Genomic DNA, 144179 nt, shown 5'->3' with positions numbered 1-144179 from the left:
AAGGTGCTGACTCAGATTTTCTCCCCACCACTTCTTCCCCTTCCCAAAAAGTTCAGAGTCCATCCCACCATAAGTCCTGTCTCCTCGAGGCACTGGGCAGAGTAGGATCTGCAGTGGGTCCCAAGCTTGGCTGCCCATCAGAACCCCTTCTTCACTAGAGCTCCATACCAATTGCATCTAGGACATTGGGGTTGGAGTCCATATATGTGTATCTGTAACAGGTGCCTCCAGTGATTCTGTTAGAAAACACTCACTTGGTAGAGATCTGGAAGGACGAGTGGAAGTTCACCAGATTGGCAAAGGGAAGGCTGCTCTTCCTTCACACATGGAATTTAAGACGCCTCGCACAGGAGTATGGCTGGAGTTGGGTATGGCAAGTACAGAGAAATCCGGGTTTCTAAACTGCTCCCCAACGTGCTGAGGTGAAGAGGAAGCTTTTTTGTAAATATGAATTCTTAATAGGATTTCTTCAAAGGAAGGTTTGAACTGCTAAGCTCTCCGGGTCTCTTGTTTCGATCTCACAGGGTGATGAGTTCTTGCCCGGTCCTCATTAGGCCCAGCGCCAGGATCTGGATTGGTCTCAAGCTTTTCTTTGATCCTACCATGGCTCCTCCTTATGTGTTCTTTGCTTGGGCACCAGTCTCGCCAGAAGAGATATATAAAAGAGGTCATATACAGATTACAGAATCACATCAGTTGCAATCTGTATATGGGGTAAAAATGGTAGTTCATAACCCACTTGAATCAAATGTATGAAATATGATAGGTCAAGAGCTTTGTAATGTTTTGAACAACCAATAAAAAAAAAAAAAAGAGGTCATGCAGCGCTGGGTGTGGTGGCACTCACCTGTGATCTTAGTGGCTCAGGAGGCTGAGTCAGGAGGATTGCCAATTCCAGATCAGGCTGAGCAACTTAGTGAGACCCTGTCTCAAAATAAAATTAAGGGGCTGGGGTTGTGGCTCATAGAGTGCTCGCCTAGCATGCACAAGGCACTGGGTTCGAGCCTCAGCATCACATAAATAAAAGATAAAGATATCATGTCCACCTAAAACTTAAGAATAAATATTTTTTTAAAAAATAATAAAATTAAATTAAATAGGACTGTGGATGCAGCTTAGTAGTTAAACATCCCAGGACTCCCTCTTTAAATAAATAAGTAGATAGATACATACACACAGACAGACAGACACACACACATAAAATATTTCAGACAAGAGCAATCCAACCCAGAGTATCCTGAAATTTGCAATAGGTTAATGTGGCTTCATTTTATAGCCCACCCACTATGGAGACCCTGGTGACAGTTTCCATCAAGTTTTTTTCCATGCATCTCCCGTACTTCAAAGCATCTGTCCCCATTTTCTTGAACAGACCCCAGCCACAGCCACAGCTCCTCTGCTGGAGAATTTCACCCTTACCATCAACTTGATTAAGCTTTGTGGAGAACTCTGGGTTTGGAATAGGTAGCACCTGGCTTCCAATTCTAGTTTTTATATACTCTTTTCTTGTTTTAACCAAGCCCCAATATCTGACTAAATAAATGGCACTAATTGGGCCTTAATTGGTATAATAGCACACTTTCCATTTTGCAGCCAGGAATGACAGATGAGCTCTTTGCATGAATGGAGCTTTGAGAGAAGCATTACATACTACAAGCATTGTGTTTCTTAAGAACAACAGGAAACAGAACCTTGCATAATTCAACCTTGTAGGACGAGCGGCTATTTCTGAGACACAAAGAGGAATCAATTTACCAGCAGGTACCTCTCAGGAGATGTAAACTCTCTTTGATATAGTCCACATTTAAACCATCTGCCATTCACCAAAGGATCCAGCCTTCAACTGCGTTCAACAATCAGACCACAAATGGAGTCTGTCATGCCTTCCTTAGAATTCCTTCCTTTGCATGTAGCACTTCCCTCCATGAAAGACTGTATCACACTTTTCAAGGGCAGAAACCATCTTCTTTGTGTCTGTCCCCATGCCTAACACAGGGCCTGGCACATAGCAAGCCCTTGATAAATGTTGGCTATTAAGTGAACAAGGCTGGACACCATCCAACACTGGATTAGACGTCCTTCAAGCCAAAGACTAGCACAATACCCATTCCTGAATTGGAATGGATCTTAAGGACTCATCTTGCCAACTTCCTGCCTTTAGCCAGAGCCAACTCTCAAGCACCTAACAAATTAGGACCCTTTATGTTTAGTTTCTTGACGTTGAGTGGTTTTGCTGGCTAACCCATCAAGCATGAGCATCCGCTGTGCAGACGAGTACTTCCTCTTTCTCTATTTAAAGGAAATGGAGTAGAACATGCTCACGTCTTGTATATAGGGTTTTTGTTTTTGTTTTAATAATTGAAGGTTCTTCTTAGATCACAGTGTCTGGTTCTGTTCAGGTTTGAATCACGGATCACCTTAGAATACAAGCAGAAGAGCTAAGAGATTATCAACTTGAATTTTAGGATTACTTTCAATAGCAGCCGGCAACATGGAAATCAGATTCTGCACACTAAGGGGAGACAAAGCATATTGGAATGCTGCCTTTCTTTGCCAAAGATAGACCAGACTAGCACGCAGAAGGTCCTAGATTCGTTATGTTTGAATATTAACTTCCCACTCTCTGAAGTGTTTAATCCTCTGCGCTTTATTTGATGTGGTTTGAATGAATTTCATTTACTAGAAATGTTGTTTGGGATAATCATTTGTATTCCTTCTTTTTATAAAAATGCAGGGCGTCTTCAGGCAAAAGAAAAGTGATAGTATTAAACATAAGGAAGAAAGTTTTATTGTTCAGTAAAAAATCTTCCCCAAGGCTGTTTAGAGCTGATAGCAATGTGGCTCTAAAATTTTTCAAACATCTCATAAGAATGTGGTAATAAAAAGTGAAGCTGGCTGAGGATACAGCTTAGTTGGTAGAATGCTTGCCTTGCATGCACAAGACCCTGGGTTCAATCCCCAGCACCACTAAAAAAAAAAAAAAAAAATTGAAAAAAGTGAAGCCCCCTTTTTTGTGTTTTTTATTGTTTTACTTTTTTAAAAATCAATTCAGAGTTGACAAGCTAAGACCACAAAAACACACAGCCTTATGTCACAGAGCCATTATGCATGATGACTCATCTCAGGATGTTTTATCTACTTTCCTTCAAATATGATTATTTCCAGGCAATTTAATTTACATACTGATATCATAATTATTCCTAGAGATGGGGGATTTGCCTCCTCTGATTTTTCTCTTATCTTCAGAGAGAGAGAAATCCATTTAATTCTCACGGTGCAATATCAAGATGTATTTTTATTGGTCTGCGAGATTATTTTTTAAACTTCCATCACTATTGATGGAAATGAATTAAAATTAAATGCACATCAACTTTGATTCAATGGCTGCTACTGAGATGGTAAAATTCAAGACATGGTATGCCAGCTCATTTCCTTTAAAAGGACTGGCTGATTCACCATGGGGACAGTTTCAGATTTGTGAGATTTCAAGAATCCATATGTCTGTACTATTTCCTTAAGAATTTTTAATTTCCAGTGGCTTGAGAGGCTAAGGCAGGAGGATGGAGGATTCAAAGTCAGCCTCAGCAACTTAGGGAGGTACTAAGCAACTTAGTGAGACCCTGACTCTAAATAAAATACAAAAAAAGGGCTGAGGATGTAACACAGTGATTAAGTGCCTCTGGGTTCAATCCCTTGTACCAAAAATATAAATAAATAAAATAAAACTGAATAAGGAATATTCCTTGCCTAAAATCAAATTTGGCTTATCCTGGAAGCTTTACTGTGGGTCAAAGCATTTAGGATTTATCTATCAGGTAAATCAAATGCTCTGTTCAGCCATTGATTCATGAAGTAGTATCTATCCCTTCCCTGCTAGCTTTTATTTTAAAATAATGACTTTCAATAAAATTTGAGATGCTAAGGTCACATATTATTAGAACATAGGTCATACATTCTTTTGTAATGTTTTTTTCCTATAAAGCACAAGTTCAAAGACTGGTAAAAGTTATCTGGAATTTTCATTACAGAAAACTAGACAGAGTTTGCCCAGAACCTTGAGAATCATAGCACTGAGATCTGGAAGGAGCCTTTGAGAGCCACTTCTCTAGAAAGAGAAGGACAAGGAGTCAAGCTGAGCAGAGAACAGGGGATCCCAAGCTCTGGTTCATTCCTGCTCACCATTAAATGCAAGACCATGGCCCCTTAGGTCACTGCCAGACCCACCTTCCTTATCTGTCAGTGGAGATGGTGAAACTCACATGCCGACATGGAAATTCCTGAGCACAGAATGAAAGCCTTTTGTGAACTGTAAAGCCCAAAGTCAGCATCAACTGTTGTAATCACTGGGATCTGGGAGGTCAGGGGCGGCGGGGGTGGGGGGGGACCCCTTCCTTTCCAGAGGAAGAGCAGGAGTGTGCCATGACTTACCCTAAAGTATTCTGTGGCAAAACCAGGCGTGTAATCCGTGTCCACCTCCAGTCCAGGTTCCCCCTGTCCCCATGGCACACCGAGAGAGCCAGGAGGGAGATGAGGGGTACAATGTTAGGGCCACCACTGCTGCTGGGTGCCCAGTTCTAACATTTGCCTCCTCCATGACATGGGAGATAGGAGCCAATGATTCCAGGCCAGAGGTGGTGACATTGGAGGTGCAACACCAGCATCACAGCTGGGCCCACTCAGGAGGGAGAACCACACAGTGTGCCTACACACTTCACCAGGGACCCCACGTGGAAACGCGTTTTAGCCAACCAAGGGCAATGGGGCTGAGTGTAGGGGAACAACTTCTCTTACTAAAGTTCAAGAACCAGACAGAGGATTTTAAGCCAAGAACATAGCATTTGATTTACCTGATAGATAAATCCCAAATGCTTTGACTCATAGTAAAGCTTCCAGGATAAGCCAAATTTTATTTTAGGCAAGGAATATTCTTTATTCAGTTTTATTTTATTTATTTGTATTTTTGGTACAAGGGATTGAACCCAGAAGCACTTAATCACTGAGTTACATCCTCAGCCCTTTTTTATATTTTATTTAGAGTCAGGGTCTCACTAAGTTGCTTAGTACCTCTTGGCCAATTTGACTATTTTCCCCAAACTTCTGCTCTCACCTTCCCTCCTACTGTTCCTAGCATGCCTCATGTGGGGGTCCACCCTTAATGTCTGGTTCAAAGCCTCCTTTTTCTTGTTTTTTGCTTAGCAATATGTACGTTTTCCAAAGAATTTTAATATTAAAGGTGTATTTTTTTAAAAAAAACCTAACTAAAGTAATAAGAATCATTAAAGCTAATTAACAAAGCAGTGGCATCAGGATTTAAATCTCCAGAGTATCCACCCCCAAATCCCTAGCTTTTTATTTTATTTTATTTTTTTAGTTCATTAAATGTAAAATAATCATGGCATCATTGAAACAGAAATCACACACGCACACACAGGAGGCGACGTGCTTAGAACTCTCATGGGGATTTATATTTATTCATAAAGTGTTTCCAAAATGCAAAATATCAAGTATCCAGGCTAAACGTTTAAGTATTAAGCTATTAATACTAGGTTGCTAGGGTGCCGACAAACACACACACACACACACACAGAGCAATAGTTGGATGTTTTTCATTGAGCTCTATCTTTTTCCAGATCTCTATCCCACCCCTCAAGAGGAGGAGGACAGGTGGTTAAAAGGCACATGACCTGAATCAAAGTGACCTGCATGTCGAGAGATAGTGGAGCAGGACAGAGGGTGACATAGGGCCCTTGCTGGACATTGAAACTGACGGCTGGCACAGAAAGGTTGGGAGCAACCCTTGAGGGAGTGTCCGGGATGACTGTCAAAAACAAAACCGAATGCCAAGTGTGTCACACTGATTCAGAGGTACAAAATCACAGCATTCAGCTTTCTCTTTGGATGGGAGGGAGAATAAAGAGTCTGAATCGGTGAGAAAGATATCCCTGAGGCGTGTCAGCCGTCCCAACTTCCTTGGAGTTGGGGGAAGTCTAGTCCTCAGATATCTGATCAAGACAATAGAAGGCAACCCAGGTCTGAGCTTAAACCCTGGGATCCTCCCGGGCTCAGAAGGGGGTTCAGAACAAACATGAGGCTAAAGGTTGCTTCCTCTTAACTGCATGCAGATACACTAATAATGCTCATTAGGCTTAGAGCTTACTCCAATTTAATTCAGTGTCTCCCTGCTGTAGTTGCCAGGACAGATGTGTACAGGGCTCCGGCATCCTCCCTCTGACTGAGACAGATGTCAGGGTATCAGCCTGCCCTGGAACAGCGCCAGCACATCTATTAGTGACGGTAGATTGCCAGCCTGTTTTCTCTCGACTGAGGTTTTCATTTTTGTAGTTAAAATTTGAGTCCAAGCTCAGACAAAGCGAGAGGAAGATGGAGAAAGTGGAGTGAAGATAGAGAAAAAATAAAAAGTGTTTGACCTGTAATCCCAGCGGCTCAGGAGGCTGAGGCAGGAGGTTCAAAGCCAGCCTCACAACAGCAAGGCGCTAAGCAACTCAGTGAGACCCTGTCTCTAAATAGAATGCATAAGAGGGCTGGGGATGTGGCTCAGTGGTCAAGTGCCCCTGAGTTTAATCCCCAGTACTAAAAAAAAAAGTGTCGAGAGGTAAAGAAAAAGGCAGACTTTGGTCTGGTAGTTTCTTCTGACTAAAAATGATCTAGGTGACTTATGATTCCCATGCAGAACTTGGATTCACCTTGGTGGTGAATGCAGACTCCTAGGCCCCAGCCAAGGGCCACTTCATAAAGCTCAGGGGCCTTGCTTAAGCTCCCTGGGAGATTCTGACCTACTCACCCTAGTGGAGGACTCTTGAGAGCCCTTGGCTGAGGATCTCTATGGCTTCTTCCTAGCCTAAGAATTGAAAAAGGAAGCAAAGCGAGTTGGGAATGGAGGACCCTGTGAACACAGAGGACCCAGGCCACTGTGTCCATGTTGCTTTATCCTGGAGAAGAAGCAGCAATGAAAGCTGATAAGACACCAAGATCAGAGAAAGGGGAGAGGAAGGAATTCCAACCTATTGCCAGTGTTGGAGCTGGTACTGATGTTGACCTCAGTGTCTCTTGTCCTTTACTAGAGTGACTTATTTCACTACAAGTGCACAATCCACTTCACAAATGAGAGTATTTCATCCCCACCTTGAAACCCTCAAATGCTTTGATCTCTTTATTTTCAGTCATCTAATCTGCCAGGATGCTCTAGGTTCCCGCCCTCCCCTGATGGGCACCACCAGCAGCAAGTCAGAAAGCTGGGAGGAGAACAGGGTCAGCCCCTCGGACTGCAATGCCTCTTTCCGGCTCCAGCTGCTGGGACCTCTCTCTATCTCTCCTCTTTTTAAGGGTGCTCCTTTGAGTAGGTTTCCATTAGCAGGAGACAACTGTCTGAGCTCTACTAGAAGGATCAAGTGACTCATTCCAACCAGGAAAAACAGCTCCACCCACACTCCCCACTGCCCCTCTCCAAGGCTCTGCAAAACTTTAAAACTTGCCAAAGTGATACAGAATGTCCTCACATCAGAAGATTCTTTTAATCCCCACACACTAGTTTCATTTCATCTGGTGACTTGATTAATTTCACATTCACTTTTTAAAAATTTTTTTAGTTGTTGATGGACTTTTATTTTATTTATTTATATGTGGTGGTGAAAATCAAACCCAATGCCTCACACATGCAAGGCAGGTACCCTGTCACTGAGCCTCAACCCCAGCCCCTCACATTCACATTTTATATAGAAGACTCACAATCTTCATGGGACCTTTTCTATTGTATTATAAGCATCTTCCTTGCCACTACACAGCCTTGATGATGATTTGGTAAAAGCCACAGAACTCCTCATCTAGAAAAAGCACCCCCTGGTTCATCAAATACTTCAATAGAGCTTCCTGTGTATCAGGTGCTTCACGTTGAAATATTAACTCATTCATCCTCATAATTTTGATAAAGGTAAAGTCATTTCTTAGCTGTAAATTTTTGAAATTTTTTAACTGTAAACTCATTTCGTGGGCCAGCCTGCTACGTCCATAATCTGATGAGGAATTTGAGGCTCAGCGAGGTTCAGTAGCCCAGCCAAGGACACAGAGTCAGTGGGTGGAGAGACTCACTTTTTAAACAAAAGAAAACACGTGGTTTATTTCAGTGGAGAAGTACAAACAGAACAACCCTGGAATGGCAGGTAGATTAACTGACTAGTTAGTGAGTGTGGTCTCTCTCTGTGGGACCCGACGGTCTGCACGTCCTGTAAGAACAAGTGACTTAGAGGCCAAGACCTGCTCTGGAGGGCTTCTCTGGGGCTGGGGTTGGCGGTCCTCTTGGGAAGGGGTACTCAGCGACTCTTGATGTTATGTTGCAGAGAAGCTTCTGGTTTTTCCTTCTGTGGTGTCTTGGTTTAGAGAATGGGTAGAAGGTGGTGTTCACTGTTTCCTGTTCTACCATGGGCCACGACCTGGGTCAACCAAATCATGTTTGAGATTTTTGGATGACTTTGGACCATAACCATCAAAGGTCTCAGTGGATCTTTGAGCATTTCTTTTTGCTTTTCTTAGATATTCCATAGGCCCCTGTTCTTCTTTGCCTAGGATGATACTATACTATCAAAAACCAAAGATGGTTCCATTTGGGACAGCTGACCAACATACCTCTGTAGCCAACACCCACTCCACTAGCAGACACTCCTCTCCGGGACCCTCCCAGTTTTAATCATACATCTGTTCCCCAGCTCCCCTAATTATAAATGTAGTCATCATACCCCAGAAGCACATTTTATTAAAACAGTCTTTCTATCACGTAGAAGTGATGAATTGGAAAACCAAGATGAGAAAGAAATCTGAAAACCAAAGATGGCGAAGGATTGTCAGCAGGAGAAGAAAACGGGAGGAGCTGATTTCTCCCGTGGAGTGCTCAGGGGACTCTCGGGGAGCCAAAGAGGCTTCAGTGAAATACAATGAAGGCAGTGAGAAGCAGTGGACTCCCTCAGGGGTCCACACCCCTTGCTGCTCAGTGGCTCACTGTATCCCTTATCAAGCCTCAGAAATGCTGTTCACCTTCTCCATTGGGGTGTGGTGGAAGTGCTGGTCTGAACCACATTAAAAGAATATATAATAAATACTTAAGTAAAAAGACCTGAAGGGCCAGAGCGGTGTCTCAGTGTTAGAGCACTTGCCTAGCCTGTGTGAAGCACTGGGTTCGATTCTCAGCACCGCATATAAATAAATAAAATAAAGGTCCATTGACAACTAAAAAGTTTAAAAAAAAAAAAAAAGACCTGAAACTCAGAGATTAATGTCTCGATGCAATTTGGAATCCACCTGATGGGAACCCGCAGTTAGTCCTAAAGCCATAAAATACCAGGCAAAAAGCAAAATTGGGGGTGTGTTCAGAAGATCCAGCATTGCCACTGTGGATCCAACTGGATAAGGGAACCCTAAAAAGAAAAAAAAAAAGTGCCTGGTGTCTGTTTTAATCAGGGATGATAAAACATGCAGACATGGAAATGACTGTCACGAAGGAACAAATTTACACTCACAGATTCCTAGAAGCGGGAGGTACCACACAAGCCACAGGGGGAGGTCCCAGCTCCTCAGGAGGCAGAGGGACCAAGAGAGAGCAGTATGTGAGCCTTCATTGAGGAAGGAGTAGGTGAGGCAGGGGAGACGGGTGCAGGGAGATGATTTTAATGGTTCTGGGACTCAGTTGCCTGGGACCTGGCCCTGGGTGATTAGGGCTGTGTCCTGTACTGCAGGCCATGATAAATGGCGGAAGGTTGTAATGTAGACTCAGGATTGCTTAGTGTGGGTATCAAAGGTAAGCTCACAGTCAAGTTTCCTACCTCTAAGAGTCAGCTAACCCTGGGGAGACAGTCTCCAACCAAGATCAGAAGGCCCAGGATACCAGAGCATGATGGTACAGAAAATGCCATTAATACACACCTTCACACACACACACACACACACACACACACAAGCTAAAGTTCTACTACCTCTTTTGTGATATAAGAAGCCCCTGTTTTAGGGACTGCTTTTCACAGAGCATATAAAGAAACTTAAACAGCCATATCAGAAGGATCTTCCATCTCTTGTCTCTTTGATGCCAGGTACATAGCAAGCCATCCAGTAATCGGATCTAATGCCAAGCAAGCATGATGCACACACACACAAAAAAAGCCACTCTTCTTTCAAGATCTGTTCTGGGAACTAAAGTCCATCCATTCTGTATAGCAGCAGTGTGTAGTCCCCAAGATGCAGACTTGAAAAGGTGGCTCCACGCAGGGCAGAAAACCTGCTCCCTCGTGGTGGTTGTCTCCATTCAGAAAAGCAGAAACGTGTTTTCCTCGCCTCCCTCGCAGGTTCGCCAGGGTTCGGGCACGCACCCTGCCAATTCCTTTCATGCACAGTGAGCATTGCTAGAAACCATTATCTGGGAATACTATATTGCGCTGTTATTAAATTAGTTTCAGTAATGAGAATAAACATTTGTAGAGCCTTTGTGTTTGTAAAATGGTTTACAAGCACCGGCTGACTCACTTGTTAATAACTACTTTGGGGGATTCTTAACAATGCATGTTTAGGAGATAAAAGTGATGGTTTGGATGGGATTAAGGGAAAAGACAAGTAATAGAAAAGCATTTAGTGCCCTGTTTCCAGCTTCGTAGTCTGGGGAAGCCTAGACTGACTACCTTCATCATTTTCATTACGTTTCACTGCACCGTCCTACTATTCAAGACCCATACGTGCTCGTTGGGTCGAACCTTGCTCTAAGGCTTGCATTATCCACTTTTCTCCTTGCCATTTGATGTCTTGGTTTGTGCATAGTATGGGGCAGCTCAGGAAGCGCTCTGTAAGTACATCTTTCTAACCTTTGTGGGGACAGGAGAACTGGCTGTGCCCTTCCTCTGCCTGTGATGTGATAGACCCCCAGACTTCACTACACCCACAGGCTCCATTAAATGACTGAGAAAGGGGGAAACAGAAAAGGAAACCAGTAAGGTCCTGGACTCATAATCATGCCCCATTAATTGTCTTGGTGCTTTAGTGGGTAATTTCAGGTGTCTCTCTGCTTTATTAAGGTTTTAATTGATTTTCCTAATGACTGATAATATTGAGCATCTTTTCTTTGATATGCTTATTTGCACTTGTGATGTCTTCTGTGGCAAAATGACTATTCCTATTTCTTTGCCCATTTTTAAATTAGGTTGTTTATTTTCCTACTAATGAGTTTTTAAGTTCTTCATCTAGCCTACCTACAGGTCTTGATCAAATCTATGTTATGCAAATATTTTCTCCTGTGGCTTATAGTTTTGTTTTTTAATGGTGTCATTTAGAGTACCAAAGTTTTCATTTTGATCAAGTCCAATTACTTGTTTTCTTGGACGTGTTCTATATTTGGTGTCACTTGAGAATTTTCTGCCCGACCCAAGTCACAAAGATTTTCTGCTATTTTCTTCCAGAGTCTTATAAACTCTTACATTCAGGTTTATGTTCCATGCTGAGTCATTATAATGTGCTATGTGAGGCAAGCACCTAGCACGATTGTTTTTGCACAGGGCTATCCAGTGGCCCCAGCATCATTAGTTGAAGGCTCTTTCCCCTCCTCTGTGTCCATACCATTTTCCAACATCAGTTGACCACCAGATGAAGGGGCACACACCTGTAATCCCAGCAACTCAGCAGGCTGAGGCAGGAGGATTGCAAGTTCCAGGCCAGTCATGGCAACTTAGCAAGATCCTGTCTCAAAATAAAAAATAGAAAAGTCTGTGGGTGTAGCTCAGTGATAGAGCACCCCTGGGTTCAATCTCCAGTAATACACACATGCATACACACACACACACACACACACACACACACGCACACACACAAAATCAATTGCCCATAAATATAAGGATTTATTTCTGGACTGTCAATTCTGTTCTGTTACCTACAGTATGTCTATCATTATGCCGATACCACATTATCTTAATTACATAGTAAGTTTTAAAATCCATAGTGTAAAGACTTATAAATTTGGTTGTCCTGTGTCCCTTGCATTTACATTTACATTTTAGGATCACTTTCTACTAAAAAGTGGAATTACATCTCATTTATAGATCAATTTTGGGAGAATTAACATCTTGACTTCATTAAGTGACTTTTTAAAATAGCTACTTATGCATAAATAATTTCAACTTTATAGAAAAGTTGCAATAGTACAAAGAATACACATATGCCCATTTTTCAAATGTTTATTATAGTAAGAACGTTTAACACGGGATCTACTTTCTTAACAATTTTAAGCATACAATAAGAGTATTGCTAGATATTGGCACAGTTTTGTATATCAGATCTCCAGAACATGTCAGGAATAGTTGAAACTTTATGTTCATTGGTTAGTAGCTCCTCATGTCCCCCTCCCACTAACCCCTAGAAAACACCATTCTGCTCTCCAATTCAGAGTCCTATGTAAGTGGAATTTGTCCTGCCCTTTATCCATACTTACAGAATGTTACCATTTTGCTCAGTCTGTGTGTATGTGTATAAAATTATCATTACCATTGGAGAACACGATCCATATATCATGCCTTTTACCCCTACATACTTCAATGTACATTTCCTAAGCACAGTATTCTTTTATATAAACACAGCAGACTTGTCCAGCTTCAAGAGATTTAACGTTGTTACAATGCTTTTATCTAGTCAGTTTTTCATATTCCAATTTTACTAGTTGGAAATGCATTCCATAGCATATTTCCCTCCTGGACAGAATCCAGTCTGGAATCATACTGTTTGCTTAGTTGCTATGTCTCTTTAATCTGGAACACTTCTTAGCCTTTCTTTGCTTTTTTGTACCATTGACAATTTTGAAAATACATTTTCAAAGAAGTTAAGAAAATTTCAGTAGGAACATATATTTATAGTTCTGAATATAATTTTGTAATGATTTAATGTATTAAAGAACATTTAACTATTCTTTGCTTCTTCTTTGTCTGGTGTTTCTCTTGATCCCATTCATGTTCTGCTTCCCAAGTCAGAATGCCAGGTGGGTGATGGTGTGTCCTTTTTCGGGCACCACTTCTACAGGCACGTTATGTCCATCTGCCCCTCATTGTTGTTAATTTTTTCACCCAATCAAGGTGTCATCCAGTTTCTCCACTATTTAATTACCATTTTCCACTTGCATTTAGTAAGTTCTCTGCTTTCCTTTTGGACAGGCATGCTTAGCTTTGTTCAGCGTCCCTGTGAGACTGCTCCTCTGCTTGCAACACTACAAGTAATTGCTACCCCCTGTGAAGACAGCATTTATAATGGCATTAAAGCCTGAAGACCTTTTTAATGTGTATTTAAGGCTTTTTCCCTAATGCATGGATGATTAGAATTAGGGAAAGCTGCTACCAACTGGATGACAGTTTTCTTATCCACTGTAATCTAATACAAGATTAACTCCTTTCCCACTGTTCTATTAATATCTCCAGTCAAAGACTTCCCTGATTTGATCCCTGTCATGCTTGTTCATGAATAAATGGATGGAGCTGTGTTCCTATAGGAATTTTTAAGAGTTTATTTTTTTTTTCAATGCCATCAAATCAAGACAAACGAACTGATCTAAAGGAAAGAAAGGCCTCTGACTTTATTGAAAAGAGTAATATTTGGAGAAGAGAAATATTTTAATGGCTTGGGAAAATAAGGATCATGACAAATCTAAAGTGTGTGCCAGCTCTCCTCAGAATCTCAGCATCCAGCAAATGGGAGAAGGTGACAGCTTTGTTATTAAATTATGTAAATGCTAACTGAAGGCACAACCAAATAGGATGATCAGTCGCCTTCAAAAGCACTTTCATGTTATTAGCTATGGTTTCAATGGTGGAATGAAATTTCTAGACCCAACTCCAGTTCTCAGACGGATACTTCTCTAGGAACATGCATTCTTTGGAAAGAATGATTGAACCACTGGTCTTCATGGAGAATCCTCATCCTCAGAGTCTGTTTTGCTTGTGCGTTATAAGAATTTTCCATTGTATGTTATAGCCAAAGGAACGAGAGAGTTATAATTGTACACCAAAGCCCTCTCACCACTAGTCCCACAGAGGTCTTAGGCTGGTGAGGATTTACTGGTGCTTTCTAGTATGAGTTCCATCTTGGTGATTCATGGAAGGATAGACTTGCTTAAAGTCTACAGGGCAAGAACACATAGCATTTGTTTAGGATTTGGAGTGGCCCAATCCTTAGAAATGGCTTAGCCCAACCCAGAGCTCATCACTATTGCTATATCCCTGTGAAGGAAATAATGGTGACAAGAATAACCTGGATTTGCATAGCATTTTTCCCATTTAAAGTATTCTTGGAGACCCCCTAAAGCTTAGGAAATAATGCCAATAGTTGATTAATGATATGGCATCAAGTTAAAAAGCTTAAGTACAACAAAGGAAAGAACTAGGAATGTGAAGAGAGAACCTACAGAATGGGAGAAAATCTTTGCTAAATCCTCTTCTAACAAAGGATTCATATCTAGAATATATAAAGAACTCAAAAAACTTCACACACACACACACACACACACAATAAAGGCAAATGAATTAAACAGACACTTCTCAAAAGAAGAAATGCAAATAGTCAACAAATACATGAAAAAAAGTTCAAAATCATTAGCAAATAGAGAAATGCAAATCAAAACTACACTGAGATTTCATCTCACTCTAGTCAGAATGGAAACCATCAAGACTACAAATAATAACAAACCCTGGGGAGGATGTGGAGAAAAGGGAACACTATTCCATGGTTGGTAGGGTTGTAAACTGGTACAGCCATTATGGAAATCAGTATGGAGGGTCCTCAAAAGACTAGGCATGGAACCACCATTGATTTTTATCCTAAAGAATTAAAGTCACCCTTCTACAGTGATTCATGCATACCCATGTTTATAGTAGCAAAAAGACTCACAATAATCAAACTATGGAACCAGCCTAGGTGTCCATCAATGGATGAATGGATAAAGAAAATGTGGTGAATATACATAATGGAGTTTTATTCAGAAACATGAAATTAGGTCATTTTTGAGAATATGAATGGAACTTGAGACCATTATGCCAAAGTCAGAAGATCAATAGTTATGTGTTTTCTCTCATATGTGGAAGGCTAGAGAGGAAAAAGGAAAAGAAAATTGGTGGTGGGGGGTGGTGGGGATGCATCTCATGAAAAACAAAGGGAATCAATAAAGGAAAGGGCCAGAGATGGGAAAAGACTAGATTAATGTCCTGTTTGGGTAGATGAAGAAGTAGAAGCCAGTTCAGTGAGTTGACTTTGATCACACCGTCCAAGATGGGTGACCTACCATACTCGATGGGTGACCTATGATAGAGAAGCTCAGAGCCTTGAGTCCTGCTTTAGGTCCCTGGAGAAGCTTCCTCTTCCTTCCACTCTTCATTCTGTCATGTTATACGATTTTGAAGCACAGAAATCCCAGAGGACCCCACCTGGATAATGGAGCAAGGAACAGACTAGACTGTCACCCTGATTGACCTGTCACCTAAGCCCCAAAGCCCACCAGGGCTTGGGTCTGTGGTAGCTACCAGAAACAGATTTGGATGAGTCAGTCAAGATGGGGGCACAAGTGACAACCCTCACTGTCCCTGTGTCCTCCAGGCTTGCTGCCCCAGAAGGATTTCACTAAGGTACCAATTCCACCAAGTCCAACAGCCGTAGTAGCTATAGCGAAAGTAGAAAGGCAGCCCCCTCTCAGAAATAAAGACCCATGAGGTAGCCGGGAGATGGATTTTATCACTATCACTTCCTGTATTTAGGGGAAAAGCTTTTTTTTTTTTTTTAAATCACTTTCATTTTGATGTTACATATTAACATTAAATGAACAAGAGTAGTGTACAAATTGAGTGACCACTGGTGTCATCTGTGTAAGCAGAAAGAAAAAAAAGATACACATATTCTGCAGCTATATCTGGCACATGTCCACAGAGTAGAGCTTCCTACTACTAAGATCCAGGGATACTATAAAGCCCTGAAGCCTTTTCTATAACACATGCAAATATTGAAAAGAGAAGAGAAGCTAATGCAAAGATAGATGCTGCCTCCAACAATCAGCCGACTTGGAGTCCCTGTTTCATACAAAATAGGAAAAATAGGGCTGGGATTGTGGCTCAGCGGTAGAGCACTCGCCTAGCATGTGCAAGGCCCTGGGTTCGATCCTCAGCACTAAATTAATTAATTAATTAATTAAAGGTATTGTATCCAACTACAACTAAAAAATAAATATTTTTTTAAAAAAATAGGGAAACTAAAAAGAAACACATGTATGAGGAAGCAGAGAAAAGGACTTTAAAAATAAAAAGGACTGTACTCACATTCTTACCAAAAAGAAATAAAATAAAGACTGGAATAAATATACCAAAAAGTTGAATGATTGCCTTTGGATGGTGAGGCTGTGGGTGTTCTGTTTTGTTCCTTCTTCTTTCTGTGGGTATCCTCTGGATTTACAAGAATGTATTTTTCATGGAAATGGGGGAAAACACATTTGAAAAATCTCCTTATAACAAAATCAGGTACCATTTATCAAGGCATCTTCAGAGCCTACGACTTCAGCATCGTCTCTAAGGGAGCTGTGGCCATTAAGTTTATCTACCCCAGGAAGAGTATTGAGCTATCCATTGGTCACCATGCTGGTACCCAACAAAAGAGGTTTGACACTTAGGACCTTCCCATTATATGATGAGGTGTGGAGGTGAAGAGATTCCTTTTTTCATGTTTGAACATCTTTTTTTTTTTTTTTCTAATGGATAAAGAGATGCCCCCAAGCCCTGAACCTTTCCAGTACCTCTGGAATATTTTGACAATGAGCCAAATGTCAGATGCTTCCTCCTGTCCAGACAGGGACCAGCTGGCAAGGTCCTCAGGGACTGAATCAGATCTGAGGATGGACATACTTGGCTCTCAATTTTTGCAGTGTGTGAGACCAAAGCCAAAAAAGCAGGGTCTTGGGGAGATGCCAAATCAAAAAGCCTCTCAGAGTGTCCAAGTGAATTGGCAGAGACTGCAGGTAAAACTGGATAATGATCCAGAAGACAGAGCCTGGGGGGATCAAATGGAGAGTGGGAACAAGTTCTCTATGTAGGAAGAAGGGATCTGGAGCAGGCTTTTGGAATAGATGGTCGGAGGAATTCCACTGAAAATGCAGAGTGGCTCAGGCAAGAAGTTTCCTATGCCCCTTGGAGCTGGTCGGAAGCTCTTTTCCAGTGTGATCTACACATGCATTATTGTGCATGCTTGAAGAGCAGAAGTCCTTGGACTAATGAACGTTCTTCACGGTCATATTATCATCCATTGATCTAACAATAGGGAAATTAAAAGGGACTTATATTGCCATAGAATATATATGCATTGCTGTTATTATATTACTTGAAAGATTTTTTTTATGTGTACTATACCTTTAATTCAAGATGCTTGACAAGCTCTTAGCAAAAACACTGAGTTTTTAACCACCGTTTACTAAGTAAGCAACCAGCATCATCCCAAAGGGGGGAGAAGGAAGATTTTTGCCAAATTTTAAAGATCTTGGCGGTTATCGATAACAAGATTTTTATAAGAAATGAGATTCTCTAATTTGTACATAATAGATTTACAGATTGCCCAGATGGCTTATAGAATAACAGATTGAAAACAGAACATAAATTAGAAGCAGGAAAATAAACATCAAACCAAATTTTGAAAATAAGCAGAGTGGAAATCTGAAGGGCATTCTCCGATAGTAAGTGCTTGTAACCTCTAACATCACCTTGGCCGGGGATGTCACTTGGTATGGATGCCCCAAAGGATGAGAACCGAAAGAGTTCACTTTCTGGATAGCTCAATCCAGCAGAGATGAATTGCAGGTCGTTCTATGTGCCAGACACTGCCCTAGGAATTGGGGACACAGCAGCAAATGAAGCAGACAGGTCCAAGCCTTCATGGGGCTGACCTTGGAATGGGGCAAGACTAATTGAACAGGAATAAATAAGCAAATATATATTTTGCTAGATGAGGACACATGCAATAAAAACATCAAAAGCCACAGAATAGAGTAGATGTGTGGAAGGTTGGTGCATCCGCTTGGAAGGGGATCAGCCCCGACTTCAGAAGAGAAAAGAGGGGGCAGAGGAGGCAGGTCAATGCAGGCTCCGTGGTCATTTCCCCCCTCCAACCAGGGAGCAGTTAGACTGGAGGATCTTTGTCACAAACAAGCTCCTGTAGTTCTGGCTGGTGGTGGGGCTTTGATATATGACTCAGGGGAAATTAAGAAACAAATTGGATTTCAGACTTAAAAAGTGACTCACCAAGTAGTGTTCTTCTGTGCCAGTAAAACAAAGCCACTGATTGCCCAGGGGAGAGCGGCTGCATTGGATGGACACCCCCTACTGGCCACCACACTTCCAATGTAAAAGAAGGGATAACTGGTGCACATCTCCAGATATTGCAGACTTATTTGTAATCGCCTCTTTAACTTCTTTTGTAATTCCACCATCCATCAGGCACTGTCATTTCAAGCCCATTTTATAGATTATAAAATAAAGACTAAGTATCTTGCTCAAAGTCATATGCTTGGGTGCTTTCCACAGATTTACACTCAGATCTCTGTGATTCCAGAATCTTTATTTCTACATAGCCATATAATCATCTATGTTCCTTTTTTTTTTTTTTTTGGTACTAGGGATTAAACCTAAGGGATACTTTACCACTGAGCTACATCCCTAGCTCGCCCCCACCTTTTTTAATTTTGAAACAGGGTCTCACTAAGTTGCTAAAGCTAGCCTCAAACTTGCTATCCTCCTGCTTCAGCCTCCCGAGTCACTGGCATTACAGGCTTGTGCCACTGTGCCTGGCACAACCATGTTCTTTCTTATTAGTACCTCATTTTGTACCCAGGAAAATAAACTGGTTTTATTTATTTATTTTTTACAGCAAATAAGTTGTGAGAAAAAAGTAAAACAATATTTAAAATTACAAGAGAGAGCCAGGCATGATGGCACACACCTGTAATCCCAGTGGCTTGGGAGGCTGAGGTAGGAGAATCACAATTTCAAAGCCAGCCTCAATAACTTAGTGAGACCCTGTCTCAAAATAAAACATAAAAAGTTGTGGGGATGTGGCTCAGTGGTAAAGCATCCCTGATTTCAATCCCTGGTACCAAAAATAAAATAAAATAAAATTACTTAAGAGACAACCAATTCCAGTTTTTGGAGTTTATTTGGATGCTAATTCAAACTATCAGATAAAAGCAATGTATAATAATTGGTCAACAAATATATAAAAAAATGTTCAAAATTTCTAGCAGTTAGAGAAACGCAGATTAAAACTACACTGAGATTCCATCTCACTCCAGTCAGAATAGCAATTATCAAGAATACAGGTAACAATTTTGGCAAGGATGTAGAGGGAAAGGCACACTCATACATTGTTGGTGGGACTGCAAATTGGTGCAGCCACTCTGGAAAGCAGTATGGAGATTCCTCAGAAATCTTGGAATAGAAACACCATTTAACCCAATTATCCCACTCCTCAGTACATAGCCAAAGGACTTTAAATCAGCATACTACAGTGATGCAGCCACATCAATGTTTATAGCAGCTCAATTCACAATAGCTAAGCTATGGAACTAACCTAGGTACCCTTCAGCAGATGAATAGATAAAGAAAATGTGGTACATTTACACAATGGAGCACTTGTCAGCCATAAAGAGAAATTAAATTATGGTGTTTGCTGGTAAATGGATGAAACTGGAGACTATCATGCTAAGTGAAGTAAACCAATCTCAAAAATCAAAGGCCAAATGTCTTCTCTGATATGCTGATACTAACTCACAAGAAGGTGGGGGTGAGGGGCAGGAAAGAACATAAGTATTTTGCATTAGACAAAGTGGAATGAAGGGAAGGAAGGGAGGTTGGGAATCGGAAAGATGGTGGAATGAATCGGACATTACTTTCCTACATGCATACACTACCAATGTAAATTCCACATCATAACCAGAATGGGAAGTTATACTCCATATATTATAAAATATGTCAAAATACATTCTACTGTCATGTATAACTAATGAGAACAAATTTTAAAAACCAGTTTTTTAAGAAAGCAATGTATGAGCTATATCCAAGAATTTGAATATTAAGGAGGTACTTGATAATATTAAAGAATTATTTTTATGTTTTTTACTTGTAATGCTGTGATTAGATCTTTGAGGAGAGTCATTTTAGAGGTACTTACTGACATATTTCTGGAACATATAGGCTGTCTGGGATTCACTTTAAAATAAAGCATCAGGGAAAGTATAAATAAACAAGATTGGCCACATGTTGGTCACTAATGTAGCTGGATAATGGATTCTTGGGAGTACTAATCCAAGTGCATCTCAAAAACACACTTAGAACTGTAGTCAGATGTGTGCTTTCCCAAACAGAGAGCTCTTTTCTCTATCATTTTGAATTTTGGATACAAACATCATCTTTAGGACAGTGGTGTGCATGTAACAGGGAAGTAATCATTTGTTCTGAACATGAGACCACACCATGATCTTCCAGTCACCAGGAAATGAGGTGGTGTTGGAAATGACTCTAATCCTGTCACCTGGATTTAAAGGTCTAGTGGAGATAACTGAGGCCCCCGTAATTTGATTAGCTTTCCTGTTTCTGCACTTCATACAGCTGTGTGAGCTCGGTGGCCTGTACACTGTCTGGTGTCCCCTGCCTGGTTCAGCAGGATATCTTGACTCTCTCTCGCCCTGTACGAAGCAAAGCCAGTCTCTGATTATTCCTAATGAAATAGATTGAGAACAATGTTATCAGGCAGTTCCAGGCAGATAGCAGAGGTGGGTTTTTCCTAACCTCATCCTACCCTCTCTCAGCTCATGCTGTCAGGCTGTCAGAGAGCTTCAGACATGTCAGTCCACCCCAGAGAGCAGGAGCGGGTGACACCATGTGGTTTTTTGGTTTTTTTAACTTTTAGCGTCCAAGTTTTTAATAGGCTAGATATAATGTAGGACTGAACCCTGAAGGATGCCTTCTAACTTTTAGCATCCCAGGTTCCCCAAATAATTGGGAGTGGTCAGAAAGCATGAAGGGAGAGAGGGGGAGGGGTTGTTCTGCATTCCTGCCTCATTGTACTTAATCTATGCTTCTGTTTTAACCCTGAACACGTTGAGGTGGTGTTTATTTATTTCTATGGATATCCCCAAATCCCTGCAAGCTGTCTACAGTATCAGAAATTTTTTAGACATTTTTAGACTCTAGGATGGTATCTGGAATACAGAGGGTGATAAGAAAGGGTTTAAGAAATGAGAAGTGTTTAGGTCAACACTTGAACTTGGTGCAGACCCCATTTCTGTGTTCAGTCCAGCCACATGGTACATATAGAGTAGGTATGCAGAGGAAGGAGATGTCTATTTTTTTTTTTTTTCGGTACCAGGGATTGAACCCAGAGGTACTTAACCACCGAGCCACATCCCCAGCCCTTTTGTTTTTATTTTTTTTTTCAGAGACAGGGTCTTGATAAGTTGCTTAGCCAAGTTGCTAAGGCTGGCCTCAAACTTGTGATCCTTCTGCCTCAGTCTCCTGAGCTAAGGAGGTGTCTCCTTTTAAAAGCATTAGGTCACCCACTGCGACCTAATGCCCGGGATCATTTTCAAAGTCTGTATCACCAGAATCAGAGAAGGCATATGAGATAGAGGCTCTTCCTAAAAAAGATACTGCTTTCCAAGCAGGCGACACCTGACAACCTGAGTTCATTGATGCCTGGAGTCTGTCACAGGCTGACTGGCAAATGGCAGAGTTTTCCGGGGTCTTGTCTCCACCAACAGGATTTCAGGCCTTGAAGAAAATTTCCAGTGAAAGGAGGAAGGAAGAATGTCCTTGGAGTGGCAAAGCACCCACCTCCAGTGGCTCCTCAGCCCTGTGGGTCAACTCCCAGAGCTCCGCTCAGCACACAGGAGCACCTTTGGGGAGAGAGTTTACTCACCCTTTCCTTTGCTTGGTTAGCTTCTCTTCTATTTACTTTCTTAAGCCAAAGTAAGTTTTGGTAAATCTTATCATTGCCTGCAGGCACACAGGGGCAGGAGAAAGGTCAGTTGCAAAGTGAAAGCCCAGGGCCCCACCCTGAAGCCTTCACCCAAAACTTGAATACATGCAGGGTAAGCAAAGGTGACTGAAGGGTCAGGGCCATGATGGGGATTCCCTGGGAGGGTCAGGGGACAGTGTGTGGTGGCTTTAAATTCCCTCATGGAAGAATTCAAAGTCAAAGAATTTGAATTCAAAGAATTCAAGTCAAAAATTCCTCATGCTGGGGAAGATACTACGTGAGTTCTCCAAAGAATAAGTTTCCTCCTGTCTTTTCATCCTTTGCATCTGGCAGTTTTGTTTCTTAATATTTAAAAAAAAAAAAAAAATTGTCACAACCACCTGAAGGAGGAAAAAGAGCATTAAATATGACATCAACTCCTCCAGCCCTGTACCGGCCCTGAACGGCACTTGGATCAGTTCCCTTTACAAATACAACCGTTCAGAAATAAATTGCCCCTAGATAAGCAGCTTCATCTCTGGGGCTCCACCTCCCCTGTGGAGTGGTGTCTGCGGTTGCTATGGAGAGCGCAGAGGAGGGGAGGGTGGCCAAGGAGGGGTGAGAGGTGGGGAGGGAGCTTTCCTCTCAATCTGAATCCTTGGTCAGAAAAGGTTCAGCAGGGGCAAACAGTCTTCAGGTGTGTGCAAGTGTGTGTGCGTGTGCGTGTGCATTCGTGTGTGTGTGTGTGTGTGTGTGTGTGGTAATAGTATATGTGCTTTGTTTTATTGCTTTTGCAAAAACAAAATGCTGTACCTTCCAACTGTCTTCAACCTTTTCTGGAAAACGGAGCTTGCTCTGCTAGCCTGGTGGATTCTAACTTGCACTTCTCTGCTGTCCAAGCAAATATATGCATACTAGTAGACAATAAAAAGTTAAAAGAAACCATTGTCCACGTGCCTCTCAGCCCTTGTGTATGGAAGAAATCACAGTAGACCTATAAGAAACCAGGCTACAGGCGCATTAGACGTTTTACTAAAAGAAAGATGCTGACATGTAGTGTGGGTGGTGGGTTTATTTTGGACATGCTCACAGTCATCTAATATCTCCCCTGTAATGAAAAATGCTGGAATAAAGTAACCCTCGGATATGGATTTGATCCAGACTAATAGTTCCCTTCCATTGCTGATTATTTTATGGGTCAATTTAGCATCCTAATGGAACATTCTATTAGAGATGGAGAAACTACACAAATGACTCTGTACTTCCTAAAACCAGCAGCAAAACATCCAATACAGACTGCAGTACGGGGGTTGAACAGCCGAAATATTGCCTTCCTCCGTGTGTCGTAGCCTTCTGGGGAGCATAAGGCATATGGACTCTTCCCTTAGCTACTATATCAGCACTATTTATAGACTGAAAGCTACATATCCACTGGGACCCCAAGGACCCATACTGATTGTCATTTCTTTCCCTTTGGTTTCTCGGCTTCCCCTGTGTTCTATGATGCACGCGCTTCCCTGAGGATAAACCTAATTAAACCTCAACAACTCAAAAGAAGCAAATCTTATTAATATTTGTCAGGAGAATCCAACCATTATGTACAATTATGATAAAAAAAAAAATAAGAATGTTTGTCCGAGGAATTCCAGTGATGAAGAATGGAGAGGTCTCAAAAAAAAAAACAAGAAGCCAGACCCAAAGTCGGGTCTGTGTCAAAAAAATATGTACTGAACTTTGAATTCAATTTCCTAGCTGGATCATGATCTGCCTGAATAAGTCAGGATTCTCTGAGGGGGTTGAGGTTTCCAATTTACCACTAGAATAGCCACTCCTTGTACTAGGAAGGACAGGGTATGAGAGAGGAAAGTGGTTCATTTCATCTCTTAGAGGCTTAAGGAAGCTAAAGATTCAACGTAGAGTAGAGATCCCACTGGGAAAAATTCTACTGAAGGGAGATGCTGAATATCTAGAAGTTTCTATGTGAGTCCAAATGCAGCAGCCATGATGAAAATTAACAACAGAGGACTTCCTGCAAACCAGGCACAAATATGAATTGGCCCATCTATTCCCACCTCAGGGGCTGACTCTAAAACCCGCTAACCTGCTCATCAAGCTGGGAAAGCTGGAGTATGTGACAGGAGATACCAACAGTGAAGCAAAGAGACCAGAGAAGCCCATCACAGCCTGCGATCTCACTGAGAGGTTTGGCTGGATGAAATACTGCTATGGTAACCAGCCTTGTTGGGAAATGCTTGTATATTGAAGCCTGGGGCTATAAGCATTTCCCAACAAGGCTGATTATCAATATACCAGATGCTGGTGTATTTCGGGACCTTTCTGAATATGGGAAGAAAGAAAAAAAAACCTGTGCACCTTAAAGCCATTCTATTTTAGCCATTATCAATCACCTTGATTCAGTCTTCTTCCTGTCCTTTAAGCTGATTAGCCACACTGCACAGCGTGTTCCTGTAACCAAGGAACCATTAGGGAAGGAAATGGTCATTAGTGCCACTTTTGCAAACTATTTCAGGAGGATAAATTGAGAGAAGGAGAGAACAAGAGAGTCTATTCCCTGTAGCGCCCCAAGGTTGACCACAGCATCCAGCCATTCCTCTGTCCTGACACTAATCCATCAGGACCCCGTGTGAGGCCGTGATAGAATGGCTGCATATGTCATCATGGCAAGGCTCTGGGGAACTGAGTGGGTGCAGCTCCTCTCCTTGCAGAGTGAGATTCTCTTCTCCAGAGTCTTGGGGATTTTGCAGGAGATCATACCTCCACTTCTCTGAAAGTTCTGGACTTGCACTGTCCGGTACAGTAGCCACTAGCCACATGTGGCTATTAATTTTTAGTTTTAATGAATTAAAAATAAAACTTTAATAAATAAAGATTAAAACTTTAATCAATTAAAACCCAGCTCCCTTCAAGTGATCATCAACTCACTTGATCGCATGTGGCCAGTGGCTACCAGGTTGGACAGTGCAGATATGGAATGTTTTCATTATCGCAGAAAGTTCTTGTGGATGACACTACTCGTGTACCAGGGGTCGGCCAAATGTAGGTCTTAGGCCAAATCCAGCCTGCCTCTGTTGCTGCAGGAAAGAGTTTTCTAGAAAGACGTCCCCACCAACTCTTTTCTGCATTACCTGCGGCTGCTATCATGCTTTCTCAGCAGGTTTAAATGGAGCAACAGAGACCACCTGACCCACAAAGTCCAGAACGTTTATTATCTGGACCTTTATAGACCTCTGCCATATAGCCTTTTCCAAGAAAAAGGTACATGGCTACCCACGTATAAAATTTTACCAACTGTTTTAGGAAAGAGGTGAACCTCCTCACTTCCAGCCGTTTATTCCACATTCTATTACAAACGTCTTTGCTAACATTATTTCTCTAGACTCTTCAGACCACTGATCTCATACTACCAACTCCGAATGCTCTATTTATACTATCTCAAAAGGTAAAAATCATCTTGAGAAACTAACACCACTGTAGAGTTTGGGGTTATAGTGTGTGTACACTTCTACGCAGCACCACGGACACTGAGTTTCACCAACACTCCTGCCCCCGTTTAACAATCAGGCCATGTCCTCTACTTAATAGTTGAGGAATTACTTTCATGGGTTTTGCCTACTCTTGGCTCTTCCTATAAGAGTCTGGGTTTGATGGCTCTTTTGATTGGTTCACTACCTAAACTATTGGTAAACAATTATTTACCAATAAAAAAACTAAACTATTATTTTTGTATAAATTTGTCACAATACTAAGTGCTTTATTGCCTTGTCTTTACCACCAACACACCTGTTGGACTCCCTCCTCCAGCCGGTCTCCTTGTACTCAGGTGCATACCTGTCCTGCTGCCCCAGGCACACCTTAAGGCGGCACCTTCGGGTTCCACAGCACATCCTGGCATTTTCTGTTGGGTTACACATTGGCCAGAAGAGAACTTGTCCACACATGTGTGCCACTTTCCTAATGGTTCCTTGGTTACAGAGCATGTAGTGAATAATCAGCTTAAAAGACAGAAAGATAACTGAGTCGAGGTGATTGATGACTAAAATCGAATGGCTTTAAAGTGCACAGGGTTATTTCCATCTTCAGAAAGGTCTTGGAATACACCAGCACCTGAACAGGCATACAACACACACACACACACACACACACACACACACGTACAAAGTTTAGATTAAGTACCTGGTTTAATTCACCAAGAAGACATAAGGTAGAGGCAGTGGTTGTACCAGGAACAGAAGATAAGAGATGATGCCGTTCTCTTTTAAGCCCCTGGAGTCCCTCAGAGCAACACACAGCTACAGGTGACACCACCTATCTACACAAAGATCTTCTAGTTCCAGAAAGCTCAGTTCTTGCTACATAACACTTGATAGTTACAACTTCTATCATAGGGAAAGCATAATCTAGCAGTTTTTGTGCTTCTAATCAAAGGACTTTTGACCAATATGAGATTTTCCTTTTTTTTTTCTTTCAGTGCAAACTCAACACCAGCAAAGCATGAATGTCCTCATTCGCTCAATGTGTCAGTTTGTGTGTGTGTGTGTGTGTGTGTGTGTGTGCAGTGTATGTGCATCCACACACATACACATGCACACATGCATGCTGGGGATTGAACTGAGGGGCTCTCACATGCTAGTCAAGTACTCTACCACTGAGCTATACCTCCAGCCCTATATTGCTTAAATGTTTTAAGTACCTGTTATTTCTATGCACTATTCTTGATGTTGGAAATATATCAGTAAACAAAGGGTTGCTTTGGAGGTGTCTGCATTCCAGGGGATAATACTGAAAATAAATTAGTAAATATGTAAAATATATATGTGTGCGATCTGCTGAGGTAGTGTTAAGCATTATAGAAAAAACAAGATAGGGTCAAGAGATAGGTGGTGGTGGCTGCACTATTATGGGATGGTCATGGAAGGCCTCTCAGATGATTGACATTGAAGCAGAGACCAGTGTCAAGTGCAGGAGTCTTCAAGGCAGAGGCAGCTCAAGTTCAACAATGAGGCAGGAGTGTGCTTGATTTATCAGGAAGCATCATGGAAGTCAGTATGGCTTGGGAAGTCTGAGGGAGGAGGAAGGGGAGGGATGAAGTCAGAGGGCATGTCTGTGACATTATAAAAACTTGACCTTTGGTTCTAGATGAGCTGCAAGTCTTAGAAGGTTTTGATCAGAGAAGTAACATGTCCTCTCCCTCCAAATGGTATTTCTGTTCCCTATTTTAAGCCATCTGGGAAATAGTATTTAATATTTCTTTTACTTAGGGCACACAAGGAAAAGTGGATCTATCGATGTCCCTGGCATCCAACAACCTCACAATCTACCTGTTACCCCAGCTGTTCATGCAGAAATCAGCCACAGGGAGAAGTGACCTGACAACACCTGCCCCAACTCCACACTGCTCTCCTCCTGCCCCCAACTTCTCTGCCACAGCTGTGTGGATTGATCTAAGGAGCAGTAGACCCTTCTGTTGCACATACAGCACCAACATTTGAGCAGGTTAACATCCCAGGAGGTGATAAGTGAGGGAGAGAGCTTCCGGGAGGACTCTCCCTGTCTGTCCCTTGGAAGGATAATGTGGTACATTCTACATAGTTCCTCCAAGGGTCCCCAGCAGAATTGTATCCCAATTTCCCACAAAGTCTTTCAGCTCAGTAACGTTCTCTTGGATTGTGTTAGTTGGCTTTTCATCACCGTGACCAAAATACCTGACATAAACAGCCTAAAGGAAGGTACGTTTATTTTGGTTAGTGATAGCACAGGTTTCAGTTCATCAGCAGCTGACTCCATTGCTGTGGGCCAGAGATAAGGCAGAACATGATGGCAGAAAGGTGTGGTGGACAGAGCTGCTCAGCTCTGGATTTCCAAAAAGCAGAGAGAGAAAGAAGGGGCTATCCCTGAGGGCACACCCCCAAGGATGCAGTCCCCCCAAATAGGTCCCATCTCCTACAGTTTCCATCACCTCCCTGTAGTCCATTCAAATCTTGAGTCCCTCAGTGGGTGAAGCCATTGATTTGATCAGAGCCCTCATGGTCCAGTCGCTTCCCAAAAGCCCTTCCTCCAGACCCTACTGTGCTGGGGACCACACCTTCCACACAGGCACCTTTGGGGAAACTTTTATATCCAAACCACAACCTCCGACTTTCATTCTTTCTAATCTCTGTCATTCTTTCTATTCCCTGATACCTCAAAATAAATTGTTTACACTTAAGCCATTTCTCAGACTGCTTTTTTTGTTGCTGTTGTTTTTACTTCCGTACTGTTTATCCATGTGCCGTTGCTTTATTAAAAAAATAAATAAATAAAAATCAAACTTAGATCCAGAAAGACCATTATAGGACATTTATTTCTACACCTTTTGACTACAAAAAAAAAAAAAGAAATGAATCCCAAAGAGATTTATATGCCTCTACTATAAATCACCTTTCTTGTGAGAAAAATAAGAGCAAATGGAAAATCAAAAAACATGGAAGGGCCAGCAGAGCTTGGCTGATAGGTCTAAAGTCAAGAACAAAGGTTTTTCTAATAGAGGGAAAAGAGAGTTGGCCTATGGCATGGTGAAAAGCAACGAGAGCTCGGGTGTTGACATGGAGAGTCGACATGTGCATTTTTGCTTTAAATAAGTAATAAGAGATATTCAAAATTTGGAGTCTGGTCAGATTGCATTGTTGTATTGTATGCATGTACAAATGTGTTACAACAGATCCCACCACTGTATACAACGACAATGCTCCAATTAAAATATATTTATATTTGCACACACACACACAAAAGGCAAAAATGAAAAAAGAAATTTGGAGTCAACAGCATTTGGAGCATTTAGTTTCTTAGTAAGTTAATCAGTGTATTTTCACTGCCCATCTGTCCTTAACAAAGTTACGGAAAGAGTCTCAGAGCCTTCTGAAAGAATTCCCAGCAGGCTCGGGATCAGGAGATGGAACGTCAAGCTACATTTTGGCCATTAATTGACCCTGTGAACTTGAACAAGTCACTTCCTCCCTCTGGGCTGTGAGCCAGTTCCTTCTTGGCAAAATGACAATGAATCTTGTCATAAGGTCAGCAAATGTTAACTTTAGAAGTAGCTTTAGAGCTCATCCTCATTTGGCGGGTCCAAAGAAGTGAGGTGAGTTTTCTGAATGGCACTGAGTTAGAATCAGGTTTGGTCCTGTATGGCAGGCTCACCAGATCCTCAGGCTAAGGGGACCTTGGAGAGTCTTCCCAAGCTTGAAGTGCAATGATTTCTGCCCGAGGAATGTCATCACCAAACTGAGACATTTGACATCATATAAATAGTTATAAGACAACAAATGGGAACCAACAACCACCCCCTGCTTCATTATCCACTCAGAGAAGCAAGCTGTCAGGAAAAGTGGTGAGATTGGAGCTGGACTTTGAAAACATGTGAATGTAAGAGGTCCTTGTGGATCTAGGAAAGTAGACAGCACAAAGCCGTGGACAGGGGACCAGTCAGAGGGCAATGACTTGCTAACTGGGAGGGAGGCGTGAGATAGGGCTGGTGGGAGAGGAGATGTTGGGACCCATCTAAACTCTCGGAGGGGATCTGACTTACTATTTTAAGTCTATAAGAAAAGAGTGAGTAGAATGTAGAAACTGTGACCCAGATCCCTCTGATGATTAAATAATGAGTTAAGTCTACTAATTTCTGATTTGTCTTCAAGTACATTTATTTTTAAATGAAATTTTAGGCATAGCAAATCCATGGTATTCCCAGCACCAGGGCTAGCTAGAAAATCCAGGTGGTAGAATAATGGAGAACAATTGATATTTTTGCTTTTCTCTGGTAGTTCCTTGGAACAGATTAAGGAAGCACAATTGCCCAAGTTGATAAAAAAGGGGAAATTTTTCCCTTTTTTATAAGGGATTGATGGACAGATACGGAAGATTCTAAATTTTATTTCTGGCATGGATACTTAGGAAAATGTAATTATGGTGGGACAATAGCAATATATATATACACTCATATATAATTTAGTAAGTGTGCTTTTGATGACTACTTACAAAGGGAAACAATAAAATTTGGTATAAGAAAATCATTTAACAGGGGCTGGGGTTGCAGCTCAGTGGTAGAGCACTTGCTTGGCACGTGTGAGGCACTGGGTTCGATCCTCAGCACCACATAAAAATAAAACAAAGGTATTGTGTACATCTACAACTAAAAAATAAAATTCTTAAAAAAGAAAATAAAAGCATATAACAGATGAAAACAAGGCTATGCATTAGGCTCAATGTGAAAATTTCAGTGAGGTTCACAATTGTGGGGAAAAAATAAAAATTGCTAAAAATCATATAGAGAACCAAGTAGAACTGTAAAGCATAAAGTCAGATTTTAGTTTTTAAGTTGTTATAGATTTCCAAAAAGGGAATTTTATTTTTTAAAAATAAAGTTTAAAAATAAAATTGAATGAACAAATATTTCATATGGTATATAAAATGGCCTAGATCACAGAAAACATTTAAAACTTCTCAATTTGTATTACACAGATGATTGTAACCCAGTTAACTAAAATCTAACCTGGAATTGTAAACACATGCACACACACACACACATACACACACACACCAAATTTACAATCTTTTTATTTGTTTTGTTTTTGCTTTTTGTGGTCCTGGAGATTTAACCCAAGGCCTCACACATACGAGGCTATACACTAGGCTACATTCCTATTGAGGTGTCCCCCGAAAGTTCATGCATGAGACAAGGCAAAAATGTTCAGAGATGAAATTATTAGATTATGAGTCATACCCTAATCCGTAGATGTGGATTAACTGTGTGCTAACTGTAGGCTAGGAAGGTGTGGCTGGTGGATGTAGATCAATGGGGATGTGGCTTTGGGGTTGAATTTTGTCCCTGGTGAGCGGAGCTCTCTCTGCTTCCTGTTTGCCATGTCCTGAGCTGCTTTCCTCCAAGTGCCCTTCTGCCATGATGCTGAGTCTCACCTCCCACCCAGAACTGTGAGTTGGCCGACCATGGACTGAAAATCTGAAACAGTAAGGCAAAATAAACTTTCCTTCCTGTAAGTTGTTTTCTTTAGGTCTTTAGGTCACAGTGATGCAAAGCTGACTAAAATGATACCCCATCCCTTTTTATTTGGAGTCAGGGTCTTACTAAGTTTTTCAGTCTGTCCTTCAACTTGAGATCCTCCTGCCTCAGCCTCCTAAGTAGCTATAATTACTGGTGTGCGCCACCATGAAGGGCATGAAAACAATCGCATATAAAAATGTAGTCTTAAAGTTTTATAAAATGATATACATCAGAATCAAATGAGGTTTAGCCTAAGAATACAAAGATGATTTGTTATTACTATCTATTAATATATCTATTAATATAGATCATGAGGTCTAAGGATATTTGTAGTTCAGTGACTATCTTAACAGATTACAGAAACATCATTTGATGATATTTGATATTCACTCCTTTAAGAAAAAAACTCTTTTGGACTGGGGTTGTGGCTCAGCAGTAGAGCACTTGCCTAGCACATGAGAGGCCCTGGGTTCAATCCTCAGCACCTAAAAAATAAATAAATAAATAAAGATATTTTGTCCTACTGAAAAATAAATATTTTTAAAAAAAGAAAAGAAAAAAACTCTTAAACATAGGCAAATAATTCCTTCACCTAACATCAATAGCTATAGTTTTGTGTTCTCATTTTCCTTAAAACCAAGATCATAAATAGAAATGCTACCACCATCATTCTTATCAAGGCATTAAAGATATAAAACAAGGGTTGCCAACACTATTTTCAGGAACATCATTGTTTTCCTGAAAAATCCTTAATCAGAGAACTAATAAGAGACACTACTAAATTATAGTTACAAAGCCAGTGCACAAAACACCAAGTCCTGATGATTCTACTTACACTAGGATCAAGAACAGATAGAACTCATTTCTAGTGATAGGCAGAGAATTGAGAATGAATCTGAGAGGGGAAATCTGAGAAAGCTGAGAGGGAATATTGCCTGAAAAGAAGTACAGAGCAAGTTTCTGGGAGATAGAGATGTTCTGAATTTTTATTGGAGTGCTTCTTTTTTATTGTTTTTATTTTTTATTAACATGTATTGTACATATTAATGGAGGTCAGTGGAAGGTTTCCACCAATGCAAACAACATGCACTGACCAAATCCAACCTTCCTTTACCCACCTTCCTTCAACACACACACACACACACACACACGTGCACACACACACATACACACACGTGCACACACGCACACACACACACACGTGCACACACACCCTTCTCGACCTCCATTGATCTCTATTCGACATTCATGACAATTCTCTTCAGCTTTCACATGAGAAAGAACACATTGTACTTGTCTTTCTGTGTCTGGCGTATTTCATTTATTTCATAATTTCCTCCAGTTTCATCCGTTTTACTGCCAATGATAGGATTTCATTCTTCTTTATGGCTGAAAAATATTCCACTATGTGTCTACCACATTTTCTTTATTGATTGGAGTGCTTATTAAAAGATGTGTCCTCTAAATTGAAGTTATAGAAATTTTACAGCACATACAGGAAAATTATATAGTAGGTTGCCCTTTCAGACTAGCTTCTTTCACTTCGCAGTTTATTTCTAAGCCTCCTCCTTTCTGTGGTTGGATAACTATTTTCTTTTGAAAGCTAAATAACATTTCATTGTATGAGTGGACCACAGTTTCTGTGACCATTGACCTTATTGAAGAACATCTTGGTTGCTTATAGTTTTTGACAATTCCGAATAAAGTTGTATTCATGGCTTTCATGTGAATTTTTATGCGAATATAAATTTTCAACTCATTTTGGTAAATATCCAGGAGTACAATTGCGAGATCACATGTTTAGTTTTATAAGAAACTGACAAACTGCCTTCCAAATGGCTATAACATTTGGCATTCCTGTTAGCAATGAATGAGAGTTCCTATTTTTTTCTACATCCTCACCAGCATTTGCTATTATCAATTTTTTGGAATAGCTAAAGTTAGAGTTATCTAATTGTGTAGATTTATCTTATGGTTTTAATCAGCAGTTCCTTAATCATTTCATAGGCTTACTAACCATCTGAATGTCTTTATTTGTACAATGTCTGTTCAGATCTTTTACCCCTTTTTAAATGGGCTATTTGTTTACTGAGTTCCAAGAGCTATTTGTTTATTATGGATACCAGCCCTTTATCAGATGTGTGCAAATATTTTCTCCAAGTCTATTGTCTTTTGGTTTTTTTTTTTTTTAATGTTTTAACCTTAACAAAGTGCAGCTTATCATTTTTTTCCTTAGATCCTGCTTTTGGAATTGATTCTAAAAACTCATCACCAAATATAAGGTCTTATAAATTTTCTTCTATGTTATTTTCTACAAGTTTTCTAGTTTGTTTTTTTGTTTGTTTGTTTTTGCATATGGGTAGCTAGTTGTTCCAGTACCATTTGTTGAAAAAACTGTCCTGCCTCCAATGCTTCTTTGTCAAAGACAAGTTCACTATATGTTTATGGGTCTGTATCTGCTGTACTCTCTGTTCTGGTCCATTGATTGCTTTGTCTATTATCAATAGCATACTGTCTTGATTACTGCAGCTTTATCATGAGTCTTGGAGGTGGGTAGTGCCAGTACTTCGATTTTGTTCTACCTCAGTATTGCATTGGCTATGGTCCTTTTGCCTTTCCATATGAATTTTAGAAATAGTTTGTCATTATAGACAAAATAATTTGCTATTATAGGATTTTGAATGGGATTTTGTTGAATCTATAGGTTAAGCTGGGAATAACTGACAGCTTAACAACTGAGTCTTCTTATCCATGAACATAGAATCCCTGTCCACTTATTTAATCTTCTTTTATTTCTTTTATCAGAGTTTTTGAATAATCCTCATGTAAATCTTATGCATATTTTACTAGAAATATTTTCTTAATTTCTTTTCTGGAAGTGGGGTAAAAATGTAAATGATGTTGTGTTTTTAATATCAAATTCCAATTGTTCATTCCTGGCATATAGGAAAACATTTTAGTTTTGTTTATTTACTGTGCTTATTAGTTCCAGGATTGTATTTTGGGTTTGTCAGTTCTTTGGAATTTTCTATACTTGCAATCATGTAATTTGCTAATGAAGACAGTTTTATTTCTTCCTTCTCAGTCTGTACATCTTTTATTTCCTTTTCTTATCTTACTGCACTAGCTAGGACTTCTAGAAAGATGTTGAATAGGAGTAGTGAAAGAAGACACTTTGCCTTGTTCCCAATCTATTATGTGAAGTAGACCTCCCTAAAGTAAGTTACTAAAATCTCTGCTGTATACATGAAGTGAATGTATAGAAGATATAAGGAAAACTATTTTTTAATTGCAACACCAAAAAAAAAAAAAGCTCAAATTTAATCAAATGACCAAGACACAAAGAAAACTACAGAAACTTCATTAAAGGGCATAAAAGATTTGAACAAACAGAGAAAGGTGTTTCTTCTTCAAAGGGAATATTTAGTATTACAGAGATTTCCCAAATTAGTTTATAGACTTAATGAAAGCCAAACCAAAATTAAAATAGTGAAATTTTTTTATTCACCTGTAGAAAATCAGTCCAAAGTTCCTCTGGAAGTACAAACAAGCATGAGTAGTAAAGACATGTTTTGAAAGAGTACTGTAATGAGAAAGAGTTTCTCTGTCCAAAATCAAAACATTTCTTCAAGTAATACTCATTAAAATATCATCTTACAGGTACAAAAGGGAAAAAAAGGTACATTAGATTAGGGCAACAGACTCCAGAGTCCAGAAATGGTTTCTAGTATATTTAAAATTTTTAAATGTAACAAAGGTAGCAGTCCAAAAGCTGGGGGAAAGGTAATTCAATAAATGGTTTTGGAAAAGTTTGTTGAGTATTTGATAGAAAATGAATGAGATCTTCACCATATATGGTATGTCAGAGTAAATTCTAAATGGATTGAACCATTTGTCTTAGCCAGGAGACCTGGGGGAGGAGGTTTGGCATAGGAAGTTTCACGCTGGGTGCTCTGGGAAGCTGAGGGAAGGGAACCAGGCAGGAGTACAGCAGCTGCCACGCTGCTAACACAGAGTTCAGCCAGCTCCTTGGAGAGCTGTCAAACTGGAACAGCCCTTTAAAGTTGCCCCAAATTGAAATAAAGACTTCCATGCCCAGGAATTGACCAGGTGTTGAATGTGGAGTATTATGGCTTGGATCTGAAATATGCCTCAAAAACTCACATGTGGAAGACTTGATTCCTATTGCAGCAAAGTTTAGAGTTGGACCTTTGGGAAAGTGATTGGCTCATGAGGGCTGTCATCTCATTAGACTAATCCATGTGGTGGATTGATAATTTGAATGGCCTACTGGGAGGAAGTAGAGACTACAGGCAAGTAGGGCATGATTAGAGGAAGTAGGTCACTGGGGGCATGACTCCAGGGACTATACCTTGTCCCTGGCTCCTTTTCTCTGTGTCCCACTGTATGGAGCTGAGCAGCTCTCCTCTGCCAAGCCCCCCACTGTGATGTTTCTGCCTTGGTGTCAGCCAACCATGTGACTGAGACTTCTGAAACCATGAGCAAAAATAAATCTTAACACATTCTCTATGTGATTTTTATAGGGTATTGATCAGCTGACTAACACATGGGGTTCACCTTGGAGGGGTGTAAACATGGGCTGGGCAGCTTTCTCTGGCAGAAGGAAAATTCCTATTGTAGCCCACCCTCCTAGCAATGTGGAGGGTAAGACCTTAGTCTTGGAGAGGGGATCTGAGCGACATAGACATGCACTGCATGGCTAAATGTAAAAAAATGAAATTATAGGACACAATTATAGAAGAAAACATTGGTAAATACTTCCAAAAACAGAATTGGGAAAGACTGTTCCTTGCTTCAAAAAGAATTCGGAACAAAACCCCATAGACACAACAGAACAAATCAAAGCCAAGTAAGCTATTGGGGGAAATATTTGCAGTAAACATAATAGTTAATAGGTAGATATTCTTGAAATAGAAAATTGCTTATGAATAAATTTTTAAAGACTAGAACTGCAGGAGAAAGATAGGCAATGATTATAAGCAAAATAAAATAAAGATGAATAATGAATTTCTAGATAAGTATCCAACTTCACTAATAATCAAAGAAATGGAAACTTAATATAATTTTTCCTCTTCAAGATGTCCCAAAGTCACATGACCGGTCCATAACAGAGGACGCATTCAAATCCAGGGTTGAACTCTGGTTAAATGTTGCACAGTGTGGTACATGCATTGACTCAAAGCTTCATTAAACTAGATAGTACAGAAAACAGAAAAGCAACCACAGCAATGTAATTGAAGACTCTAGAAGACAAATGGAGTAAGACAAATGGTGTAACTTCCTTGCAAACCTGAAAACGTTGAATAATAGATCGTGACCTGGGAAGACCTAGAAGCAACCCATTTGACCCTGAAGAATGCCCCAAAGCTCAGGAATGGGCAGTAATCCCAGGAACCTCTAGAAATGGGAGTAAAGGCCAGAGGATTGGTCGAAAGGCCATGTGAGACGCATTTGGATCTCCAGAGCCTCCCCATCTTTCATGCAGCTGTGGGTGTGTACTTCCCCTGGCCCCAGCAGAAGGCTGGAAAGTCACTCTACAAACCCGCTCACACCCTGAGTCCCCCAATGTGATTGCAATGACTGTGTCATTTCTTCCATAATAGCTGGGTATTTTCTAAATCATATTTTTTTTTTAGAAAATGGAATTGTAAAGCAACAATTGTGACTCTTGGTTTTATTGAAGTGGGGGTGTAGGAGGGAGGAGGCAGCAGTGGGAAAAGACACTAGGACCTCAGGGGAGCTCCCCTACCTGCAGGGCCTGGCTTTCCTTCCCAGCTCTGCTTTACCCAAGGCCCTGAGAGGAGCGGTCGGCCCTGGTATTCAGCTGAACTTCACCTCCAGCCCCTCTCCTCCCCTCCCCAGAAGTGGAGATGCTGGAAGTTCCTACTCCATTGTCCTTTGGTTGTTTCCCCCTGGCCACCTGCCCCCATCCACTGTCCAGGAGCCCTCAGCCACCAGTCAGTTTATTCTGACTGGTGTTATATTTGGAGACCAAATATACATTTCTTCTTATGTCCCAGCACCTTACTAGCTATTAACCTTAATCTTGAAATTTCTCTTAACCTGAAGTAACCAGTAAGACTTTTGAACAGGTGGAAGGGGACCTCTTTCCAGAACACCAGGAAGCTGTAGACAAAGGTGTCACTAAGGGATGTAAAGGTGTTGGTAAGGCTGCCTTCGCCCACCTACCCCAACCCCATGAAGTATGGACAGCAATGTGATGCTGATTTTTATCTTAAGTCAGGAGAGCCGGTTCCTGGAAAGTTCCTTCGACAGAAATGTCTAGTACCAGTCTTACTTCTTCCAAAAAAAAAGGAAGATGCAAAATCCCAGCCTGCAAGAGCAGAGGCATAGCAAGAATTCCACTATGACTTCACATCCCAGAGTGAGGGGGCGAGGGGACCCAGGCCCAGCACAGCTTCTGCCCTGTGCTGTCACCCATCTGTAACCCAAAGAATTAGGACCTTCATCTATTACTCTGCCTGAGCGCTACTCATGGACTGACAGAGAAAGTCCAATTCAGAGATCTGAATTGGGAGAAAGGTGGAACAGTAGGGAGAAATATTCAGGAGCCTACTTATCTTCCCCAATCCCTTTGTCTAAGCTCTCTCTTTCAGAAAAAAAAAAAATTAGTGCTGTGCCTTGCCTGCTATCCAATTTATAATCACAGAGCCCATTCGCCCAAACTCCCTTTTATCAGTCCAAGGCAGGCAAGTAAGCTGTCACAAACTTCGTTCCTTGACATTCTGGAAGTGTTCATTTGTTGTCCATTAATGGGTCCTGGTCCTTTAAGGTTGCTTAGCAATGAGATCACAGGAGTCAGGGCGAGGGGCTCTTGCTTCTTCCCCATAGGTTTGTTTCCACTTTGCTTCTGTTCATTTTAGTGTCCTTATTCTTCCGGAAAGTCTTGATCTCAATTTTTGTTACAAGATTTACTGCCAGTGGCTCTTCTGTTGCAAACCACCCTGCAGCCCTTTGGAAAGCATACATGAGAGACAGATGCTGTCATGTCAGGCCTCTGAGTCCGCTGTGAGAACGTGGCAGACACCACGCCGGGCGTGTGCCAGTGAGGCTCTGGGCTGGGGGCAATGCCCAGCTGTGCACATCTGGAGATGCAGACCCATGTGGAGCCACCCAAGAGATGTGGTCAGGCATCTGATGGATTCCAGCCACACTACAGGGGCACAAAAGGGTGAGCTGGCATCTGCAACATCACCCACCCAGCACAACCCCAAGAGAGCTTCTCCAAGAAGCGTGTCTATCTCAGTGAGTCGTACAGAAAGAAATCTTAGGGTTTGTGTATTGGATTCTAGCAGCACCTCTGTGAATCAGGGTGAGGTGGAAAGAATGGGTTTGGGGTTAGACTCCTCGTAATGACCCAGTGCCCGCTCTGCCCCACCAGTGTCCTCCCCCATCACCAGATCCCACTCTACCAGACAGAATCTGGCAAGCCCAGCTCAGAAAGGGGTTTAAGGAGCCAGGCAGACTTCTAAGCTTGTAGCAGGAGCTTGTCAGATCTTACTTTAAATGTCATCTAACCATTTTTTTTAACATGGATATAAATTTCTAATTTGGCTTCTTCCTTTACACATTCTTTTGGCATATGTGCTAAGCACATGCTTCAAAAATCTAGCTATAGTTCAATTCTGATTTTCTTATTTAAAATGATCAGCCCTTCACACTCTTATGCATAATTCAGTATGTCAACCAAGATCCTTTTTGAGCTCACGAGAGGGAAGTGGGGTGGGCCGGCAAGTGTGAAGATAGTTGTATGGGTCACACCAAGTTAGCACCTGCACCTATCCCATAGTGAGACCTATTTCCATCCAGATGACTTCCAGTGTCCTGCTATTTACCTGGAAGAATCTGAGAATCCCTGCAGAGAATTTGGGAATAGTTTTAAAGAAAAAAAAAATACTACATTGAGGTCTTTGGTTTGGTTTGGTTCATAAAGTTCAAAATGAGGACATTGTTTAAGTAAGCACATACGTTCTTCTAGGTTTGTGTTGTTAGAGAAATTTCTGTTCGTTTTAAGTCTCTCTGAAACCAGGATGCATATCATGATCCGCCATCTGCCAGACTACTCTTTGACGCAGTTGTCACTACCTGTATGGGGCAGATCATGGTTCACCTCTCTATTTACATTTCGCCATTTGAGGCATGTGCATTGTTGATACAATGTGAAACTTAGTGCTTTTTTTTTTTTTTTTGAAGTTTTCACAAAGATTCCCTGCAACTCAAAATCGAAACAAAAGGTTTTGACTACTGAAGCAGAGTAGCAGAGGTATTTGTGGAGGAAACAATAAGAATGGTCTCTAGCGGAGCACAGTGTCACACACCTGTAATCCCAACCGCTAGGCTCAGGAGGCTGAGGCAGGAGGATGGAGAGTTCAAAGCCAGCCTCAGCAACAGGGAGGCGCTGAGCAATTTAACTCAGGTGCCCCTGAGTTCAATCCCCAGTAACAACAACAACAACAAAAAGAATGGTCTCCATTCCATGTTCCGAAGCCACAACCAAGTCCTAAATGGGACCAAAAGAAAGAAGACACTTGCAAAGATAAAGCTGGATTGTTTTGTTATTGAGGTGTGTAGAAAAGGATCAGCAATAGTACACCCCAAGCCATAATGGAAGGCGGCAGGGACATGTGATAGAACTGTCTAGACACGTCTAAAGGCGCTCTTTCAGTCAAGATAGAATAAAAATTATAAATGTAAGGAAGTGTGTCACAGTTTGATTGACAGTATTTTTTTCTCTCTCTCTTACTGGCACATAAAACCATAGTGTGTTGCTTTTTTATATTTGGTGCAATAAGATTACTTAAATCAGAAGAGCTGGAATTTCCTTAGATAACTCTTACATCTATTGCCCCGTTGTTTGAAGAGAGAACTTATAAAATTCATTTCCAGAATCAAATTGGTGTAGCTCGTATCTGGATACAAGCTTCCTCATCCTCAGATAACTTGAAACAAGGAGTTCAAGGGCTGGTAGAATGAGGGTGCTGTAAGGAAATCTGTGGTCTCAGATGTCCAAGTCTCAAATTCTCAAAACCTCAGATTCTCAAATCTGAAGCCCAGAATCCAAAGCCTCTGCTTAGTCACCAGACACTCATTGAAGGGGAACATGAAGCACAATGCACTTTCTGCTGTCCCAGGGGACTCCTGGGCATAAAGGAGGAGGAGATGAGGATAGAGAAGTGGTTCCAGACTGAAAGGTCCCTCACTGGGCTTTTGGCATTTCTGATGTCTTCCGTCTTTGCTCTGGGACACCTCTCCCCCATCCATCCCAGCCTCCTCCGCTTCTCTCCACACCGCTCCTCTCCTCTTGTACACCTGGAAGTGGCAGATTTGTTGGGGCAGGGAAGGAGTGGGGACATGCAGGGACAAAGAAAACAATACAAATGGCAAGGCTTCGAAAAACAGTTTGAAAGTCAACTGGAACCTTCCCCTACTCAAAGCCTGCCGTGCTCTAAATCGGGAGTTGGCCAACCTGACAGCCTGCCCCTCCTCCTGGTGAATAAGGTTGTATTGAAACAGCCTCACCCACCCACTCACCTCTCCTCTGTGGCTGCTTACACACAAGGGCAGATTGGAGTCACTGTGACATAATCCTAAACACGTTTACCACCTGAACAGTCACAGAAAAAGTTTGTTGACTCCAGGCAAACCTGGAGTGCTTTTTAATAAGTGCTTTTTAATCCCAGGACTTGGTAGATTCTTCAATAAGCTCGTGTATACACCCTCTTTCTAAGAGGAAGCTGTCATAGGTAGATTTTTTTCCCAAGTTTTTATGGGAACCCCTTTTGCTACATTAACACCTGACAGAAAAGCAGCCACTTCAGGAAAATGGCTGCTTAAGAGTCTCCAAGACACTGTGGTAGGAAAAGCCAGGTTTGTCTAGGACACACTCGTCTGTGTAAAAGCTGGGTGGGAGGGCTGGGGTTGTGGCTCAGCGGTCGAGCGCTCGCCTAGCATGTGTGAGGCACTGGGTTCATTTCTCAGCACCACATAGAAATAAACTAATAAAATAAAGGTCTGCAACTATTTTTTAAAAAAATATGAAAAAGAAACTGGGTGGGAAAACGTAGGGAAGTATCCCTGACTGTTCTGATTACCTCTGTAAAGGTCTCTCAGGGGTAGGTGACACTGCCCACCTTTGTGGGGTGGAAACTGGGAAGTTAATGTCACACTGTATTTATTTTCGTTTTGACTTTTGAATTATGCTAATATATTTTATTACCTAAGCAATCAATTAATCTGTCAACATAATTAAGTTTTAAAATAGAAATGTGAAATGGTAAACCCCTTGGGAAAACAGTTGGGACGTTTTTAACACAGTTAAATATATACTTACCATATGTCCCAGCACTTCTGCCTCTAGGTATTTTTACCCAAGATAAATGAAAACATATGTCCACACAAAGGCCTGTAAACAAGTGTTCAGAGCAGCTTCATTCATAATAGCCCTGAAGTGGAGGCCGCCCAGTTGTGTTTATTGACAGATGAATGATGGGCAGAGCCGTGTAATAGAATACTATGCAGTAATAAAAAGGGAGCAAGCCACTAATGCACACAGGAAATCGATAGGTTTCACAGCTGTTAGGCTGAGTGAAAGCCAGACACACAGTTCTCTCATTCCACATATGTGAAAATCTAGAACAGATAAAACAAGCCTAGAATGATAGAGAGAGATTTGCTTGGACTTGTTGGGGGCAGGGGAGATTTGACTACAAAGGGACACAAGGAAACTTCATAGGGACATGGAAACGTTCTATATCTTGACTATGATTGTGTGTATTTGTCAAAACTCGGCAATCTATGTAAAGTTCAAACCAGCTGATCTTCAAAGTAAAAGACAACCAAGGAACTATTTAACCCTTAGAACACCTTTCCTGATCGAAATGATATTATGAAGGGTTTTTAAAAGATAAGAGGCCAATGTCTAAAATCCCACCAAAGTTCTAGGACAGGACAGCTGTCACCTAACCTGGAGGCCACCAGCATTCTTTGTTCTGAAGCCAAGTGTCCTTTTATACTGGATATAAGAATTAGTCTTATCTGCCGGCTTCTAAGGGTGATGTTCTTTCCTATGACATACTAAAAGACCTACTGGTCATTTCTGCCTTCAGATGTTCACGTGGTATCCTTTGGAGTCTAAAAAATGCCTCTCAGCCGGGATACAGACCCGAGGGGGACTGCAGCCTGTGCATGGAATGTGGCTGGGCAGGTCAGGCGTGGCTCTCAGCCTGCACCCAGAGCCTTTCAGTCCTGGGCGAGCATCAAAGCTCCCCAGCTATGCAATTTTAGGCAAATCCCTCAGCCCCTTTGCATGTTTCTGCATCTGTAAGATGGCTCGGATAATAATCTCCTGTTTCAAAAGTTATGTAGGGTTAAACAGATAATGTAAGGAGCTCCACAAAACAACCCCCCAAAACTAGCACCTTAAAATGATGACGCACTTTATTTTATTTGAAAATTGATACCTGGAAAGGACTTGGTGGGGACAGCTCATCCCTGCTTCATTCAGAACTAGCTGTGCTGCCATTACCTGAAGGTGTGCCCACTCACATCTGTCAGTGGCCACCAGGAAGACTGACAGCTGGGGCTTCATGGGCGTCTGCCACCACCTCTGCCCTCTCTCCAGCAGAGGTTTCAGGTAGCAGGACATGTCAGCCCTCATGACCTAGCCTTGGACCTCATGGTCACTATCGCCATAGTCACTGGGCTGCCCAGATGCAAGGGGAGAACAGAGACCCCGCAACTCAATGAGTCAACATCACAGGAAGAAGAGCCTGTGGGAAGAGATATGTTGGCGCGTTCATGTTTAGAAAATCAAATCCAGCACAGCAGTGAAGTGACGCGTGCAGTACCTGGAACATAACAGGATCAAATAAATGATATCTGACCATTTCTTCCTCTGCAACTGCTGTCGCTTCTATAAGCCATATTATTAGCATTGTTGCCAGGAAACTTGGTGCGGCTGTCATGCCGACCATCTGACGCTTGCCCTTCCTGCTGTGGGTGGGTGATGGCCACAGACTCAAAGCTACTTCTAGGAAATAGAGTAACAGGAACTTTGCTGCCGGCCCCAAAATTCTGCAGCACACCGCATGGTGCCTGAAAGTGATATTGTCGCTGTGAGCAGAGGTGGCTGCCAATACATAAGCTGTAAGTGAAAATGAAACCCAGTGGGTGGACAGCAGGACAGGCTTCTGTGCCCTGCGGAGTCAGCCTCCTCCACAGGGATGATGTCCCGTGCGGTCCCTCCTGCCCAGCTCTCCCCCACGATCCCCAGGGAAAGAAATGTGGCCTAAGCTTCCCAAGTCCTTGAATGCACAATGGGTCATACCCACACTACAGTGCATGGGCTCCTCTGGACTCAAGTCCCTGTTTGGCCCCACAGAAGATCAAGGGCAGAATCTGGACCGTCCCAATTGAAAGGCATCCATTTGGTTGGAGCCCAAAGGAAAATAAAGATCATGAATCCAAAGGGCAGAATCATGGAGTTAGCGCAGCCTCCTTCTTCTCCCCTGGCTTACAAGCTCTTGGAAAGTAGATCCCTCAGGAGCCAACCCACTTGTCATTGGCTGGCTCCTGGGCTCCTGCCGCTTTTCTCTGGCACTGTTTCTGGACCTCAGCTGCCCCTCTGCCCCATATTCAGCGGCTGGTGAGCACACAAGAGAGAATAACAAACATGCCTTTTGAGGTCATGCTTTACGAATGCAAATTGATTCCACCAAGGGCAGACAGGTTCTTGGCTCCCTTGAGCTTTAAAAAAGGAGCAGAGGGCAGGGGAGCCAGCCAGCCAGAGGGCACTGTTTCCAGAAGCAGTGGTACCTGAAGGAGCCTGGGGCACTGCTGTATGGCTCCCCTCACGCCTCTCTCCCTTCCTAGGAAGTGGACCCTGCACACCTGGGCCCCCCATCCTCTGCACTCCTTAGGCAAGAACCTCCAAACTTTGGCCAGAATCACTGGAATTCTTTGTTTGTTTGTTTGTTTGAGCAGATTGCTGGACCTTTCCCTGGAATTTCTGATTCATTTCCTAGAGCCCAAGAGTCTATTTATACACATCCCCAGGTGCTAAAGATGCTGCTACTGGCCCATGCTTAGTGTAGTTCTTGTAATAGGACATATTCCTCACTTATGGTATTTATTATATTCTGCTTTTCTTTATTAATTTTAAAGCAAAGACTTAGATCAGCACTGTCCAGGAGAAATACAAGTCACAAATATAATTTCAAGTTGTATAGTAGCCATATTAATAAAAAAAAATTAGGATTTTATTTAATTCCGTATTTTATCATCTTTACATGCAATCAATATCAAAAAATTAAGGGAATATTCTAGATTTTTTTTTCATATTAAGTCTCCCAATTTAGGCATGTATTTATACTTATAGGGCGTAACTACATTTTGAGTGCTCAGTAGCTACATTTGGCTGGTGGCTACCATATTGGAAAGGGCAAACTTAATGTCTACCATGTGCCAGACAGTGTTATAAATCTCATATATATTAACTCCTCTGATCCTCACAATAATTCTACAAAGTTATTCTCGTTTTACAGATGACATAATGAAGATAATAAGAGCTGAAGTAACTTGCCCCAGGTTCCCCAGCTAGCAAGGGGGAGAGAAAAGTCTAAACCTCGGCAAACGGCATCAGGGAACATTATTTCTTTGTCGATAATATAGGCAATGCTTAGCTCAGACAGGACAGCCAGTCCCCAAATAATTTAAATGAGTGGGAGAGGAAGGTGGGGAAGGGATGAGGCCTGTGTCAGACTTGCCCAGCCAGCAGGATTAAGTGCCTCAATGATTGCTGTGAGGGGAGATATTTTTAAATTAAATTTGAAATTATCTATTCCCAAGGAGCTTCCTAGCTAAAATAAAACAGAGAAAGGGGTGATCAGAAGCAGTGTGGGATGCAGTGGGGCATGCCTATAATACCAGGAACTTGGAAGGCTGAGGCAGGAGACCAGCCTGGCCAACTTAGGGAGACCCTGTCTCAAAATAAAAAGGACTGGGGATGTAGAGCATCCTGGGTTCAATCCAAGTACCATTAAAAAAAAGAAGAAGAAGAAGGAAAAATCATCAGCAGTGTTTGGATACCAAGTATTATGATCTAGATATTAGGTGTCCCCAAAAACTCATGTGTAAGACAATGCAAGAAGGTTTAAAGGAGAAACAATTGGGTTATGAGAGTATTAACCCAACCAGTGAATGAATCCCCGGATGGGATAAACTGAATTGTAACTAAGGGTGTGTTGGGCATGGCTGGAGGAGGTGAGTCATTGCAGGAGTGCCTTTGGGATATATGTTTTATATCTGGTGAGTGGAGTCTCTCTCTGCTTTCTGATCATCATGTGAGCTGCTTCCCTCTGCCACACTCTTCCTCCATGATGTTCAGCCTCACCTTGAGCCCCAAGGAATGGAGCCAGCTGTCTATGGACTGAGACCTCTGAAACCGTGAGCCCTCAAATAAACTTTTCCTCCTCTACAATTGTTCTGGTCAGGTCTTCTAGTTATAGCAGCAAAAAAGCTGACTGAATCACCAAGACTAGATAGAAGCTGGAAATTTGCATACAGGAAGTACTTGGGAAGAGTACTTTAGGTGAGTAAGGGGAGCAGTCGGGGGGGTTGGGGAATAGTTGGGCTGCAGTGCAGTTGCTAATCCTAAGGGGAACCCTAGAGCTAGGATAGCCCTTCACCCCTAGCCTTGGCCTAGGGATTGGCTTCAGCTTTGATTCAGATCATTTTTTAGGGGTTCAATTTGGAGGCAGTTCTCCCAAACTGAGGCCAGGGCACCTGTCCTTTTAGCCCCACCGGAACCGGTCACTGGATACAGGTTTTCCAGGAATGGGGTATAACCCTGAGCAGAGCAATTCATTTCAATCCAGGACCAATTACTTAAATAAACTCAGCTGTGCATCAGCTGCCCACACTCCTAGCAGCCAACGAATGACAGCCTCATGGTTGGAGGGTTGGGGAAGGAATCGAGGTGGTGGACCTGGGAGTATCTATGACACCAACTCAATGCCAAAGCTAAAAGAAACAGAGAGAAGTCACCATGATCAATGCAGGCAGCAGGCAGAATCCCCCCTAATCAGACAAACTGACGCAAGGTCATGAAGCTGGCGGGTGGATTTGTGCCTTGCGCCTTCTACTTCCAGGGTTTGTTTTCTCTCCACACCTCCCCAGGAAAGAAGAGAGAGGTGAAGAACTTAAGTGTCCTTTATTATACAATATCCTGTTCCTAGGTCTGTAGGGTCCAAAGACTTTGTCTTCTAGATTGTAAAGAACAGCTGGACCACATTGGGGGTGGGGTGCATTTACCTTATGTGTTTGGGGTACCAAGGTTTTGGGGAGCAGTGATTGGAATGAAGGAGGATCAGCTAAGTAAATCTCAGAAGCAAGAAACCACCTCTCCTTCCTCCCTGGTATCCTGGTATCCCAAGAAGTGAGAGCTTTCTGCCTTTTTATATGTCCTAGGCTTCCTTTATTCTTCTGCTCTCTTCCCCTTATCTCTCTCCTTCCTGCCTACATGACTAGTCCGGGGAGATGCTCCATGGGATGGCCAAAAGGTGAGAAGCAGAGGCCAAGATGGAATGATCCAGGCAGGAAGGGGGCCCAGGGTGCATTAATTAACAACTTTTACAACTCCCTGTAGGGAGGGACAATTCCTGGGACAGGTTACCTTAGCAACGGGTTAAAACAGGGGCAGGTCATCTTTTATTTTTTTTATTATTATTTTTTTTTATTGGTTGTTCAAAACATTACAAAGCTCTACGGGTGGAGGAAGGACTCTGAAGGAATTAACATTTCCATTTCTCCCTTCTCTGGATCTGACCCTTCCCTATCTGCCTGTCTAATTTTGGCTTCAATACCCAGGGGAGCATCTTAGCTCCACCTTGAATGTGTGACCTTGAAAAACATCTCCCGAACCTCAGTTTTAGGCAATGAGACCCACCTCACAAAAGTTTCTGTGAGTATTAGATCAGTTTTCAGGGGTAAAATACTTGCAGACATCAAAGGTGTTCAATAATACGTATTCCTATAACGAACACGGCATCCTATAGAATGTTTCCTTCCATGTATAAACTCACCTTTCCAGAATTTTCCAGGCTTTTCCCCTACCCATATTCATTTTATGGCCCATGGTGGGAATGAGGTGGTAGCAGCTGTGCTGACACCAGTTGACTAATTACAAAGCTACTACACTCAGCGCTCCATAAATGTTTGCTAAATGTGTGAATGAAGAGATTTACAAATAGTGGAGTGATTATAAGAGGACTCAGGTTTCTACCACGAACTTACCTTCAGGTCCACATTGAATCATTCAGGTACCTAAATCCACAGCTTTATATTCCAAAAAAAAAAAGAACATGTAAAAGGTGAAGGGTGGATACTCCTGTAATCCTATAGATGATTGATATTTGCTCTTAGGACTTTGTGTAGATTAAAATGAAAATGGCTTAGTTACAGTGCCTGGCACACAGTAGGTGCTCAAGCAATGGAAATTCAGCATTAATGACAGTATCAGTATTGGTTATGGGGAGGAGGCAGATAGAGGAAGATGGGGGAGGGAAGCTTTAATTCCCCAGCACACACAGCCTGGAGGGTGGAAGGCTGAATTTCAGAATTCAATTGTGAAATCCAACTCATGCCCAAAAACCTAAATTATAGCGTGGGCTGTGGGCACCCTGCCTTGAAATGGGATATTAGGCGATTTCACAAGAATGCACAGATGTGTGGCCCGAGCCATTTTGTTCCTGGCAAACTGGAGCAGGCAGTGAACCTTTGGCAGTGGAGGAGCAGGGCCAGACAGCCCTGCAGCCAGCCTGACAGGGAACCAAGCGGGAATACCAAGCAGCTTTGCATGAGGCTCCAGAGAACCTGGAGCAGATGCCGTTCCCTCCTGTTCCCTGCCTGACCCCTCCTCCAGGATGCTTCCCTGCTGGTCCCTGCCAGCCACCACCCTTCTCCTCTCTCCTCAGAAGCTCTTTTATTGGGAAAGGGAGTCGCTAGAGGATGACACTTCAGACTGTCAACATGTCCATGAGGATGTCAAGTCAAAAGCCCCAGTGCACTGGGCTCTACGATATACACCTGTAATCCCAGCTTCTGGACAAGATATAGTCCCCAAGGGCACACTCCCAAAGACCTAAGTCCCTGGAACCACAGGCCATAACCTTCTCAACGTAACCTCTACTGCAGGTCTCTGGGGAGAAGAGTCACAATATGAATGGGACAAGAGTGCCCTGGGAGCTCTGGGCAGGGAGATAACATTTCTGCCCTGAAAGATGATGAAACTCAACTTTGTCAGGATAAGGTGAAAATCAAATTGGGTTTTAGAGATGAATTCATCATCACCTAACAGGAAAGGAGTATGGGTATATGTAAGTCAGCTTTCATCACTGTGACAAAATATCTGAGAAAAACAACCTAATGCAGAAAAAAAGGTTTTTGGCTCATGATTTCAGAGATTTCAGGCCCTGATTGTCCAACTATTTCTCTGAAGTGAGGTAGAACATCATGGTGGCACAGAATGGCACAGGAAGCTACTCAGCATACAGCAACTAGGATAAAGGTTGAGGGGGGGTGCGGGGAGGAACTTGGGACAAGATATAGCTTCCAAGGGCACACCCCACCCCCCAGGACCTACTCCCTTAAATAGGTTCCACCTCCTACCATTTCCACCACCTCCCAAATAGCCATTCAGCTATTCAACTATGAATTCATCAATGGATTGACCTGAAGAAATTAAAACTCTCATCCAATTACTTCCCAAAAGCTTTATCTCTGAACATGGTTACAGTGGGGACCAAACCCTCAACACGTGAGCCCTTGGGGACATTCTAGAACCAAACCATAACAGGGCAGAGACATTGAAGGAGGATGGATGCGTTCATATCCCATCCTTATCTGGCCTCCATGTTTAAGCACCAGGGCAACAGAGCACACGGGGATGATCAAACTCTAATTTTTCCTTACCTGCTTCCTTGGTCAAGAAAGTCATGGTTATTGATGGTACTTAGATGGCATTGACCCTGAATGAGCAGTTGGCATTTTTAACCCTGAATGGGTTTGAAAAAGCTGTACGTTGAGGCTGGTAATCTCCCTGACCCTTTCACCTCCAGACTCCACACTGTGATTCCAAATGAGAATATTAAAAAGATGAAAAATCAGGGAATATCAATAGATGCAGTAAAAGTCATGGAGTCTTTACCCCTTCCTCTCCCTAGAAGGTTCCAAAGCCTTTCAGTAGGTAGATTAGCCCAGAATATAGCCACTTTGCTAAAAGCCATATGCCAGTAGCTGGCATTAGGGCAGGAAGGAACTCGGTCCCCTCCTCATCTGTCTTTCCTGTCTTTGGGCACATGATCCCACTCCAGGTTGCTGGGAAAGTTAACCACAAACTTCCCTTCAGTTCTGTCCCCTTCTGAGTCCAGCCCATAGGATGGCCTTATATTGTCCCCACTATCTGACCTCCATAGAGCATTTTTAAAAATTTCTTTATTTTAGAATAGTTTTAAATCTACAGAGAGAAGTTGAAAAGGCAGTACAGAGTATTCCTAGATACCTGTGATCCGTTTCCTCCGTTATTAACATCTGACATCCTCTGGTACATTTGTCACAATGAATGAACCAATCTGAATGCACTATCGTGAACGGAAGTCCATACTTCATTCAGACTTCCCTGGTTCTTGCCTAATGGCCTTTTTCCATCCCAGAATCCCACCCAGGATGTCACGTTATGTTTATCTGTCACGTCTCCTTAGGCTGCTCTTGGCCAGGACCGTTTCTCAGACTTCCCTCATTTCTGATGACCTTGAGAGTGTTGAGGAGTACTGGTCAGGTATTTTGTAGACTGTCCCTCAATGTGGGCTTTTTATTTTCCCCTTCTGGGGTTTATACTGGGATATGTGCTTGAGGGGGAAAAGGCTGCAAAAGCAGAATGCCATTTTCATATCGAATTCTATCCCGTCAGCATGATTTTTGTATCATGGTGGATGGTGACCTTGATCACCTGACTAAGGTAGCTGTCAGTCAAATTCTCTTCTATAAAATATATGGAGTGCTCTCTTTAAAGTTTAATTTTGTGGTGGATCAGCAGATCAGCAGCTTTTTCACTACGGTGACCAAAAGATCTAACAAGAACAGTCAGGGGAGAGAAAGGTTATTTGGGGTTCATGGTTTCAGAGATCTCAATCCAGAGATGGCTCATGGCTGAAGAGTATGGCAGAGAAAAGGGGCTCAGCACATCCCACAAGGAAGCAGAGAGAGAGCTCTGCTCAATAAGGAGACAATGTGTACCCCAAAGGCATGCCACAGGGATCCCCCTCCTCCAGCCATACCCTATCTGCTTACAGTTATCACCAAGCTAATCCCTATCCAGGGATTAATGCACTAATGATCTATCTATCATTTCACCTCTAAACATTCTTGCATTCTCTCACACATGAGCTTTGGGGGGACACCTCATATCTAACCCTGTAACAGCAAATAATAATTGTATTCATTTATGGGGTGCGATGTGATGTTTGGATAATGCTTACATTGTGGAATGATTCAATCAGGCTAATTAACATATGCATCACCTCAAATATTTATCATTTTTCTTTAATGGTGAAAACATTCAAAATTCTATTACTTATTTGGAAACATGCCACCCATTGTTAACTATAGGCCCCGTGCTGTGCGACCGACCAGTGGGACTCATTCCTCCTAACCAAGACCTAGGGCCCCTTCACCAATGTCCCCCCTTCACCAATGTCCCCCCTTCCCTGCCTGACCTCACACCTGCCTTTGCATCATTTTTATGAGCCTCTTCCTTTCCGCTGGGGAGTGGGCAGGGCCAGCAAGATAGAGCACTTGTGTCCTTTCCCATGATGTCAGCAAGATGTTCCCTGAATACTAACACGTTCCTGTTATATTTTATGAGAGGCCAAGCTGACCTTTACCTCCATCTCATTCCGACTCTCTTGTCTTTGGGAGGACGCCCTTGCTGTGTGACCTCACATCCCCATCAGAGCTGATTCTATTCCCTGCCTGCAGAGTAGCTCCTGAGAAGCAGCAGCCATGACCTTCAGTATGTGGGCACCATGTACTGTACCAGCCTCCAGCTTTATTCCGTCCACCTCCCCTCTGTGCCAGGAGCTTTGTGTCACTCCTCATATACACTTGTTCCTTTCTTCGTTCAGGGGAGCCTATAGCCATGTGTCAGAGACATCATGGTGCTGTGGGAAGAGCCCAGAATCAAGATGTCTTCCTTCCCCAGAGTCTGGGCAAGAGAAAGGACAGTAAGAAAACCCAATTCAAAAATCCAGCACTGAAAGTCCCCTGATGTCTCAATCCATGCTGGTCACTGAAAGGGCTTTGATTTCACTTCTCTGTGGATGGCGTTCTGGTTACTATTGCTGCCTAACAAACCACCCCAAGTTTGAGCACCTTAAACCAATAGAAACTACTCATTTTGATCATCAGTGTGTAATTTGGATAGGGGTCACTGGTCTCTGCTTCACCCAGGCTGGGTGGCTTGGTGGGTGCTGGGAGATGCTCTTCCAAGATGGCTCACCCACATGGTTGGCAGGTTGTGCCAGCTGTCATCTGGAAGTCCAGCTGGACTGGAGGCCAGGGGCCTGCCTCAGTTCCCTTCATATGGGCCCCTCCCTGGGCTCCTCAGGTTTCCTCACAGCATGCTGGCTGGCATCCAAGAGGAAATACCCCAAGAGCCAAGAAGAAACTGCTCATCTTTATGGCCTGGCCTTGCAAGTCAGGTGACATCTCTTTATCCAACGTCACATTTAGAAAGAAAGAGTAGGTTGAGCTGTACAATGATGGTCATTTTTAAGCACCGCCACTGGTAAGCGACTTGAGGAGATTTCTTCTTTTTCAGCAAATACCTGTTATAGCTCAGGTGCTGGTCTAGACATGGAAACGTGACATTGAACCTGAGACAGTCCCAGTCCTGGAAGCTTCAACAGAGTTCACATGGGTGGGCAGACAGACCAGACCATGGTCATTTCCATTGAGTGAGATGCAAAGGTACAGGTGAGCTTAGAGGTCACAAGCACCAGAAGGGATTCCTAACAAAGTCTTTGAGGCCTGGGAACCCTTCCAAGAATAATCTAGGAAAATGTTTGTCCCAGGTTGAATCAAAAGTTCAAGACTTCAGAAAGCCGAAGAGAAAAAGGCAGCATAGTTGCCTCAAGTGTGCCTGTACTTAGGAAAAGTTTATTTTAAATTGTGATGCTCAATGATAATAGTTGTTCTCATCAATAATAACAATCTTGTTGTTGTAGTCAGCTTTTCTGCTGCTGTGACTAAAATATCTGACCAGAACAATTTTACAGGAGGAAATGTTTATTTGAGGGCTCACAGTTTCAGAGGTCTTAAGGCTGGAACCTACCAGGTGATGTCCCCAGTTAGATTCTCAGGGCTCTCCGTGAGTCAACATCGTGGCAGAGAGTGTGTTGGAAGGAAGCAGTTCACATGATGATCAGAAAGCAGAGAGAGAGGTCACCATTCACCAGTTTCAAATATATATCCCATAGGCACCCCCCAATTTCCACCTCCTCCAGCCACACCCTACCACTTCAGTTACCACTCAGTTAATCCCTATGGGGGATTAATTCACTGATTGGGTTAAGACTCTTAAAACCCAATCATTTCTCCTCTGAACGTTCTTGCATTGTCTCACACATGAGCTTTTGGGGGACCCCTCACATCCAAACCATAACAGTTGTTATTATTGTTGTCTTTAGCAATAACTCTTCTGCTCATGTAGGACATTTTCCTAGATCAAAAATTTATCAGTCCATGGCCAGGCATGGTAGTGGAATGCTCAGAAATAGTCTGCAATTCCAGCTACTCAGGAGGCTGAGGCAGGAGAATCATAAGTTCAAGGCCAGCCTCTGCAACTTAGTGAGACCCTGTCTCAAATTAAAAATAAATAAAAAGAAAGTTCTTGGTAGTAGAAAACTCCTGAGTTCAATCCCAGTACCCCAAAGAAAAAAATATATATATTTCTCAGTCCCCAGCATCTCTGGGTTGAACCACAACACAAAGAAAAGACCACTGATTCCAATTTTAAATCAAATTAAAGCAAGCTTATATTGTGTACACAGAGAGAGCTGGCCAGCGACTGTCTCACCCAAAGCCGGGCTAGAGAACATCCTCCCAGCTCTCCAGGAGAAAGGTTTTATAGCACAAAGTGGGGTGTCTTGGGAACTTATAACAGGGTTCTGGCAAGCATAATACAAAGGCAGATAGCAGGTTAATGAGCTACATGGCTTAACATTTCAAGGTAGGGAGTAAATCGAGATTCCAACATCAGAATTTATGAGGTCCCGCTGAAGTTTTAGGGAGGGTTGTTATCTGGTCAAGGAGAGCCAGACATGGGTGAGTTTGGAATTAACTTTGTGACGAGATGGCTCCCGATCTTAGGATAGAATTAAATTGGGTTCCTCATCTGGGGCAACCAGGATCAGAAAAGCCTGGTTTTAAATCCCGGGACTGCCACATGGTGGCCCTTTTGGCCTTAGACTTAGCAATGAGTTAACTTGGAGAAGATGGGGGGACTCAGGCTGCAGATGTGTCATGCTTACCTGTTTTTTGCTCCCAGGAAAAAGAGGTGTGTGTGTGTGTGTGTGTGTGTGTGAGAGAGAGAGAGAGAGAGAGAGAGAGAGAGAATATGCATGCACAGGGAAATGAAAGGAAGAACGTGCGAGTGTGGGCACATGTGTGTGCATGTACGTGTATTTGTTGGCACACTGTGACCTGTCAGCCACTCAAAGCTGCAGCACAGGATCGATTCATGTTGACCAGAGGCCACGGGTGTGTCTGGGGCCCACGGGCCCCTTCTCACATGGTTTTCTTGCATGTGTTCTAGAGATTGTGCTCTGGGAAACAGTTCCCAGTGGAGTCATGGACCTCATCAGTCCAGCTGTTGAACCAGTGATCTCCGGACATTTCTGGAACCCACCAGGTGATGTCCCCAGTTAGCTCTAAGTACTGAGCAGAACCTTCTGCCCTTCCGCCCTGTGGTTGGAGGCATCTCCCTAGCAGGACTTGATGGGAGGGAACTTTTGAAATGTGGCCCTATAGAAAAGGCAGCAGCAAAGATTGGTTATGAAAACTCCTTGGTTCCATTTAAAAAAAAAAAAAAATCACCAAGGTCACAGGTCACAGGCATGGCTTATGCCTGTTGAGAGCAGTCACTCAGCTCACCCTGAGTCAAGGCTGCATATTTATTTCTGAGTAAGGAAAACCAGGCTCCAAGATCTAGGAGTTTATACTTAATCTTAAAGATAAAAGAAATCATTGGAGTTCAGAGATCAGAGCACACGGGAATCCTGGAACCACAGGGAATGGAGAAACTCTGACTATGGAACATAGTGGACTTGGCCAGCAGTGAATTGGCCACGGTCCCTCCCAGCCCTCACCCCATGTGGCTGTGTGCCCAGGGTAAGTCATTTCACTTTCTTGGGCCTCCACCTTCTCATCGGTAGGATGATACCAAGAGAGCTAACATCCCTTCCAAATAAAAGGTGATAGGCTTGAAATTAGAAAAGGTCATTTCCTGGCAAGGTTTCATATTACTGCCCATGTAGACAACAGCTTCCCTGATGGCCAGACTTGGTGTGCTGTCGACACTCCTTCCTGTGTTATCCAAACATCACATGCAGAAGCTAAAGTCCCAAGTGTCTTAGGTTCTTTCGTGCTGCTGTAACAAAAATGTCAGAGACTGAGTAATTTATTTCCTCACAGTTTCAGAGACTAGGAACTCCAAGATGGAGGGACTGGCATCTGATAAGGGTCTGGTGCTGGGTTATCCCATGGCAGAAGAGATCAAAGGGGACCCAATTCATCTCTTTAAAAAGGACCATCTTCTGCTCTAATGAACCTTCTCCCTCCAAAACGACATGAATCCATTCATGAGGGTGGTGGCCCCATGACCCAAACACCTCCCACCGGCCCTATCTCCCCACCTTGAAGTTAACAACTCATGATCTTTGGGGGACACATTCCAACCATTGCAGCCAGCATGTTCCAATAAAAACAAAAATACCCATAAGAGGCTTAAAGCAGTCACAAAATAATTTTTTTGTTCAGGAATCTTAGGGCTGACTGAGCTCAGGGAGTGGCTTGTGTGATTGCTGTCCAGGAGCCAGGCTCATCTTGTAGACTTCTTTACTGTCATGCCTGGTGCCTGGGTGGGACTGGGACACTGGGGGCTTCTCAGGTGTTCCTGCCATGTGCCTCAGGGTCTACTCCATGTGCCTCCATGTGGAAGAGTTTCTGAGAACTTGCAAGCGTGACTTTAAAACACCATACCAAATATTCAGCATGGCTAAGCTGCTGCCATGCTTACTGAAGTTGAATGACTCAGACTCCTGTGATTCTCTGCCACAGGGGTTTCAAAAGGCAATGGCCAAACTGGGCGTGGTGGCACACACCTGTAAATCCTAGGCAGCATGAGAGGCTGAAGCAGGAGGATCACAAGTTCAAAGCCAGCCTCAGCAACAGTGAGGCACTAAAGCAACTCAGTGAGACCTTTTTTCTAAATAAAATACAAAATAGTGATGGGGGTGTGACTCAGTGGTAGAGAGCCCCTGAGTTCAATCCCTGGTACCCAAAGGAAAAAAAAAAATCGCCAAAAAGATCTTGCAGTAGAAACTTAGTATAATGTGAAAGGAGGATCTATTCACAAGAAGATATTTAAAATTGCAAGGAAATGAGATAGATTTTCTATTTTTATGAATTATCCATGGATCAAATATGGTGTGTGTCTGTGTGTAAAAGCAATTTTAAGAAAAATTTAATTTATGTATGTAATTTTTCTTCTCCCAAACAAAGGCATGCATGAGATGTCAGGATTGGGAAAGAGGAGAGAATTAAAAAGCAGGGGATTCTAATGCTTTTATTGTCCTGATACAAGCATCCCCACCCCCCGTACATGCACAATAAAGCTAATTAATGAAATTATTTAAAAGAATATCAAATGTGTCAAACAAAGCCCTGGAATCAAGATAGAAGGAAATAGGTAAGAGAGAAGAAACCAGCAGGGGAAAATAATTACCAAAGATTGTAGATTATTACTTTTGACTGTGCAGAGCATCCTGAGGGGGCAGAGGGGTGGGACAGCAGAGCAGGCTTGGTAAGTGAAGTGGTTGATAGTGTAGACTCCGGGGCTATACTTCCCAGGTTCGAATCCCAGCTTGCCATTCCCCAGCTGTGTGACCATGAATGGGTTCCTCTACCCCTCTGGCTTCTTTCTCTCAATTGTAACAGGGAGCTAGTAATAGTACCTGCCTCATCAGGTTGCTAGAGGATTAAGTATGTCCATGCACGTCACCTTTGAGTAGTATGTGGCACTTAGGAATTGCTCAGTGTATTAAACAATACTAGACATTTTTTTCTTTACCAATTGCCTTTGCCAGATGCAAATGTCATGCCCACTATGGAGTACAGGCAGCCAACCAAATAAACACACGAAGAAGGAGTCCCTTTCCTTCCCTTGGCTCCTGAAATCACATATGCAGTGGAATTCTAGGAAGAAGGAAGTCTTCCTGTGACATCTGGGCATCTGTCAATCTGTGGGCTTCCATCCCCAACACCTACCCTTATTCTGACACGTTTTAAAAATTGGTTCCACATTTTAAGCATGTCAAGCTAGATTTTCGTTTTAGTCTCTCTTAGATATTTGGAATTAGAGCCTCCAGAGTCCATTATGCAAATCAATGCAAATGATATGCAAAACAGCAGTAGCCCCAGATTGTGGGGAGGGGAGTGTGTAGGCCAGCACAAAGGGTCTTGAATGAAAATTTGCATGTGTTAGGGGAGCCCGGGTTGAAGGCCTTGCACGTTTATTGTGACAGTGTGCATCACATTCAGTTGCTAACATTTCGTGCCAAGGAGGAGAGGTGAACTCCTGTCTGATTCCCATAATGAAGGTGGCAGTGGTGGTGGAAGGGCGTGTTGGGGCAGTGATTTTATGATACAATTGAAAAGTTGCTTTGAAATCATGGCCATGGTCCCGTGGTCCTGGCGGTCTCCCCAGCCAGCTGTGTGTTCACCAATAAGTCCCCTCCGCCAGTATCTCCCAGTGTGCAATGAAGGGATTGCGTTAGGTGAACTTTAGGGCCCTTCATTGTGACGTCCAAGTGTCATCTCCAGGTAAAAGCCTATGATGGCTGTACCTGTTCGTTATATCAAGGATTCACTCTAATCTCACGCAGCGGCTCACACCCGTAATCCCAGCAACTCTGAAGGCTGAGGCAGGAGGATGACAAGTTTCAGGCCAGGGTCTGCAACTTCGTGAGGCCCTAAGCAACTGAGCCAGACCCTGTCTCAAATAAAAAATTTAAAAGAACTGGGGGTGTTGCTCAGTGGTTAAGCATCCCTACGTTCAATCCCCAGTAGTAAAAGAAGAAGAAAAAAAAAAAGATTAAAGAAGTGGCTGAGAGGTCATTTTACAGTCCTCCTAGAGTTCTTATAACTTCCAGGGATGCAGACAAACAGCAGCAGCAAGAGCCAAGAGACTTACAGAGTAAGTTCCAGCAAGTTCCTTGGGCTTCCTGCTGGGAGGCTCTGAGCATGTGCAGTGCTCACAGTGGGGAAGTCAGGGCAATTTCTCTCCCTGAGTATTTTGAAGACTAGGCCTTATAACCCCTCTGCCTCTGGATTGCTGAAAAAAAAATTCTCCTGGAGGCCAGAGTGGCTGCTCTTTCACAGCAATCCTGTCCGTGGGGCCTGTTGGTATCTTTCCCAAACCTCTGTGCCACCCTCAACTCTGCCAAAAGACCACTGTGTCCTTAGTCTCTGGGTTGTGATTGTATCAGACACATCTGGGGCTTCGCCCCAGCAATCATCAGGAGCCTTATATTTTAACTCCAGCTATTACAGCCCCACCAGTTGAGTGCAGGCATTATCTGTCAGACCCTAGGCCCAAGGCTTCCCTGACTCAGCCCCATGAGGTCCTGGGAGTACAGTGGAGGCCCACTCAGCTAGTGCAGGCTAGTGCAGAGGACAGCCCCTAGGTGAGTGAGTATTCTCCAAGCAGGCAATGTGGGGTTCAGCATACCCAGCTCCTCAGACATACCCAGTGAGTTTGAGTTGCCCACCCCATCATCTCAGAGCTGCCCCGGATGGTTTTTCCCTATTTCACTCATCTCAGACCCCGACAGCTGACCTCACATCACCTCCAATATAAACTACCTGCACACAAGCTCCTGTTTCTGTCTCTCCCTTTTCAGACAAATGCTTGTATTAGTTTGTATCAGTTGGCTAGGCTGCTATAACAAAATACCACAGACCATTATCTCTTTATGGGTTCTGGAGGCAGGAAGTCCAAAATCAAGATGGCAGCAGGGTTGGATTCCTGAGGCCTCTTTCCTACCACCTACACACTTTCTGCTTTGACCTCACAATTTCATCCATCTGCGGACAAAGCCCCTGGTGTCACTCTGTAGGTTCTAATCTCTTCGTCTTAGAAGAACACCAGTTGGACCAGATTAAAGTTGCCCTATTGGCCTCATTTTAACTTAATTATCTCCAAATACAGTCACATTCTGAGATGCTTGAGGATTAGAACTTCCATATATAAATTCAGGGTGGGGACACAATTCAGCTCTTAACAACATTTATATTAGACCAAGTCACTCATGAGACAACCTGGGGGCTTTTAAGGGAATATTCTATGAAACATTGGCGATTGCCCATCAGCCTCAAGACTGTTCCTTTGGTGCTAAGGTGCAAGGTGTGTGGGGCAGGGTGAAGGGGAGCTGAAATAACCCAGAGCCAACAAGCATAGCAACACATTGTTTCTTTTGTGGATGCAATTTCAGATCCTCTTCCTCTTCCTGCATTAATGGGGGCAGTTGACCAGGAAAAGCATACATTTAGCATACTGGTTTCACATACTTCTGATATGATCTCTTCGAGCCTCAGTTTCCCACTGTGCAAAGTGGTTGTGAGGATTAAATCAAGCACGGTTTTTAGGACTGACTGAAATAAGCCAGGTGCTCTCTTGATGTATGATTGAAGTCATGAATGAATGCCTAAAAGAATAGGCTGCTTAGGGCCGACCATTGGTCCTAGGGATGATGGGCATGGTAACCTTCACTCAACCCCAAGTTCCTTAACCCTTCACCTCTCACTTAGAAGTTCAGGTGAGAGGCACAGGGGTCTACACGCGTACCTAAGGTGATCACAGGGCTTTGGGTCCCTGCCCCTGTCAGCAGCTGCTGGCCCTCCCAGCCAGTGTGTGAATCCCAGTTGGGGCCCCTGCTTTGACCGTATGTCCTGCTGGAATCTGGACAAGAACTCTGACAAAGTTAGTCCTGGGGCCAAAGTCTAGAATGGCAAAGAAGTATGTTCATATGAACAAAGGGGAGTGGGCAGGTCAGAATCAGGACCTAGGAAATGTCTGCCGCTCCTCAGCAGGAGAGACCAGCTCTTCCTAACCACAGGTGAGCCCAGTCCGCCTGGCAGTCTGTGATCTGAAGGATCCGACGGTGTATATGAGATATTATTTTTAAAGACTGACTCATGCTGCTAAGATTAATAAGACCATGCATATTTAGAAATGTTTTTAAACGTATAGGTTTTTATCCTTTGCATCTTTTCAATGAACTAAAAGTACACACATTGACTGTCATGCAATTTTTTTTTTAATGTTCAAAAGGGCTCCTCCTACTCAAAAAGACTGGGTACCACCCAGGAGATGTTTCAAAGTTCAGCCACTTAGGTGCCATCGGAAGAGCTGTTACTAATAACAAAAACTCCAATGCCAGCTGGCTTGTATAGAGTGCGTTTTCTATTCCAAACTCTGTACCAAGTGCTTTATGGGTGTCTGATCTGGATGCCCTTTCCCTGGACCAGTGTCCCCTTCCTTCTGTCCCTCCTCTTTGACACGGAGACACCTCTGCCTTCTTTTAGGATTGTTTGTGGATTTATGCAAGCTCCTCCAGGGCCAGGTGCTGCCCTGCTCCATTTGGGGTCCTCAGGGTCAAGGAGAGGGTAGCCCCTCTTTAATTGTTTGGTGATGAGGCTCAATATTTGTACCTTTGTCCAGTTCAGAGAAGGGAAGAGGAGCTGGTTCACTCTGCCCAGCCAGCCTTCCTCATGCAGTTCTGAGTGGTTCATGTGGCCAAGCTGGCCTTGCTCACTCTTAAATTGTAAAAGACAAGGTACCGTGGAAGCCACAGCCTCTGAAGCTCCTGCTGTGCCTTAGGCGAAGGCTGATGGCCTAAGACATTTGAGAAAGGACGGTCCAGCCAGTTCCACTGGCTCTGGGTCTCCTGATGCTGGCATCTCTTCCTAGCCGTGTCCAGCTGCACATATGGTTCTGTGTCCCACTGAGTGTCGTGCATCAGTGTGAGTCTCAAAAATGCTCCTGACGCATCCCCTGCAATCCCAGAACTTTCTAAGGTCATGAGTAAAGAGGGCGCCTCTATAGATGGCTCCTTGGGGATCTCACCTCTCCTCTCTGTCTCCCTCTCCAGGCTTCCTCCTGACCTTGGCACTGACCGAAGCACTGGTACTTGCTGTCCAGGAACCATCTCCCAGGGAATCTCTCCAGGTCCTCCCCTCAGGCAGTCCCCCAGGCACCATGGTGACAGCATCCCACAGCCCTACTAGACCCTCCTCCACGGCGCTGAACCCCCATCCCGATGGACCCTCCTCACAGGCCGCAGCTACCACGGCAACGACAGCCCATCCAGATGGGCACCCTCCTACAAACACTGTTCCCACCGTCATGGTGACAGCAACCAGCCCCCATCCTGAAAGGCCCCTGCTCACAGGTTCCCCTCCAGTTCCTATGGCAACCACACCCTCGCATTCAGAGGGCCGCCCCCCTGGGGAGGCCGCCCCCACCATCCTGCTGACAAAGCCAACAGGAGTCACCAGCCGGCCCACCGCAGCGGTCCCCCGGGCTACCACCCGCAGGCCCCCCAGACCCCCCGGCTCTTCCCGAAAGGGGGCTGGGGGTTCATCGCGCCCTGTCCCACCTGCCCCCGGCGGCTACTCTGGGAGGAAAGAAGGCCACCGAGGACGCAATCAGAGCTCCACGCACCTGGGGCCCAAGCGACCCCTGGGGAAGATATTTCAGATCTACAAGGGCAACTTCACAGGGTCTGTGGACCCCGAACCCTTTGCCCTTTCCCCCAGGACCCCACCCTGGGGGAACTCCTCTTCGCCACAGCCCCAGACAGTGGCTGTGACCACAGCATCTGGAAGTACCTCGTGGGCACCCCCCACTACCCCTGCGGTGCCTGCAGAGGACAAGCCAGGCCTTAGCAGAGCAGACCAGGGGGGTGTCCCCACCTTCACCAGCCCAGGAGGGGAGCCGGTCGCCGCCTCAGGTGCCCCTGCCCGTCCACAACCTGCCCCAGTGCCTTCTCAACGCCCCCGTGGTGACGTGCAAGACAGCCCCAGCCACAGTGACTCTTGGCTTACTGTCACCCCTGGCACCAATAGACCTCCGTCTGGCAGCTCTGGGGTCTTCACAGCTGCCCCGGGGTCCACCCAGGCTGCCTTTGATGCCAGTGGCTCAGCCCCTTCCCAGGGGATTCCTCAGGGAGCATCCACAACCCCAAAGGTCCCAGCCCGTCCCCCGGGGGCCTCAGAAAACACTGTTTCTCCAGCCGAGGAGGAGGCTGCGGCCTCCCCCACCGTGACCGACAGGGTGCCCAGTCCTCTCTCCACAGTGGTGTCCACAGCCACAGGAAACTTCCTCAACCGCCTGGTCCCCGCCGGGACCTGGAAGCCCGGAACAGCAGGGAACATCTCCCACGTGGCTGAAGGAGACAAGCCCCAGCACAGAACCACCATCTGCCTGAGCAAGATGGACATCGTCTGGGTGATCCTGGCCATCAGCGTACCCATCTCCTCCTGCTGTAAGTGCCTCGCTTCTCCCCACTCCCCTCCCTCCTCCCTCTCCGCCCACCATGCCAACAGTACTCACCCTTCGCCCTAGAGGACCAAGTGGGCTGCAAGGCTCCTGGAGTCCCAGGAAACGAGGGAGAATCAAGAATCACGGCTTCTCCCTGTCCCTGGTTCTGGGCCCCGCCAGGCCATGGCTCAAATGTCCTCAGGTCATAAAGCCACAGTTCCCAAGAGCTGGGGAGGACCTTACAGACAATCTAATCCAACCATGTATTTTTCCAGAAAAAAAGAAACTTACCCAGGTTCCAAGAGTCAAAGGCAGGGCTGGGACGGGACCTCAGAGCACCTTCCAGCGAGTGCTCCTGCCATGACACTGACCTCCCTCCAGGGCAGCCTGCCAGACCCTGCAGTAACGTGGCATGAAGTCAGTGGGTGAAAGCTGAGCCTTCCAAAGAAACAGCCTCCAACCAGCCAAGTCCTCATTGACCTCTCCTCCCCCGCGTTCCTTCTTGTCTTTTCATTCCTTTCCTCCTCACTCCCTTCTCTGGAGAGACAAGAGGAGGTAATGCTCCCATGCAGTGGGGAGTTCCATTGGCCTTGGCAAAAAAAAAAAAAAAAAACACACATGGCTCTTGCAGCAAAAGGAAGGCTTGAGAGTTATGTGGTTATGTGCATTTTAGCTCCTCTCCACCTGCACGCCACCCCCAGCCCGCTTTATTTGTTCTTGGGTGGTATGAGCTGGGTGCAGGGTGGACCTCATCCTTCCATTTTGCTCTCGTGAGGTCCACCAGCATCTCCTTACTGCTGCCTGTCCCCGTGTGAGGAGTGAGGAGTCGGGGGACATTTTCCCTGATGTCTCCATAAAGAGTGGAGGGCTTCCTTCGTCTTCTCCGGGTGGTTGATCTTCTATTCTCAGTTTCTCTGGTAACGTTGCAAGAGTCTTCACTGGCCTCAGCCCCATCCCACCCCACCTGGTTGCCATCCAGCCACCCCCTGGACCCTTCTAGGGATGAGCGCTCCCACCATACTCCTCACTCCCTGGACAGCCTCTTCTTCTTGGACCCTTCAGGATTTCTCCCGCTCTCCTGGGGGCCTGAAGTTGGCCCCCCTTATAATTTTTACCCAATGACCCCAAGCTGTGCCTTCTGAAACCACACAAATCAGTCCATCTAACCATCCAGGAGCAATGGAATGGCTCTCAAGGGCAGCGTTCTTTGTCCAATCTGCTCATCCTTGACCTTCGAGTCTCCTTCATAGGGCTGCCTTGGCCCTGGTCCTGTCCCCCATCTGTCCCCTCTGTATGGCCACCACTTTATTCCTGTTTACCTAGAAAGGAACACAGTTTTTCACACATGCCCAGCCATGACGGAGGAAGCTAACGGTGGACGCTTTGGCCACAGTCAACCTGCGCTGGCCTCAGCCCTGTTGGTTGTACTGACTTGAGGTCATGCCACGGGCTCACCTTGATCTCAACAGGCTTCCCACAGGGCAGGGGCCTCCTCCAGTGCAGGCTGTGAACCCAGGACCCCCGGCTTCTCTCATGCCATGGATTAGTGCAAGTGGTCCGTGCCTTTAACATGAGCTGTGATTTCCGCTTGGCATTAGACTTCCCCCCAGATATTTTCTAATCTGGAATCTAGATTCTTCCCAGGCGCCACTTCCGCCTGCTCATTAAGCCACACAAACTTTCCGTGTTTGCAGGCAGCCTGCTGCTGCTCTAGGACCCTAATCTGGAAAAGTGAAAATATTTGCAAGTTGCATATTTCATTCTTAATAAAAGTAGCTGTATCATCTCTCATGGAAACACATAATTTATAAACTGTGATTGCCTACTTCTAAAATGGAAGAATGATAATGAGACAATGTAGCACTCTTGGCCAATTTTTTTTTTTTTTTGTACCAGGGATTGTACCTAGTGGCACTTTAGCACTGAGCCACATCCCCAGCCCTTTTCTATATAGATACATTTTTTAAAAAAAACAGGGTCTCACTGAGTTGCTTAAGGCCTTGCTAAGTTGTTGAGGCTGGCTTTGAATTCATGAACCTCCGGCCCCAATAAAATTATTAATGGTCGTGTTTGAGAAGGAACCACACAAGAGACAGCTTTTTACTTTTCCACCCTTTACATGTGTCTTGATGGATACTCTAGTTTACAAAGTGAGTTCCCCATATGTTTTCTTAATCATTCCTTCTTTAAAACAAACTAGTCAGAGAAAATAAAACAAAAACGGAAACGAGGTACCAGGGTGGACTGTGCTCATCATCCACCCTTTACAGATGGGAATTAAGTTGCTAGGTAAAGTAATTTGCCCAGAGTCCCCATCTTGCAGTCAGTCAGCCTGGAGGTGGTGTGTAAAATCCATTTGTCTGATTCGGTGCAGTGTTTTGCAAGTGCCCACTGTATGCCAGGCACTGTGCCAAGCACTCGGGAACCACAGATTTGCAACTCTCCCCAACTCTCAGCACCCAGTAACCCCCTGGCTGTCCTTTGCCTGAGCTAGAAAGGGCAGGGTAGACCCAAAGCCCCCGCAGACCACACCCACCTGGGTTTTGCTGTTCTAAAATGACTCCTACTTCTCCCCCTGTGCTTCTGGGAGGTGTGAGTTCGAAATTAGATCAGATCCTGCTGCAAAGCTGAAAATCCCAGAGGCTGCCTACACCGTGGATCCAGATGTCAGTAGAGACAGGAGCAAGGACACAGCTCAGGACTGTACCTGGAGGACACTCCTGATGTTCTGAAAGGAGACTTCAGGTGCTGGGGGTAGAACATCTTATTTTCTAAAGTGAATTATGAATGCTGTTCAAAGTAGACTCTGGTAGCCCCTTGGGAATGACAGAGCCCATCTCCATACTGAAGGCCCCTCACTTCTGCCTGACCCTGGCTGCCTTCGTATCAGCTCTGTGTCCTTGTTCATGGTCCCGACTCCTATGGGACCATCGTTAACTCTGTGAAGGCCCCTGTGAGAGGGAAACTAAGATCAAAAAAAAAAAAAAAATTATGAGCCTCTAAACCCCAGGCTGTCTCTGGAAATGTCCTCATCTGTTTGGATGATGTTCCCACTGGGTATTCCAGGCCATGTAGGCTAGGTTCAAGTGTAGACTTCCTCCCTCTGGCCATTCAGACCAGCATCAGCTCTGGCCCTGATTTCTGCAGCCAGGGCTGCTGGTCAGGGGATGCATGATTTCTCTGCTTCTGGTAGAAGCAGCAGGGACGGTTAGCAAAACCTCCCCTGCTTGTCCCAAGAAGGGCACCCACAGTTCACCTGCCCTTCCAGATCACTTGTCCCACCCAGTGACTGGAAGAGTATATTTGTGCCAGGGCTGGAAAAAAAAAAAAAAAAAAGCTTTTTTTTTTTTTTTCTGAGTCCTGCCAGACACTTGCAGCCAACAGGGTTTCAGAAGTGCTAAGAATTGAAATTGATTGGATCCAAGCCACAGCCAGCCACAGCAGGGGAGCCATGTGGCTCCTGAGCTGGTCTCTGCTGCCACCATCAGGATGCATGGTACCTACAGACTCCTGTTAGAAGCCTCTGGCCTGGCATGAATTGTGGTCCTCACCCACCAGTCAGTGGTCTGGGTTTTCACAGGAACGCCAGTCCGGAGGCCCTACCAGGCTCCCTTGCCTGTGTACCTGTGTCACATCCATCCTCCAGAATATTTTCTCCCTGCCCCGCCATGAGCAATGGAGGATGGGATCAGACAGGGAGGCCCCTGGCAGGTGCTGCTCATCTGCCAAGCTGAGCCTGACAGACAGAGTTGAGCCTCCCAGCAACCCTGGATACCTGAGAGTTCATGTGCACCTTGCACCAGGGCAGTCTGACTTCCCTCCAGACTCTGGAGCATTAGGCAGCATCCTGAGTTAACCTATCATTGCACCTAATGATGGGTAGCCATGTTGGTTGTTCATGCAGACCTGCTCTGAGAATATAGGTCCCTGTGTCACTCATAGGCCTTTAGTCATTTTGTAATTCTATAAGACATCCTGGGTCAGAATGACTCCTAGCAATGAAAAGAATAGAAGATGTTGGAACAGAAGGAAGGGTGGATGGGAGGCTTTTCTCCTTAGAGTTTATGGACCAATGGAAGAAGGGGGAAGGGAGAAAGCCAAGGGCAAGGTAGGGTTGTCCAGGGAATGTCACCCTGCCACAGCAGTGTCATGCGCTCCTTCTGATAGCTCTTATCAGTGCTTCCCAGCTAGCGCCCCCTGCTGGGCTTCTCTAGGCATATTCCCACCTGCCAGGCTGGGGAGCCAGACACTAAGCCCCACAACCTGGCTTCCCCAAGCCTCTGACCTCATTCCATACCCTAAGGACTCCCTGCAGGCTCCTCACTCAATCCCCAAAGGACGGAAATGACAGTCCACAGTCCTGCTTCACAGTGACACTACTGAATTATTCCTTCTACTCACTGGTCTGTTTTCTCATCTGTAAATTGAGGGGCCCAGTCTGAAATATATCACAACTTTCTGTTCTCTCCAACTTCCCTAATTTGTACCCTGCATGGCTAACCCTGCTGCGCTAGAAAGATCTGGCTCATGGAATCAAACAGGCTTGCATGTCAGCCCAGCTCTTGCCACTCACCGGCTGTGGGACACAGACATTTCCATGTCTGCAACACCCACCTTGAAGACTTGTAAAACAGCAGAGATGATACGTGCAAGGACTTAGGTGAGGGTCCGCCACAGAGAGGGTGCTCACAAATGGCAGCGATTGAGTCACATTCGTTATCCATCTCGTTGCTATTAGGATTTACAGTGTGTGCCCAAACCGGCCAGGCAGAGAGCCATTCAGCAGGTGTTTAGAAAGGTTGGCTCCCTGGGGACCTGTGGGGCTTCATTTCCATCTCTTAGCCCATGGCAGATCCTTTCATCTGAAAGCATTTCCCCTCCCAGAAATTTGAACATAATATCTAGGGCTATGCCTTAAAATCCGTGACCTCCTCTTCTCCTGTCACATCTGACAAGCCGTGGATGGTTCCCCGTTGACATTCATGGGAAGCCAAGAGAGTCTGCTTAAATGTCAGCCCTGTTTGAAAACTCAAGGAATCAGGGGCCTCATTCATGTCTGCTGGCCTTGATGGCCATTGCCTCTGGTGACACAGAAAATTGAAGATGTTCAGCTAAGTGGGGGAGGGAGTGGCTGGCACCCTGTGTTTGGATGCACCTGTGAAGTTGGCGTAGCACTCTCCTTACCCAGTGCAGGTGTCCCCCAGTGTTCAGGATGACATAGGATGGCAGGCATCAACTTGAAGGTCACCGAGACCTGTGTTCAAATTGCTTTAATTAACTGGGTGATCATGATCCATATCGTTAATTCCCATGACCTTTAATTACCTCTTCCATAAATGGGATGAGCACCAATACCTTTCCAAAGTGGTTCGTGTGAGGGCTTAAATTGGCATGTAAAGTGCTCAGGTACTGGGAAAACATTACACACTCCACAATCTAAGTTGTACTTATCTCTTAGGTGAAATTTCAGATCACTGAAATAACGAAAGTTCTAAGCCCCTAGTGGAGCTTGGGCCTCAAGCACCCCAATAGGCATGCAGCCCAGCTTTTCTTTCTAGATCTTTCTTGTGCAGGCTGCTGGGAGAACAAGAAAAGAGCTCGTGTTAATGAAGCAGCCATAGTGTGTCAGGCATTGTGCTTACAACCTCATGAAGTCCATATTGGTCAGAGAGATGCAGTGGCCTACCAGGTGTAATATGTGGCAGAGCTGTGTCTTGAACCCATGCCTCTCTGCCACCAAGCCTGCTCTCTCTGTAGTGAGGCTGGCTTCCATTAAAAAGATGAAATGGAGAAAAGCCCTGAAACTCCCTGAGAGAAACATAACCAGCCAGGCACCCTAACACCATGTGATGGGGAGAAGCATGGAAGAGAGCACCCTGTCCCAGTCCGAGGTTATCCTGCAAGGCATCAGCCCTCCCTGCAGGGTAGGACCCCTGCACCTGGCTTTCTTCAGATCCAGGGGCAACGTGGGCTGTTAGACACAGCACTGGACGAGGGGCCAGCAGACCAGGATTCTGCCCACTGCCAGCCCAGGTTGGCAGCACAGCCGTGGGCAAGCTCACCTCTTGGGGTTTCCATTCCCCCACTTTGTAGAGTAAGAATGTAGGATGGAAGAAGGGACAGGTTTAGTTACCCACCTACTGTGTCCAGGAACAATGCCAAGTGCGTGGTTGCATCTAATCTTCCCAGAGGAGGCTGAGGCTGAGGAGGACTAAGTAATTTACTCAGGTTATGCGAGTGATCAACTATCATCTAGATTCTAAATCTACATCCCTCCTGCCATATTGACTAGGGGACAGCTAAGACCACATGGGAGGCTCAGATACCCTTCTCCCTTAAAGGGCTGCATAGACTATACAAATCTAGCTCATGGGCACCTTTCCTCCCCTGCCAGCCTGTGTTTGGAGTCTGTGTGACATGATGGGAGGTGCCCTACAGTTGAAGAGTGGCTCTGTTTGTCCCAATAGAGGAAACCTTCCTGACAACCCTCCACCAGAACAGAGCAGGAGCTGAGAGAGTGGCACTTTGCCCACATCCCTCTCTTCACGGCTTCTGTTTCACCAGTTTGAATTCCCCCACTATTTCACCATCCCAGGTCCAGGAGCTGGCTGAAAGGTAGTAGCGATGAGGAATAAACACATCAGAAAATAAGAAAGGGGACTTGAAGTCCTGTCCCAACCCAGCCACTCACAGACCTGTGGCCGGTGGCAAGTCAGCTGGGCTTCAGGCTGTGGTGTTTCACCTGCAGAATGAGAAGGTGGCCTGAAGGAGCAGGTTGCCAGGCGGATCCTTTCTGCACCCTGTTTTCTCCTTTAACTATTTAAAAGAAAGGACTTTTGAGGCAAAGGAGGGCAAGAAGGAGATCCACAAAATTCTGAACAATTAGATGCCAGCTAATCTCTAGAATCCCTTTAGCCCATTCAGCAATCTCCCTTATGTTTTAGAGCCTTTTTAAAAGGAGGGAGTGGAGGGATGAGAAGCAATTTTAAAAAGACAGTTCCTAGCAGATTCAAGGAAAGGGAAACTCACCCTATCTCTTGACCTTGTTCAGAGGCCTTTCAGGTTGAGATGCCAGCAAGGCTGGCAGCTGGAAAGAAAACTACAGAATACCCAGTCACCCCCTGGGGCTCTGGGTCTGGCTCTGAGGTCTCAGTCTGCATGGATGCCAGCTTTTGCAGCTGCCTGGTGCACTGACGTGACCCACAGAATGCTGGCCAGACTCTCCGGCTGCTGTGGATGGAACCGGTGCTCTGCTGCCCCCTGGTGCTGGCCTCTGGGCAGCGCAGCTTGCCCTGTTGTCCCGCACAGAAGTGATTGGCACCACCAGGGGTTGGGTGCATGCAGCCCTGGCCACCCCTGGCGCCACATCCGGAGATTCTAGTGGTAGAGAACCTGGGGTAGGATGTACTCAGCCCTCACTTACTGGCTTCTCCCCATGAGGACTTTTATCACCCTATTGCATTGCCATCCCACTGTGTGAATCAGGATAGGCCACCCCACTCAGTGACCTCAGAAGCCTTCCCTGCCAGCATGCCCAAGCCACTCTGTCCATACCTAGTTCATCCACAAAATCCAGACATGTGCCTTCCTCCTGGGAGTCCTAGCAATTAAGCAGAGAGAGCCATACGTCATGGTGGGGGCATGCAGTCAGGCCACTGAGCCCTGATCAGGCCACCTGCACAAGTTGAGCCTCTGTACCTGCCCAGAGCAGAACCATGGATGTTTAAGGGCATGGGCTTTGGAGTCCAGGTGTGTGGGTTTGCTCTTGAGCATATCACTTTTCCTCTCCAAGTCTGTTTTCCTATCTATAAAATCAGTAAGCCTGGTAGTACTGACCTCAAGCATTAAATGGAGAATTAAATGAAAAAGAAAATTGGGGGCAGGCAGTACAGAGAATGGAACCCAGCACTTTATTACTATGGCGCATCCCCAGCTCTTTTCATATTTTATTTTCAGACAGAGTCTCAGATTGGTTAGGCTGGCCTCGAACTTGCAACCTCCTGCCTCAGCCTCCCAAGTCTCTGAGATTACAGGTGTGTGCCACCACACCCAGCAATGAAGTCATATTTCTAATGTGCCTGGAACATAATTCTTGCATAGATTTTAGCAGGTTTTTTGGTCGCTGATTTTTCTCATGATAGTGCCAGAAAAGCTGTTCTATCAGGGATTTCACTGTGAGCCTCTGCCCTCCAGATCCTCTATAGAAGTCAAGGGCTTATTTTGTAAAGTTCACTGAGCCCTGCTCCCCTTTCTGCCATACTTCCGCTCCAGCTGAGAATGCTCCCATCAGTCCACAGGTGCAACTCAGGATGCATCCGCTCTTATTTGCAGCCAAGCTCTGGGGAGCCTTCCCACCAGATGAGCAAGAGAAAGACCTTTCTTGGCTAACTAAAACTATAGACCTGCGGTAACAATAGATATCATCAAGCTCCTTGCAAGTCCCGGGACCCTCAGCCCCTTGAGGCAGCCTCTAAACACTGCTCTGACCTCACCTCCTTCTCCACACACACTCCACTCCACAGCTGCTCTTCCTGTTCTCCTGCACAATTACCTTGTCCCCACCTCAGCCCCTATGCACATGCTGTTCACCCTCCTAGAACATACTGACCCATCCATCCCACAATAGAACTGGCTCCCTGCTCTAAGGTTACCACCTCAGTGTAGCCCATCATGGTGATTCTAAATCAGCCTCTCCCCCAACTCCCCTCATCGTCTCTCCCACTTTACCCTGTTATCTTCATTGAATGGTTATCACCTCTGAATTTGCCTTTTTTTTTATTCATTTTGTTTATGATTCTTGTCTAACCACTCTGCATCCCTCCGAGATTCTTGTGTTGCAATGGAAACTCAGGAAAGTTGGGGGTCCTTTTCTTCTACCTCTACCTCCCCAATAATTTTAACAGTTTCTGGCACAAGATAGGCACTCGATATACGTAGATACCGGTTGGAAGGACAAAGGAAGAGAGGAGGGAAGGATGTCTGGCCTTTGCAAGCCCTGCCTGGAGACGGGCATTCATCGCCAGGACCAATGCCTCCTCCGTCCTTGTCCTTGTCACCTCCCTCTCTGACTTGCACTGTCTCCACAGCCGTCTTGCTGACTGTGTGCTGCATGAGGAGGAAGAAGAAGACAGCCAACCCCGAGAACAACCTGAGCTACTGGAACAACGCCATCACCATGGACTACTTTAACAGGCACGCCGTGGAGCTGCCCAGGGAGATTCAGTCCCTGGAGACCTCTGAGGTAAGGAGCCCCACACCTCGAGGTCCCCCAGGAGTACAGGGAACAGCACGGCCCCTCAGAGAGCCACAGAGCCCCCGCCCATCTCAGTGCTCTATGCTCAGGCAGCAGCCACCATGCCCACCCCTGCCCTGCTGAACCAGGATCTGCATTTTAACAAGAATTCCCAGGTGCCTTCTGCACATTGGAGGAGCAGTTTTCTTAGCACTCCTGGTTTCTGGGAATAATAACAAATACTGATTGAGAACCTGTTTGGTGGCAGGCACTTTCAGGGCACCATGGAGATGACAGCTTCTTCTCAGGGGCTCAAAGTCTGAGATGTGGCTGGGAGATGAACCCCAGCATCCCCTCAGAAACAGACTAGGGGACACAAGGACCGGTTACAAACAAAGAGCTACAGGGAAGGGAAGCCTGCCCAGGGAGGTGCTGGGAAGGACATCTGGATTTCAAGCAGGCATCGTGGAAAAGAAGAAGCCTAAGTCCGGGAAGGGATCTGGTGGGGGTATAGTACATCAGGCCAAGGAGAAGGCACTGGAGAGGGAGAAGTCACTGGGAGTGCTGGCCTGTGGCTACTGGATGGCTGGCCAGTGAGAAACCCTGGCCTTGACTCTATAATCGGAGTCCACACTCTTTTTATTCCCCATGGAGCAGGGGGAACAGCAGGGGGGAGCAAGAAAGAGGGATGAAGGGACCAGATGAGGCACGATCCTGGATGGGGTATCACGGATTGTGGACGTTACTTTGGGGCATCAAAGGGTCATTGGAGGTCTCCAGGGCTGGTTGAGCCAGGGTTAGGAGAATTATGCTGTTGCCTGGTGAAGGCACTCCATGTGTGGTCAGAGAATGAATTAGGAAGGAAAAGAAGGGTGGTTTGGTAGATGGATGAATGGATGGGAAAACAGACAGAAAAACCAAGCAGAAACAATAGGTCAACTGGGGTGCGGTGGAGACAGGCCAAGAGAAAGATGGCGGACTTCTGAACTGGCAGGCCGGTGAGAAGAGCTATTTGGGAGGCACACTCCCCACTTCCCCTGCTGACCATTACAAATGTCAGTGTGGCCACAGAGCTCCATGCCCAAGACCCTTCTGCTGCTTCCCATTGCCCTTTAGCTAAAGTGCAAAGTCTTTTACAAAGTAGACCTGCCTCCTGCCAACATTCTGGTGTTGCTCTCCCCCTCACCTGCTAAGCTCCAGCCACACAGGATCCCTCATGGTACCAAGTGACATGGCACGCTCTCTAGACCTGTGCATGGGCTATTCCCTCTCCTGCAGTGCCTCCTGTCTCTCCCCTTGTTCACCTCAGTGACCTCTGCCATCATTCAGGGCCCCATCTGCATATGGCCTTCCCTGACCTGCCAGGCTGACTTTGGCCTTCTACCCTAGGGCCTCAGCTCACTGTGCTTGTCCATTTTAGCATTTTAGCATTCACTGGAGTTGCGATCACGTGGCTCCTGGTCTGATCCTGCTTACCCTGGAACAGCCAATGGCTTCCACACTGCTAACCCCAGTGGTCAGTTCTAAGCACCCTTCTTACCAGATCTACCAGCTGCGTTGCCAGTCAACCAGCCATCCCCTCCTTATTTATTTGTTTATTTATTTGGTACCGGGGATTGGACCCAGTTGCACTTAAACCACTGAGCCACATCCCCAACCCTATTTTGTATTTTATTTAGAGACAGGGTCTCATTGAGTTGCTTAGGGGCTTGCTAAGTTGCTGAGGCTGGCTTTGAATTCACGATCCTCCTGCCTCAGCCTCCTGAACTACTGGGATTACAGGCGTGCACCGCCACTGCATGTCCCTCTCCAGCTCTCCCCTACTCCTGGCAGCTCCTTCCCAGTTTGTCACTGAGTCCCTGTCTTTCCCTGGCCTTTTGTCACTGGAGCCCAGGCTCAGTCCTGCCTTGGCTCCTCTTTTTCTACTTAGTTCCACAATTGAAAAGCCATGGCTATTGCCACACCATTGACTCCAAATTTCTCTCTTGCCTTGACATCTCTCCTGAACGCCAGACCCAAATGCCTGGCCACCTGAATGCCAGACCCAAATGCCCGGCCACCTGCCACACACATGTCTAATAATTGTCTCAAATTCCACCTGCCCAGGTCTGAATTCTTCATTCCTCTCTCCCACCCCCAAACTCAAAACTCTCATGGTTTCTTTGTTACATAGATGCCACAGCAGAGGGTTTTGCCTCTGGCGCCCCAGTCTGGGAAGCCCTACTGATCCTTCCTTTAGCAGGGCCCAGCCCAGCCTCACCCCACCTCATAATGGCTGCAGCCGGCTCTGAAACCGGGGCTCCCCATTCCCATCTGGCCACCTGAAATCTATGAAGACAGACAGCCACCCTTCAGCCAGACCCCGTGTCAGCCAAGGCTCCCGACTCTCAATGGCTCCTCTTCACACATTAGATAAAATTCAGGCTCCTCCTTCCATACAGACTCTTCAGAAGCTGGCCCTGCCCACTGACATGTCACCCCACATACCCCCAAGCCACTTAGTGGTGCTGAGATTGGACCCACAGGTGCTGTACCACTGAGCTACATCCCCAGCACCACCACCTCCTTTTTTTAAAATTTTCCGGATTAAGTCGCCCAGGCTGGCCTTGAACTTGCCATCCTCCTGCCTCAGCCTCCCAAGCACCTGGGTTTGCACTGGTCTTTTTGCTCTTCCCCCTACACAGGAAGCCCTCTGCCCTGGCACCTCTCTGGAATGCTTTTCTCCTGCATGTCTCCATCTCTTGCTTCCTTCTGGTCTCTGTTCAAAGGTCATCTCCTGGGGGAGTCTTGCCCTCACTATTCTGAACTGATGAGAGCCCCCTAATGTCACATCCTTATCCCTCTTTTGACCTGGTTTTGGTGCATTCCCTGCTGTAATATAAACTGCCTGAGGGCAGGGGCCTTGTTCCTTGGGTTCACTGCTCCATTCCCAGCACTGTCCTAGGACAGTGCCTGAACCAAGGCAGCCCTCTGGTAAATCACATGAAATGAAGGAACCATGAATTCTATTCACTGCCGTTTACCCTAACACATAGTAGTCGCTTAATAAAAAGTAATCATAAATTAAACAAAGGACAAACAGAAGGCCAGCTTCATGGGAGAATAAACTTTGAATGGAGACAGAGCACATTTTACATTAGAGTAGGTGAAAACAATTCTAACTTGGCAAAAAAATTCCCTAACTGGCCCCATTTTGAGTATGGCCTGTGAGCCCCTGAACTCCCAATTTCACATATGCTTTTTTCATATCTGTAAATGAAAACCAAAGCCAAAGGACAGTGCTCCAGAGCTCACCGCAGTAAAGTCCCCACTTGCAGAGCTCCACGGTCAGGCATTATTCCAGCCTGGAGCACCAGGGCCACCGTCCAACACAAGCCAAAGGCTCTGGTGGAAAGGGCCGTCCCAGCTGCTTGTGGTCTCCAGATCAGGAGGGTGCCACCGAAGCCCCAGCTAAAAGCTCGGCTTGGCTTCAGAGCAGACTTTAGTGCTGTTCGCCTCCCGGCACTCTACTCACCTTCTTCTGCTTTATTTAGAGAAATATGGCCATTTGTTCCAATTATCTGAGCTCACGCTGTCTGAGGGCAGAGGAGGGCAGCCCGGAGCCTGGACAGAGACAGCTGGGGACATGCGTGGGCTGCAGACCATGCCAGATGTCCTGAAGCAAATTCCACCATGCTGCACACCCTCAGATCACCCACCCCCTGCCTTTTAGCCACCAGCCTTAGAACCACCAAATGCTTTGCCTAAGCAAGTTTCTCTGCTCTCTGCTCCCCATCCATGTCCATGGAAGCAGCCAAGCAAATCCAGAATTAGACAGGCAAGATGGTGTCAGCCAGAGGGTCCCTGGAATTCCTGTTCTCTCTTCTTTCTCCTCCTCCTCCTCCTCCTCCTTTCCTGCCTTGGTTGTTTTCTAAATAACCTTCTTTCTATGCAGTGACGCGTATGATGTGGTTCACCCAGGGCACATTCTTACTTTGGAAGAACTGTAAACCAGTGGACCACATTTCAACCTCTAAACCCCCTCAACCCAACAGCAAGGTTGTCCAAAGGGATTTCTGTCCCCTCTGAGGTGCCACCCTGTTGTCCTTCACTGCAAGGTGACCCAGGGCCACCCTCCTCAGCAAAGTCCCACCTGGGAAGGAGCTTCTTGTCTCCTGAAAAGATATTTTATCAACAGTGGAGTTTCTTCTCTCCTTGTGATCCATGAAGCAATCAGCCCTCCTCAAAAAGCATCAATGTTTTGTTTAAAAATAAACTACAGAGAATTAATTGTGGCTTCTTTAAAAAAAAAAAAAAAAAAAAAAAGACATTTGTGGGCAGATCTGGCCTGAGCCATTATACCTTAAGTCTACTCTTGAGTTCATTTGCCCTGAAATGGCTCAGAGGGTCTTAGATTTTACTTTGTTTAGTGTTGGAATAAGCTGTGGCTTTTCTTTCTTCCTTTTTACTAAATGAAACCATTAAGTCCCAAGCTGTCAATTCTGTGTACATAATAATTATCTCAAAGTTACCATAAGTGTTATATTCATTGCCTCAATTTTAGTGTTTATAGGTGTTCCAAATCTGGGACAATGGGACAAAATGGGTTAATACCTGCACTTGAAGCTGAGGACAGCCCTTTAGCAACCCAAAGTTGTGGCAATCCTTCCTGACCCTTCCCTGCCAATGCAATCATATTGCCTTCTGAGCAGTGGATTGCCTATTGCTAGGCTTTCCTGCTCCTGGGGTTGAGCAGACAGGGCTTCAGCATCTTCCCTGACCATCTATTACACAATTGCACAGATTCAGGTTCCCTGAGCTCAGCTTCTAGCTATAAGCTCAGCTTCTAGTGCTACAAGAAACAGGGCAGTAATTCTGAACAGGCTCTAGGAGGGTCAGGTGAGGAGGAGAAATTGGACATCAAAGACTCTGATGGGTGACAGGAGAGGAAAGAAGTGAGTGAAAGCAGGTGCGTTCAGGAAGGAAGAACAGAGAAGTCTCCCAGAGATCTATGAGAAAGACAAAAGTAGAGTCTGAGGTCCAAGTGAACCAATGTTTGCCCTTGAAGGAAGCAAGCCATACACGATACGTGTCCTGCACGGTGAGCCCCTCTCAGACTTTGTCAAGGAAAGAAGTACCGTCTCTGGCAACCTTAGGGTAGGGGTAACTCAGGAAGCCTTTTTTGGAAGTTGTTAGAAAAAATCTGAAAGAACAGCAGAGAGCACTCTGCGCCCCCGTCTTGGCAGTAGAGGTGACAAATGCATACCAAGCGATCCTGAAATAAATGTTCCTCTGTGTGCATTTGTTTGAGAACACCTTCCCCAGCTCACAGCATCTTCTCCCTCTCTCCCCAGGACCAGCTCTCAGAGCCCCGGTCCCCAGCCAACGGCGACTATCGAGACACGGGGATGGTCCTCGTGAACCCCTTCTGTCAAGAAACACTGTTCGTGGGAAACGATCAAGTGTCTGAGATCTAGCTGCAGCAGCCTTCACTCTGCCGTTCCCTATTTTTCATCTCTAAATTATAAATATACAAATATATATATTATAAATATAACCTTTGTGTAACCCTGACTTAATGAGAAACATTTTCAGCTTTTTTTCCTAAGAATTGTCAACATCTTTTTTATAAGTGTGGTTTAAAATCAGAAAAAAAAAAAAACTTTACAGAATGACCCGTGGCTTTATAAAATAAAGGTATTTCTAAGCAAAGCAGTGGCATCAGTTGCTTCTCTTGATAACTGTTTCTGAGCCCTTGGGGAGTCGCAGGAGCCCGGGCAGGTGAGGGAAGAGACCGACCTCCTGGACAAGCAGAATGCTAAAGTGGCCAAGTCTGTTGCCCGATTCCTAAAGCTCTGATTCCTTAGATTCGAGACCTGTCTCCTCCCTCCTCATATGCTCATGCGTGAAGGGGACTGGGCCACCCAGGAGGAGCACGAGGTACAGCATACTCAAACCAAAGCAGGAAAAGCGAAAATGTCTTCACCCTGGAGGACAGGAACCCTGGGGACTCACGGTGGCACCACTGGATGTCAAGTTCAATGCCACCCATGTCGTAGGCGGAGGCAGGAGCCGACCACCCTCAGGAAATCCGTGAAGGACGTGGAAGCATCCTAAGGCGCCTGCCCTGTGATCACCCCATGGGTGCTCCTGCCAGGCCAACCACAGGACCTCCCGTCCCTGGAAGCCCCACATCTGCATCCCACAACGGCACCTCTTCTCTCAGGGAGGGTGTAGGCACAGGTCCCAACCCTGGAGCTTTAGAACGCTCGCCCTTCCTTAAGGATCAGATGTTCATTGGGGTTTTCTCCAAAAGTGATGATGGTATTGTGTCCCAAGGAACAGGTCTAAGGGCTTGCCACTTTTGAAACCTTCCTCCTGCGCTCCTAAAGCAAACCAGATTGCCAAAGCCAGCCGCTTGGGAGAAGCCAGAAGCTGGTTCCGTCCACCCGCAGAGGTACTGCAGACCCTCTTGCCCCTTGGGCCCAAGGATCTGCTATGGGCTCTTCTTTTGCCCTCCTTTCTCTCTCCTGCTCTCTGCATCCCGCCAGGCTGCCTCCGGACTCCCACGGTGCCCAGCGACCAGCACCAGTGAGGCTCAGACTCTCAGCCACACAAGAGGGCCTTCCAGAGGTGGCTGCTCCTCTGATATTTTCCTAAGAGTGGCTAGAAGAGAAGAGAACTGCTTTGACGCTTCCTTTCTCTAAAAAAGAAATATAGTTTGATAGTATATTTTGAATATAGATGTTCTTATAGGCAGATTGGGAATTGAAATTGAATGTCGGTTCATCCATTTGTGTTGTTACTTACTGTGGTCTTCTTACCATGACTTTCTCCTTCCTACCCACGTTGCCCTTTTTCAAAAAAGCAAGATGGCCTTCGAAAATGTGTGTTCTCGATGTCTGTATGAACCTCCTCGACCCGAGTTCTGTGGTCTCTCAGCCCCCAAAGGAGCAGGTTAAATGTTGCCCTGAGATTTGTTTTCTCTGTTACTGTCTATGTTGTTCTCTGACCTTAACCTTCTCATGTTTCTTTAGCTATTGCATTGACTATATCAACGTGTGTGAGTATATAGAGTGAGAAATCTGTTTGTAAAGTAAAATTTATATATAATATATGTAATCAAGGATACATATGTTATATATACATTTGTGGATGTATGACTTATTTTTCCGTACCCACAGAATTCCGCTACCATGGATATATAAATAAACTTATTTTATTACCCAAAGGATTAAGTCGCTAATATATTTTGCCTTCTTTTCACTGGAAAATAACTCTCAAGTCTCGCTTATACGTGTCCATCTGTGTTTTTTAATCTGCTTGCACGTGAAGTTGGGTTTTGTGAGTTTGATGAGATAATAGGATGAGCAGTGTGTCATTTGGTAAAGCGGGTCCTTTAGAACATGCTTGTGACTTTTCCAGAGGAGAATCCTCTCTCTTAGGGTCTCTGGGGTGGGTGGTTGGTGTCCATCAGGGTACCTTCCTTCCCCATTTCTCCCTCTACCCAGGCTCTGTGGATTTATGGTAAATATCCTTGAGTCAGAAAGACCTGTAAATTAACCTGGCAACTGAGTGTTACCATTTGGTGCAATAACAGTGCCTGAACATGACACCTTTGCCAACATTTTAATGGGTAGCTTGATCCCTTCAGTTAGCCTGGTAGGTACATCCTGGAATTGATAGAGTACAGATCCTCAGGACCCAGCCAACATCACCTGTAGCAGGAGGGTGTCCTTGTGATACAGTCTCCAGTGCACCATGGGCCCTTCTTGTGCACTGCAGGGATGCCATACCCAAATAAACCAGGGTCCTACCAGCCTTGACTTATCCAGAGGGCTCCTCCATCTGTTAATCAAATAGCAAACATTTGCATTTATAAAGTATCTTCCATGTCATCTCAAATAGACAATGTGGAAGCGGGAAATGAAAGAAAGACAGAAGGAAAGTTATGGTATCCTAATCACACAGAACGTTCTGGTAGGCAACCAGATTTCTTTTTTTTTTAAAGAGAGAGGGAGAAAGAATTTTTTAATATTTATTTTTTAGTTTTCGGTGAACACAACATCTTTATTTTTTTTTAATTTTTATGTGGTGCTGAGGATTGAACCCAGCACCCCGCACATGCCAGGCAAGCATGTTACCGCTTGAGCCACATCCCCAGCCCGCAACAAGATTTTTTTAACTTTGCCTGTGTGACCTCAGATAGGTGCTCTGCTTTCTGGGTGGTGGGCACCAGAGAGGATCCTAAATAAGTTCCTGGAATAGGAGTCAGAAGAAGCCTTCTCAGCTTAGCTCTGCTACTTTCTGAACAAAGGACCTTAGGTGAGTCACTTCAATTCTCAGGGTCCTTATCACATAGGGGGACAATAACCAACTGTAGACATGTGATCATGATTTGTGCAGGACACAGCCCGAACAGCCATACATGTCAACTCATCTTCTAAGGTAGAATTAAGATTTCAGTGAAACAAAGATGGAATCAGGTATGGCACTAGAATGGAATTTGACTTCCTTTCTCTTGTCTCACCTGAGGTACATTTCCACATTTCATAAATATCCAGCTCTACATTTGGGCCATCTGGTTTTTCCAGGGCAAAACTTCAGTGCAGTGATTTGTAAGTCCATTTTGTCATCCCTGGGGCTGGAGGAACCTTTCTGATCCTCTGGAAGGGACTGGGGTGTCACCCTTGACAGCATGACTTAGTGACCACCCAGGGTAGGAACTAGAACCCAGAGGATCCCACCAAATCCTAACCTGGAGCTCCCTTGGAGACCTTACCAGAAATCACTCTCTTTGTTGTTTTTATTTGTGAGTTTTCAGATAAATGGGGAAATGGCAGCGTGGGGGACAGACGGAGCAAGCAGGTGTCCAGTACATGGGATCTAAACTTGCTCAAGAGCCCATCAGAGAGGCTGGGGTTGTGACTCAGTGGTAGAGCGCTTGCCTAGAATGTGTGAGGCACTGGGTTGGATTCTCAGCACCACATAAAAATAAATAAAGATCCATTGACAACTAAAAAATATTTTTTAAAAAATCAGCGAGTCTGAGGAAGTGAAGTCCAAGCAGCAGGTCAAGTGCAGACTCTGGGAGGGCAGAGATGAGAATGAGGAGAGGGACCTGAATCAGGGAGGGACCTGAAACTGCTGCTCTGGAGCTGAGAAGCAGGGAAGAAGCAGCAGGCTGGGTTTCCTCAGGCTGCCTCCTGTGGGGCTGGTTCCGGTCCATTCTCCACTTCAATCACCTGTCAGGTATTTGCGCATCTTCCCCCACACCAGCACATGTAGGAAGGTGGAAAGCATCAGAATTGGCTCTGAAACACCTATGTAGAGTCCTGGCTTGCAGCTGAAGTCTAGGGAAAAGTGATCCTTACACTTGTGATCAGAGGTCCCTGGGGCATCAGTTTATAACCTGTGAAATGGGGCGGCTGGGGGCCTACTTTGCCCTCTCTCCCGTTGTGAAATCAACAAACCCCGACGAGCCGCCCCCACAGCCTGCACTGACCCAGCCTCCCCCACCACCAGCAGAAAACTCTGGGAGGTTGGGCACCTGACCCCGCATCAGAGAACGCATGAGCGCCTTTCTGCACGCAGCCCTGGGCAGGGCCCATTTCTCTTTCAGCTCAGTGAATGGTGGAAGCTCATGGAAGGCAGCAGACAAAGAGCCCCCGGGGTAGGGGAGCTTCCAGAGAGGCCCATGACCAGGCCACAGGGCTGCTGGGGCTGGAACCCAAAAGCCACTGGACTCTAACCTAACCCTGCTGGGCACCGCAGAGGCAGAGGAGTGATGAGTGAGAGGAGGGTGGTGGTGGACTCGCCCGCCGGCACCAGCTCCAGCATGCCCCTCCAGAGGCGCAGGACATCTTTCAGGGGGACACGATCATCGTCCTCCCTGGACAGCCCCCCAGCCTCCAGGACCAATGTCATGGGCAGCCTCATCCGCACCCCTGGGGTCTATGTAGGGACAACGCCCAGCGGGGGCATAGGTGGCCTGGGTGCCCGTGTGACCCGCCGGGCCCTGGGCATCAGCAGTGTGTTCCTGCAGGGCCTGCGGAGCTCAGGCCTGGCGGCGGTGCCTGCTCCGGGCCTGGAGAGGGACCATGCTTCTGTGGAGGACCTAGGGGGCTGCCTGGTGGAGTACATGGCCAAGGTGCACGCCCTCGAGCAAGTCAGCCAGGAGCTGGAGACGCAGTTGCGGATGCACCTGGAGAGCAAGGCCAAGCGTTCTGGGGGTTGGGGCGCCCTCCGGGCCTCCTGGGCCAGCAGCTGCCAGCAGGTGAGTACCAGGCCATGCCCAAGGGCTCGGCAGACAGCTCTCAGAGGGGATGCTGAGGGCAAGGGGAAGGGTCGTGGGTGCTCTGAGGCCAGAAAAACTGGCCACACCATCCATACTTTCATATTAAAAATGCTAATGGCCTAATGATGAGGACATTGGGCCCCCATTTACTGAGTCTTAAATGGGCAGGACCTGCTAGTTCCAGCTCATGCACTTCTTTCTGGAACATTCAAAGCCATGCTGTGTGTCGAATCCCCATTGATTGCATTTTTCAGATGGAAAAACTAAGGCATGTAATTTGGTCATAAGCTAATAGGGAGATGGAGCTGAGATTTGAAGCTGAAGTTCCCCAGCTCCAAAGTTGCCTTTGTCCCATTACCCTGAGCTGCCGCTATTGAGAAAGGGTTTTTACGGTCTTCATCTGACTGAATACACTGAATGAATGAGTATTAAAAACTATGAATAAATAGACATGTCACCACTGATGTGTGGCCGGGTGATGCTGAGCAGATGCCCACGGGAACTCTCCATCAGCCTCCTGCCCCTGCCCCATTTTGCTCTGCAATAGCACTGTCCAACAGAAATATGAGCCACGTCAATAATTTATGTTTCCATTACCTACAGTAAAAGAAAGGAAAAAGAAACAGGTGAAGTTAATATTAATATCATATCTGATTTAACTTAGTATATCCACAATGTTATTTCAATATGTAATCAATAGAAAAAAAATATTAATGAGATGGTTTGGATTCAAATAGAACCTTCTAGAGCAATGGAAATGTATCTGTATCATCCAATCAGCCAGCCACTAGCCATTTGTGGTGGGAGAGCACTGGACATGTGGCTAATGAGACTGAGGAATAGAATTTTTTATTTTATTCAATTTTCTTGACTTTAAATAGCAACATATGACTAGTGGTTATCTTATTGGACAAGGCAGGATGCAGAGGTCCGGCTCTTGCTTGATGGCTCCGGCTTTCCTGCCCTCCAGGGTGACTTCTGCAGAGCATGGCACTCATCCATCATGTCTGCCTGCAGCCTGAGGTTCTAATGCTGAACTTCCACCAGCACTGCCTATCTCAGCTGGACTCTCTGTGGGTGGCTGGCTTCTTTCCTCCTGTCCCTTCCCCAAGTGCCTTGGGATCCCTCTGAGCTAAATCAGTCTCTACTCCTGAGAGGAACTGCTAACTCAGACACTTTGCCCCCTGGGGCATCATGCAGTCTGCCAAGAGGTCACAAACCATTGGTGTGTGGCCGGGTGATGCTGAGCAGATGCACTCAGGGACTCTCCATCAGCTCCCGCCCCCCCCCCCACCCCGCCCTATTTCACTCCACAATGCTGCTTCTTTGCTGTCACCAGCATCTGAAGGACAGCACAGTACACACAATATACAACATTGTCCTCTCAGGCTTCCCCGGGGCTGCTGTTCCACTCCCATCCACCTGGGCTGTGAGAGAGAGCCATCTTAGAACATTCTGGAGCCTTCTATCTGCTGGGACAAAGAGGCAGCTATTCCTCCAGAGTGTCCACAATAGTCCTGATTCTAAATATGGTGCCCTAGCAGCCATTAGAACACCCTAGATATTCCAGCGTGTCAGCATCTTCTGGACAAGCACATGTGGCCACGCAGACATGCCCAGAGGAACCAGGCACTGCAAAACCGAGGTTAGGAAGTATGGCCACAAAACCTACTCACGCTCAGTAGATGCTGACTTGCCTGGCTGAGGCCAGAAGTTTTTGCAACTTATCCACTGCTCTGGACCTCAATATCCTCATCTGCAGAGTGGGTGTAATAATGCCTGAACAATCCAGCAAATCCATAGATAAGCAGACTAGAGACTGGAGATCTGTAAAAGATCCTCGATGACAGAACAGCACAGAAGGACTACAGGCCAAGACTTTCGACCTCTGCCTCTGGGGCTCAGAATCCCCAAAAGGAGTCATGTTCCTCTTTAGTGCCCATAAATGAAGTCCTATATGAAGACCTATGATTTTTCTTTTTCTTTTTTGAATATGGATTTACAGATATAGTTAACCAACCTTAAAAAAAGTGGAGTTATTTCTGCCTTGCTGATCTGCCTTCTAGTTATTATGAAGCTCTATTCTATCAAAAAAGAGCAAAAGAATACTCTGCATACCATAAATATACATGATTTTTCCAGCCAGCGCCCAGCCCCTGCCAGGCCTAATGGAGAGTCCAACCAGAGTCAAGTGACTTCATGAAGTGCTGTCCCCTCCTCCCTTGGGGATCAGAGGCAGCCACGCTGTGCTCAGTGCTCCCAGCCTCCAGGAATCCAGAGCTCCCTCGCTGACACTTCTCGTTCTGGGCTGCACGTTCCGAACTCTGACCCTCTCCCCTTTGTAGCCTCCTTTTCTCCATCAGCAGCCTCCTCCTGCCCAGCCTGTCTCCTCACCCTCCTCACCCTCCGGAATGCAGAAAGTTGCCAAAGCCATTCTGGGAAGTGGGGCCACCTCTGTCCTGGAATCTCCTACTACCTGCAAGGAGACAATGGAGGGCTTTCAGAAAAACAAGCAAGAGGGCAAGAGGGGAAGGAATGGGTGCTATCACTGCAGAAAGTCACGACTCAGAAAGCAACACAATTAGGGACCAGGAGGGCACCACCCACCTTGTCAGAATCAGCAAAGTGTCCTGGGGCGGGGAATCTTCTCCAACCTTGTCACTACCTCTGTTTGTGAGGTTTGGATGGTCATCCCGAGGGACAAGGCTGGCTTCCCAGGAGCCGTGAGTGCAGTCCCACAGGACTGGGTTCTCACAAGGGCCAAACTTGGGTCTTGATGCTCTGAGGTCGCCATCTTGACATTGTCAACAGTTTCATCTTTAACTTGTGTTTTGTTGACTGAAGCCACACCATGGAGACTTGTGGGAGCTCCTGCTGGCTCTCATCCCATTCTGGATCCCTGGGATAGGTTCTCTGCTGCCCATTCCCCTGCCTCCCAAAGCACCAGCCCCTCCTGAGTGGCATGTGGCCCATGGGGGTGACACCAGCTGGAGGGAAAAGACAAGCCTCTTGGGCACTCTGATCCAGGTCTACAGGGTGACCCCGAGGTTCTAATGCTTTGGGGGTTAACATCTCTTCAACTATCTGCCACCAGAAAATCCCAGTAGTTGGTGAGAAAGGTAACCCAGCAGCTGATGGAGCAAGCCCACGGGTGTCCACAAGGGTCTACCTAAGTATCTCCAAGCCCAAGAGAGCGCAGGTTTAAATAGCAAATAAAATCACCATAACAAGAGCCTGAACATAAAGCAGTGTATGGTGGTGCACACCTATAATCCAAGCAACTTGGGAGGCCTCCCTATAATCCAAGCAACTTGGGAGGTGGAGGCAGGAGGATCATAAGGTGGAGGCCAGCCTGGGCAATTGAGTGAGACCCTGACTCAAAATAAAAAAAAATAGAAAGGGCTATGGATGTGGCTCAATGGTTGTGCACACTAGGGTTCAAACCCCAGTACCGTAAAAAAAAAAAAAAAAGAAAAGAAAGAGACCATGAAAGAAAAAAAAAAAACAACTTTATATTTTAATTGTCCTTTTGTCCTGCTGTTTAAATAAGGGGCCCTGCATTTTCATTTTGACTGGAACCTATAAATCATGCAGCCAGTCCCAGGTTCATATCATACAAAATGTCTTTTCAATTCCAAGCTCCTCTCTCTTAGGTCCTCAGCTGTGTTAGCACCGCCCTGTCCCTTCTCCCACTCAGCAGTGGAAACAGATGGGAAAAGTCCCAGGTGGTGGCCCCTAGGAAGACCTGGACACCCTCCCCACTGCTCAGGCAGAAGGTGGCCATTTCCCTCTTGGCCTTGCTCTGGGTTCCTGACTTTTCTTGCCAAGTGAATGATGCTGATAATAAGCTCTGTTGGCAACCCCAGGCCTTTCCTTCTCCAGTAGGCTAAACACAAGCTTGGAATGAGGCCATCTCCCTGCCCGGGAGCTACAGAGGGAAGGACAGAGGGACAGCAGGCACACTGTGAGTCCCAATGCAAAAGGAAGCAGCCAAGGGCCAGGCAAGGACGAAGCTGCAGGGGGAAGAAAGGGGACCACAGAGGCTCTCAGTGGAGGAGCAGGACGTTGGCCGCCTCCCCGGGAGGAAACAGCAGCTCACCCCTCTACCAGCCAAGACTGTCAGCCCAGGCAGGGGAAATCAAAATGACGGAAAGGCACAAGGGCTAGAGTTTGAAATGGGCCTGACAGGACTAGCTCTCCTGCTTCCCCCTCTCTGTCCCTTGGCAAGACAGCCCATACTCTGCGCATTTATTTGCCAAATTGGGGAAACTGCTGGAAACTCAAGCAGTTTAGATCAGGGCTAGGTTTTCCTCCACAGAACCTGTGGTCCTAGAATGTGTTTTTGAAACCCACCAATGGGGTGGGGTATAGCTCCGTGGTACAGTGCTTGCCTAGCATGCATGAGGCCCTGGGTTCAATCCCCAGCACCTCTCTGGGAAAAAAAAAAAAAAAAGAAAAAAGAAAAAAAGAACTAATTAATCCTACCCACTGAGAAAAAGAAAGGTTATAGGGTCATTGTTCATGATTGACACGCTGATAGCCGTGAAAGGAATTGGGGGGGGGGGGGGCAGGGCAGAACAGGACTGAGCTATTTTGGTACCTGCACAAGACTAGATAGGTTTCTCCCAGACAAAATCACCCAGGGGATTTCTTACTAACTGCAGTGTGTTTAGCAGAGCAGAACACTATAGTTTGGTTAGAAATGTAATAACAAAGAAGAATATATTCAGGAGAATTTTTCATAGGGAGAGAGATGAATAAGATTGGAAGAAATAGTTTGATGGGGCAGAGAGGGACAGGCAGCAGTAGGCTGCTCTCAAAGGTGATTGCTAAACTGTTTTGCTAGGCAGCAGGTGTCTGGGAATGAGGAAGACGCTAAAGAGAGGAAGGAAGAGCCTGGGCCTGGCACTCGGGCCTTGTTTCCTCGCCCTTCCCATAGGCTGCACTTCACCACCCTTGACCCTCTTTAAATATCTTAAAAGTTGAGTTTGGAGTAATGTAAAACAGGGAGGGGTGCTACGGAAGATCCCAGGTTTTGAAGCCAGACACCCCAAGGTCAAACCCAGGCCCTGACACTTAATAACTTCACGACCTTGAGCCAAGTTCTTCGTTGATCTCTCTATAGCTCAGGTTCTCATCAGAATAATCAGGATATTTGGAGATGTCTTTGATTTGATAAAAAGAATATCTCTAAGAAGGACATAGTAGAGACCTTCTGCAGAAATTAGGGTATTAGGAATGAGAAAAGGATGTCCACTCTCTTCCCTGCTCTGTAACCTTGGTCAGAGGTAGTAGTCTATGTGATTAGACAAGAGAAAGCAATGATGTGAGAGTTGGAAAGAATGAGGGGAAATCTTGATCTTTCTGGAAAACCCAAAAAGATGTAGGTAAAAACTACATAATAAGCAATAAGATGATTGAATAAAGTAGCAGTTTCCAAAAAACATGTCAAAAATCAATGATGTTTATCTGTATAAACAAAGATACAATTGAAGAGGAATTTTCACTTGGGATAGCATAAAATAAAATGAAATGCCTCTGAATAAACTTTTTAAATGTCCCAAATCTCTATGAGACAATAGCAAAACCCTCCCAAAAGACTCAAAAGTAGTCTGGAACAAATGGAAAGAAATCCCATGTGCTCAAATAGAAAGACTCATTAGCATAGAGAGAGCAAATTCTCCCTAAACTCACTTATAAATGTAATGCCCTTAGAATTTTTTTATTTCATCTTTCTTTCCCAGAGCTAGATGAGTGGAGTATAAATTCCATTTGTAAGAACAAAGGCAAGCTGGGTTGTGGCTCAGTGGTAGAGTGCTCACCTAGCACATCCAAGGTGCTGGGTTCGATCCTTAGCACCTCATAAAAATAAATAAACAAATAAATAATTTTTAAAAAAAAGAACAAAGGCAAGAGGAAGGAGAAATTTAAAATGACACAAAATCAAGGGGGAAGACACTAAGACATACTAGTCTCTAGAACTATTTCATTTAGCAGAAGATAGGGTGCCCAATAGATCAGAATAGAAAATCTAAAGGCAGGTGCCATTGTATGTGGAAATGCATTTGTTGATAAAGATAGCATTTGAGGCCAATAATGGATACATGGTCTCAGATAAGTGACATTCCAACAGTTAGATAGTCACAAGGAATATAATAAAACTGGATCCATCCCTTGCTGTATGCTAGAATGGATTCTAAGCATATCCTACATTTAAGTGTTAAAAGGAAATACATGTAGAAATATTTGGTGAGTTTCTTTATAACCTGAAGATGGGAAGTACTTTCCTCATTAAAATTCAAAATCCAAGAGCAACAAGGAGACATATTGATAAATTTCATTACCAAAAATTTTAAAAATGTTTGCATTGCAAAATAACACCATAAGCAAAATTAAAAGATAAATGGTAAACTAGAAACAATATTTACAACTTTGAAGACAAAGGGTTCATATCTCTATTTTATAAATAGCATTTAAAATTTGAGGTTAAAAAGAGTTATCGGAACTACTTATAAATAGACGAGCAATATGAAAGGTTGACATAAAAATAAATGAAAAATTCTCTGGATGATATAAAAGGATGCTCAACCGGCATAAGAGAAATTTTAAAAACCTATCTGAGATACCAGTTTCACCTCTCAGATTGTCAAAACATTAAAAGTGGGTCCACCTATTTGTGTGTGTGTTGTGTGTGTATGAGTGTGTGTGTGTGTGTGTGACTCTGGGGAAACAAACATATTTTTGCCATGCTGACAGGAGTAGAAAATGATACAACCCCTATGGAGAAGAATTTGGCAGCATGTAGGCAAATGATATAGGCCTTTATGTGGAATTTGACCTAAGAATCCTACTTTGAGGTCTCTCTGCCAATGATACATTGCCAAAAATCTGATAAGAATGTTCATTTCAATCCTATGTGCAATACCAAGAGACTGGAAGTGATCCAATTGCCTATCAGTAGGGATACTTCCCTGCAGAGGGAAATCATCCATATTATGCAGTGATGTTTTCCAGGATCTCCTACTGAGTTAAAAGACAAGTTAAAAGGGAGAGTGTGGACTTTACCCCTTAAGAAAGAGGAAGAGAGCCAGGCATGGTGGCCCAAGCCTGTAATCCCAGAGGCTCAGGAGGCTGAGGCAGGTGGATTATGAGATCAAAGCCAGCCTCAGCAAAATTGAGGAGCTAAGCAAGCTCAGTGAGACCCTGAATCTAAATAAAATGCAAAATAGGGCTGGGGATGTGGCTCAGGAGTCGAGCGCTCCTGAGTTCAATGCCTGGTAACCAAAAAAAGAAAAAGAGAGAGAGAAAAGAATGAAAAAAAATCAATGTTTTTAAATGATTACTTAAAAGAGGAAGGAGTAAATAGATGGAGGGAAGGAGGAATGGACACTGGAGTTTTTTAATTTATCTTCTTATGTGGAGATGATTTGGGAACCATGAAAATATTTTACATAATTGTAAAGCAAAATTAAATCTTAAGCAAATCCTAAAATATCAAAAAAAAAGGAAACAAATAAATCCAATGATGTATCAAGTTGATGGTGTAATTACACAGAGAAGAACTATTCAAAGTGATTATTTTAAACCACAGTAATTTGTTTGTACATCCCCAAGAGGAATGTATAAGAGAACTGGGGGTGAGGGTGCTTAAGTTTTCAGGGATCACATCGTTGGCAGTAGCACTGGTGTTTTTCTGACACTGGTGTGTGTGTGTGTGTGTGTGTGTGTGTGTGTGTGTGTAGCTGTATACTGTAGGATAAAGTGAAAGAATCATTATATTTGTGTTATTAAGAACTGAGACTTTAGTGTGGGTGAATGGAGATACCATTGAAAGACTGATTAAATTTCATGGCAATTCTTTAGTCCTGGATTTAAATTTGGATTTATCAGTATAAACCTGTGATATCTGTGATCATAAAAATAAAAATATACCTATTTCCAAATCTGAACCACTGAAGAGATCTAGAAATGATGAAAAGATCTAGCAGCAATGGCCAACCCATTGGCAGTGGACAGTTTTAGCCTCCAGTTTTGGTCTCTAACAACCATGTTTCATGAAAAGCTGAGTTCCTTGGAGAAGTGGCTGAATCCATGTTTGGGGAACCGTAGATGTACAAGATGAGTCTGGAACATTTTGTCATACCAGAAAGCAAGAAAGCTGTCCAGAACCACTACAGTCATGTCAAAAGACACAGAAATCAATCTCAATATTCCCACTATCCAAAGATGGTTTCATGGATATTAAGTGGGTGGGGTAGTGGCACATATCGGTAATCCCAGAAACTTGGGAGTCTGAGGCAGGAGAATTGCAAGTTTGAGGCCAACCTCAGAAACTTAGCAAAACCCTAGAAACTTAGTGAAATTCTGTCTCAAATAAAAAGAACTTGGGATGTGTCTCAATGGTAAATTACCCCTGGGTTCAATCTCCAGTGTAATAATAATAATAATAATAATAATAACAACAACAACAACTGGAGTGGATCAAAACACATCAAATACATTTTAATCCATGAGTTCAGTATAAAATAAAAAGCATTAATTAATTACCTTTGTAGTCTGCTGGGAAACCAGCTCATAACTTTGAAAACTGGTAAATATTGAGGAAGAATTAAATATTTTTCTCCCTCTCTTGTAAGACCTACAGGTGCATCAGGTGGGGAAAAAAGGAAATAATTGAAGACATCATTGTGTAGAAATATTCCAACTAATAAAGAAGAAAGAACCATTATTAATCTTTATGATTTTATTAAATGGAATTATAGCATCACCACTTTGCAACCATAACCAACCTTGGCTCCAGATCATAAAAATCATTGAATAACTACTAACATCACAAAAAGAGACCAGCAGGCATCTGTACCTTGCTTATAGAATCCAAAAAAAAACTAGGAAGTAGGCTTGGGGGGGGGGGGTGGAATCAAAACTAAACGTGACGAAGGCTCAAGATTAAACTACTAATTTACAGAAAAATACAAGGATCAAAACATGTTAATTGACATAACAGGGATGAAATGAGCAAAACCCAGTAGAATAAAAGACTCAATTTTTTCATACATAAAAATTGCCAGGGGAAGGAGAAAAATAGAGGGAGAAAGCTGTAAATTCAGAGACCAAGTTGATGCCAACCCACGGAGATGTTCTTTGTTTGGATCACTATTCAAAGTGTTAAAAAATATATTAGACCAAGGAGGGGAAATGAACATCAAATGGATATTTAATGGTATGGAAGAATTATTAATTTTTAAATATGACCATGTTTGTGAAGTTATAAATTTTTAAAAAGCATTTTTTTTATATAACTGAAACAAAATAAGTCACACGTTTACATTCATGGAGTCTGGGTGATGAGCCTATGGGGGTCCATTCTTTCTTTTTATATGGGTTTGAAATGCTCGGCATCAAAACAAAGATAGAAGAGCTTCTTCATTGGGTTGGTCCATGGGTATTAAATAAAATAACGTATATATATATATATATCACTGGTGCATAATCAGTGACGAATTCAAGTTTATGGAATTGAGTGAACTTGAAGATACACACCTTGGGTGAGAGTTGCATAAACAGCTGTGTTTCTCACATACAGTCATGAGTTCAACCCACACAGGCTGCAGGCGTTCTCAGAAAGAGCAGGAGGTAGAAGATGCTCAGGTGTAGAGACTGACTATGGATCCAAAGAGCATCCCTTCAGACGGGGGCCCAGCATGGACCAAGAATGAGGAGTGGCCACGGCAGGGCAGCCTGCAGCTGTGTCCCTCCCCTATTCCCAGGGCCTGGCACTGAGAGGTAATACAGGGCACATAGCTGGTGTCCAACCAATGTCTGCTGTGAGAGCTGAATATGGAGCTAGACAGGCTCAAATCAAATCCAACCTGAAGATGGGGGGAGGTGGGGGGTGTCTCCTTTAAAATTCCAGACTAGAAAAGAAAAGGAACAATTTCAGCATCTAACGCCCCTGAATAACTGGGCAATCCTTTGCAGTTGTAAGAAAAGAACAAGGGAGCTCAGTACATACTGATGTAGAATAGCACCAAGATGTAGGGGTGGGTAAAAAGCAGACCGCCAAACCGTGTCTGTGTACTCCCACTACTGTGTTTAAGAAAAGCCACAGTGGAAGGGCAGCGTACATGGGGGAAATAGCAGTGAGGGATTCAGGGGGAGGGCCGGGTGCCTGAGACGTGGCTGCCTTTGGCTACATGCTCTTTGGCACTGTTAGAACATTTAGCTTAAATAAAATATGTAGCAATAAATAAAACTCCTGCCAGCAGCTTATTACTAGTGGTGATGTTAGGAGGTGGACCCTGCCAGGTCCGGAGCAGGGAAGCCCTTGAAGCCTCAGAGAACCTTCCATGAACATCCCCTGGCAGGAGGGGAAAAGACCCTTCCTCTCAAATCAAAAACCCAGCAAAATTCAACATCCATACACAACAGTGGTAGCTCCTGCTAATGGGCCACCCTCTCCGGAAGAACTAAATTAAAACTTAATCCAGGCGGTTGGCACAAGTGTTGAAGACAAATGTATGGTGGCTCTTTCTGGGGAATTTCTGAAAGGAGGGCTGAAGTGCAGGGTCCCCCAGGGAGTCCCCGCAGGGTTCATGCTGAAGTCGAAGTCTCAATTTAAGCAAATAAAACATCATTTATGGTCATCTGGCTGGGGAACGGCACATAAAGACTCATTTATCTGGTTGTAAACGAGCTAGTGGAGCTGACAATCACAGATGCATTATTCAGCAGAATCGAGAAGCTATTTGAGTATTACGAGGAGGTAATGAAAAGAGAGAGACAGTTCGGCCACAGCCCTGACCACCTAGGGAAAACAACTTGCAATTTTTATTTATTTATTTCATGGGCCAATGAATCATCATCTGAACATCTGTCTCGGGGGTGGGGGTGGGGTGTGCAGAGAGGAATGATGCTAGGCAGGCTCTGGGCACAGTTTCACAGAAGACAATGCACTGTGCCCGAGCCCTGGGTGCCCACCCCTGCCCAGCCCAGCCCCAGCCACCTGAGCCCTGAGCTGCAAAGAAACCACCCCAGCTGCAGATCTCACTACCTCTTCCTCATCTTCTTCCCACCCCCAGGTAAGACCCCCTCCTTCAGGCCTGCTCCCAGCCAGCTCTGGGGACAAAGGTTCCCTGATACAGGAATCTTTCTGCCAACTACTAGAACCTTGCCCTGTCCCCTAACTTACAAGAGCTTAGGTTCCTCTGCCTAAGGAAGGTGAAGACATCCCTCATAAGTAGTGGGAGGAGTAAATGAGATAAGGAGGTGGATCCCCGGGGCCTGTTGGGGGCTCATGGGTATCAGCTGGTGGTCCCCAAGTAGCAGCATCTGGGCAATGAGTGGCTTTGGTGGTGTTTCAGACAGACTGCAGGTGCGAGGGAGGGAGCAAGCCCAGGCCAGGAATCACCTCCAGGGGCAGCTGTGGAAAGGCCCTCAATTCCCAGGTGCAGTGTTGCTAGATCCAGTCACCCCCAGAGTCAGCTCAGGGTAGGGTCTTGTTAGGTTGCCCAGTCTGGCCTCAAACTTGCGATCCTCCTGCCTCAGCTTTCCAACTCACTGGGACTGCAGCTGTGCACCACCAGACCTGGCCATCTGCTAATTTACTTGCTGTCTTTTCTGGTCCTCAGAACAGTGTATGGAGCTACCTAGCATGATGGGGTTAGTCAGCTCAGGCTGCCAGAACAAAGGACCCCAGACTGGGAGCTTCAACAACAGAATTTTATTTCTTGCTCTTCTGACACGGCTGGAAGTCCAAGATCAAGGTGTGGGCAGGACTGTCTCTTCTGAGGCCTCTCTCCTTGGCGCATAGATGGGCCTCTTCTGCAGGAGCCGTCCCATGATCTCATCTCTGTATATGTGTCCAACTTTCTTTTTACAAGCACCCCAGGCACACTGGATTAGAGTTCACCCTCTTGACCTCATTTTAACTAATTACCCCTTGAAAGACCCTCTCTCCATAAACAGCCCCGTTTTGAGATACTGGGGAGTTATGATATGGGAGGGGGACACCACTCAGGGCATAACCCCCATTTTATAAAGAAACTGAGGCCTCCAGAGATTAAGTCCCTCACTGAGTTCATGCTCCAACCAGAAACAATTTGGTGTGGTTTTGACTGCCAAAATATTACTTAAGAGCTTCCTATTACAGGCCAGAGGGGCCTGTCCCAAAATGCTTGGGGCTCAGCAGGGCCACTGTCTACTTTGACCCCCCCTTCCGTTTGGTAAACTGGATCAGCACCAGCAAAGAGCCTCCCCAGAGGGTTCAAATCTAAGGGCTGTGCCTCCTTTCTGTCCCCTTCTCTGCCTCCTTTAGTTTGGAAGAAGCTGTCGGAAAGGAGGATTGATCCTCATCCAAACTCAGCTGTGGCTGGAAATAACTGCTTCAATTGGGACGCAGGAGGCCGGGGTGGCTTCCAGGTCACCAGAGAGCTCAAGACTGGGGCTGGAAAGCTTCATGGCTGGGCTGCCGGGGAGGGGCGGCCTCCCTGGGGATTTCTATTTTTTTTTTTTCCTTTTCAGTGATTCTAATGCTCAGGAAAAAATATGCTGAGCAGTGGGCCCTTAAGGCAGGACGTCTTTATCTGAGTAGATTCAGAGATTCCCCAAGGTGCATGGCCCCAGCTACCCCAAGCCACTCCACCACCAGAGGTGGTCACCTGCCTGTGAGGGACAGGCCTCCACCCCCGATGACACCTACATCAGGTTGGGATCCCTGTCCCCCACGGGGCCACCATCTCCCACCAGCACCTGGTTTCCTGGGCAACTTGGAGAGCTAAGGGATCCTTGCAGGAGATGAGGCCACACCTAGTATCAGGGGCCCCAGATGCTAAATCCCATGGGTCCTGGGGCTGGGGTGTGAAGCATGTACCTCTTAAATCCCATCAGCCAAAGACCACTGAGAACATACTTATGGAGGGAAGGGGTTGGGTGGGCAAAGTCGGGCTTATTAGTTTGTTGCAGCAAAAGAGAAAAATCTGGGGCAGGCCACAATGGTGCACACTGTAATCCCAGTGGCTCAGGAGGCTGAGGCAGGAGGATCACGAGTTCAAAACCAGCCTCAGCCACTTACCAAGATCCTAAGCAACTCAGCAAGACCCTGTCTCTAAATAAAAATATTAGAAAGGTCTAGGGATACAGCTCCATGGTTACGTGTCCCTGGGAGAGAGAAACATGGGGAGAGCCTGGTGTCTTGGGAGGAGGAAACAGGAGAGACTTGTTAGGATTGAGTTCATGCTGGGTGGTTCTGGAAGGAAAGGTTGAAGAAGTGAGGGTTTGCTCTGCATTTGATGCCGGCAGAAAGTGGGGTGGGCTCCATGACTGGGGATCTTACTGGTATTTTCCCGGGAGGCCTGAGGAATGAGGGTGGGGCACAGAGCTGCCACCACTAGGAAGCCATGATCGCTCGTCCCTAAGGCCAGCTAGAAGAGGGCTGTTGGGTTTCCGTGGTTGACAATGTCCTTGCCTCTTGTTCAGATCTAATCACTGCCATGATCACAGGGCAGCCTTGTCTGATGGTGGCCCATACTCTGTGTTGTGTTCACATGCAGGTGAGCGGGGCCTCGCTGTTGGCTGCCACCTCTCAGGCTGTGAGAGTTCCTCACACCAAACCAGCTTCCTCAGCCTCCTCGCCCCACAGTGTGGCAGGATGAGGACACAGAACTGACGTGCAGGGACCTCTCGCCTCACAGGGCCACTAGGGTGGCCACGGGCTGAGGTGGAGTCCTGGGCCCACTGTGCCTCACAGGTGCTGAGCAGGGCTCACCCTCCTGCCCGTCCCCTTCCTGCCCTGCAGAGCCTGTGCCAGCGCTCACACACCTGAGCAGCTCACAGGTAGAACAGAGCCAAGTCCAAGCCAAGTCCTTAACAGAACAGGCCCTGGCCTGGCTACAAACCCCCTCAGATCCTGTTCCTTCTCTATAAATTGAGGGAGAATAATCTCTATTTCATAGAATTGTCACAGATGAGCTCAAGGCAAGCTGGCTTCCTCCAGCTCCCAGGACGGTGCCTGGCACATCATAATATTTAATCAATAAATATTGATGAAATCAACCAAAAGACATGCCCAGCAAAATCGTAAAAGGAAGCTGTGTCTGTCTCCTAGGGCTGCCATGGCAATGTGCCACCAACTGAGTGGCTCAAAATAACAAAAATTTATTCTCTCGTAGTCCTGGACTGGAGTTGAAAATCAAGGTGTCATGGAGGTGGGTTCCCCTTGAGGCTCTGAGGGACAATATGGTCCACACAGCTCTAACTCCTGGCAATGGCTACAAGTCCTTGGCGGTGGTGGTCCTGGCTTGTACCCACAGTCCCCACCCCAAGTTCTGCCTCGTTCTCCCCGTGTCTGTGTCCAGATGCCCCTCTTCTCATAAGGATGTCAATTGCATTAGAGTAAGGTCCACCCTCATGACCTCATCTTAACCTGAGTTACACTTGCAAAGACCTTATCTCCAAAGAAGGTCACATTCACCGATCCTAGGGACAGGACTTCTGCTTATCTTCTGGTATCTGACCTGTACTGGGAGCTATTGGAGGGGGGAGCAGTGTTGTTCTGTTCACAGTTGGAAATACCTGATTTCCAACATTTTGTTCTATTTTCTCAAAAGCCACTTAAAAAGTTCCCTGAAAAACCAATGCTTTTTCACCTGACCCTCTTCCTTTTGCATTTGAAATCAGATCCTACATCCTGTTTAAACCACATGGGACTTGGGGTTCAGGAAGGAAAGCCATAATGCAGAAAGCCCTGGAGAATACTACTCATGTAGCAGAAGCACAGCAAATGTCCCTAAATTACTGTGTGACATTGTGACAAGTTATTCTACCTCTCTGAACCTTAGTTTCCTCAACAGGTCAACGAAGGGATTAGATCTCACTGACATCTTCCTGCAGACACAAAGGAAATGGACCAGATTCCCTTTCATGAGTCTGGCAGGCACATGAAATGGATCCTCTTCATGGACATGGACTCCCGGGGTAATTAATTATTTACCCTGAGACAAATCCTTTTCCCTCTGGGGCTCTTCATTTGTAAAATCAGAGGGTAGAATTCTCTGACCTCTCAACCCTTTAGATAGAGACAGTTACCAGGGGTATAGTGCAGTGGTGGAGTGCTTGCCTAGTATGCACAAGGCCCTGTGTTCAATCTCAGAGAGAGAGAGAGAGAGAGAGGGAGAGAGAGAGAACCCTTCCTGAGCCCATTTCCCTAATCCTCATCAACTCTGCTGGGTGGCTGTTGAGGGCTGGGAATGTTCAGGACACGTGGGCCTCCTCCCTCATCCCTAAGCATCAGGTGGTGGCCTGTGCCCCAACATTGATGAAGCGACAGTTCTATCAGCCAGAATATATCCCAAGTGTTACCAAATGATGCTGAGGGGAGAAATCACCTAGGCAGGGGATTTATTAACAATAAGCAAAGTGCACACCTGATCCAATCCCACAAAAACCAACCCAGATGAAAGTAAACCAACGAACAACTGAGATTTCCAGTTTGGATAACCAGCTGCATCGTGTCTGTGTAGCTGGTGCTGATATACCTCTGAACATTCTTTCCCCTTTTGGTTACATGACCATGACAGCCCAGGTCCCCCATGGCCGCCATTCTCAGTCTACTCATTCCGCTGAGGGTCCTCAAGAGCAGAGGTATGTTCCCATCATTCCTGAACCTAACGAGTACCTAGCACAATGCCAAGTATGAAGTACAGAAGGGAGGCAGGAAAGAAAGAGAAGATGGAGGGAAGCATACCATGACAGCATACCACAGCGGCTACTGGTACAAGAGACAGGACCCAAAGAAGTGAGTTCAAACTCTTGCTTGGCCATCCACCAACCTCGTGAGCTTTAAAACAAATCCCTTTACCTCTTTGAACTTCGATGTTCTTGTTGCTGAAAGCTCGGTCCTTGTCCCCAGTGCCAATCCAGTAACGAGGACACAGTTTTGAGAAAATGGAAAAAGAAGGTTTATTGCTTTGCTAGCAAAGAAAAAACACAGGGGGACTCCTGTCCCAGAGGCTGTGGTTCTGCCCATCAGCCAAAACAGGGGGCTTTTAAAGAGGTGATTCAAAGGCTAGTTCTGTTCCGTGTGTTCTCTGTTGGAATTGTAATTCACTTGTTAATTTGGGAGATAGTCACTTCTGAGATCTTCTGGTGCCATCCCCAAAGTCTGGATTACTTCGTTCCTATGGTGGATGTGTACGCAGGGACAGATAACTCTGCCTAGGATGGGGAAGAAAGGTAATCCTGTTTCCGCTGAGATCAGGGAGGGGGAGACATTAGGGAGGAGCCAGAAGAGAAGAAGAGAAAGAACCATGTCCACTTTAAAAATAAGTCACAATGGCACAGCAGCAAGGGCCATATTCAGAGCATAAAGTGGACACTGTGACACTCTGATTTGTAAAATGAGGGTAATATTTCATGCCCACAAGATGGTTGTGGGAATTAAATCAAATAATTTACCTAAAGCACCTAGTATAGGGGTCTGGCCTTGATGAGCGCTCAATTAACTGTGGGAGTAATTTGTGTCCTTATTTGCATTTGTTAAAATAATCATAATCACACAGGGCCCTTCTATCACCACCTGCCCTGCCAACTCTGCAGTATCTCAGAGGGAAGGAATTAGCATTTGCCCAACAGCACATACGGGTGGGACCTTGGTGTCTTGGGAGCATCCCTCTTTGTGGTAGCAATCCCAGAGCGGCCTCCAAGCCCCTTGGTGGGGGAGTCCCAGGCTCCTACCTTTGACCTGGTTACCTTTGCAAGTGGCGCCACCTGCTGGCTGCTCCTGGACTGGTCTTGCACACCTAGGTTGCCCTCCGCCCCTCCCCTGCAAAATGTTGTTAGTTTTGGATTCCTATAATCATCCTCTCACTGCCAGAGCCTCCTTGATCTTGGGAGGGAAGCCACACAATTCTCACCACCCTGCATTTGCTCTGTCGTGTCAGAATTTCCATGACAGCTCCCAATTTCCTGAGGATTATAAATCAACCATAAAATTTCTCTCTGCCCTAAGACTTTACATAGATTAGCCCAGCATAGCTGCTCCTATTCTCTGCTGCTGCTATTAGTGACAGAAGAAATGCTCCCGAAGTCCCCTCCATCCTTTGCTTTTTCAGTTGCATTTCGTGTTGCTTTGGGTGTTTGGAGCAGAGATGGAGTTTGGAGTCAGGGGTCCTGAGTTCCAGTCTTGGTTCACCAAAATACTTTGGCCAGGTTCCTAATCTCTCCCGCCATCAGCTAGCCTCCTCCTCTGCAAAGGAAGGAGATAATTACACTTGCCCTCAGCTGTGGTTCTTTTGAATTTTAAGGGGAAATCACAGAAGCAGGAAAGGCTTTGTCAGTGTCAGAGTCGAGGCCACACGCCTCAGCCAGTGTGTGTAATTAGTGTCACATGAATTGGCCCTGCCTCCGCCGGCACCAGCAGCACCAAGTGTGACATTTGTCATTGTAGATACTAAGGGGATGACACCGAATTCGCTTTTATTCCATTCCCCTATGTGACACTCAATGTGGCTCTTCCATGCACCAGGTCCTGTGAGATTCGAATATCAAAGTGCTAAGGTTCTCTGACTCTGGGCTGTAGGAGTCTAAAGAGGATTACGAGTTAACACAGTTAACACGTCCACACAGTGGTCCAGCCCTGTTAAGTGCCTGCGACGTGCCAGCACATTGCGGGCTGTGTGATGAATGTCAACATGCATCGAACAGCAGGGACTCATGAAGTCGAGTTATAAAGGTAGCTTTGGTCTGAGAGTGCCCTCTCCCAGGATCTCATCAGACTGCTCAGGATGAGGCAGATCCTGCATCTTGGTTTCTGGATAAAAATAGTTCCATGATTTTTCGGATCCATAGTAGGTAACTAAAAATTCTACACTCTCACTTTGAGTCACAAAACACAGTTCTAATTCAGGAAATAGAATATCTGATCAATATCTTCTTCAACACATCAAACCTTATTTTCACCCCCTTCTGCAGAGGGTCTAATGTCTAGGGAGGGGCAAGGTCAGATCTAGTTTTCTCTTTGGCTGGTCTTCTCAACCCCATTTCTCTGTTCTTTGCTGTCTTTAACCCAACTACAGTCTAAGCAAAAAGAAGGGAGAGGACAAGAGGGCAGGAATGTCCTTCCTTGGTTGACACGGCGTCTGGGTCTGGCTAACGTTTAGACAAGATTCTTGCTCTTGAGGACACGTTTTTGTATTCTCTGCTCCACCATCTGCAAACACAAGCCCTGCCTTCAGCTGTGTGTGAATGATCCCCCCACTTCTGCCCCTGGCAGGATACCCCACTAACATGCCCTCACCTTGCAGGCTGCCCTTTCAAATGGCCCTCCCTGTCCCAGGCTCCACATCTGTTCCCCAGGATGGGTATACACACTAAGGGTCTCTGTAAGAGGAGGGCAGTGACTCAGATCAGGCAATTGAGTTTCCTGTTTCAAATATGTCTCTTTTAATCATCTGTAATCAAAGGAGAAAGTTTTCTGATTCCCATTGTTATGGTTTGGATAGACAATGCAGGAATGTTCAGAGGTGAAATGATTGCATTATGAGAGCTGGGACCTAATCCATGCACTAATCCATTTGATGGATTGACAATTTGAATGGATTACCCAGTGGTCACTGTAGGAGGGTGAGGTGTGGCTAGAAAAAGCAGGTAACTTGGGTGTGACCTTGGGATATGACCTCAGGGTTTTGCTCTTATCTCCCTGGCTCTTGTGCTCTCACTCTCTCTCTTTCCTGGCTGTCATGAGTGGAGCCATTTTCCTCCGCCATTCATTTCCACCATGATGTTCTGCCTCACCTTGGGCCCAGAGCAATGGTGTTAGCAATGGACCTCTGAAGCCGTGAACATGAAATAAATTTTTCCTCCTCTAAGTTGCTCCGGTCAGGTATTTTGGTCACAGTGATGTGACGTTGACTAATTCAGTAACCCACTCTATGAATAGGGAGACTTTCAGAGCATCAGGCAATCCCTGAGTGCCAAAGGTGGGATTTGAGCCCTGTCTGTCTGAATCAAAGCCCATGATTTTCCCATGAGTCCTTGCTGCTGGGCTTTAGAAGCACAGGACCCACTCTGGGACCTTGCATGAGCCATTAAACCCCTGCCTTGATCAGCTTTCATGACCTCTAAGAGCCCTTTGCATTCTAAAATACTCTTCAGTTCCAGGGTAGAGGTCACCTAGAGGCACAAGGTGGAGAATCCTGCAGAGGTGGGAGGGTCTGCTGCTAGCTCCTCCCCTTTCTGCTCTGACACCCTCCTCCTGTGGGCTTATGGCTTCAGGGAGCCTGAGGACCACCGGCTAAGCGGGGCTGGCACTTCCATTCCCTCCAGGAGATGTCCGAGCCGAGCAGCTGCTGGAAGGCACGCATTTGCTTCCCTTCAAAGATACTGGGTTCTCTGTGCCTCTCAGATGGGTGGGTGTGCCACACTGGAGCATGAGGCTGGTGTCGCAAGAGGGGAACTTTCCAGATAACTGGATTCCTAGTTGAAACCAAGGGTCCCATCTATGGTTCAACCAGAGAGACAGCAATCTGTCCAAATGCTGGAGGAAAGCCCCGTTTGTGCTGGCTTTATTGACGGGTCTCTGAGCCCTGCCCTTCTAAAGGTCTCAGTGTTCTAAAGGTCGCCGTGTTCTCCTAGGGCCCTCACTTTGCCAGTATAGATGGGACTCCAGGGCCTAGCAGCCCAGGGAACCTGGCTTGTTCTCCCTGCCATATCCCCTAGCTCCTCACAGCCTCCCTGTGTAGTAAGCAGAGCAGGTTTAGTTACCTCCTTCTAACAGAGAGGGAAACTGAGGCTCAGAGATGAGAAACAGAGCCCGGATGTGCACTTTGGTTTCTCAGTCCCCTCTGATACTTTGACTCCTTTACCCTCTTCATTTCTGGTACTTGCACAAAACTAAGTGACTGGAACATTCTTCTCCCGTTCCTGATCCTCCACCCACCAGAATCCCATTCCCTGACCTATGGGCCCCCAAGACATTTCCCTGTTTTTCTGTCAGCTTAGATTGGGGGGTGGGATAAAGTCTCAGGCAGATTAAAGGTGAGGATTCTTCTAATCTTCAACAGAACATCAACCACATCCACCCTGCCAACAATCTACGACACTGTCCATTCCGTTCTATCAGAATAAATTGAGGTTCTGTGTCTGCACTGCACTGCACAGGTCGTTCCCTGCATTAAATTAGGCTGGCTTTGAAGTCCTAGGCTCATGGGTAAAGCCTTTCTATTCCTTGATTGCTCATAAGTTCCCCTTAGTTTCAGTGAAGAATAGGAAAACTAAAATTTATTGAGCACTTACTATAGAATTTGTTCTGAGGGCTTTGCACATCCTGATTCCTTAACCTCACAACCCGATGAGGTCATGATTTTCATTACCATATGTGTGTGTGTGTGTGGGGGGGGGTAATGGATCAGGAAACCAAAGCCCAAAGCAGTTATATAATTTTTCCAACATCCCACAGCTAGGAAGTGCTAGAGATAAGACTTTGAACTTAGGTCTTGATTCCAGAACCTGTGTGCCCAGGTCCATTCCAGACTAAGACTCCAGATAGATGGTACCCCTGAGAGTTTCCAGGAAGAAGAGCACAAGGCAGAGAAAAACACGGGGCTCAGGTGCAATTCCCAAGAAGCAGAACCCCAGTCCAGGAGGCTGTGGAAGTGCTCCGGGGAGTCTTGCAGGGAGCAGGAAAGGACAGGAGAGGCACCAGCAAGGGGGGCCCATCTCTGGCCAAATCCCAGCTTTCGTCTCAGTGTTGCTCTGACCCCAGGCAAATGTACTAGGCCTTCATGTTCCCACAGCTGTCCATCATGTGAACTTAAAGGAGGGTTCTGGAGGCCCTGCTCCAAACAAGGCCACTGTGCTGGCTGTGGGAAGTGAAAGGACAAGGAAACTGGGGACGCAAAAAAAAAAAAAAATGATTTTTTTTTTTTAGAAAAACCTAGAAGATCTGCTGGCCACACCTGAGCAGGAAAGGAGTGCCTGTGATCTGGTTTAAGCCTCAACAATTTGAGGACATAAATTCCTCTGATGTCGGCTGAGCGCCCAAAGTCGGGGATAATGGTTTCTGCACGTCCACCTCCAGGCCCACAGAAAGGGCCTCTTGGAGAACAGGGGCGGCTGTGTTGGTGTCCACGTGACCCACCTGCTGCCTGTTGTTCCTTGTGGCCACACTCCGGGCCCCAGTGAATCCCACTCTGTTTCACTACTGCCACCTTCACAGGCTCTGGCCTGGCCACTACCTACTCACTCCTACTGGCCCTGGCCTGCCTTCCCCATCAAACCTGCCCCAGCTGGTCTCTCTCTACCAGGGACCATCATGAGTCAGCCACTGTGCTCGTTTTTTTTCTCTGGTCGATTTTGCTAATGTCACCTTATATTTTTATTCTGAATTATTCTGAACGTTTAAAAAGGGCCCCCAACACTCAGCATGATCAAGTCTCAACATCATGTGCAGCAGGCTTCACTCTAACCTGAAATGAAAGGCTTTAGGTACAACAGAAACCCCTTCCTGATCTACCCTGATCCAGTTCCCCTCCACAGAGGTCACTCCTGCTCTTAATGTGGCACCTATCATTCCCATGCATATTGTTCCAATTTTACAAATGCATAGAAACCCTTCATAGGATTGTTTTATGTGATTTGAAACTTTATATTAAATTGTATTATACTGTGTGTTAGAGCTCTCCAGAGAAACAGAACCAAGAGAGAGAAAGAGAAAGAGAGACTGATTGATTGATTGATGATTGATTTTGGTACCAAGAATGGAACCCAGGGATCTTTAACCACTGAGCTACATTCTCAGTGCATTTTATTTATTAATTTATTTTTTAAATTTTGGGACAAGGTCTCACTAAGTTGCTTAGGGCTTCGCTAAATTGATGAGGCTGGCTTTGAACTTGCCATTCTCCTGCCTCAGCCTCCGAGTCACTGGGATTACAGGCATGAGCTACCACGCCCACCATGTAGATTGATTTTTTAGGAAATTGGTTCACATGATCCTTGAGTCCAAGATCAAAGTGTCAGTTGTTTGGTAGGCCAGGCAAGAGCTAATGTTACAGCTCAGTTCCAGTCTGAAGACCATTGACTGGTAATTTCGGTTTTCCCAGAGAACCTCAATCTCTGCTCTATTCAATTCTGCAACTCATTGGAGGAGACCCACCCCCCATTATGGAGGGCAATCTCCTTGACTCGAAGTCCACTGATGTAAAGTTAATCTCATCCCTAAACATCTTCACAGAAACATCTAGAATAATTAGTTGACCAAATATCTGGGCTCTGTGGCCCAGAGATAATGACACATAGAATTGAACAACATGTGCTATTTCCTTCTGAAACTTGCTTTCTTTGTTCTTTCTGTTTTTGAGATTCATCTGTGTTCATAAATGTAGCATTTCATTCTATATGTACCATAGGTTATGAATTTTTCTGCTGATGGACTTGGTTTCTTGCACTTTTCTGTGTCACAAGTAGGCAGGGGTATAAACTGTCTTCCTCATATTCGCATAGCCTAGTTTCTCTAAGTCAGAGGTGTACTATCTGTTTTTTGTAAATAAAGTTTTATTAGAACAAGGTCATGTTCTGTTTTTGTAAATAAAGTTTTATTATAACACGGTCATGTTCTGTTTTTGTAAATAAAGTTTTATTATAACACGGTCATGACCATTCTTGTACTGCCTACAGCTGCTTTTGCATTTCAAGAGCAGAGTTGTATAATGGCAATAAAAATGTGTGCCCCACAAAACCTAAAATATTTGCTACCTGTTCCTGGAAAGAAAAGCTTCCTACCCTGCTCTAGGTTAGGAATAAAATCAACAACTTTTTTTTTTCGTTTTTTGAGGTATTGAACCCAGGTATACTCGACCTCTGAGCCACATTCCCAGCCATTTTAATTTTATTTTGAGACAGAATCTCACTAAGTTGCCCAGGCTGGCCTCAAACTTTCGATCCTCTTGGCTCAGCCTCTTGAGTAGCTGGGATTACAGGACTGCTCCACCTTGTCTGGCTACAATCCACAGCTTTTATATGGCGTTGCCCAATTTTTCTCCCAAGTGGCTACATATATTTACCCTCCCAGAAACAATGTGTAAGAGCTCTGATTCCTTCATAGTCTCATCTCCCTTGGTTTTTCAGACATGAAAAGATTTGCCAATCAGATAACTTGCAAACTGGTTTCTCATTGTTTCCATCTTTGGCTCTTTCGAAGTATGTCACTTATTGAACAAACATGTATTAGGGGATTTGTATGCACCGAGGACTATTGAGATAAAACTGACCCGTGTTTCAAGGGAAGGAGCAGAGCTCTTGAATGTTAGACTCACAATTTCAACAGGGCGTCAAGGCAAGATGGCTGAGCATGGATTCCACAGGCCTGCCCTGAGGGAGCACCAGGAAAAATAGTCAAATAGTTGGCATTATTCTGCAGGCCCAGAGATGCTCAGTTGGGAAGTAAAACAACAATTTGGCCATCTGCCCACAGCTCCTGACAGCCAGAGGCACCTACATCGTAATTCTTAGCAGAAAAGACCTTTATTTCACACAGGCAGAAGCACAGTAGTTTAGTAATTAAATTGGGGTGTTTTTTTATGTTTATTTTTTGTCTTCCCTTTTGACCTTAGAAAATAAAACATCTGTGATCATAAAAGAGAGAGTACAAGCAATTGTCTATAATTGATACAAGAAGAAATAGAGCTTTATTATTTAAAGTCACCAAGTTTGTCATTAGAAAGGGAGGGAGGTGGCATCCTCATCTGCCAGCCGGGAAGTCAGTAAACAATGTCTGGCTGGTAACTCAGTGGACCAGAAAGATGTAGAGTCATCAGGGCAAGCTCTAGACAAAAGAAAAAAATGAAATTTCTGGAAGCAGGTTGTGGGGGAAAAGAAGATGATGTGAGATAGGGAATTGTTTTTCTTTAAAGATCTTCAGTACTATTGAATATTTAAAACCAAGCATAGGTGTTATTGTAATAATTTGGGGGAAAGGGGCAGAGCTGAGGATTGAACTCAGGAGTGCTTAACCACTGAGCCACATCCCCAGCCCTTTTCATTTTGAGACAGAGTCTTGCCAAGTTGCTTAGGGTCTCGCTAAATTGCTGAGGCTGGCCTCAAACCTGCAATCCTCCTGCCTCAGCCTCCCGAATTGCTGGAATTACAGACAGGAGCCATGGTACCCAACTTTATTTTAAATTAAAAAACAAACTTTTTTAAATTAAAAAACAAAAACAAGAAAATAGAGCAAGGACTACTGAAATAATTATAGATATTTCAAGTGATGGATGTAGGATAATCTCTGAGATGGAGATAGAAAATGGTATAGGAGATTTTAAAAATTAAACATGAGATTTCAACCATTGAAGCAGGAAGATGGGGGTTAATGTTCTAGTCTTCCTCTAACTTAACATATCATTATATATATTTTTTTTAATTTTCCACAATAAGAAAATAAAGATCATGGGCTGTGAAGTCAGAGAGTTGTGGGCTAAGTTCTTCCTGGACCACTTAGTTATGTGGGCAAGTTACCTAAACTCTCTGGGCCTCAGTTTCCTCATCTGTACAATGGAAACAAGAGACATAGGCCCCTTTTTGTACAACCACTTGGCATGAGGTATAGGGATTAAATGAGATCATGCCTGCGAAGTGTCTATTATTGCAGAACACATAGTAAGTGCTTTAAAAAGCTTGAATTTGGTGGATTCGATTTTAGACTTTATAAAGTTTGACCCTAAAATTTGAGTTCTGCTGCTTAGAAATCTTCTATTTAGTTCTACACCTTCACTTGTGTCCTGCCTTATGTTTACTAGAATAGTGGGTTGATTTTCTCTCTTCAGCAATCAGCTTCATCCATTCAGTTAACATTTATTGAACACCTGCGTGCCAGGCACTGGACTGGGTGCTAAGGAGGCAGAAATGAGAGATTGTCACTGACCTCAGACTATCAATGTCAATGGTAGAAAAAAAAAAAAAAAGATTAGAATAGAGTACAGCATGACGACTGCAGAGACTGAGGTCCACCTCAGGAGGTCTGAGTAGAGAATACCCAGAGATGCCTGAGTCGGGTTTTAAGGGATGAATAGGAGTTCACTGGTCAAAGTAAAATACAGAAGTAGGGGCTGGTGAGGTCACGATGTATAGAAGCAGCAGCATTAGTCAAGGTCTGGAAGCTGGAATGGCCTGAGTCTATGCAGAAAATTAATTCAGTCCATGCAAGCAAATGAGGACAAGATCAAACTAGAGAGAAGAACAAGCCCTAAATTGTAAGGGGCCTTGTACCCCAGGCTAAAGAGTTCATTGGGGCACTTGGGACCTGGGAGGATTTGTTCAGGAACACACTTTGAATAGCTTGTAAGGACATCTAGTAGAAGAGGGGATGATGGGAGGCGGAAAGCAGAGAGGTCCTAGAGGGAGGCCAGATGGCTGTCCAGAGGTCCCCAGGATCCCTGAATCTTGACGTGCCTGATGCTTACAACTTAGACATCGTAAGGCATCCAGAGAAAATCAAGCCTTGAGAAGCTGGCTCATGACAAGTTCTGCAGATTTATGCACCCAGGAAGGTGTTATAAGTATTTGGGGTGAAACCTCTGTGGTGTCCAGCACTGGTTCCTGTAGCCCAAAGCTGCTCCCCTAGCTCCAAGGAGGCTCCAGGTACAAGGCCAGGTGAGCCCTGCACCATAACATGGAGGAGTGGAGAGGTTCCCAGGAAAGGTGGGGCCTAAGGACCGGTCCTCATAGTGGCAGTAACTCCTAGGAGCCAAAATGTTCCTGTTTGCCCAACAAGGGCAACAAATGTCCCCCACCAGTTTCAGCCCCTCCATCCCTGCTCCTCCTCTACAAGGGTGCTCCTCCTTCAGCCAGAGCCCAACCAACGCCATCCAGGGTTACTGCAGTCCAGCCTCAGTAGTGTCCACGGCTCTGACCTTCCAAAGCACGCCCCAGCCTTGACCCTCACGTGTCCCTCATGCTCCTAGGACACCCAATGGCTGCGACTGTGTTTGGGTTGAACTGTCTCCAGAGATGGCTGACCTCCTCCCTAACTGGATGATGGTTCCCTGAGTCCACTTCCAGATGCCCTCTTCACCTCAGTGCTTGAATTTCTTCCCTTCATCCCCAGGTTAAACCAAAGAAGAGACATTAGGGCTTGAAGCAAGTTAGATAATGGAAGGGAAGTGGATTGGGAAGATAAATAGATAGATAGATGATAGATAGATAGATAGATAGATAGATAGATAGATAGATAGATAGATGGAATTGGTAGTGTTTTGACTTAGAGATAAGGAATGGGAAAGTATCCGTGGTGATTCTCAGGTTGGAATCAGGTAGGAACCTGAGAGTTCTCTGAGGGCAGGAACCAGCTCGTCCCCTGCTTTGGTTCCACATAAGGAAGCAGCACTCTTTGCTGGGCTCATTAACTCCACTGACCCTACTGTACCAGACGCTGTGCTAGAACAGAAAAACCAAGAGGACAGGAAAGGGAGTTTCTCTAGTTAATCACCAAACAAAAACTGGTCGTAACTACAAGTCATAGCAAGTGTTTAAAGGAAAACTAGCAAGGCAGAGGGGCATGGAGAAAATGAAGCTCTACTTTAGGTAAAAGAGTCAGGGTGAGAGAGCTACCCAGGCAAAGGAGAGAAGATGAGGGATCCAGGCACAGGTGTTAGCATGCGCTAGGAACTTGAGGCAGGAGGGAGCCTGGAGTGGTTTATAAAGACCAGAGACCAGCATGCTTGGAGCCTTGTGAGCAGTGGGAAGATGGACAGGGTCTTAAAGGCCATTGTCATGAGTTTGGGTTTTATCCCACCTCTAAAGAGTTGGATTTAATTAAATCAGGCTGACATGATCTGATTTGGGGAGCTTAAGACAATCCCTCTGGAAGCAAGATGTAGAATACACTGGAGGAGAGAAGAACAGAGCAGGGAGTTAGAAGACGTGGCTTAGGAGAACGTGATGGTGACATGCATGGGTGACAACAGGAGAGATGGAGATGAGCAGATGGATCTGACGTGCCCCATGGGGCACAGCGGATAGACCCCGTGTTGGCTTCAACGTGTAGATAAGAGAAAGTGAGAAGTTGAGATGACACCCTGGTTTCTGGGCAAATGGGAAAAGGATTTTTTTTGAGGGCAAAAAAAATCTAGATTTCCATCTTGGGGACATGTTCAGTTTGAAGATGCCAGGGAGAGTGGGTCTGCATGTCTGGAGTCAGAAGGACAGTTTCTAAGCTAGGGATATAAAGGTGGAAGTCACTAGCATGTGCAATGGCACTTAAGTCCGTGTGAACAGATCAGATCAAAGGAAGCCCTAAACCTGAGGCCAAGAAACTCTACCACTTAGGGGTCTGGTAAGGGAGAACAACCTATTAAACAAGAGAATGGTGAGAAAAAAAATAATCAATGAAGTGGGAGGGAGAGCAGGAGAGAGTGGTGTCATGGAAACCAAGAGAGAAAAGTGCATCTTCTGCAACCCGTGAAACTGGAAGGTCAAGATGAACGCAGAGAAGCACCTGCAGCTTTGGTCATAGGGCAGGCTCCGCCATCTTGGTAAGGTCAGTGTGGCTAGGTGCTGGGAAAGATGATGGCTTCTTGTTCATTTATGGTTAGAAGCAAGTCATGCTGAGCATCCCTCCTAAACTTGAAAGTCAAAGAAATGTGATAAGGTTTTCCAAGGAAATCCTGCCTCTTGCCTCTGTGCCAGCTGAGTTTAATTTCCCAGGAGCCCCGTCTTGCCAGCCTCCTCCCCAAGCCCGCAGCTCCAGCTGCTGGGATGCCGATATCCTTAACTCTGAGTAAAACGTTAATTGTACTCTTGGGTCCAAATGATAATCTTTTTTAAAATGCTGCTTGTCTTTGCCTTTTTTAAACACAATAATGTTCCAATCCCTCATTTGCCACGACCAGCTCCGTTCGTTTTAATAACCACATCCCTGATGCAGACAGCGGTAGGAAAGGATAAAATCCTCATCCTCATAATACAAATGATCAGGGTTTTTCAAATCATTCTGGACAGGAAAAACTGAAAGAAAGAAAAAAAATTATATATATGTTAATCCACTAGATGGAAATCTTTTTTCAACTGCCTATGCATTCAGAAAAACTGGAACAGAGGGATCTGGGGATGCAGCTCAGTGGTAGAGCATGTGCCTAGCATATGCAAAGCCCTGGGTTCAATCCCCAGCACCCAACAGAAAGAAGAAAAAGTGGAGTGTGAACAGTATCCGACTGTACAAACCAATCGAATTCATTCGACATTCATTGAACAACTGCTTTGTACAAAGACAAATAACAATAATAATAATGGGCACTATTCATAGCATGCTCAGTCTGTGCCAGGCGGTCTGCAAGTGCTTCCCATACATTGGCTCATTTAATTCTCCCAACCACCCCAGGGAGGTAGGGAGTGCTGTTATTCTCCTTATATGGATGAGGAAACCAAATCTTAGCATTACTTTCAGTTACTGGCCCAAGCTGGCGAGTGGAGGAGTTAAGTTAAAGAATAAGAACTGCTGTCATTGACTCTAAAGTACATCACACTGAATGTGGTAAAGCAGGGATAACAGGCTACTGGGGTGGGGTGCAGATACAAGGATGATCCATGGAGAAGGAAGAGCATCAACAAAGGCCACACCATGTTTTCAGTTGCTCAGGCTACACACCTAGGAGTCATCCTCCATTCTTTTCCCTCGATCTCCCATGACTACTCCAACCCCAAGAACTGCCCATTCCATCCCCCACTACGTCAAACTTATCTGCTGCTCTTCACCTTCCCTAATCCACCCTCAGGGATGCCACCATCAATAAGATAGACTCTCTGGACTACGCAGGAGCCTCTTGGCTGACCCTCGGCATCCTCTCCAGCTCTCTCCATCCTCCTCTCTTTGGTAGTCAGGGGGTCTGCTTAACACAGAGGTCATGTCTCTTCCCAGCAAATCCCATCTTCTTTCCATGGTCTCTGGGGCCGTCCTTCCAAAATCAGGACTTTGCCTCCCTTTTGAACCTCAGCTCCTACATTGACTGCTAATTCTCCAACAGCTGGCCCAGAAACTGCCATCAAGTCACCAACAATTACATGCAGAGGAAATGAAGGTGAGAATAAATGGTTTCTCAGGCAAGAATGGCTGGGAGTGTGAGGTGGTAAAGCAAGGTGCTCCAGGTGTCACGGACAACAGCTCCAACGAGGACCAGGGCGTGCTGCTGCAGTGTGCGATGAGCAAGCCTGGGGGCGGGTCTCAGGAAAGCCTGGTTCTCAAAGTCCAGTGGGCATGGAAACCCCTGAGAGCAGGCTGCCTGGCACAGGAGAAGCATTCCATGAATGGTGGCCATTATGACGATTGTTACTTGTCTTTGCACAAAGCAGTTGTTCAGTGACTGTCGGATGAATTGTTCAAATACGAATCGTTGCAACCCACCCCCAGAAATCCTGATTCATACATTGGAGATAGGCTCTAAGAATTTGCATTTCTCATGAGCTTCCAAGTCATACTGATACTGTGGGCCCAGTAAGCAAATTTTGAGAACCACTGACATGAAATGGGCTAAAGGAAGCCCCCTGTGGGGGAGCAGGGGAAGATGGCCCTAGTGACCTCTTCCTCCTCGATCTCACCCTCCTGGGATCTTGACCTATGATCTTCTACAACCCATTCCCCTGGAACTCAGCCCTGGCTGTCCCCTTCGGACAGCATATTATGCTTTGAAACACTAGTTTCTCTCTCCACTGAAACTCATCCCCCAAACCACCTAATTTCACCTGGCAATTCACACTGGTGATGCCCTGACAGGGTCTCTTTTTAACAAGAAGCCTGGTATGAAATCATGTGGCCATGACGTGGCATCTTCAGCTCTGATTAGGCAGGAAGGTCAGAGGAGAGGACTTCCCCTGGTGCCCCCCACCACTCAGCACTCCCGGTAGCATGCTGCTGGCTGCCCACCCTTCAGATTTACACACAAAGGCCACTATCACATTCATGTGCACTTTTTTCCCATTAGAGAAGAAGGTAGGGATGGTTGCAAGGTCTTGAGTAAATATTCTGTTACTCATACCATCAGCCCAATGGCTGGATATCATCACATTTGATATTTTTTATTGCCTTCTGCCCTGGAAAGAAAAGTTGATCCAAGAGGCAACGTTAATTTGCATCCACTTCAACCAAAAATCAGACAGGACCCGATCATTAATGTATAGCTCTTGCAGCTTAAAATACAAGTGATCTTTCTTCTCTGGGACTCAAAAGGGAAGTGCTTAGTAGCCCAAGTTCCCCGGGTCCTCGTTTGGGCCCATAGATCTGTCTCCTGCTCTCCTCAGTTTACAGGGATCTGAGATAAAGCTGAGGGGCTTGAAGTGGGTGCTAGTTTGGTCCTGTTACAGGAAAAAGGCAGAAAATAATTCTGCACAAGAATGTAATGTGCCTTTGAGTTTTCAAAGCTAATGACAAAATCCTGCACATTTTTGAGTCACATTAACATGGTTTGGTGTTCTGATTCTGCTACTTTCCAGCTATGTGATTTGGGGTAACTGACATAAGCTCTCTGAGCCTCAATACTCTTGTTTGTGAAATGGGGCTGTTGCTATCAGCTTTAGAGGGATGTCATGATCATTTAATGAAGCTGTGCATGTTAAGTATCTAGTTCGGTATAGTGTACCATCAGTGAACTGGTGCCTGCTTAAGAGTTGGCTGTCCTTTGCAGGATTGTCTATTATAGTCACGGGAGACTGAGGTAGGAGGATCCAGAGTTCAAGGCCAGCCTGGGCAACTTAGTGGGACCCTGTCTGAAAACAAAAAACAAAAAGGTCCAAGGATGTAGCTCAGTGATAATGCATCCCTGAGTTCAATCCCAGTACAAAAAAAAAAAAAAAGCTGGTATCCATGAATAAGTCTCTGGTTTATGGTGTTTACCAATTTCCCTGGTGTAAATACTCTCACCATGGCTGACATTGAGCTAACAACATGTTGCTGAATGAGGATTTGGGAAGAGATGTCACCCCAGAAGGAAATAACCTCAAGAACAGAACAGACACATAGAAATAGCAAAATAATAAGTGAGGAAACTTACCTTTGCCTTTTGAATACTTACTACCTTTGTGTTTTTTTTTTCCGTCCACATTTTTATTCGTGCATTTCAGTGGTACATAATGGTGGGATTTGTTAAGACATTCACATATGCACACAATGCGACAATCGAATTTGATGGCCTTTGTTTTTTTAAAGGGATTGATTTAATTAAAAGTTTACATAATTTAATTTTTCATGCTGGCTGTATTTCACAAACAGCTCATGAAAACTCCTGAAATATTTAACAATCGACTCTCACCAGCCAGCTCCAGCATGTGGCTGGGCACACGTGTAGTGATCAGTAAATTTAACTGACCCTCCCTCTTCCTTTGCTGTCCACAGCCCTGGGGGAGATTTCATGAAGGTTTTCCCAAGTGGAGACAAAGACATTCTCTGTTCCCCTGCAGGCTCCTTACCTTTGGCCTCAACCCCTCTGGGCCATCATCCCAGTCCTCAATCTGAGCTAAACCTCAGGGAAGGTCCTAATCCTGCTCCTGGCCCCTGACTGGTCTTTTCTCCAGCTGAGAAGCCAAAGAACAACTAACTACAGAGAAGGGGTTGACTGTGCTTAGTGGGGAGGACTCCTCTCTATGGCTAGAGAGTGGAGACTGCGGGTTTATTTTAGGATCTCTGTCTGGGAAGGAGATGGGTAAACAGGGCCAGCAAGCTGTACTTTGGCAAGCCAGGGCCTATAATTAGGCTCTGGTTGAGGGTGAAATAAACCCCTGGTTGTTACTAAACAACAGAAAAAGCAGGAAGGCCTCCAGTTTCTCCAGCCATACAAGCCTCCAAGGACAGACATTTGGACAGAGCCGCCCTATCTACAGGAAGCATCCAAATTACCCTCAGAAGGCACTCGTGTTCCTTCCCAGACCAGAGTGGGAACTCAGAGGTCACCCAGGAGCAAGGACACTGAGAAGCAGAGCTCGGCCTCACCTCACCTTCAAGCCCTCCGCATTTCCTCCCCAGCCCCTTTACAGGCTGACGACCCTAGGCATCCTCTTCCTTATAAACAGTTTCCAATAAACCGGAGAAATGTCACCAACTCACTCCGTACAGGACAAAGCAAAGCCACAGTTTTGTGGGACAAAGTCCAAAAGTCCAGCGGTGTTGATTCTGCCCAGCAGGACTCTGGGGTGACTAGGTTTCTACTCATCTTTCTGCTTTTCCAGAATTTAATCCCCACCCCACCCACACACACACACCAAGGCTTTGTTTGGGAGTTTTTTGTTTCTTTTATTTTTTGCTGTCTACAGCCTGGGTCCCAAGTTCAAAACGTCAAAATAAATACACAAATAAAATTAAGTTGTACCAAAGCGGAGAACTTAAGAGCTTTGGGTCCTTCACCTGCACACGTCCCCTCCTGGGTCCTGTAACTTATTCTAGTCCCTTACATTAATTAATTAATTAATTAATTATTGGTATCAGAGATTGAACCCAGGGGTGCTTAACCACTGAGCCACATCCTCAGCCCTTTTTATTTTTCATTTTGAGACAGGGTCTCACTAAGTTGTTTAGGGCCTCGCTAAATTGCTGAGGCTGGCTTTTTGAAATTGTGATCCTCCTGACTCAGCCTCCCCAGCCACTAGGATTATACGCATGCGCCCCTCAGTCAGTTAAAATTCTTTTTCTTAAAGAGGTTCTCCCAAGTTTTATCAGCGAATGCCCTGCATCCCTCTGCATCAGCCCCTGCGTGGCCACTAGTCTGAACCACTTTTGAAGCAACCTTCTTTATAACCTTTATAACCTTCTGCATTGGTCGTTTTTGAGCACACAGTCTGGACACCAGCCATGACCCAAGGTCCAATGCTTGAGTGGAACATTTTCCAGAGGCATCACTGTGAAAAATCAACCTCAAATAGTCAACTGTAAAATGTTATCTTGAAAGTACAGGTGAAGAGCCGTGATGAGGGAAGGCTGAGGAGCCCAGGGGCAGAAGCAAGTCCCATCTAGGGAGGTAGCAATGATTATGCACCCCTCTTGTACCAATATGGTCACCTTATTTTGTTTCATTCCATTGAATTTCCCACTGGCAAAACTAATCTTTTCTCTGTTCTGGCCTGGCCCTCGGGCACACTGCAGAAGGGATAAACTAGGATCCTCCCCCATTTATTTCTGATCTTATTCCTGTCTTTTGTCTTTGGTGTGTGGAGTCCTTCTTCTAGTCAGTAAAGAACTTGCAACTAAAGATAGAAACCCACAAGTGGGATTGCTGAATCATGTGGTTGTAAGTGTTTTGAGGAACCTGCAGACTGTCTTCCAAAGTGGCTGCACTAATTCACATCCCTGCCATCAGGAGTCCTTCCCTCCACGTCCTCGCCAGCACTTGACATCCTTCATCTTTTTGATAACAGACATCCTAACTGGTGCAATGTGATATATCTTCTTGTGGTTTTCATTTGCATTTCCCTGAGGATTGTTGGTGCCAAGCATGTTAATTAGCTTGATTTAATCATTCCACAATGCAAAATAAACATTTTTAAAAAGCAGATGGCACCCATAAATACATGAAATTATTATTTGTCAATTAAAAATAAAAGATTTTTTAAAAGAACTTGCTATATATATAAATAATACACATATGTATGTGTGCATATACGTATATATGTTTATGTATATGTGTAAATACATATGGGTGTTGTATATATACACACTAGTGTGTGTGTGCATATATATAAGCATATATATATACTTATATATATATAAGCACACTATATTTACATACACTAGTCCCTACCTATGGGGGACCAAATTTGAAAACTACTCTTCAAGCCTCCAATGAAACCCTGAAGGTGAATGAAATTCTACCGTCACACTACATGGTGGCCACCTGACACGTGTGGTTATTTAAATTTAAATTAAATTGAATTTTCAGCCCCTCAGCCCCTGCTTGCTCCATCTTGAGTGTCAGTAGCCACATGTGGCCACCGTGTTGTACGTGCTGATCTAGAACTTGCCCGACACCACAGGAAGTCCTGCTGGGCTGCATTGGTCTAGAGATTTCATCTCGACGGGCTTCAGAGGCATCTGTGATCGGATAGTGTTAACAGTTGCTAAGCAAAGCCAGTGACACTTTGTCTTAAGGAGTCAGAACTCTTCCCCGGAGAGTCAGAGCTCCTCACTGTGAGAGGGGCTGTGGGCAAGTCTGCCTTTGAATGATCCTTTTGTTCCAAAAATCAAATTCTAAAAACTCCTAAGAGACATCCAGAAGTTGGGCCTTCTAATGTCTTCCTCCTCCCCCTTTTCAATTAATTCTAAAAACATGTAGGGAAATTAATTCTAAAAACATTCGCCTGGTGAAAGGTGCTTCCTGTTCCCCAGAGCCTCTGTGTCCCACGCGGGTCACAGTGGTCAGAAACCTCACCTCCCTTGATGTGTGTCGTTGCAGGTGGGCGAGGCCGTTCTGGAAAATGCCAGGCTCATGCTGCAGAATGAGACTCTCCAGGCGGGTGCTGATGACTTTAAAGAGAGGTAAGGCTCTGCAGCAGAGGGGACGTCCCCTCCACGCCCCCAGAGTCCTGGGCAACACAGACCACACTGTCCTGGTATCCACATCCATCCTCATGGGAGGCTGGGGTAAGATAACAGAGGCCCAGGAGACTCCAGATCCATAAATGTTAGGCCAAGGGCACTTGGTTTAGAGCAGGGTTCTCAAGCTCTTGGGTGCATCCTGATCACTCTGGGACCTTACAGAAATCACCGACTGCTGGGCCCCACCCTGAGTTTCTGATTCCAAGGGTCTGAAGTGGCACCTGACATTTCCATTTTTAATGAGTTCCCAGGTGTGCTGATTCTGCTGCTCCTCACACCATACTTTGAGAAACACTGGTTTAGAGTAAGGGCTTGCAACCCTGGCTGCATATTGGAATTACCTGGATACCTAAAATACCAGCACACAAACCCCAAGTAATAATTCAATCAAAATCCCTGGCAGTGGGGCCTGGGCTTCAGGATTTTTAAAGCTCACAGGTACCTTACCATGTACCCAAGCCTGAGAACCGCTGATATAAAGTTTAACACAGTATTTCTTCATGTGTGATGTGCATAGTATTTATGCAGGTTGTTTTAAGTAATATAAGAACAAACATTTTATTTTTAACAGTGATGTATTTATTCTTATAGTTATCTTCTGTTTATGACCCATGAGGTTATTTTCCCACTATAGTAGCACCATTTAGAGTAGCAACTTAAAGTTTATTTTATAAAAGAGATTTTAAACTTTAAGATTTACTGGGGGAGGGGCTACCAGGGGTGATTAACCACTGAGCCACATCTCCAGCCTTTTTTGTGTTTTATTTAGAGATAGGGTCTCACTGAGTTGCTCAGGGACTTGATAAATTGCTGAGGCTGGCTTTGAACTTGAGATCCTGCCTCAGGCTCCTGAGCTGCTGGAATTACAGGCAAGCACCACCATGCCCAGCACATTTACTTTATTTTATTTTTTGTGGTGCTAGGGATTGAACCCAGGGCCTTATGCATGTGAGGCAAGCACTCTACCAGCTGAGCTATCTCTCCAGCCCAAGATTAACCTTTTCAGTAGCTACATTTAAGGAAAAATAGAAAGTAAATAGTGATGCGGGGGGATATGCATTTAGAGCAAAATCATATAGAAGAGTGAAGTTTGGGAAACAGTGGTCAAATGGAGAAGCAAAATGAGGAAGACCTTGAGGGAGAGCATCCTGGGAGCTGGGTTCGTGGATGGGCAATGGGATTATTTCAAGGGACTCTTCCCCTAAATTGATGAAGACAAGAGAGGAAAAGTACATGGTTTGGAGTCTCCACAGAAGAACCTGATCCCATTACCATCTTATCTAAGGATGAGGACACCTTAGGGTAAACTTGAGATCCCAGGTTTCTCCATCTGCTAAATGTATCTCCATTACAAGTCACCCTGGGGTCAAGGAAATTCTCAAACAGTGTGGCTGGGTCACCCACATCCCATTCAGAGCAGCCCCATGGAGTGAAACCAGCACCCCAGCCTCTGACAGCTATGCAAAGAGAGACTCCAGTGGACATAAAGCCACATGCAGTAACTTTTAAATAGCAGGTATGGTGGCACACACCTGTAATCCCAGCAATGTGGGAGACTGAGGCAGGAGGATCACAGGGTTGAGGCCAGACTCTGCTACGTAGCAAGACCTGGTCTCAAAATATAAATAAATAAATAGGACTGGGGATCTAGTTCAGTGGTAAAGCGCCCTTGGGTTCCATCCCCAGTAACACAAAAATAAATAAATGAATAAATTTAAAATGGAACTTCATAATAGTATGAAATTAAGGGAGGAACTGGCTGCAATTTATTTCACTCATTCATCCACTGATGCATTTATTTATTCACACACACACACACTTCTTCCACGCCACAGACTAGCACATGACACACCAAAAAGCAAGGACTTGGTCTATTTCACTTCTCGCTATCACAGTGCCAGGCTCGAGATAAATGCTCCACAGATACTTGTTGAATCAATAAACGAATCAATTCAACAAATATTTGAATGCCAGCTCTGTGCCCGGAGCCATGCCAGGTGCTGGGAATGAGGTGAACGGGACGTGGTTCCAGACCTCAGGGCCAATGGTAAAGTCGCCGTAGGGATAATGACATTGCAGGATGGATGAGCACAGGTGAGGAAGGTCATTTAGCTCTGCCAGGTGATACCCAGTTTGGGTCCCAAAGCTCAGGTAGGAGTTGGCCTGGCCACCGAGAAGGCACACGTGTAAGGACAGAGGTACAGCACAGTGCTTCAGGGGGGTGTAAAGCAGCCCGTGCACATGGAGGGAATGAGGTGGGGAACACAGATAAGGCTGGAAACCCAGAGAGAGGCCAAGTCCTAGGAGACCTTGTCAGTCCTACCGAAGATTGTGCCAATATAAGAGCAGCGAAACCCACAGAAAGAGTGGGTGATGAGCAGTGATTCATGGAGACCAGATTTAGCTCTAAAGAGGTCTCTGCATTGATGAGAGATATGTGATTTATTTTGAGACCAGGTCTTGCTAAGTAGCAGAGTCTGGCCTCAACCCTATGATCCTCCTGCCTCAGTCTCCCACATACGCTGGCAAGATGCTCCCACAAGGCCAGCAGGAGAGAGGGGACTGGGCCGGGACTGGGAGTTGTTGGGAAATAAGGTGGATCTGATTATTAAGGAGGCTGAAGTCCTCTGATCGGAACACTGACCCTGTGTGGTTAATGATGGTCACTCTGGAGCCACACTTAGAGGAGGCAACTCGGAGGCCACTGTAGTTCAGGCACAAGGTGTTGAGGGCCGGCTCAGGACGGTAGCCACGGGCTGACTTAAGCAACCATCTAAGAAAGTATCGGCAGGATCTGACAATAATCTGCATACCCAGTCTGAAAAGAGGAAGCAAAGGTCAATTCCAGGTTTTGAACCTGGGCTAAGGAGAAGACCTGTGATGCTATTTACTGAAATAAGAATGGAGGAGGGAATGCCTGTCCAGCTTTCAGGGCTACGCGACGAATTCAGAGCTGAGTGGTGGTGAAGGAGCCCAGGAGAAGTGGCGGGGCTAGGCCAGGCCGTTCTGGGTGTCAGGAGCTCAGAGGTGCTCACTAAAGACTTCAGGGTGGAGGGAAAGGGAAAGAGGGGAACAAGAGAAGGCTAAAATCTTACATCAGCCTTGGGGGCATCACAGGGCGTTTTGAATCCTTAGAGAAATTGGAAAAAAAAAAAAAAAAAGTCTATATGGGACCTAAGGGCACAAACAAATCCTGATTGACAATACATTCCTTCCTAAATAATACATTCCGGTAGAAAATCTAATCCTACAGAAAGGGGTTGACAAGAATGCTTCAGAAGCCGTCCCCTGAGAGCTGATTCAAGGTGCAGGTCTCCTTGATTCCTTCATTTAACTTTTTGTTTGTTTGTTTGGTTGGTTGGTTAGGTTTTTCATGCTGGGGATCCAACAAAGACCTCTACCACTGAGCCACATCCCCAGCCCCGCTGACAGGTCATACAAACCCAAGAGGGACCGTGAAGACTAAGGATGGCAGAATTGGCATTAAAAATGACCCCACCACACATTAGAACAATGCGCCAGTGAAATTGAAAGAGGACAGATATCAACTTCTACTTTGGGGTTTGGGGAAATCGGGCTTTGAGGAGCTCTGGTGGAAATGCTCCGGGGTTCAGGTTGACAGGAGGTTCGAAATGAGTCAGCAGCAAACACGGCGGGTCATCAAATGAGCAAATGTGCTAACAGACGAAAAGCCACAAAATCAATCTTGGGGACCACGATGAAAAGAATTCGAGTCAAACAAAGGAGCAGAGGGCCTCACAGGAATCTGAATTCATCCAGCAACATCTGGAGTTCAGAGTTCAATTCTCTTGTTTCATATTTTAAGATAGACACAGACCAATAGAAGCATTTCTGATTAGTCCACAAATATATCTGAAGCCTAAAGTGGGGTGCAGGGAACGCAAAGAGGGGAAGGCCGCAGTCCCTGCCCTTGACGATTACGTGGAAGCCATCTACCTGAGGAATGGAGGAAGGAACTGAAAACATTTAATCTGAAAAAGAAAAGGCTTGTGGGGATGGGGTGTGGGGGGAGGACACTAAATATCTGTAGGACTGCCAATGGAAGGGTCAGCGGACCCTGGGTGTTCCAGATATTAGAACTCAAGAGTTTTACAGGAATCGAGATTTAAACTCTTGGAGGAAGCAATCCAAAGATGGAAAGGTGACCTTAAAAGGTGACAATTTGGCCAGCCCTGGAAATAAGCAAGCAGAGGCTGCGATGATGGTCTGTCAGGAATGCCATCGAGGGATTGTCACGGGGCAGGGGTTTGTCTGTGGAGCTCTAAAGTCCCTTATAATTCTAAGACCCTAAGAGGCTTCCTGGAAGGAGCAGTGTGCGACTCCTCCCTTCTGGGGAACGGATGGAGGTCAGGTGTGAAGTTTGCATGTCATAGCCAAGGAAGGGCGGGAACCGCACCGGGAGAAATCAGCAAAGATGGCAGGTAGTTTCTAGAAAGAAAGTTCTGCTGCAAACCAGAGATTTTGAGAACTAGGATTGAAACAACACAGAGTAGGCAGTTTAGATGTGTGTGTGTGTGTGTGTGTGCATGCACGCATGAGTGTGCATGTACACACACTGGTGCACACGTGCATGTTATTACATACGTTGTAGGTGTTTAAAACTCTGGATATTTCATATATAAATCCTAGCTTCCTGCTTCTCTGGAAGAGATCTGTGTCGAGCCCCTTCCCACACAGTGGAGAGAAACTGGGCAGCAGCGCCCCCTATAGGTTAACATCGAGTTCTGCAGTGTACTTCCACCCCCACCTTTCCCTTGGGGTCCCTCATCCACATTCCCCATTTGGGTTTGCAGCCACAGCTGGGAATTTCAGCACAGTCCCCATTTGGGGATTCCCCAGCCTGGTCCTTAGCAGGACCTCAGTGATGTCCATTAAATGGTCCTCAGGTGAAAAGGAGGACAATTCAGGACAGCGATGAGGATGCTGGACCCCTTACAGGGATCTGAACTCCTGGACAAGCCTTCCCTAGAGGGCTGAGCTCCAAAGGCCCCAGGAGGGTGGCAGCCCATGAAGCCAGCTTTCCAGATGTTAGCTGCTGCGATCACTTTCATGTTAGGAAATTGACCCGGGAACAACCAACAGGGGTCTCAAAGTTATTGGAACAAATAACTTTTTAAACATTCATTGTCTGTCCCATAATTGGCCTTCCGGTAGTCTCTGTAATCTGATTGTTTTTTTTCTTTTGGGTCAGCCAGATATGCTGATTGAGTTCCTTTACCTGCAGATATGAAAATGAGCAGCCATTTCGCAAGGCAGCGGAAGAGGAAATTAGCTCTCTGTATAAAGTCATTGATGAAGCTAATTTGGCAAAGATGGATCTGGAGAGTCAAATAGAAAGTCTGAAAGAAGAACTTGGCTTTCTGTCAAGGAACTACGAAGAGGTGGGTGGCACCGGGATGGCAGGGTTGACCACAGGGACAAGGCGCTGGCCTGGCCATAGCCACCAGAACTCCTCTTGGCCTCTCTGCATTATTCACTGCCTGCCCAGGTCTGCAGGGGAAAGACCAGTGAAATACTATCAAATCCTCGAAGTGGGTCAGGTTTCCCTAGAAGTCAAAACTCAAATGGCTTCGGGAACCAGGATGCTACATAAATGAGGGAAGCCGCAGGTCTAAGCTGAGGAGAGAGAGAGAGATGGAACCTGTTTTGACTGAAGGGTGTATTTCCTTCCCCAAAGCATTCCACTCCAGATACTTTTTCAACCCTGTCTAGGATCAACAAGATAACTTTGAGCTCAGACCTAAACTGTGGATCACACACACTCATGAATAAAACTAGGTCAGATCTTTGAGTGACAGGACGAAAGGACACCTTCTACCGTCACTTGGTCCAGTTCCCCCAGCACTGCACTGACTCTAAATCACCTCATCACATTATTGTCTGGTCCACCATTTAAAGTTCTTCCAGTTAAAAGAATCCAAACCCACTTAACAACACTCCCATCAGGAAGTTCCTCTTTGTGTCCAACCTAAGCTAACCAGCCACTGTAAGCCCACTTCCTGCTGCTCCTATCTCCATCATTTCAGACCACGCTCTGACAGTAACCCTTTAGAGACTCCAAAGTTATCCTTAAATGTCTTTTAGCCTAGCCTGACTTTATGCCTAAGTATTCTTGCATACTTTCTTTTTGTTTTTATTTAGTTAGTTATGTATTTTGATTTTTGCTTGGGGCCTGGCCTTGTGGATATGGCCTTGGGCATTTGTAATGCCCAAGAAATGCACCCTTGGGAAGGGAACATGGTTCCTATGCCAGGAGGAGGAATAGGGACTTTGCCCGTCTCCATAAGACCCATGTTTGGCAGAGAGAAGCAAAAGTCCTGTGTGCGGGGCCGGCCTTCTGCTGGCTAGAATCCCATGGCTTTGCTTTTTCTCCTGGAACTTACCTGGGGTGTTCTTGTCGTTTTCAGGATGTAAAGGTGCTGTACAAACAGCTCGCAGGGTCTGAGCTGGAGCAAATGAATGTTCCCATGGGCACTGGTCTGGATGGCATCCTTGAGACAATCAGGATTCAGTGGGAGAGAGACGTTGAAAAGAATCGGGCGGAGGCAGGAGCCCTGCTCCAGGCTAAGGTAAGAGGCAGGGCCAGCATCCTGCACCCAGCCCCTCGCCCAAGGAGCCCAGGCAAACATGAAAGGCGTCATCTTGCAGGAGAAGAAATGCAATGGCTGAGCAGCAAGCTCAGTCTCATTTAACATGGAAAAAATACAAATTAACATATTAACTTTTTTTTTTCAATATTGGGGATTGAACCCAGGGGCACATGACCACTCAGCTATACCCCAGAGCTCTCTTCATTTATTTTTTTAAATCTTGAGACAGGGTCTCCCTAAGTTGCCCAGGCTGGCCTTGGACTTGCAATCCTCCTGCCTCAGCCTCTGGAGTCTCTGGGGTTACAGGCATGCACTAATACATGTAAACAATAATAATTTTTTGTGGACCTATTTAAAAGCAGAAGATGGTTCAAATGATAATCCCAGCAGGTATGCAGAAAAGTAGCTTTTTTGCTGGGTTATTGAAGAGCACAAACCAGTATAACACCCTTGAATAAGGGATTTGGAAATATATATCAAGAGCCTTAAAAACTCCATATCTACCAGCTGAAAAACCTATATCCTTAAAAAAAATAACTGAAAATATAAGGGCTGGGGTATAGCTCAGTGGTAGAGTGCTCGCCTAGCATGCACAAGGCCCCAGGTTCAATCCCCAACACTGCAATAAAAAAGAAAATACTAATAGTTAATGCCCAAATACACTCACTGAAGCATTATAAAAGTGAAAGGAAATGGGAGCCAAAGTATATACATGTTTGATAATAGGAGAGAGGCTAAGCCACAAGCTCACTATGCTGTGTGCCATAAGATAGAAAGCAGTCCTTAGGAATGGCATTTACAAAGTATTTACGAGAAAATGGGAGAATGTTCATGGTAAATGAGGAAACAGGAAAAAGCAGAATGGTATATTCTAGGGGCCAACAAGCTTTTTTGAAAGGACTAAATAGTAAATATTTCAGACTACAGAGGCTGAATGGTCTCTGTTGGAACTGCTCAGCTCCACTACGGTAGCATGAAAGCCACCAGAGACCAAGGGAGGGACAACCATGACTGTGTTCCAATAAAACTTTATTTACAAAAAAAAAACCAGGAGCTTAGCCCTGTTTGGTCTTCTGGTAGCCGTGTGTCCGTGCCTGGTATGTGCAATAGAGTAAAGCATTCAAGCAAGGAAACTGGGCCTCAAGAAACATTAACAGGGCTGGGGGTGTGGCTCAGTGGTAGAGCACTTGCCTACCCTGTGCAAGGCCTTGGAACCAAAAAAATAAAGTAAGCAAAGAGGACTAATAGATTAATGGTGCTGGCTGGGGTGGCACATACCTACGTCCCAGCAACTTGGGAGGCTGAGGTAACAGGATCTCAATTTGGAGGCTAGCCTTAGACAACTTAGCAGGAACCTGCCTCAAAATTTAAAAAATAACATTTTGGGCTGACGATGTCACTCAGTGTTAGAGCGCCCCTGGGTTTGATCCACAACATCACAAAAGAAGAAGAAAAGAGAAGGAAAAGAAAGAAAGGCCTATTAATGGTATTAGCAGTGGTTTTCTTGGAGTAACGGATTATTCTGACACTTGGAGTTATTTTTTTCTTTCTTGGTTTTGACTATTTCTCAAATTTTTCTTAAGCAGTAAGAATTATACTCAAGGGGGGGAAAGCAACTTTTATTAAAGTCTCACGAACAGCAAAGGAATTAACCAGAAAAATAGAATGCAGAAGATTGTTTTTGGCCAGGAGGGGTTACTGGGGATTGAACTCAGGGGCACTCAACCACTGAGCCACATCCCCAGCCCTATTTTGTATTTTATTTAGAGATGGGGTCTCACTGAGTTGCTTTGCACCTCACCGTTGCTGAGGCTGGCTTTGAACTCACGATCCTCCTGTCTCCGCCTCCCGAGCCACTAGGATTACAGACATGCACCACTGCGCCCTGTGCTAGAATATAGATGTTTTGTTCTTCCCTTCTCTGTCTCCCACCCATTCTTGGTGCTGAATTTTGAGGCAGAGGATGCAAAAAAGCAGAAGAGCAAGGAGAATGCAAAGGCGTGGGGACAGACGGTAGCTGTTTGAGTAAAGGCCAGAGGGCCACCTCGGTGCTCTGAGTTTTCAGTCAGAAGTTCTAATCCTGGTTCCCCAGCAGAATTATCTCAGAGCATTTTCCAAAACGCCGGTGCCTAGGCTCCATTCCAGAACAATTAAATCAGAAGGAGCGGAGGGACTTTGTGGTTTTTGCCAAGCTCTCTGGATGATTCTAACACGCAGCCAGGCTTGAGAATCAGTGATGGTTACAAAAGCCACCCAAGGAAACCAGGAGAGCCCGTTCTGTGCTTTCTTCTGCCACGCCCCCCACCCCTACCCCGGACCCCCAAGGACCAACAGGAACCAGCAATGATCTTTCCCAGTTCTGGAACACCACCCCCATTTTCACTAACCCAAGAAACATCTTATAATCCCCCATTCCTCCACCCCTTGGCCTTTTTTTTGATAACTTCTTTCCTTTCTGTTCATCAATTCCTTGAGCCAGATCACTACCAACACTTTCTGTGGCAAATGGTACCCAGCACCTCCAGAAAATGACCCCCCCCCATACACTTCTGCCCAAACTGGTAGCAGATATAGACCAAGGAGGTGAAGTGAGGCCAAACCATGGATTTAGCTTTGCCTCTTCTTTTAAGAAATATGTGATCGAATCCCATTCCCTCTTTTTAGAGGTAAGGAAACTTGAGACCCAGAGAGCACAGTTGACTTTCCAAGGTTCCACAGCAAGATGGTAGCACCAAATTCAACCCCCCTGGCTCTTAATGCAGGGATGTTTTTGCTTCATTGGTCTGCATGGTTTCTTTCCTAGCTCTGTTCCCAAAGCTAAATCCCAGAGGCCCAGTGGGATTTGCAATTTTACAACTGTCCCAGCATTGCTGGGATGTACGCCATACTGTAGTAGCCTTTTCTTTGGCAAAAGGCAGGGCCAACAAAATTATCAAAACTAAATCCTGCTAGCCAGAAGTAGTGGTGCACACCTATAATCCCAGCGACTCAGGAGGCTGAGGCAGGAGGATCCCAAGTTTGAGGATCAGCCTCAGCAACTTAGCAAGACTATTCTCAAAAAAAAAGGGCTAGGGGTATGGCTCAGTGGGTCAAGTGCCCTGGTTTTAATGCCTGATCTGAGGAAGGAAGGAAGGAAATCCTTAAATCCTGCCTACTATGAAAAAAAGAAAAAAGAAACTGGGCATTACTATTCACACCTCACCCCTTTGAGAATCATTACCAGTCCAACAGTAACTCCAACATTAATTCTGAACAGATTCATTAGTGTTTTTTTAATAGAGTAATCTGAAAGCTACATCTCAGAGAAAACAGACAGTTCTTGTTTTCGTTTGGCCGCGGCTGCCTGGGCCTCTTGCAGAGAGGCAGAGCTCAGAAAATATTTGCAGAATGAGTGAATTCCTCTGATCATCAACAAAGATCAGAACTGACAGCCAGAATTCCTCCAATAAATAGTTTTGTCAGCTGCAGTTCTGCCCTCGGCGGCTGACATTTGCCCGTCCTGAGCGTCTCTTGTCTGTTTCTTGGCAGCAGAGCATAAATGTGAAATGGCTTAGCGCACACACCGGCTTTCAAAAGCTTTTGTAAAGAGAATGCAAACATGCATTTAATTACCTTTCAGCCCAAGGAGGCTGAAAATTAATTAACATGATTAATTCATGTCTTAGTTTAAGTTCCCCCAGAAGCAGATCTTGAGACAAATACTGGAAGTGGAAGCGGTTTATTGGGAAGTTAGTGAGCGCAGGGAGGAGACCCACAAAATTCCCGGTAAAGGAGAAGCAGAGAGGGAGCCAACAAAGAGTGTATTATGAAAGCAGCTACCCCCTGGAGATTGGCGCATAGGCCCAGGGGGATTCTGGGAAGGGGTCTAGACTGCAGGAGGGGAGAGGCTGGGAGCTGGGGTATTAATGCTCTCTCCTGTCAGTCCTCCCCCATCTGCTAACAGAGTGACCTTTCAAAGGCTTCAGGGAAAGCTCTCAGACAGAGAGGCAGAATCCAGTGGGAAGCCCAGGAAGCACTAAACCTTGAGGACCTGAGGGATGAGGGCAGGTACCATGAGCACCTGCTGCAACCTATCTGCCAACTCTTTTCTGGTTTTTAATTGTTAAAACTAGTTCTGGCCAGAGTCAGTACAGTGACCACACTCCCTTCAGCCAGGGTGGTCTGGTGTCAGGAACCTCGGGGGTCCAGGATTCTGAGCTGTATGGTTCAGGGGTTGCAGAATCAGGCTGGTTCAGAGAATGCATGTTCCTGAAGTCTGGCTCTTTGTTGTGTATTTCCTGTGGTTTCCTAACTCCAGGTACTTAGTGATACTCAGGAACTTCAAACAATGTGCTCCTACTCTCCAGACCTCCTGTTTAGCCTTGTGAAAAAAGAAAGAAAAAAAAAAACTTTATTTTTCTTTTGCACATGCTCTATCACTGGACTACATCCCTAGCCCTTCATATATATATATATATATATGTATATATATATATATGCTGTAAATGGAAACAATATCTTTATTTTTTTTTAATGTGGTGCTTAGAATTGAACTCAGTGCCTCACTCATGCTAGGCAAACACTCTACCACTGAGCCACAACCCCAGCCCCTCTTATTTGTTATTTTGAGATGGGGGTCTTCCTAAGTTGCAGAGGATAGCCTCCAATTTGTGATCCTCCTGTCTGAGACTCCCAAGTTGCTGGGATCACAGGTGTGTGCCATCACCCCCAGTTTAAAACTTTCCCCCTATGCTCTCACACAACTTCTGACACTCCTCCTGCCAGAGGACAAAATTACAACTTTGTTTAATGATCCTAATCGCCTTTATTTTCAATTCCAGGCTCAGGCAACACATCATTTTATAAGACAGAATAGTATTGTGGTGAGCAGAGGAGGTTGGTTTTATAGACAGAAAAGGGTTGAAGAAAGCAGAAATAACAATAAAAAAGTAGATTGGTCCTTTCAAAGTTATTTTCCTTGGGAAACCGGACCTGGGAGACAGAACAATAGAAAAAACCACTGATTGGTAAGCATCAGGTAAAGATTAAAGCAGAGAGAAGAAATTCATTATCATGTGAATCAAAACTGGATGGTGTGGGGAAATTTGGCTGCTCTCTCTCTAATCCTGATGATTTCTCTGAAGGTCAGAAGCAGCTTAGTTTTAGCTTAATGAGGTGGAACTTTAGCGTGAGTGACTCCATTTTGATTTCTAGCCTGGTCTGTTGGGGGCGGGTGCAGGAGTTTCATCTAAAACAATGTCCTCCTGTCATTTCTATTTAACACACAAAACGTGTAGTCTCCAAATGCCAGCGGGGTGTCCCACAATTCAACTCAATTCTGACACCGGAGTTGCCATCAGGTCTCAGGAGTTAAGGGCTCAGTCCCATAAGAATGCCCTGTCGTCGTCGTCACAGATGACAGTCACAAGTCTGGACCTCTTCCACTAATGACCAGCTGTGTGTGGGACCAAGAGCCACCTTCCCAGCACCTGTTCCCCAACTTGGAAGTTCAAGCCCCCCACTTTCAGGGTTTTGTGCAGAACTCATTTCCTGGGTAGGATCCATCAGATCACCATCGTTGATTCAGTCTCTTTTTTTCCCTGGGACCAGGGGTGGGGCAGAAAGTTCCAATCTCCTCATCACATGAATGAATTTCCCAAGCCACCAGCATCCAGTCCTTAAGGGTAGCCCCAAAGACATCTCCTTAACCTAAACTCAGGTGTGGCTGAAAGGGGTTTGTTAGGAATGACTTAAGAAAGGACACACTCCTTTAACCTTTAACAACCTGAGCTATTTCAGGCCCTGGAGTCAAAAACTAATTATAACAAAAGATGCTTCCATGGCTTTCTTTGTTCTTTTCTTTGGCGCTAGGGATTGAACCTATGGCACTTTATCAGTGAACTACATCCTCAGCCTTTTTATATTTTATTTTGTGACAGGGTCTCTGCCAAATTGCTGAGGTTGGCCTGTGAACTGCCCCAGGCTGGTTCTTATTACTTAGGAAATCGTAAGGATTTTAAGAGTTCTGCCCAGGAGCCAGGGACAAAGCCCAAATAGGAAAAATATATATTTCTCATTGTATCACAACATCACACCATGGAATGCATTCCCAGGTCTGTAGTCAGGTGGCCTTAAGAAGACCACCTTGAGGCTGCATGCAGTGACACATACTTATAATCCCAGCAGCTTGGGAGGCTGAGGCAGGAGGATTACAAATTCAAAGCCAGCCTCAGCAACAGCAAGGTGCTAAGCAACTCAGTGAGACCCTGTCTCTAAATAAAATACAAAATAGGACTGGGGATGTGGCTCAGTGGTTGAGTGCTCCTGAGTTCAATCCTCAGTACCAAAAAAAAAAAGACTACCTTAAGTTGAGAAATCACCAAAGGTCTTGCTGTCATGCCTAGATTTTTAAACTGAGGCGTTTCCATTTTATGGAGGTACAAATAAAAAAGAGAAATCTAATGCTCTGCCTTTATGTTGGCTGTGTTGAGATATCTTAGCACCCTTCTTCCCTAAAACTTTAGTGGAACCTGTGGGCTCAGACAATCATTCCATCAATCATTGTTAAAAGGCCTAGCTGGGTGTAGTGGTGCACACCCGTAATCTCAGTGACTCAGGAGGCTGAGGCAGGAGGATCACAAGTTTGAGGCTAGGGAGACTCTGTCTCAAAATAAAATATTAAAAGGGCCAGGGATGTAGCTCAGTGGTAAAGCCCCCTAGGTTCAATCCCTAGAATCAAAACTTTTAAAAGACCTAAAATTCAGGAATAAAACAAATAACAGGGTGAGAACCATAAATCTTTGACATCTGAACAATAAACCTTTTCTGCTCATTCAATTCTCATGATAGGGCTAGGGATGTGGCTCACTGGTAGAGCACTTGCCTAGCATGTGTGAAGCTCCAGGTTCAATCCTTAAGACCACCAAGAGAAAAAAGAAACAGAATCAGTACAAATTCTTATGACAGCCTCATAAGCAGCAGCTATTTTTTTTTTTTTGGGGGGGGGGGTACCAAGGATTGAACTCCGGGGCACTGGACCACTGAGCCACATGCTCAGCCCTATTTTGTATTTTATTTAGAGACAGGGTCTCACTGAGTTCCTTAGCGCCTCACTATTGCTGAGGCTGACTTTGAATGGGAGATCCTCCTGCCTCAGTCTCCCAACCACTGGGATCACAGGCATACACCACCACGCCCGGCTAGCAGCAGCTATCTTACTTCCCATTTTACCAGTGTATGGAATGGGAAGGAAAGAAGGAAAGGAACAGAGAGCTCCTAGCTTTTCCATGTTTCTGCCAAGGTTTTCTTTCACAGAATGCTGCCATTTCAAAGGTCCATAGGACCAACAGGAAAATGACGCTCTGGGGAGCCAAAAAAGACACTTTCAAGAATATGATGCAAATTTCTTCTTTCCTGTGGGTGCCAGTTCGTGATGATGAATAGAATCTAGAATTTCTTCCAACTGACCTTTTTCTTAAAATGTGTGATCTTCCTGGAAACAGGCCACCCAGCAAGCTCAGGGCTTCCAAAGTCTCTGAATGAAGCTGTTTGGAATTCAAAAGGTTGAACTTCCCCACAGCTATGGCTGCACCCATGTGTTCACAGGAAGCCCTAAGAAGAATTGCCTAGCATTTCCATATTTGCTTACGTTGTAGAGAGCTTGGCAAAAGGGCCCCAGTTTACCCTTTTTTTTGGCACTAGGAATTGAACCCAGGGGTACATAGCCACTGAGCCACATCCCCAGCTTGTTTAATAGTTTTTATATTGATACAGGGTCTCTGTAAGTTGCTTAGGGCCTCACTAAGTTGCTGAGGCTGGCTTGGAACTCAGAAATCCTCCTGCCTCAGCCTCCCAAGATGCTGAATTACAAAGCGTGCAGCCCTGTGCCTGGCCCTTTATTTAGTTTTAAAATCATTTATATTTTTACTTTAAAGATAACACATTGACTTCATTCAAAATTCAAATGTACAAAAGTGAAAAGTAGCTTACAATCCAATTCTTTTCTTTGGAGTGAATTAATGTTATTTTCTTGTGTCCTTTAAGAAAAATTTTATATATATATATATATATATATATATATATATATATATATATCTCCACAAATTGTAATATTCAGACCAGATTGCTTTACAACTGTATGATATTATATCACAAATTATATCACTACAGATTGTAAGTCAAAACCAGCTCACTGCCTGTTTTTGCAAATAAAGTTTTATTGGAACACAGCCACACACACAGTCATTTACATATTATCTATGCCTGCACTTTCACTGCATTAGCAGAGTGAATGGTTGCAACAGAGACCACATGACCTGCTGAGGCTAAAATATTTATTCTCTGGTCCTTCACAGGAAAAGTCAGTGACCCCTGCTCTGGCTAATGGATGCCCCAGAACCCATTTAGCCTCTGTGCTGTTGATAGCATGCAGGTGGCCTCCAATCTTTTGCTGTTACAAGTAAGATTATACTTACTATAATCTATAATTTTGTACATCTATCATTTCCAAAATATAGCAATGGATCTGTTGGATAAATTCCTTGATAAGGAATTTCTGGCTTGAAAACCATGTGTCCTGGTAACTTTGAGAAGCAAGAGCCAAATTACCCTCTACAAGAGTTGCAACAATATACATTCCCATCAGAAATATTTGATTACCCTTTTCCCCACATCCTCACCAATATAGTACATATGCTATTTGCCAATATTTTAGGTAAACAATGCTTATTCATTCTATCTCTATTTTGTATTTCCCAAAAGGAAGGTGGAACATCTTTTTATATACTAGGCTTCATACATATTTGCTTCTGTATGTACTACTGGCTCTTATCTTTTGCCCATTTTTTCACCAGATTTTGTATTTTTTAATTACTGATTTGTCGTGGTTGGTCCTATGATATAAGTTGCATATATGTCCCCAGACAGTTATTTGTCATTTTTAATTAGTTTATGGTACTAAACTAGTTTTCAAGTCATAGGTTAGCCAGTGAGGAAGGGTTATTACAAAAATACTTTAATTCAGATTTCTCCAACAATTATTTTAAGAAGGAGAATCTATTCTTCTCCTTTAAGAAGGAAAAATCTATTCTTCTCCCTCATGGCTGAGCTTCTTCTGCTACTTTGATCTATATAGTGTGTTTTCTAACGACCCAGGCGGACTGGGAGTCCACAAAGCCATTTTCTCATCTGTATTTAGCAGCTTTCTCAAGAGGCTGAGACTTGTTCCTATGCCCAAAAAAAGAGCAGCTTCAACAGATAGGCAGTTCTTTTTTATTTTTTTCCCATATTTTTTAATAGGTGGCCAGGCAGTTCTTGTATAAACTCATAGAGAAAATTATGCTTGCCTACTAAGGCCAGCTGTTCTGCCAGTAATGAAGTTTTACCCAGTGAGACACACTCTTCTTTTCAATTCCTGCTGAGGAGGACTCGTGTCACCAGAGTAGACTGAATGCCATCCAACCTTTTCCCAAATAAATCCTATATCTAGCTAGGGGAGATCAAGAATATGTGTACTACCTGTCAACAGCTGTCCTTAACTAAACACATAACATCCCGTGACTGTAAAGTGATATTCAACTGCTGTAATAATTGTAACTGATCCTTCTAATTTGAAGATTTGGTCTAATTCCATCCCTGGTACATTCTCCTCTTCTTCCAGTCCCTAGCAGGTACCTGGCACAAACTGTAGACATTCAATAAAAATTGCTGGGCCTGGTGGTGCATACCTGGAATCCCAGTGGCTTGGGAGGCCGAGACAGGAGGATTGCAAATTCAAAGCCAGCCTCTGCAACTTAGCAAGACCCTGTCTCAAAATAAAAAAAAAAAAAAATAGAAAAGGTTGCGGATGTGGCTCAGTGGTAAAGCGACCCTGGGTTCAATTCATAGTTCCAAAGAAATAAAGAAAAGAAAAGAAAAAGAAACTGTCAAGCTTATTCTAGGTGTAATAAGCCATGTTAGGATCCCCTGGGGGGGGGGGGGGGACAGGGGAGAGGTTGCCTCTGAATACAAGGTACCCTCAATCTAATGTGAAGGTTGCTAGGGTAGGGACAAGAGGAAGGAATGGATAGAAAAGCCACTGTTCCCCAGGGCAGAAGGAGACACCCAGGAAAGCAGTACCATCAGAGCATTTCTTGAGCACTTAGCAAAGGCCAGTCACTGTTCTGTGCATTTGACAGGTCTAGATGGGTACTGCCATCAATGCTCTCAACTGCTAGGGTGAACTACACAGATCACAAATACGGAGGAATTCTGATTCATCGTTAGAAGGAGCAGGTGAGCCAGACATAGTGTCACCTACCTGTAAGTCCCAGCACTTAGGAGCCTAAGGCAGGACCATCACTTGACACCAGGAGTTTGAGACTAGCCTGGGCAACATAGTGAGACCCTGTCTCAAACAAAAACAAAACGAAAAAAGGGCTGGGGTAGAGCTTAGTGGTAGAGCACTTGCCTTGCATGTGCAAGGCCTGGATTCAATCCCCCAAACCACAAAAAAAAAAAAAAAAAAAAGTCAAAAATAAAAATAAACAAGAGGTATCTGTTGGGATATGAGCCTGGGGATGCCTTTGTCCTGAGGACTGAAGATTATGCCAGACTTCTCTCAGGATCTTTCCAAACCAACGTTCCCTTCTCTTCTGTAAGCTAAGACCAGGAGCCCCTGGGCCTCCAGGGGACCACTGCTTCCCCTTTGCCCGTGACAGGGAACACAGTGAGGTTAGTATGTTCTTGTGAAATCTGGGAAGTGCGTAAGAGCCCAGGCAGGCAGTTGCTTTCTGCAGCAGAACAACGTTCTTAGAAGGATGTTGTTCACCAGTTGCCAAAACCAGAGAGCTCCGGTGACTTGCTCAAACCCACAGAGCAACTGCTTGGGGGAAGGCAGAAGTCACCTTGCAACCCCCGAGTGCCCATGCTGGGTACAAGATCTGCCAAGAATCCACCAGCTAAGGTCCACTAGCATCTGGGACCTTCACCGCTCTCCCCACCCTCTGTTTCCTCCTGAGCATCCACTCTTCCCTAAGGCTGGTGGCACTTCTTCCAGTTCAGAGTCATGGCCAAGGCTGTTGGAAGAATGGCAAAGGTGGTCAGCAAAGTGGGGCAGGTTTGGAGATGGCTCTATTTCCCTTTTCTTCCTACACTTGTATCCCCAAAAGGCCAAATCTCAAATACTTGATTATGATTAAAATTTTTGAAATTTGAAAATCTTTATTTTACAATACACATATGTACCAGGCATGGTGAGTGGTGCATACCTGTAATTCCAGTGACTCAGGAGGCTAAGGCAGGAGGATCACACGTTCAAGGCCAGGCTGGGCAGATTAGACCCCATCTCAAAATAAAAAAATTAAAAGGACTGGGGATGTAGCTCAGTGATGGAGCATCTAGTCTTTAGAATGTTTTATCCCCCGTACTACCACCAAACAACATCATCATCATCATCATCATCATCATCATCATCATCATCATATCATCATCATTTGCTCTCCTGCCCCAGAAATATAGATGGAGTGCAAACATGAGCAGCTCAGCTCCTGCATAGAGGAGCCATGATTTCAAGCTGGTTTCAAAGGTTGGGGACCAATATGTTTGAATTTCATCACACACTCCACCAGCTGCCCTGAGTACCTACCTACAGGGTCCTGTACCCATCCTCAGGGGCTAAGATAGCACACCTACTACTTGATCCAAGAGAAGAAATCTGGAGGCAGTGGGTTGAAATGGAAATAGAAATAGAGTTATTATAATAACCAGAAAATATGAATCTAAAAATCCATCGGGAAAAAACAAGTACTTTTAGGTGAGTTAAAGCTACTACTCACTTGCACTCTGTTGATTTGAGGTGTGGGATACAATATTAGATGACATTGGAGCTCAGAGTGACCAAATGAATTTTTTTTCTCTCTTTGAGGATTAAACTAGAAGAAAGTCTGTCCAATGCTGGCAGGTCTTTAACACCTCTGTTATTAATCTCACCTTTCAACAAATAGAAAAATAGACCTAGAGACTTGGCAGTTTAGCAGACAATGGTGGCTAAAATGTAAGAGTATTGGTTTTTGATTTTATTAAGTTTTCAGTTATCTCCTATCAATGGCAGGTGAGGCTGTCTTATCAGTTTCTAGAACTTTGCTTCCATGGACCTGGTGTCACCTGAGAGTGAGAAATGCAGATTCCTGGGTCTGGCTCAGGATCTCCTGCTGCAGTCTGGCTGGGCAAAATAACCGGGAGGTGACAAGCAACTTGAAGGTTGAAGCAGGAACTGCTTTATTGCGGGAGAACTCAGCGGGAACTGAGCGAGAACTCAAGGTAGCAGGAATCCAAGGTAGCGGGGACCGCTTTATTGCGGAACAGCAGAGGTATATATACCTAACTGATTACACACAGCTTGACTCAATTAGCATCATCTAGATACAGCAGTCAGCCAATAAGGAATCCCACCATCGAAATGGCTCGGCGGCGTTGCCTCACAAACCACTCCTCCTGGCAAACTGCCAGGTGCCACCTTGACTTGATTTGCGGTCCCCAACAATCTCCTGCCTCAGAGCCTGCATCTTTGAGATCCCAGGTGATGCTCTTGCTCAATAATGTGTAAGAACAGAGCGATCCACCTAGTTTTAGGGGAAGGCCCCTCCCATTTCAAAGGTCTTCAATGGATGGATTGGCAGAGGCAGCAGCATTCAATACTGGTTGGAAGCCAAGCTCTGGGGTCCTGCTGGACTTGCCTCCTGGTCCTGTCCCTATGGGCCATCTGATCTGGAGCAAATAACTCAATCTCTCTGCACCACTGTCTCCTCGGGGACAATGAGAATAATAAGGGCATTTGCATTACAGGGTTGTCAAGGTTACATGAGAAAATAGACCTAAGGCTGTTAACATGATGCTTGGCCCAGAGTGAGCACCTTATGCATATTAATTAGCCATAGTGGCCTTTAGCTCCCAGTGGCTTTCACACACCCATTGGTTGGCTATTGTTACTTTTAACATATGCAGCCATATTTCCATGCTTTTAAGCTTCTAAAAAGCTTCTATAATCATAAAAAAAAAAATGGATGCCCCGGAGTGACCCAGGAGGTACTCATACAATTATCATTCTTCTTTGACTGTCGCCTGCATTCTGTGGGCAGGGAGACTTTGGGGGACTGAAGGATGGCCATTGGCTGACCAGTAGAGCTGGCCCCACCTCTGCTCTCCTTCAGCCACTCCCAGGCCTTCAATGGTCACTCTTGGGAGCTCTTTGAAGCCTTTGAACAGCAAGAGCTGGAGATACTATGACTGAGATAAGAGCCTCTCAGTGTGGGGTATCTCAGCCAGGCAAGGAGATTGGACTATTTTTGTATTCTATAAATAATGTTCATATGTGGCAAAAGAAAAAAGTAGTAAATTCAGGAAGTCAGTAACCTAGAGGAGAAAATGGGATTTTTCCCCCTCCCACATCATTGACTGGGAGACAGTCCATCAGACTGCATTGAAGAAAATGAGGGGGTGAGCTCTCATTTTTCACCTTTTCCCAGCAAAGAGGACCCCAGGAATCTGCATTTCTCACTTCTTGTTTTCATAGTTGGTTTTCACAAGGAAACAGAGACTATCAGATTAATGGAGATCAGGATGGATGATCCCTTATCTAAGGACGATGTGGGGGCAGCTGGCACTGTCTTCTGGAGCTGGAAGGAATGACAGGTTGTCTGAAGGACAAATTGGAAGCGCTCTCCAAAAATCACAAATACATGCCCTTTAAGCCAGCAATGTAACCAGAGAAATGCCCCCTCAGAGAGACATACCTTGGGGTGTAAAATGAGGAATGGAAGGTAATTCTTTGCACCATTGTAATGGGGGAAATTTGGAAACAATCTAAATATCCATTAGTAAGGACTTTTAAATAAATTACAGTTCTTCCAAACAAGACAACGCTATGCAGCCATTAAAAAGAATGTATTCTGGGATGGGGGTGTAGCTCAGTGGTAGAGTGTTTGCCTCATGTGTGTGTATGTGTGTGTGTTTGTGTGTGTGTATAATTTAAAAGAAAATAATGTAATCTATCTCTATAAACTGATGTAGAATAATTCTCAAGATGTAGTAAGTACTGTGCTAAAGCAAGGGAGGGAGTGATCCATATTTATTTTACAAATACAACCATGCTCCATATAACAATATTTCAGCAGATGATGGACCCAATATGCAATGGTGATCCCATGAGATTATCTCACCTAGTGACATCAAAGCCATCTTGGTGTTTGTAAGGGACATTCTGTGCTGTTCACACAACTGCATAGATTGATGTCACATTACTCAGGACATATCCTCATCATTAATCAACACATAACTATATGAAATACGGCTGGAAGGAGGTGAGAGAAATGGGAAACAGGAGAACTGTTTAATTAGGGCACAAGGAGAAAAGGAGATTGTCTACCATCTAGTCTTTAGAAGGTTATTTCGTTTGCATTCTATGTCTAAACTAAATAGAACTTTTTTACGTACTGGTGAGGAAGCCAGTAAAGAAGAGGGATTTGTTGTTGGTGGTGGTGGTGGTGGTATGGGGATTGAACTCAGGGATGCTTGACCACTGAGCCACATCCCCAGCCCTTTTTAATATTTTATTTAGAGACAGGATTGCTAAATTGCTTAGGGCCTCATTAAGTTGTTAAGGCTGACCTTGAACTCACAATCCTCCTGCCTCAGCCTCCCAAGCCCTTTGGATACAGGCATGCCCCACCACACCCCGCTGAGGAGGGGGATTTTTAAATTGGACAGGGTGTTTCCTCTGGTTAGAGGCAATCAGGGGATTAGGAAACCTGGGAAGGGAGAGGGATCCAGGCTCCTGACTCATCCTTGCTCACCCTGAGACCTGCCTCTCCACAGCAACACACAGAGGTGGCCTGCGTGTCCCAGACCCAGGAAGAGAAGCTGGCCGCTACCCTCAGGGTAGAGTTACACAACACTTCGTGCCAAGTCCAGAGCCTCCAGGCCGAGACGGAATCCTTACGGGCTCTGGTAAGTGGCCAAGAAGAGCCCTGGCATTGCTTGTGTTAATTATAACTCTCGACTGACAGACTTTAATCATGCACATGGGTCACGGTTTGCAAAGGAATCCCATCTCACGGTACACGACTTTGGAGTCTGAAAGGTCTTCTGACTCCCAAGGATCATCAAAGATTGAATCCTAACAAGTACAGTGGACACCGTAGTGCCCACCAAGACATCCCTTAGTAGGATGCTGCTGGGAATGTTGGTGGCTAACACCCACAGCTGCCCCTTTTCAGCAGCCTCATCCCCAGAGAATGGCCATTCATCAGACAGAAGGATCCTGACCCCAGAGGTCAGGATTGACCTGACCTGACAGGGGGGTGTAAAAGCCCAGCCCACTTGCTCCAAGGTGGAAAGGTTCACACTCCAGAGCTTTCCAGCTGAGCCAGGTCCCGACTCAGCACCTTCCCCTTCCCTGTTCTGCTTTCCTCTCCCCTCCTTTTCCTGAGAACAATCTGTTATTTATAGGAGGAGGAATGACAGGTTGTCTGAAATTCCAAAATCCTTGTCCCAGGCTCTAGTTCTGAAGAACTCAGCCTAAGACCTGCTCCCAGACTCATTGTGCTCTGCAGGCGGGACTCTTGCAGTTAATTAATTTTTATGAAAGTCATTATAGTCAGTCCTCTGTACCCACAGGTCCCACATCAGTGGATCCAACTAAACCTGGACTGAAAATATTCTGAAAACAAAAATTGCACCTGTACTGCATATGTACAGTTTTTTTTTCCTTGTTGCATCCTAAACAATACAGTATAACAAAAATGCACAGAGCATGTACATGGGTTAGGGATAAAAGACAGGAGGGTTGCATAAGTTATATGCAAATATGACACCATTTTCCTTAAGGGACGTGGGCATCCACAGATTTTGGTCTCCCCAGCTGTCCTGAAACCATCCCCCTGCAGACACCAGTGGCCACCTGTGTTAATAATGCTGCAGTCCCCAAAGGACTGAAGTTCTATTGGGGTGAGTCAGGCATAGCTCCTCCAAGGTGCCACTTCCGGGAGCCCTTGTATTGCTCTACTCTCAAGCACTGTCGGTGCACGTCCGAGTGTGTAAAGGAGTTGGTGCATGTGATCCTCGTGCAGCTGAGAGGCTCTGGAGTCCAGCAAGGCCAATAACAGGATCTGCGTCAAGGCAAGGGGATGCGAGGAAAGGATCTGAGGGCAGCAAAAGCAAGAGTAACGAATCAGCCAGGTGTGCTCCACCGCTCAGCACCTATGTAAATGGCCAATTCCTGCATCATATTTTCCCTTCTGCAAGACAGGGGTGAAGTCACGATCCACCCACTTCTCAGTGTTTCCGGGAGGATCCCATGAGAGAATGCACATGCACGTGCTCTTCCTACTCCACGCCTCACATTGAAAGACGTATTAGATTCCTAGAACTGAACCAAGTGCTTTGAGGACACAAGACTAATTAGTCCCCAAGGGACTTCAGTGGAGGAACTGATATAACCCCAGAAATGAGAGAGCTCGGCATGGAAGTGGGTGGCAGGTAGGGTGATCACCCCCACGTGGGAGGGAGTCAGCCGCAGGCCTCCTGGTCAGTGTGGCAGAGAAGGTAGAGATGGGCGGAGTTAGGGCTGGGGTCTGCAGGGCTCCATGCACCACGGCGTCCACCTCTGACTCTACTTTTCTAGTAGGTACAGCAGTCCTATGGGATTGGGGACTGCTGCTCAGATGCTAGAGGGGGTGTGGCTGTGTGACCCCCTCTAAGCCTCAAGTGAGGGTCTACTCTGTTTGGCATATCTATCTGGTGGCTTATGACAATAGGGAATCATTTGTTCCCTCCTCCTGTGATTTAGGCAGAGTTCTGCGGGGATAGCTCTTCTCTGTTCCAAGGGCACCTGTCGGGGCTGGGACACCCAGGAGTGGCTTCTTCAACTCACATGTGTGGTGGTTCGGTTACGCATCTCCTTCTCTAGCTGTGTGACCTCTCCGGGTAGCTAGCTGGGGTCTCTCATCTCATAGAGTCTCAAAGCCTCAAAAGTCTACTTGGACTTCTGATGTGGCATCTGGCTTCCCTCAGAGATGGAGCACAGAAGCTACCAGGCCTCTTGACACTTGGGTTTCAAAGTCCCTGAATATGGCTCAGACCCACATTCTCTTGATGAAAGCAATGACAAGACCAGCCAGCTCCAACAGGAAAGGAGATAAACCCCCCTCTTGATGGAATAGCAGTGACAAGGTCACATTGAGAAAGACCGTGTGGGATGGTGATAATGGTAGCAGCTGCCTTTGGAAACGTGATCCACTGTAAGATCAGAATAGTAATTTACCTCATGAAGTGACCAGAAGGATTCGTTAGGTAATGCATGTCAAGCCCTAGTGCTGTGCCCAGCACAGAGGGGTCAGTCAATAAATGGCATCTATTATTATTTATCATATAAAATTATAACTAATAGTTCAGTTACCCCGAGTTGGCATGATCAGCCACCCGGTGACCTCATTTAGACCCTTTGGTCCTAACTTTTGGGACAAATGTGCACCCCAAGTCCCCACTGCCCACCTAAACTTCAGATGGCCATGCTGGCTGGACTTTCAGTCCTCTTTGCCACAAATGCAAGCCCCAATGCTGCAGACTGAAGTCTACTCAACATTCACTAAACCAGGACTGGGAGGAAGTCAGGCACAAAAGCCACAGACAGGTGCCATTTTGCTTTCTGGAGGGTTTAGAAATCCAACAAGTCCCTTCAAGTCTCCAGAGACCTGGGGACTAAGTGATCTTCTGTGAGTTCAGTCCCCTGCTGCGGAGCTGTGGATGAGGTGAAGCAGAAGAGACAGAAGCCCGGACCTGGGCTCTGGACACGCACTGTGCTTGCTGTGTGGGGAATGTTCACAGAAGCAGGGAGATGAGCAAAGAGGCCACTAAACTGACCCCAGGAGAAAGGTGATCCTGGGTCCTGGAGTCTGGGAAGGAGAAGACACAAATGTGAAAATCTCCCAGCCCATACAGGAGGGAAGCCCCAGAGAGAGTGATGATTGCATTTCCAAGGGAAGAAAGAGCTTTGAGCTCCCACTGATTCAGAACCCAGGGGGCCAACAGATTCTGAAGGAAACCACAAGGCGCCATTTGGAATACCTTGATCTGAGGTCTGAGAATATATGTCCAGGAAGAAGTTCAGTACCGCCCACAGCTGGGGGGACAGGGTGCCAGAGGTTCCCAGGCAGGAGTCATCAGCCTAGGGAAGACCACTAAAATTTCAAATGAGGTGAGAGATCAACCAGCCGCACCCCAGGCTGGTGGCTCAGAGGGGGTGGGGCTCAGTGAGAAGCCCACAGTGAAGGAGCTGGAACATGCTACTGAAATACTAGAAGGAAATGCTGAGCGTGGAAGGCCAGAGACTCCATTCCAACTGCAGTGATCTGGGAGAGGGCGCTGGAGGACACCGGTTCTAACCTAAGGATGGATGGCCCGGCCTCAGGCACTAGAGGGCAAGGGCTCCTGCAGGCATTCCAGGAAGAGAGGAGATTTTTCTTTGAAAAACATCCTGTGAGTCCTCCTTCTCTCTCCTTTCCTTCCTCTTTCCCCCACCCCTGCCTTTTTTCCTTTCTTCCCCCTCCTTGCCATTAAATATATATATATGCACAGATAGATGGACAGACAGATCGAGTCACGCTAAACCAAACCCTGGCCTCCTGACAATTCTAGATTTTTCCGTGAGTCCACGGAGACGTTTGCCCATCAGTATCCAAACAGTCAAGGCCATTGTCCTGAGGACTGGGCAGCCCAACCCTCCTCCCGCTCTGCACCCCCGCCCCTCCAGGACCCGGCCTGTCCGCCCTGGGCGTGAACCAGGTTGCTCTTTCGTAGAAACGAGGCCTGGAGAACACCCTGCATGACGCCAAGCACTGGCACGACATGGAGCTACAGAACCTGGGCGCCGTGGTGGGCCGACTGGAGGCCGAGCTCCGCGAGATCCGCACGGAGGCCGAGCAGCAGCAGCAGGAGCGCTCGCACCTGCTGGCCCGCAAGTGCCAGCTGCAGAAGGACGTGGCGTCCTACCACGCCCTGCTGGACCGGGAGGAGAGCGGGTACGTGGCGGCTCCTCTTCACGCACAGGGAATGCACATGCGTGCATTAAACATTATTTTTTTCCCCAAACTTTATACCAGTCATTAAGGGTGTGGTGGCACATACCTGCAATCCCAAGGGCTTAGGAGGCTGAGGCAGGAGGATCTCAAGTTCAAAGCCAGCCTCAGCAATTTGGAGAGGCCCTAAGGAACTCAGCAAGGTCCTGTCTCTAAATAAAACGCAAAAAAAAAAAAATCTGGGGATGTTGCTTAGTGGTTAAGTGCCCTGGGCTCAATACCAGTACAAAAAAAGGAAGGAAGGGAGGGAGGGAGGATGGATTAAGATTAAAAGGAAAAAAAAATCACTTGGGAGCTCCCTCCATCCACACCACACTCACATTCCCACTCCCATAGTTTAGCTGTGTTCTTGCAGGATTTTTCTATTCACACTCATATATTTTTTCACATATACATACATGTATATTATATATGCATGTGTAGATGTATATGTACTTTTGTGTGTGTGCCCCTGGGAATTGAATCCAGAGACCCTATACCACTGAGTTAACATCCCCAGTCCTTTTTATTTTTTTTATTTTGAGAGTCTCCCTGTTTATTTCAGAGTCTCAAAAATAGGGGATGTAGGCTGTTCAATGATTTCACTAAGGACTCCAGCTCTTTCCATCTTTCCAACATAACACAATATCTTGGCTTTTTTTTTTGGTCTTCATCTTTGTTACCCCGTGGTTGCCCAAATGCCTGCCACAGCTCCAGACATCACATCCTTATTCATGGCCAAAAGAAGAGAGAGGGAAGAGGCAGCAGCAAAAACTCTTACCCCTGAGTGGCTCTCTCTTTTTATCAGTGAAGAAAAAAAAAATTTTTTTGAGAAGGTGTCCAGCGAAGCTGTTCATGTTTCCATACCTACCTGCAAGAGACACTAGGAAGGCAACTGGCTATTCCAGTCTTGGTAGTGAAGGCAGGCCAGGCACTGGGAATGGCACTTGGGCTGGCCAGCACAGGGTCTGCCATCATCACATGCCCCACACACATGAATACATGAACACATATGCAGTCTTTTCTTAATAGATAAGGATTCCAGAGTCATCCACGTCAGTGTGGGGCTTAGCTCCATCCCAAACTCCCTCCAGAAATCCAGGACTTTATTTATTGATTGTTTTCATAGTTCTGTAGCCTCCTATGTCCCTCCAGGGTCCCATATATTGGAAAAAGGAGCAGGACAGAAGCTCTAAGGGACAGTTAGGGATCATGCAGCTCACCGCCCCCCTCCCCATAAAGAGAATGCCCAGGCCCTGGCTGGAAGAGATGGGTGAACCATGACATGCAGGGGAGAAGCAGAACCAGGACTAGAGCCAGGTCCCCCGGTCACTCCAGCAGTGTGTCAGCTCTGCCTTGGGAGGGAAATCAAGAGAGCCACATGGAAGTCACCTAACCTTAACCCACAGGCTCCCTTCCAACCATCTTCTCATCGAATGGCTTTCTTGGGGTTATAAAAGCCAGATGTTCCTAACAAAGCTAATTCTTTCGAATGCCTGTGAACATCTGAGTAAATACACAGAGTCATTTTAGACAAACACCAGGAGTAGTGAGTAAGGCTGAATCCACTCCAGGAACGTGAAGTGCTCCACTTGGTGAGTGCCTGCCCTGCCGCCTGCGAAGCCCTAACTCCTGTTATCTTCATTTCTCCCCCCAAATCCTCCAGGACTGCATCCCATCATCCCCACTGTACAGACAGGAAACAAAGTCTCAGAGAGGTTAAATCATCTGCCCCAGGTCACACAGCAAAAGGCCATGGAACAGGGATTTAAAACCCAGCACAATTTTTCTAAATTCTTTCCCATCTGCCTTTCCCGTAATCCTATTATTGTGATAATGTTACCAGTGTGCTTCACCGATGGCTTCTGATTCACATGTGTTTCTTTTCAGCTAGTGGAGAAACTTCCTCCTGTACTTTCTCACCAACTGAATGGATGCTGCTTGGGGAGTTCCAGTTCCTGCTGGATTCTCTAGTTGGTTCAGTGAGAGCTGAAAAATCTTCCTGGAAATGGAGGGGGGCCGTCCTTCTGATTTCATTTAAGTAGCCTGTAGCTTGAGCAACCTCCCTGGTCCTTCTCCAAATAAATGCTTTGTGTGCAGCCTCTAGTTCTGCCTCCTGGGTTTAATCACCAGTGGGTGGACGCATCACTTTTCTTTTTCTTTTTTAAAACCTGTTGATGCTTGGGATGGAACCCAGAGCTCTGAGCATGCTAAGCATTCACTACTCTACCACGAAGCCACACCCCCAGCCCAGGGAGCCATTCTTGCAGGTTTCTGGAAGGTTCTTTGAATGTGATACCATCTGCCTCCTCATCAAAGGTCAACCATTCTTGGGTCTATCAACATCCAAGGGCTGCTTGGGCAAAAGTCATAGCATGCAGAGGGCACAACGGGGTGGAGGTGGGGGCAAAACACCCCCACTTTTGCTGGAGAGGGATTAGCCCAGTGCTTGATTGCATGTGTCA

At 45.3% G+C, this 144179-nt stretch overlaps 2 protein-coding genes across 2 annotated transcripts; both read left to right on the top strand.

The window, feature by feature from the left end:
* The first annotated feature begins 53472 nt into the window (after window positions 1-53472).
* Window positions 53473-76887, top strand: Tmem108 (transmembrane protein 108). The gene is made up of 4 exons (XM_071614937.1): window positions 53473-53476; window positions 60583-61977; window positions 71060-71214; window positions 76539-76887. The coding sequence occupies exons 1-4, from the start codon at window positions 53473-53475 to the stop codon at window positions 76659-76661; spliced, it is 1677 nt and encodes a 558-aa protein (XP_071471038.1). The 3' UTR covers window positions 76662-76887.
* Window positions 76888-80971: 4084 nt separating this feature from the next.
* Window positions 80972-143788, top strand: Bfsp2 (beaded filament structural protein 2). Its single transcript, XM_027933998.3, has 7 exons — window positions 80972-81460; window positions 115894-115976; window positions 121282-121438; window positions 122465-122626; window positions 137477-137608; window positions 141458-141678; window positions 143605-143788. The coding sequence occupies exons 1-7, from the start codon at window positions 80972-80974 to the stop codon at window positions 143606-143608; spliced, it is 1248 nt and encodes a 415-aa protein (XP_027789799.1). The 3' UTR covers window positions 143609-143788.
* The last annotated feature ends 391 nt before the right edge of the window (window positions 143789-144179 follow it).

This window comes from Marmota flaviventris, chromosome 8 (genome assembly GCF_047511675.1).
Source record: "Marmota flaviventris isolate mMarFla1 chromosome 8, mMarFla1.hap1, whole genome shotgun sequence".
Classification (NCBI taxonomy): domain Eukaryota; kingdom Metazoa; phylum Chordata; class Mammalia; order Rodentia; family Sciuridae; genus Marmota; species Marmota flaviventris.
Note: the sequence above shows the minus strand (reverse complement) of the source record. Positions and strands in the feature narration are given on the sequence as shown.

Bases quoted from the DNA above. Each gene is read 5' to 3' on its own strand.
- Tmem108 (XM_071614937.1), top strand. The intron at 61,978-71,059 runs GTAAGTGCCTCG...CTGTCTCCACAG, and splicing joins CGTACCCATCTCCTCCTGCT to CCGTCTTGCTGACTGTGTGC. The intron at 71,215-76,538 runs GTAAGGAGCCCC...CTCTCTCCCCAG, and splicing joins AGTCCCTGGAGACCTCTGAG to GACCAGCTCTCAGAGCCCCG.
- Bfsp2 (XM_027933998.3), top strand. From the start codon at position 80,972: ATGAGTGAGAGGAGGGTGGTGGTGGACTCGCCCGCCGGCACCAGCTCC. The intron at 115,977-121,281 runs GTAAGGCTCTGC...CTTTACCTGCAG, and splicing joins GCTGATGACTTTAAAGAGAG to ATATGAAAATGAGCAGCCAT. The intron at 137,609-141,457 runs GTAAGTGGCCAA...GCTCTTTCGTAG, and splicing joins CGGAATCCTTACGGGCTCTG to AAACGAGGCCTGGAGAACAC.